Source organism: Oryza sativa, chromosome 7 (assembly GCF_034140825.1).
Source record: "Oryza sativa Japonica Group chromosome 7, ASM3414082v1".
Classification (NCBI taxonomy): domain Eukaryota; kingdom Viridiplantae; phylum Streptophyta; class Magnoliopsida; order Poales; family Poaceae; genus Oryza; species Oryza sativa.
Window position 1 is genome coordinate 19,613,368 of NC_089041.1, and position 142,097 is coordinate 19,755,464.

A 142,097-nucleotide genomic window follows, 5' to 3' on the forward strand; every position below is an offset into this window, starting at 1 on the left:
TCGTTTACTTTTTATCAACGTTTGACCATTTGTATTATTTAAAATATTTATGTAATTATAATTTATTTTATTGTGAGTTGATTTATCATCAATTGTTCTTTAAGCATGACATAAATACTTTTGTATTTGCACAAAAATTTTGAATAAGATGAATGGTCAAATGTTGCTCAAGAAGTTAACAACGTCATACATTAAAACATTAAGGGAGTAGTTTCTTTATAAAATGTACTCCATATTGGCTCCGGTGAAACGGAGGAGAACGACAGAAGTGAGGGTTGGAGCAGGGGAGAAGAGGACGTTGGAGAGTGATGAAACGGAAACTGCAGTGGTAGGAGACAGTTGCCGCCTTCGTCTTTTCCCCCTCTTTCTCCCTCTCCATTATTCACCCTTCGTAAGCTTTTCTTCAGCGCACTTAACAGCTGGTTACCTTTCTTTTGTCCATTTTTTTTTAAAAAAATAGACCTTTCATATTATCTTTTTTTGTCCAATTTGTTTTTTTATAAAATACCCCCTCTGTATTAAATTTTAATGTACATCGACGTTTACTTTTTATCAGCGTTTGACCATTCGTATGATTTAAAATAGTTATGTAATTATGATTTATTTTATTGTGACTTGATTTATCATCAATTGTTCTTTAAGCATGACATAAATACTTTTATATTTACACTAAAATTTTGAATAAGATAAATGGCTAAACGTTGGAAGTCAACAATGTCATACATTAAAACATGAAGGGAGTAGTTTTTTTATAAAATATACCCCACACTGGCTTCGCTGAAACGGAGGAGAGCGGCAGAAGGAAGGATCGGAGCGGGGAGTGGGGGGAGAAGAAGATTTGAGAGAGTTAGACACTTGAGCGACGAAACGGAAACTGCAGTGGTAGGAGACAGCTGACGTCTTCATCTTTTCCCCCCTCTTTCTCTCTTTATTTTTCACCCTTCTTTAGCTTTTCTTCACGGACTGTTAACACTTAACAGTCGGTTAATTTATCCTTTTTCCCTCTATTTTTTTAAATACTCCCTTCGTATTAAATATTAATGTATGTCGTCGTTTACTTTTTATCAACGTTTGACCATTCGGTTTATTTAAAATATTTATGTAATTATCATTTATTTTATTGTGACTTGATTTATCATCAAATTTTCTTTAAGCATGACATAAATACTTTTGTGTTTGCACAAAAATTTCGAATAGGATGAATGGTCAAACGTTGCTCAAGAAGTTAAGAACGTCATACATTAAAACATGAAGGGAGTAGTTTCTTTATAAAATATATCCCACACTAGCTCCAGTGAAACAGAGGAGAATGACACAAGGGAGGGTCAGAATAGGGGAGAAGAAGATTTTTGAGACTTGGACACTAGAGTGATGAAACAGAAACTGCAGTGGTAGGAGACAACTGTCGTCTTCGTCTTTTCCCCCTCTTACTCTCTCTCTCCATTTTTCACCCTTTTTTAGATTTTCTTCACTGACCGTTAACACTTAACAGACGGTTAACTTATCTTTTTTTGCCTCCATTTTTTTTAGAAAAATACTCCCTCCGTATTAAATTTTAATGCAAGTCGTCGTTTACTTTTTATCAACGTTTGACCATTCGTCTTATTTAAAAAATTTATGTAATTATCATTTATTTTATTGTGACATAATTTATCATCAAATGTTCTTAAAACATGACATAAATACTTTTGTATTTGCACAAAAATTTTGCATAAGCTGAATGGTCAAACGTTGCTCAGGAAGTCAACAACGTCACAAATTAAAACATGAAGGGAGTAGTTTCTTTGTAAAATGTATCCCACACTGGCTCCGGTGAAAGAGAAGAGAACGACGGAACGGAGGGTCGGAGAAGGGGAGAAGAAGATTTGAGAGACTTGGACACTGGAGTGATGAAACGGAAACTGCGGTGGTAGGAGACAGTTGCCGTCTTCGTCTTTTCCCCCTCTTCCTCTCTCTCCATTTTTCACCCATCTTTAGCTTTTCTTCACTTACTGTTAACATAACAGTCGGTTAACTAATTTTTTTCCTCCAGTTTTGATAAAAAAAACTCCGACCGTATTAAATTTTAATGTATGTCGTCATTTACTTTTTATCAACGTTTGACCATTCGTCTTATTTAAAATATTTATGTAATTATAATTTATTTTATTGTTACTTGATTTATCGTCAATTTGTTCTTTAAGCATGACATAAATACTTTTATATTTGCACACAAGTTTTGAATAAGATGAATGGTCAAACGTTGCTTGAGAAGTGAACAACGTCACACATTAAAACATTAAAGAAGTAGTTTCTTTATAAAATGTACCCCACACTGGCTCCGGTGACATGGAGGAGAACGAAAGAAGGGAGGGTCGGAGCAGGGGAGAAGAGGACGCTGGAGAGTGATGAAACGGAAACTGCAGTGGTAGGAGACAGCTGTCATCTTCGTCTTTTCCCCCTCTTTCTCCCTCTCCATTTTTCACCCTTCGTAAGCTTTTCTTTAGCGCACTTAATAGTGGGTTAACTTATTTTCTTTATTTTTTTAAATACTCCCTTCGTATTAAATTTTAATAAATGTCGTCATTTACTTTTTATCAACGTTTGACCATTCGTATTATTTAAAATATTTATGTAATTATGATTTATTTTATTGTGACTTCATTTATCATCAAATGTTCTTTAAGCATGACATAAATACTTTTGTATTTGCACAAAAATTTTGAATAAGATGAATGGTCAAAAGTTGGTCAAGAAGTCAACAACGTCATACATTGAAACATGAAGGGAGTAGTATCTTTATAAAATGTACCCCACACTGGCTCCGGTGAAACGGAGGAGAACGATAGAAGGGAGGGTCAGAGCGGGGGAGAAGAAGATTTGAGAGACTTGGACAATGGAGTGATGAAACAGAAACTGCTGTGGTAGGAGACAGTTGTCGTCTTCGTCTTTTCCCCCTCTTTCTCTCTCTCTCTCCATTTTTCACCCTTCTTTAGCTTTTCTTCATTGACTATTAACACTTAACAGTCAGTTAATTTATCTTTTTTTGCCTCCATTTTTTTAAAAAAAAATACTTCCTCTGTATTAAATTTTAATGTATGTCGTCGTTTACTTTTTATCAACGTTTGACCAATCGTATTATATAAAATACTTAGGTAATTATGATTTCTTTTATTGTGACTTGATTTATCATAAATTTTTCTTTAAGCATGACATAAATACTTTTGTATTTGCAAAAAAAAATTGAATAAGATGAATGGTCAAACGTTGCTCAAAATATCAACAACGTCATGCATTAAAACATTAAGGGAGTAGTTTCTTTATAAAATGTACCCTACACTGGCTCCGGTGAAACAGAGGAGAACAATAGAAGGGAGGGTCGAAGCGGGGGAGAAGAGGATGCTGGAGAGTGATGGAACGGAAACTGCAGTGGTAAGAGACAGTTGCCGTCTTTGACTTTTCCCCCTCTTTCTCCCACTCCATTTTTCACCCTTCGTTAGCTTTTCTTCGTCGGTTAAGTTATCTCTTTTTCTCCATTATTTTTAAAAAATCTCTGTATCATCCCGGCCTAGGGCTTAATAGGATTAATAGAATACTCATATCAACAAGTTGCAACTTCTTTTCCGGAAGTCAATCTCCAAAGAACTCCAGGGTTAAGCGTGCTTGGCCTGGAGCAATTTGGGATGGGTGACCGACCGGGAAATTCTTCCCGAGTGTACACGAGTGAGGACAAAGTGTGCAGAAAAGACATGTGTTGGTCTGTGAGGGCAGTCTTATGACCTATGAAAGCTATCAGATGTAAGCGGGCCCGGCAATTTGGGATGGGTGACCGACTGGGAAATTCTTCCCGAGTGTACACGAGTGAGGACAAAGTGTGCAGAAAAGACATGTGTTGGTCTGTGAGGGCAGTCTTATGACCTATGAAAGCTATCAGATGTAAGCGGGCCCGGCAATTTGGGATGGGTGACCGACTGGGAAATTCTTCCCGAGTGTACACGAGTGAGGACAAAGTGTGCAGAAAAGACATGTGTTGGTCTGTGAGGGCAGTCTTATGACCTATGAAAGCTATCAGATGTAAGCGGGCCCGGCCTGGGGGAAGGCGGGACATTACAATCTCCCTCTGTATTATCTTTTTTTCTCCATTTTTTTAAAAAATACTCCCACCATATTAAATTTTAATGTATGTCGCCGTTTATTTTTTATCAACGTTTGATCATTCCTATTATTTAAAATATTTATGTAATTATGATTTTTTTTATTGTGACTTGATTTATCATCAATTGTTCTTTAAGCATGACATAAATACTTTTGTATTTGCACAAAAAAATTGAATAAGATGAATGGTCAAACGTTGCTCAAGAAGTCAGCAACGTCATGCATTAAAACATTAAGGGAGCAGTTTCTTTATAAAATGTACCCTACACTGGCTCCGATGAAACGGAGGAGAAAGATAGAAGGGAGGGTCGGAGCAGGGGAGAAGAGGACGCTGGAGAGTAGGCCGCTGGAGAGCGATGAAACGGAAACTGCAGTGGTAGGAGACACCTGCCGTCTTCGTCTTTTCCCCCTCTTTCTCCCTCTCTATTTTCACTCTTCGTAAGCTTTTTTCAGCGCACTTAACAGTCGGTTAACTTATTTTTTTTGTCCAATTTTTTTGTTAAAAATACTCCCTCTTTATTATCTTTTTTTCTCCATTTTTTTAAAATACTCCCTCCGTATTAAATTTTAATGTATGTCGTTGTTTACTTTTTATCAACGTTAGACCATTCGTATAATTTAAAATATTTATGTAATTATGATTTATTTTATTGTGACTTGATTTATCATCAAATATTGTTTAAGCATCACATAAATATTTTTGTATTTGCACAAAAATTTTGAATAAGATGAATGGTTAAACGTAGGTCAAAATATCAACAATGTCATACATTAAAGAAGGAGTAGTTTCTTTATAAAATGTACCCAACGCTGGCTCCGGTGAAACGGGGGAGAACGACAGAAGCGAGGATCGGAGAAGGGGAGAAGAAGATTTGAGAGACTTGGACACTGGAGTGATGAAACAGAAACTGCAGTGGTAGGAGATAATTGTCGTCTTCATCTTTTCCCCCTCTTTCTCTCTCTCCATTTTCACCCTTTTTTAGCTTTTCTTCACTGACTGTTAACATTAGTAATATGCACGTGCTAAACGCTATGTTGCAACTCCTATTTATCTTTAATAATTTTAAAATTTTTCGTGGTAGCAAAAAAATATTATTATATGAACTGTGCATTTGAGCTTTAATTTAATTTATCTCATACATCAAATATTTCACATATAGTATAATAATATGATATACTAATTCATGCAAATATATAATACATATAATCCGAGGGCTTCACGCGCTTCCCTGTCATAGCGATTTGTGTCCATACGTACCTAATGTAATAATATGATTGAAAATCTCCATTTAGTCAGCAATAATGCTCGGGAGTAAAATTATTTACACGATATGAACCATGTCAGTTATGTTCCAAAAACACCGTAATCTACTATAAAATCCATACCATGCAGTAAAGTACTATTATTATTTTTATTAGATACAAAATACATTCGATAAAAAATTGTAGAGCAGCAAGCAATAGAAAACGTGATCCTTAGCACGCCAACGAGGGATGTAACTCTACGTCATATCGTAGTTCTATTTGGCTATTCTTTCATTGCTTACTAAACATTAAACATTATCCATGCCCATTTGGAGATCAACAAGCAACATATATTCTTACATAGTACTAAATAATTGTATTTGCACAGTCAATCATGCCATGTAAAAGCCAACAAGATGGTAAAATCACCCAAATCCACATCACATACTTCATAGGATCAAACATATATCGCATACAACTCTTTTAATGATGTTTATATAGTCTGGTAGTGCAGCCGGAAAAGTTTACTTTGCATATGAAATTTATGTCACCAAGTAATAAATAGGCATGTATTCAAACAACGTTGTATTAAAATACAAGTGTGTTTGAGGATACAATAATACACATCTCCATCATTGTACATGGTATAAAATAAATATAAAAAAACCTCAAAGTTGAAAGAGCACGTAGAAAATGGACACAAAAATCACTCTGATCATCCAATGCTACCGGCAATACAAAATTTTGTGTAAAATTTGTCATTTAAATTATCCTAATCATTACTCTGACAAAACAAAGATGTTATGTCTAATCTATATCTTGAATCAGTATAACTCCAGAGTTCCTATTTCGCGCAGATATTTAACTATTTGTCACTTTTAGATGTGGCAAATAACTATTTGCCACTGGACTCACATGTCATAGACACATGTAGACCCACACGTCATTGAGATAGGGGTGACAAATAGTTAAATGCCAAATCTAAAAATGGCAAATAGTTAAATCCCTACCACACCTTACGCTAGGCGAGCTTGGGAATCAGATTCCATTGCTCCCGCTGTTTTCCCCACCGCATCGCCACCTCCCCATTTTCTTCGCTGCATTGCCTCCTCCAACGCCACGCAACCCGCTCCTCTTTCCAGCTCCTCCCAGCCTCGCTTGTACAGCCCCCTACAACAGTCCAGCTTGAGGTCAGACGCCACTCCTCCGCCCTTGTTCGCTGCTCCTCTCCCCATCCTTCTCCTCTCCGTAACACGCCGGTGAGCACCCCATACCTGCCATCCGCAAAGCCAGCTGTCGCTCCTATGCAACTGAGGCACTAACACAAGCTCGAGGTCCTCTTTCTCCTCCTAAGCTGCTAGCGCAGGAGCACCAAATAGCTGCCTCGTATAACTCAGAATCTTCATATATAATTGAGAAATTATTTTGGGCAAGACAAGAATATGGTAGGCACAACTACGCAAAACAAGCATTAATTAGAAGGCACTACACAATGTACTTTAAATTTCTTACTGAAAAATATTGTCATAAATATGCTAGAAGCTCATTTAAAATTTCCCTGCAATGACCATAGAATGCATGTCCAAGTTGCATATCTAGCTACATCAATTGAATCAGACATCAATTAGTGTGATCATACACCAGTCGCTATTCTGTCCTTGCGTTAGATCCTTGCATCACGATCCTTGACTTCGTGTTATATCAGAAGTAGAGCAATCAAAGCAAGCCGATTGAGACATGCAAAACATAATATTGATATTTGTCATACAGAAAATTGCATGCCTATACTTTTATCCTGGCATTCTGCAATGACAAAAAATACAATGGGCAACCAATCAAACTTTGGAACCACCCATCACTGCATAGAAATATATTGTGCATTTGGACTCCCTATCAAACTTTTTCTTAGTTCAGAGAACAGAATGATAATACGCATGCTACAATCTAATTCAAGTGCCCGAAAAAAAATCTCAGCAAATTTGGTAGCAAAATTCAGTAAATCGATAATGGTCACCTAATTATGTTTGTGCTTGAACTGTCCAAGTGGAAATAAAACAGGGAAATTAACTCACTCATTTGTCAAAATGCTCAACTGAAAACGATAAACTTGAATTGCCAGCTATATCGAAAAGCCAAAAACAGATTATTCATGTTAGCTCAGCAACCAAACCTATGAGATACGAGATTTCAAACATTACTACTAATATTTACCACATTAGCTAGAAAGGCGATAATCCATCATATTTGGATTGATTATGGGAATATTGAACATCTGAATAAAAAATGCAGGATTATGCGATATTTGGCTTTTGTCCAGACCTAGACAATATGTGTACAAAAAATACACCTGGTTGAATGTGTTGCTCCAGCCCTCAGGCCCTCGTGAGGCTCATCCTGCGGCAAACACACTTAAATTGTTTGCTAGAAGTTTGTTACTGACAGCAAAATACAGAGCAAGCAGAGACCAGTAGGTATTTCCTACAGGGCTGTTTTCACACTCCATACGGCCAATTCATGTGAAGATGGTAGAATAAACAAGCTATGAATCATCAAAGCATCGATCCTAATACCGGATTAAAATGTACATAAGTAAATTTCTTCTGTAGCTGCAGCTATTTGTCCTCAATGGATTAACAAGAAGGCAAAGGTGATACTGACCAATTATGTGATAATGCAATGTATGTCTGTGGAGTGATATGTGCACCAATATTCAACCGTATCACTCAATGCTCAGTGTCAGGATTTTTCACGAGCACCTTATATTTATAAAACTACACACAACCTATATGGATGCTTGGTGTTGTTCACAACAGCAAGCCCACAAGGCCAAGGTCTGAGTGGTTGATACGGCATCATTTGGCTTTTTCACATGCACAGCTAACAGCTAGACCATCAATCTGTAGCTTCAGGGAACGAATATATAAGATGTAGACACAGTGTAGAAAGCAGAAAATCGGAACCGTAGGATAACCTTGAAGAGGAACCTGTCAGTCTTGGCTGATCTATACTTTGCTGTAGCACAAAATCTACATTGCAAAAGATATGGAGAACACAAAGATATCATTCTTCTCTCAGATCAATGTGCAAACTAAATTTATAAACACTTTATCATATGGTATCTGAAAGAAGATGTATGCTGCCCCATAAGTTGATTTCAAAATACAAGTTGATGCTTAGATTATCATCGATAGCACGATTGTAATATACCCTGTAGCTATTATATTCCGTCTTGAGCTGCACCTCCTTCCTCGGTGCCCAGGAACATCTTCAAAAAAGCACCTTCCAAGCCCAAAAACCATAGCAAACTATTAGAATATCACAAATCCCACTGAAAATAACAGGTTAGACAGAAACCAAGAACAATCAGCTTATTTCCTACTCCGACAGGATGTATGTTGTACCTGTTTGGAATCGGCCTATGACACCTTGTGCGTGGGTGTTCCGGCAGGGGCACGGAGGAGATCGTCAAGGCGGCCGTCGGTGGCGATGCGGACGGGAGAGATCGGCGCGGGCAGAGCAGATCGGTGAGCTACCGTCGGTGGCGATGCGGACGAGAGAGATCAGCTCGGGTAGAAGGGAGGATCGGAGTGGGGGGAGAAGAAGATTTGAGAGAGTTGGACACTTGAGTGATGAAACGGAAACTGCAGTGGTAGGAGACAGCTACCGTCTTCGTCTTCCCCCCCCCCTCCCCCCGCTCTCCGCTGACTGTTAACACTTAACAGTCGGTTAAATTATCTTTTTTCCCTCTATTTTTTTAAAAAATACTCCCGTCGTATTAAATTTTAATGTATGTCGCCGTTTACTTTTTATAAATGTTTGACAATTCATCTTATTTAAAATATTTATATAATTATCATTTATTTTATTGTGACTTATTTATCATCAAATGTTATTTAAGCATGACATAAATACTTCTGTATTTGCACAAAAAAATTTGAATAAGATGAGTGGTCAAACGTTGGTCAAGAAGTCAACAACGTCATATAATAAAACATGAAGGGAGTATTTTATTTATAAAATGTACCCCACACTGGCTTCGGTGAAACGAAGGAGAACGGCAGAAGGGAGGACCGGAGGGGGGGAGAAGAAGATTTGAGAGACTTGGACACTGGAGTGATGAAACGGAAACTGTGGTGGTAGGAGACAGCTGTCGTCTTCGTCTTTTCCCCTCAAAGGTCCCGTTCATTTCTCCAACAAGAGTTGGATGAAGATAACGATTTTCGTGGCACGTTTTTCAAACTGTTAAACGGTGTGTTTCGTTCGAAAACTTTCGAAAGTTGTTCTAAAAATATCATATTAATCTATTTTTCATGTTTGTGATAATTAAAACTCAATTAATCATACGTTAATACCACCTCATTTTGTTAAAAAACTTAATCTTCATCTTCACCTTCATCTTCGGAAGAAAAGAACACCACCTTTTTCTCACCATTTTTTCTCCCTTCTTTAGCTTTACTTCAGTGACCGTTAACACTTAACAGTCGGTTAACTTATCTTTTTTTCCTCCAATTTTTTTAACATACTCTCTCCGTATTAAATTTTAATTTATGGCGTCATTTACTTTTTTATCAACGTTTGACCATTTGTCTTATTTAAAATATTTATGTAATTATCATTTATTTTATTATGACTTGATTTATCATCAAATGTTCTTTAAGCATGACATAAATACTTTTATATTTGCACAAAAATATTGAATAAGATGAATGGTTAAATGTTGGTAAAAAAATCAACAACGTCATATATTAAAACATGAAGGGAGTAGTTTCTTTATAAAATGTACCCCACACTGGCTCCGCTGAAATGGAGGAGAACGGCAGAAGGGAGGATTGGAGCAAGGGAGAAGAAGATTTGAGACTTGGACAGTGGAGTGATGAAACGGAAACTGGAGTGGTAGGAGACAGTTGCCATCTTCGTCTTTTCCCCCTCTTTTCTTTCTCTATTTTTTCACCCTTCTTTAGCTTTACTTCAGTGACTATTAATACTTAACAGTCGGTTAACTTATCTTTTTTTCCTCCCATTTTTTTTAAAAATACTCCCTCCGTATTAAATTTTAATTTATGACGTCGTTTACTTTTTAATCAACGTTTGACCATTCATATTATTTAAAATATTTATGTAATTATAATTTATTTTATTGTGACTTGATTTATCATCAAATGTTGTTTAAGCATGACATAAATACGTTTATATTTGCACAAAAAATTTGAATAAGATGAATGGCTAAACGTTGGTCAAAAAGTCAACAACGTTATACATTAAAGCATGAAGGGAGTAGTTTCTTTATAAAATGTACCCCACATTGGCTTCGGTGAAATGGAGGAGAATGGCAGAAGGGAGGATCGGAGCGGGGAAGAAGAAGATTTGAGAGACTTAGACACTTGAGTGATAAAACGGGAACTGCAGTGGTAGGAGATAGATGTCGTCTTCGGTTTTTCCCCCTCTTTCTCTCTCTCATTTTTCACTCTTCTTTAGCTTTTCTTCAGTGACGGTTAACACTTAACAGTCGGTTAACTTATCTTTTTTTCCTCCAATTTTTTTTTTAAAATGCTCCATCCATATTAAATTTTAATGTATGTCGTTGTTTACTTTTTATTAATGTTTGACCATTCATCTTATTTAAAATATTTATGTAACTATCATTTATTTTATTGTGACTTGATTTATCATCAAATGTTCTTTAAGCATGACATAAATTATTTTGTACTTGCGCAAGAATTTTGAATAAGACGAACGGTTAAACGTTGGTGAAAAAGTCAATAACGTCATACATTAAAACGTGGAGGGAGTAGTTTCTTTATAAAATGTAAACAATCGGTTAGCTTATAATAGTTGGTTAACATAGAGTTTATAGTACGTGCAGCAACACCTTTATAAAACATAATTAATTCATATTAAGACCGGCAACAAGGTTTTTATATGTTGGATAGGAATCTAGGCACACATAGTCAAACCTAAAAGAGTTGTTAAACTGCAGATCTCAAAGTTAAGGATCATAAAAAGGTTAGGAAAAATAAGAAAGCGGTGGCCGCTAGTGCTACCGTGGTGGCCGGTTAGGGCAAGAAATTGGGGGAAGAAGGAAGATAGGCATGGACGCTAGTGCTACCGTTAACGGTGGCCGGTGACCAGCGTTAACTAGTTCTTGGAGAGGATGTAAAGGGTGAACTGAAGGTTTGAAAGAATCGCCTCCCGGGCCACCCAATGGAGCGACACAGGAGTCCAAGCAACTAGTTTTTGTTGTACCGACATGCACTAAATTTATCTATTGTATATGTTATTTTGCTATAAAATATTGTGTGAAGATGACAATAATACAAAACTCTCGGTTCTATATACCCATCCAAGAAGATACTATAGAACTTTTGATTTTGATTTATAGTGCAGCCATGACCTGCCGAAAATATGATTGTATGTTCAATGAAAGCCACGTAACCAGGTGATAACAATCCGGCCCAGGTGGGGTTGGCCGAGACCCAATAACTTAAGGTTGCTCGGACCCCAACAGTTCATAGGCACACCTACTCAGGAAAATGCCCAATCTCCCTAAAAGACTAGTCCAATAGGGGAAGGGTGGCTCTCCCTTTTAAGGTGGCTTCCTCCTCCCAAGGTAAGCAAGGTGGGATTATTCAAAGGCTCACACGGTCGCCGCCCGACTTTAGCGTCTTTGCCAGTGGGTAATAGTGGAGGATGTCCTCATCAACAGGGAATTTCGACGTTGTATATACGATTGTAAAGCCAAAGACAAAAAAAAACCTCGCTACAAGCTCAATAAACATGTTTTCCTATATGTCCGTGGTTCGGAAAATTTACTTCTCGAAATAATTTTTCTAGACTATTAGAATATGTGTCGAATATACTAGTTCTATTTGGTTATAGTTGGACTTGAAGTTGTAATAAGTGGTAGGGAATAGAGTTAGAGTCGGACTCTGTAACCCGACATCTCTCTTAAATAGAGAGCGGGGCACCACAATGTAACCATGGCAACTACAATGTAGCGTACACATAAGGAGAGGATGGTGGCAAGGCCATGGACTCATAGCGACTAGGTGCTATATTGATTGGGGATGAGCGCCCATAATCAGAACCCCGGGGATGTAGGCTTCGAATGAACCTCGTTAACAAATATCGTTTATTCCTGTGTCGTCATCTGGCATGATTTGGGTGATAAATGACTGAAGCGATCGGGAAGGTTAGTCGTCGTTCTGCTATATCGACTAACTTTTACAACATGTGGTATCAAAGCAGAATGTTTCAATATTGGATCAAGAAAACATGTGGGGGAGGAAACACGAGGTGAGGACTGCGCATCGACAGGAGATCGTCAGCCGTGGCAATGAGATCGATGGCGACAACGAGGACTTTGTGGAGGTGACGTCCTCGCTCGCGATCAGACCGGCGATGGCGGAACGTGACTGGAAGACGGGGCAGGGAGTGGCCAAAGGCGTTCGGAGAGATCGGAGGGACGGCGCCCAATGCACGCGGCGATCACAGATCCGCGGAGGCAGGGAGGCCAGTGACGGAAGGGCGAAGCCGGCGAGCATGTGGCGCAGCGCGGCAGACGTGCAGGGCCGAGGACGATGTGATCGTGGATGGTGGACATGAGGGCTGTGACTGCAGTACGTGCAAGGGCACGAACAACATATATGGAGTATGTGCTATACACGAACTAGTGATACACGCGAGGAGCTGAGGTATATGTTGGTATTTTTTAACGACATTACTAAAAATATAATTCCCAGCAATGGCGCAGAAATATTCCTAGTATATTATGGTTACAGAGTTCATCTGCAAGCGCACGGATATACCATTGTAGCATTTCACTCGAGAGTATTACAAGGGTATCGTATTTATTTAATCCCGTGAAAAGATCATAGTAGAGAGAACCTGACTAATAACTTATATGTTACTTGTGATAATCCAAGGGTAGATTGACACACATGCAGGGAGCTACTCATTCTCATACTAAAATATCTAAGCTAAGTGGGAAGAAAATAGAAAGAGAGTATATTCATATACTTCTAGTATACATAGTATACATACATCCTAGTTAACTGACATACTAGCTAATACCCTCTATCTGATGCCCTCCTGGTACTTCGAGAAGCCACCCGTGACTGCCAAGTTCCTTACGACAGCCCGTCATGACCATACAACCGAGGATAAATACGGAGGAGTACCCTCCCCAGGAAATTAACTTAGAACTATATACACGCGTGGAGGAATACCCGTACTGAGCTGTCACCATTAGCGGCCCACATCTCATCCGCAGCATATAACCCCAAATAATGATATCCCGTAATCTAGACACCACGCCTAAAGTACCAGATACTACTCTAATATCATCGTCATGACATAGAGTAATTGCATAAGAAAACACTATACTCATACCAATACATCTCCCAGATAAGCTAGCAGTATAATCAGTATAACATGAACATAATGTAAAGTTGGCATTCATATACTCGGAAAGTATTCCAATACCATAAATGTATAAAGAAGAGTATTCTAACAAAAGTACAAAGCTTACGAAAGAAAAGAGAAGAGCTACTGGAGCCATACCCGAACTCTTCCGAAGGCTTCCGGACTCCGATTTCTACTCTATTCCTACTCCACTAGCTTGAGAACACTAAACTAGCTTGAGAGAATATGATAGAACTTTGCTTGAGGTGTGTGAGTGAAGTGAGAAAGTGAAGTCCTTAAATAGGCAGGTATGACGGTTGTAACTGTTGCGAAATATCTAAAGTATCCCGCAACCGTCATCAGGAGAAGATCTAGAGCGTCCCTACCAAACCCCACATCCAACGGTAGAGAGGTGGGTTCAGCTAAACCCGGTTCGGCCGAACCAGGGGCCGGCCCAACCAGCCCACAATTTGGCTGGTGGTCTCCTGGACTTCTCTTCCCCGCAGACTTGTAAATTTTAGCCTAATTGGTCGCGTCATTTCTGAGTTTTTGGCCCATTCATACATAAGTTTGATTCTCGACATCGTCCGATTGATTTATCGTCTGGTTTGACGATGTTGATTCTTCTCCACTTTTATGGTTATTCTCTGTAAAAGGTTAGTGAACCAAATACTAGTGAAATATTATTATTCTAACATGGATACGCATTGCAAGCATAACTAGTTCTCTATTTTAGTAATATTTACGGTCGAAACTAATATTATTCTAACATGGACGTGCGCGCCATATGCTGGAAGATCACCAACTGGTACCTGCAAATTATGTGCCTGAACATGCATGCTGGTCTGTTGATGCACATAAACGTGCATGTGCATGTGCTATGATCAGGGAGGGCATCTGTTCATGCATTGAGAAGGACGTGTCCGGGTGGTGCATATGCATGTGTGGGCAACGTTTGCTCGTATACTTGATGAGAAGCCAAGCAGCATGTTCGGTACAAGACGGGGGTGTCACGTGGAGACTGAGGCCGACTCGGTCCTAGCCTCACAGGTCACCGGTGCAAGAATACGGACCGTATTCCAACAGGGTCAACTATCCAAACTCGGGTACTGATTGGTTGAACGGTCTTAAGACCTCACGGCTATGGAAGCTTGAAGGGCAACTGTGCGTCCCGACGGAGACCGATCAAGGGCTAAGCTAAGGTGGCTCAAGGCGAAAGTATGCAGGCATGGGTGGCCGGATAGATCAAGCCGACAGGGCAGAGAAACAGGTGCTGGACTAGTTGGATTGCAGAGTTTGGCTGATCAGACCAGTTCAACAGAGTGATGGTTTCGATCAAACGAGGATGGGCCGAACGGTTCGATCAGATTTGGCTGGTTAGACCCAGGGGCAAAGCCGGTCGGATTGATACGTGGGGCGAGTAGACTGGTGGCAACAGGCTAGTCAGATCGCATATGAAATTATCTGGCGGAACATAATATATCTGGGACTCGATGAAAGGTTGAGATATATGGAGTTGGTCCAGAATTGAAGAAAAGGTCTTGGGCAACAGCGGGTGAAAATCGTTGAGGGCGTCAACGGCCTGTTTAGCAGTACATGATATATCTAGAATCTGCGGGGTTTGCATGATGGGGATATATGAAAATCTACGTCACTAAAAAGGAAGAGCGAAGGTTGTCATTGTAATTCTTTAAGAGATTCGAGGCAACAGTGAACTTCTCAATTTATCATGGAGCTCAGTCTAAGGATGCGGAAAAAGCGTGGATGGATTTATTAGCTCAGTTCATAAAACTAAAAGAAAGAAAGGGTTTCTTTATCAGTCTGGTGAGTTTGATTTGTCTATTTGGTGATGACGGGGGTTGTTTGGCTATGGATTATGTCAAGTCAAATTTAAGATGGTAGATGGAGTTGAATATGGTCTTTGAGAAGTCTATGATGTGACAGCTAGGAAAGGTCTAATTTCGCTTGGCAAGACGGCTGTGATGATAGGAGAGAATGTGAAGCACTGTTGCAGGTGGAGTCCATCTAAACAAATTGCAGGGATAGCGGAGTCTGTTGAAAGCGGTGGGTCTGGCACAGACTCGTCGAGCGGCTCATGGTGAAGCTGCGAAAAAGAAGACAACCCAAGTCTGGAGGACCGGTGGATCGGCATGGTGATTCTACTACTTCTAGGTGACGTATATTCGCCAAGGTAGAATAGGTGTCGAATATACTAGTTCTATTTGGTTACGGTTGGACTTGGAGTTATAATAGGTGGTAGGGGATGGAGTTAGAGTCGGACTCTATAACCCAGAATCTCTCTTAAATAATGAGGGGGCACTACAATGTAATCATGGAGACTACAATGTAGCGTAGACACGCAGGGAGAGGATGGTGGCAAGGCCATGGACTCGTAGCGGCTAGGTGCTATATTGATTGGGGAGGAGGGCCCATAATCAGAGCTCTGGGGATGTAGGCTTTGGCTGAACCCCGTTAACAAATATGGTGTGTTACTGTGTCGTCGTAGACATGTTTTGGGTGATTAATGACTGAAGTGATCGGAAAGGTTAGTCGCCGTTCCGCTATATCGACTAACTTTTATAGCATAGACCGCGAAGATTCTACTCTACCAAATGACCTTCTCACAATCACAAAAATCATCATCAGTTGCGTCAACACACAACACAAGTACACACACAACCGTTCTGTAGCCGCAGGGGAGGGCAAAGCAGCCGCGACCCGCGAGCAGCTGTTGCTTGAGCCGAACCAAAACCAAACCGGACATGAAGCGGGCCGTCTCCAGCATCCGCAGCCGCGACGTGGCCCACCTCGCCGCCGCCGCCACCGCCCCCTCGCCAGCGGCGGCGGAGGCGTGGGACGGGCGGTTCCGGCTGCACAAGCCGCGGGGGCAGCACCTGCTCACCAACCCGCGCGTCCTCGACGCCATCGTCCGCCGCGCCGCGCTGCGCCCGGGCGACGCCGTCCTCGAGGTCGGCCCGGGCACCGGCAACCTCACCGTCCGCCTCCTCGAGTCCCCCGCCGCCCGCGTGTCCGCCGTCGAGATCGATCCGCGCATGGTCGACGCCGTCACCGCCCGCGTCGACGCCCTCGGCCTCGCGCACAAGCTCACGGTTCGTCTCGCCGTGCCCACCATCCGCTCGATCAAATGCCTCCAAGAAAGCTAACGGGGCCCCTCCTCTCCTTTTTGCCAGGTGATCAGGGCGGATGCCGTGGAGGCCGAGTTCCCGGAGTTCGACGTGTGCGTGGCCAACATCCCCTACGGGATCTCCTCGCCGCTCATCGCGAAGCTGCTGTTCGGCCCCTACCGGTTCCGCGCGGCGACGCTGCTGCTGCAGAAGGAGTTCGCGCGGCGGCTCGTGGCCGCGCCGGGGGACTCGGAGTACAACCGCCTGGCGGCGAACGTGCGGATGGTCGCCGACGCGAGGCTGCTCATGGACGTGAGCAAGAGGGACTTCGTGCCCATGCCCAAGGTGGACTCCTCCCTCGTCGAGATCCGGCCGAGGGCGGCCGAGCCCAACGTCGACCTCGCCGAGTGGCTGGCCTTCACGCGGTCGTGCTTCGGCCAGAAGAACAAGACCCTCGGCGCGATCTTCAAGCAGAAGAGGAAGGTCTTGGAGCTCTTCAGGAGATCCCGGTGCGCGGAGGAACGCTGCGACGGCAATGCCAATGCCGGTGGCGGCAGCAGACTCATCGCACTTGGCGGTGGCGACGACGACGGTGACATGAGCGACGGCGACAGCAATGAAGGCCACGACGGAGCACCCAGCTTCAGTGAGGAAGAGGTCGCCGTGTTCAAGGCGAAGATCACCGGTGCGTTGGAGTCCTGTGAGCTCGCCGGCAAGAGGCCCTCCAAGCTGTCGAACGACGAGCTCCTGCGTTTGCTCAAGTTGCTCAATGAACAAGGGGTACGGTTTCAGTAGCACTTATATCCGATCATTGCTCGCCGTTTTTCTACCTCAGCGAGCAGTAGAGCCAAGAACAAGAAGATGAAGGTTGGCATGTTGCAGCTGAGGTCAGGTCTCCTGCCATCCATGGCGGCCGGTTGCCACATCAATACATCATGTTCATGTCAGCCGTCACTGGCAGCTCGTCAGCCACAGGACGCCAGATTACTTCAAGTATGCTCGTCAACCGGTCGATAGATGTGTTCGGAGATGTGGAGAAAATGCTTCAAGTCTCAAGCATTACATGCATGCAACTGTAAAAGCAGTGTGCTACTGAGAGAGACATCTTGGATGCTAGAGGAGCATTATCCATGGTTTCCACATGATTGAGCACTATTTGCCAAGGTGAAGTTGGCATAACATTTTTATGATGTAGCACATGTTAGTAATATCGCCAGTTTTCATCGAAATCAAGCAACAGTTCATGGTAATGACCGAGCAGATCATTGCGTATGGACAGTTTATAATCAGATGCTCGATTCTCTGCAATTCTGCATACTTTCTGTAGAAATACCTCATCCGCGTTACTAGCCAAGGCACAGAAAGCATGACCAGTGAAATCATAGGTCATAACATACGAGTCTGGCATTAAAGTTTGTTTCTCTATTGTTTCCTTTATCCGATGCAACCATTGTCAATTTGTCCTATTTCTAGAAAAGAAAAGAGGTTGTTTTCAGCTGTTGTGTACTGTGCTACTATGATATTATCATGCCAATATGCCATCAAAAGCTTATACACTGTTACACATTTCTACTAGGTGTATAAAAAGCTCTTACTATCATGTTATCAAATACTTGGTGAGTGGAAATGCTAGTTAGTTTAACCCACAAAAAGATAACACTTCTGCAAAAGATGGAAATGAAAGAAACATGTAAAATCAATTGATTTTCAAAACCCTGTAGCATCCATCATCATCATCACACCCCTGAGGCACATGATGATCAATTTACATTCGTAGGTAGGCTGGTGGCATTACAATGATCCAATAAAAAGCGGACAGATGGAATTAGATTTTAAAGCTAAGCTGGTATCTGACCGACAGCAGAATTCCAGCTGAACATTCCATTGGAATTGCGAATCAAAATTCACAAAAGTGAACCAATGAGTATTACATTCTATTCCCAGACTGAAGGCAGAAGCATCAGATTCAGAAAAGCAAAATTCTTATCATTATCATGGATCATCATCACAGCCCACATTTTCTTAGTTAATACACACCGAAATTATACAATTTTACACGCTAAAAATGCTAGCTGCATTCAAGTAAAACCTAGCCATAGAATTGTGACAAAAAGAGGAAAAGCTAAAAGGCCAAAAAAAAAAGTGATAAGAAAGTTTAGTCCTATACCATCCACAAACTCCTTATCATCGTGGCGGCAGAGACGAGAGGAGGAAGAAAGGAAGGAAAGCATTCACCTCATCATCCCGACGACGGCGACGAGGGGAAGGCGTCCTTGACGGCGGAGGCGGCGGTGAGGTAGTTGAGCGTGTTGCGGAGCGTGTCCCGCTCGCGGCGCAGCCTGGCGGCGGTGTCCTCAAGCTCGAGGAGCGCCTGCTGCTCCCGCGGCGCGCCCTCGAAGGTGTTGCCGACGTAGAAGGAGAAAGGGGTGGGGAAGAGGCCCCGCCGCAGGTCCCCGACGTCCTTCTCGGGCTTGCCGTTGAGGCGGTTGGCGATGCGTATGACGTCCCGCATGAGGGCCTCGACGTCGGTGGCGAGCGCCTCGGCGTCGTCCCCCGGCGCGGGGGTCTCGGCGGGCGGGCGGTCCTCGAGCCACTGCACGGCGGCGACGAGGTAGGGCTTGGTGCGCACGACCCGCGCGACGCGGAACCGCTCCTGCCCCTTGCAGATGAGGAAGAAGCGGTCGTCGGCGAGGCGCTCGTGCTTGACGACCTCCCCGACGCACCCGACGTCGGCGGCGCCCCCGGCGCCGGACCCGGCGAACACCACCCCGAAGCGGAGGTCGGTCTGGAGCACGGTGTGCATCATGATGCGGTAGCGGAACTCGAAGATGTGCAGCGCGTGGGTCGCGTCCGGGAACAGCACGAGCGGCAGCGGGAACAGCGGCAGCTCCACCAGCCCGTCGTCCGACTCCGCCGGCTGGTACGGCTCCGGCGACGACGGCGACGACCCCGACCCCGACCCCGACGCGCTCGCCGCGGTGGCGAGGCGGGCCCCTCGCCCGCGTCGGGCCGGGGCGGAGGAGTGGAGGCGGGGCGCCGGGCGGAATGCGCTGTTGGGGGAGGCGGCCGCGGCGGCGAGGCGCGGGGAGGGGAGGATTTGGGGGAGGAGCACCATTGGAGGATCTCTCTATCCCCCGCGGCGGCGAGGCGAGGGGAGGGGAATGGTTGGGGGGGTTGGATTTTGCGGGGTGATTTCTCACCGGGGGTTTTGGGGGAAGAGGCGAGCCATGGGAAAACGCGATGGATTTTTTTTTCTGTTCGATTTCTTCTTGGAAGGATGGATTTTTGTTCTGGGGCCCACGTGGAAGTTGGAGAATTGATTGATAATGCGGTGGGGGTGATGGCGTGGAGGAGTCCACGTTGGGGGCTTATCCACCTGTAGCTGGGTGAGGCTACGAGAAAGCCTAGAACTGGCAAACGGGCTGTCCCGTTATTGGGCCGAAAGAACTAGCAAGGAAACAAGCTCACTTTAGATCCCTCAATTTGTCTTCCAATCTGGAATTGGTCCCCAAAGTTATAAAACCGAATACAACGCTTTTCCAACTTACAAAACCAGTGCAAATGTCCCCGGTTTTAACTGACGTGACGCCTACATGGCTCCTTTGACTAGATCTTCGTCCCATGTGCAAGGGCGGATCCAACGTGGGTGCAATGGAGACTCGAGTCCCCCCTACACCCACAAGACTCATGGATACCCCCGGAGCATCCCCTTCGATTTTTTTCACCATAAATAATAAGCTAAAGGTCTCTAGATGGTTAGAGGTTGAAGAAACTATGTAATTGAGCCCCCCCTCCAATTTTTTGTTCCTGGATCCGCCCCTGCCCTGTGGCAATGACGTGGCGCTTATGTGACAATTTGATAAAAAAAATAAAAGACTAAAAAGTTAAAACAAAATATGTGGGACCCACATACCAGTCAAACAAAAAGATAAAAATAATGGGACCCATATGTCAGTGGGTTCAATTTCCTCCACCTCACCCTCTCTACCTCTATCTCCTCTCTTCACCGGTGAGCCGAAGCCAGGCGGAGAGGGAGGAGGTAGGGAGGCTGGACGCAGGTGGCGAAGAGAAGGGCGACGACGAGTGTCAACTGATCGGGACAGAGATATGGCTGGGCATGAAAATGGTAGGGCACCGACAACTTCTTGGCCCTCTTACTCCATCACCAACATCCTCGTCACCTCCATCCTCCTCCTCGCCATCCCCTCCACGGTAAGGTAGTAGTGGCGGTGGGCAGCCAGCGAGGAGGAGGGACGCAGCGATCCGTGGCGAGGAAATGGGAGGCAAGGGAACTGGAGAGATCGAGATCGCCATTCCCTTCATGTAAGGTGGCAACAACGAGGAGGGGCCCAGGAGTGGTGTTGGCGACGGTGCGGTGGCAGTGTTGGTGATAGTGTGGGAGTCGAAGATGGAGGAGAATTGTCGTCGGGATGGAGGAGAACCGCCACCACCAGCGCTTTGTGACGTCATGCGCTGCACGTAGCACCTACTCCGCATCACCGACACCCTCCTCCCACGGGGGCACCAACTCCCTGCTCCTGCCGATGCTGACACCCTCGTCTATTCCTATATTTTCCCCATATTAAGGACGACAACCAATGGGAGAAGGGCGGCACACGATGGGTTCCGGTGGCCAATGGGAGAAAAGTCGTGCGGCGCGCAGCGTCGGTGTTTAGAGGGCTCTTGAGCATGCGGTCGCCGCCCTCGCGCTAACGCACGGAGAAGGACACGACATCGCACTCCTAGCAAAGGAGCCCGTGCGGCGGGACCCAGCCCCTGCTCCCGTGACCCTCCTCGTCCTCGCTCCCCCTGCGGCGGAAGAGGAGCCGAGCAGCGTGTGACGGTAGCGTCGAGCGGGACCTTGGGCGTGCGGCCATAACCCTCGCGCATGAAGAAGGACGCAGCGGCGCACTCCCAGCAAAGGAGGAGCTCGTGCAGCGGGACCGAACCCTGTCCCCGTGGCCCTCAACCGGAGGGATAGGACTCCGCCTCGGCCTCCTCCTCTCCCATAGCACATTGCTCCTGATATGTGGGGTCCACCATTTGTTTTGTTTTGGCTGAATTGCCTTGATATGTGGGTCCCACGCTGACTCAACCATCGTATCAGCCAAAACCGTACATTATACTACCTTGGGACCTCTAGTACACCGCTTTCACAAATTAAGGGACACAGTATACCTAGTATTGCACTTAGGGGATGAAATTTAGACTTGGCGACACAGTGAGGGACCTAAAGTGAGCTTTTTCCGCTAGCAAGCCTGGTGAGTAGAGCGTAGTTCAATTCACGGGCTAACGGCCTGCTTGGATACGAATTCCATATATATATATATATAAACTTCATCCCCACTAAATGTATCTAAAACCGAACTTTGGCTTGGGCCTTGTAATAGACTAACCCATCTCGGAACTGTCTTCCTCCACCTCCCACGAATCAGCTCTTAACTCTAAAAAAACAATTGGGTTTTATTTAGTTAAATTTTGCTAAGTGTCATTCACCTTGTCTTTAGTTCTCGCTCGATTAGTCGGTGACTATAGATTCAGAGCCCTTAATAGTCGGTGTGTTGATTTGCTGGGTTGATTAGATCTACCACTTCAATTGTAACTTTTTTTTATGCTTAATCACCTATTCACAAAATTTAGATTGCATTTATCTTCTTCGTATAATGTTCCCTCGATTGCATTGATTGCACTGTAAGGATCATTAACCGTGTGTTATTTTTTTATGCTTAATCACCTATTCACAAAATTTAGATTGCATCTTATCCTGTTCGTACATTGTTCCCTCGATTGCATTGCAAGGATCATTAACTGTGCGTCACGGTTGGTACGACATTGTTTGTGGTGTAGCGATTGCATGGCGTCTTGGATTTGTTCTGGTTGATAGCCACGTCGCAAGCGTCAAACTCGATCAAAACGAGAGTTATGTACTCATAAGAAGATTAGGCCATGAGAGAGAACATCATCACTATCTTAAGTTAGTTTGTTAGATTGCGTCTATTGAATTAGCTGATCCATAGGCCAAGGGACGAAGTTTTGCTTGTTAATTTGCTGCCAGCACCTATCCACAATTATAACATGACAAAAAGCTCCATAACCAAAATTTTTTATTTAAATTTACCCTTACAATCCTCTGTTATTACTAGCTACAAGTACACACGACGACCCAAATTACCCTCTTCCTCCGAAAGAAGAGAAGCTTTCCAGGATTAACCCGCAGTAGCAGCAAAAGCTATAGATGCAGCAACTGCATCTGAACCCTGACCCCGACCCCTTCCTCTGACCTCCCCGATTCCCAACTTAACCCATCTCACCCTAATACTAATACACCGGATCATGGTCGTCGCCAAGTCGATTGCCATTGGATGCCAAGAACAAATGATGGCTGTGCCGATCGGGTCTCTCCCTCATCGGAGGCTGTTGACGAAGGCGAGGAGCGAGTCGACGTCCCGCTTCTCCGACGGGTACTTGATCGGCCTCGCGGTGCGGCTCGGGAAGAGGAGGATGGTCGGGAAGCTCTGCAGCTGCAGCTCCTGCTGCGCGAACGCCTTCTGCTCGCCGTCGGCGCGGAACTTGCCCACCTTCACGCCGCCGCCCGCGCCGCCCAGCCTCTCGGCGAGCTCCAGGTAGGACGCCTCCATGGCCTGGCAGAAGGGGCACCACGGCGCGTACAGCACCACCAGCCACGGCTCCGCGCGGCTCTCCAGGCGGAGCAGGTTCTCGACGCCGGCGCGGGTGAGGCTCACCACGCCGCTGCTCTCGAAGATGTCCGGCGCGCCGGCCGACCCGTTGCCGTTGGCGCCGCCGGCCTTGTGCGCCGCCGCCGCCGCCGCCCCACCCTGGTCGTCGATGTTCCCCTTGTGGAGGCCGCACTCCTTGGCCTTGGCGTCCTCCCACCACCACCGCCCTTCCCGCTCGTGCTGGCCGGGAAGCACGGGCCTGGTGCACGGCTCGCACCCGATCGAGACGTACCCCTGGGCGTGCAGGGCGTTGACGGGGACATCCATGGCGCGGAGGAAGGTCCACACGTCCTTGCCGTCGACGTTGGCGACGGGGTTCCACTTGACGAGGCTGCCGGCGCCGCCAGCGAGGCCCTCGAAGGAGGGGTCGACCTGGACGACGGGGATGGCGGCGCGGGTGCCCGGGGACTGGTCCTTGCGCTGGCCGGTGATCCAGGCCCTGAGGCCGCGGAGCGCGCGGCGGAGCGGGCGCACCTTGCGGGCGCGGCAGCACTCCTGGTGGCCGTCCTCGTAGAAGGAGAAGAGGCCCTTGGCGCGCACCAGCGCCTGCACCTCGCCGGCGTCCGGGAACATGTACTCGATCCGGATCCCGTAGTGCTTCTCCACCTTGTCGAACAGCTGGTACGTCTCCGGGTTCAGCCGCCCCGTGTCCAGGCTGAACACGCGGAACGGACGCCCCGTCAGCTTCGCGTACTCGATCAGCGCCACGTCCTCCGCCCCGCTGCAAAAAAAAAAAAAAACGCGACGAGATCTCGATCAGTTTTCATTTTCAAATACCACCACACTCCCAGTTGTGGGTTTATATGTTTAATATTTAACCGATTATTTTTTATCATCAATACTTTTATAGTTATTAGATGATAAAATATTTATAGTATTTTATGCGTGATTTATTTTTTAAAATTTTTATAAACTTTTCAAATATGACGGATGATTAAATGTTGAATACCGAAACTCACAAATACACATAAAATATGAATAAGGCGACCGATCAAATATTAAACACATAAATTTATAACTACACTTAAAATTTGTGCGAATTTATGCTCCATTTGATTAATCCTGCATCAGAAGTTGCCTACACGGCTAGGCGACAAGTTAAAAGTTGCGGTATACAATTTGTTTGGAATCTCCTAAAGGGTCAAAGCATAAATTATCGTGTGGTAGTGGAGCAAACTATTCTGTCTGCTTGTGCGTGGTTGGTGGGCCATGATTCTAGAAACAACGTGGCGAAGGAGATACAGTGAACCTGGACACGGGCATAATCTGATGTTTTGCTCGAAGGTGACCTATGTCCAGGTTCATTGAACCGGGCACTTATAACGGGTTTTGCATTTCCTTTACCATCACCCACGAATCCAACGTGACCGGTTTTAGATTTGTAGTACTCCTATTTTAGATAGGACACGAAATTTAATGATAAATCTAAGTTGGAAGCAAGAAGCAACTATCGTATGATACACTCACTGTCGTTCAAATCATATTGAACATATTTATACATCTGCGGCTGAATTTTTTCGAAACAAAAAGTTATATACTCCTACTATTTATCCCTAATATAATAATCCTAGTCCCATGTGATGGAAATTTTCTTATTTTCCTAAATCGGAAATATTAGCTGATGTATGACAATAACACTATAAACCGAAACGTCGTCCAACTACCTGTCAGCAAATGGGTCCCACTTGCCAGGGACACCGTAATGATACAAAATACTCCTATGAAACTAGGAATCTTCAGGACCACCCGTTGGATTTCGGAAGATACCGTGATGCTGCAGGACTAACGGGATTAGGCGCTCAGCAAGAAAGCGCCTAGCCCCAGTGCACCGTGAGCCTAACGGGTTAACGGGCGAAATTAACGGGTACGGATCCATCCGGCAACGAGTAATGTAGTACCTGAAGGCGATGGCGATGTCGGATCCGAACATGGCGAGTGCCCGATCCATGATCTCCAGCGGCGACGCGCCCTGCAGCTCCTGGGCCAGGGCCTCGTAGTCCACGGCCGGAGCAGGGGCGTCGACGGCGGCGGCGGCGGCGTCCTCCGCCACGGGCGCGGCGGCCGGCGCCGCCGCCGCGGAGGCGGAGACGGGCTGCCTCGCCGGCTCCGCCGCGCGCAGCGGGCGCACCGCCCTCGCGCGCTGGGCCCTCGCCGCCGCCGTGCCCGCCGCCGGGGCCGCGGCCACCTGCTGCTTCACGGCTCCAATCCTCGCAGCTGCACAGCCAAAAAAAAAAAACGGAATACAGAGAGGAATTTTTATAAGCAAATAATTCTCGCCTCAAATGAGGATGAATCCCCAGAGAAAACAACGCATTTCGCTGGGAGAAATTTTTGAACGAGCAAATCAGCAGTTAATTCCCGATTTTTTGGACGATATTGGAGCTCATCAGAGTAATCCTCAAGCTTGCAAACTTCAATTCCACAGTAAACACTCAAATTCGGCTAAATTTTTACGAACGGCGAGCTTGGATGCGCGAGGGAGCGGAGATCGAGAGCAAGAAATTCTCACCTTTGAGGTCGCGGAGGGCGACGGAGTGGGACGAGATGGAAGCGGTAGCGGAAGCCATCACCACCTCCGAATCCTTCCTCTTCCCTTCAAAATTCCGACAAAATTTGGAAGCAGGAAATGTTTTTTTTTCTTGGTTTTCCCTCACTTCTGCGAGTTTTCTGTGGCGTACGGGGGCTAAAGAGGAGGGCGGGTTACATATAGCTCGCGCGGGAGGCTGGGTTCAATGCACCTGGACGGAATCGGGAGCGGCGGACGGGAGGGACACGTGTCACGGCTTCATTGGCTGGCCGCACGGGGAGGGGGCGATCGAAGCAGTGGCGTCACGCGGAGCCACAGGAAGGGCCGCCCAGCCAAGCCAGGCCAGCCCCGGTGGGGGCCACGTGGCAGCGTGGAGCGCTGAGCTGGCCGGGTGTGTGGCTGCCTCGCTCCGGTTGCGACCAAGCCGGCCAGCCACCTCACATGCCAGATGCCACGCTTGGCATTGGTAATCTTTGGTTAAATGATAAAGGGAAATCATGTTCGTTCGTTTCTTATTAACAATACTACTGCCTCTCTCTGTACCAAATAATTTCAAATAATTTAATTTATGACATGATGTTTCTAGTTTAATTAAGTTTATAAACAAATATAGTAATATTTATAATACTAAATTAGTTTCATCAAATCAACAATTGAATATATTTTCATAGTAAATTCGTTTTGAGTTAAAAATGTTACTATTTTTTATTATAAATTTGATCAAATTTAAAGCAGTTAAAATTTGACAAGAGTCAAAACGTCTTATAAACTGAAACGAAGGGAGTAATAGTTAAAGCTCAATTAATTATGCGTGTAGCTTTATTATTTTTCATACTCTAAACTTCATTATCTAAGATATTTTTTGGGAGGGTATATGGAGATTGGAGAATAGGTTATTTTTGTTGGAATGTTGGGTTGGCAGGCAGCCACGCAGGCGGAAGAGTAAAGCCACCTAATACATGCTAACGGCATGACTAGTTTAGAAATGATGTACAAAAACAAATATGCCAACGAAAGAAAGGATGTAAGACGCCAAGAAAATAAGAAATAATTATCATTTAAGTTAATGGAAAGATAGCGTGAGGTACTAGGAGAAGCAGCAAAAGTGTGATGGTAGGATGCCAAGTGTATGGCTCATCTTTCGTACAATAAAAAGGTTTTATTGTGAGACACTTCTAATTCTGTTTAGAAATAAATATACTTAATCTCTACTATTATAAAAATTGAAGATGTTTTTTTTTAGTATTTTGGTACGTCATCCGTATATGAGTCGGTTTTTAAGTTCGTTCACTTTTGAAAAATACATATTTGTATTTGAGTCGACTTTTAAGTCCATTCGCTTTTAGAAATACATAACGAGTCATATAAAAAATCTTTTAAAAAAAACTCCCGTGCTAACTTGAGACGAACAAACTCCTAACTGCAACTCATGATTTTTTAAAAATATATAAATATTCAAGTGAATTCTCATAGTAAATTTTTACCTTAACTAAACCATATAACAATATAAGATTAAAATAGCCTTTATGCTCACAGTAAATTTTTACTTTAACTAAACCATATAACAATAATAAGATTAAAATAGCCTTCATCACGAGTATTTTTTTTCTAGTTATTACATAAATACGAAGATATTGATCAATCTGGGTTGCATAAATAATTGCCTTTTAAGAAAGTTGACTGATTAGCATCATGGTGAAAATCATGGTAACATTTTATTATCCCACACAAAACTTTACCTGATTGGTGGACACCTAAAAAATATCATTTTTTACCGGGCATATTTAATATTTTAAAGACTAACAATCAGTTCATACTAGTAAGGACGACGGTGTAATTAGGCATTAATCAACTTGCATACGTATATCTCTACTCTACGCACCTAGCCATGGCTTTACTTATCTGTTTCTATTTTTATCTCAAAACGTCAAGGTCTTCTTTCTCATCACAATATTTCCTCTCTTTTTTATTTTTCAATTCGCGTAGACGTCTCAGTGTCACCCACACATACATACACTCTGACGACACTAGGAGATCACTCCATTGTGTTTACATACAAGCTGACGACACTGAAGTCACTAATCATGTTAATTACGATCGAGTCGCACCGGAACATTATTAATTGCATCCATCACTGTCACGGCATGCGTTAATTAAACTTTAGCAAAGATGCGAAGATTCGTTGCAGCTGGGAGAAGCCGAGGTGGATGGAGCCGTCGCAAACTCGCACATCATATATCATTGCGAGACTTTTGGACCTTTTTGGATCGTCAAAATTTAGCAGCCATGAAAAAAAAAATCCAAAGGATAGATTTCTTTTGCCTGTGGATGCAGTATGACGCCTCCTTCCGATCTCTCGCTGACAGGTGGGCCCCAAAAGTGACGATTTGCCAATTGGTAGGGACGGCTCTGGGTGGGATGCGAGTGATTGTCTTTGCTTGCGTTGGATGGCTCTTGATTGGTCTCCGGGGGCGTAGGTCTCTTTGGGGTCAAATATGGCCGGTACAACTTTAGTAGTACTCCACTAGTTGTAACTTGTGGAGATCCACAAGTAATTATAATTTCTTTTCCTTTCTGGGTTTTCTTTAAGTTGTTATCCCTCTCACCAGTTAACACCACTTACAAGAAAAAAACACTTTTGTGATGCATAAAGATGCAGACGAAAGAAAAAGACAAATTAAGGGATCGTAGAGTTAATAAAAGTGTGGCATTGCTCAGCGTTCATGGTCGTTTTCTTATACGGATATTGAGATGGCAACTTGAGTGCCTAGTTGCAATATAAGAATCTGTTTAGGTTGATGTAATTTTGAACCATACTATTTTTTAAAATTAATAAACATGTGGATTCATCATTCATTTAGTTTGTTCGTAAATATAGGCATTGCTTAAAGAATTTTGGTAACAATATATTTACTATAATTTACCAAAATATAACAATGTTGTCAACTTACCAAAATTTTGGTAGGGCCCCTTTGAATCAAAGGAATGAAGAAACGGAGGAATAGGAAAAATATAGGATTCTGACAGGAATGTAAGACCCCCTTTGATTCAAAGGAAATTCATAGGAATTTTAAAGGATTCTATTACTATAGGAATTTTTCATACAAAGCCTTTTGAATCAAAGGAATGAACCCTATGGAATCCTATGAAATTCCTATGGAATGCCTCTTCCCATACAAGTTTTGGAGGAATTTTAACTACAGGTAGAACTCATGGAAGAAATCCTTTGAGTCTTTATCTCTCCTCAAATTCCTGTATTTTTCCTGTGGTCCAATCAAACGGTCATTCCTATGTTTTTCCTGTGTTTTGCAATCCTCTGTTTTACACTTTCATTCCTGTCAGAATCCTAAGTTTTTCCTATTCCTCCGTTTTTTTCATTCCTGTGATTCAAAGGGGCCCTAAGTGTAAAACAGAGAATTGCAAAACACAGGAAAAACATAGGAATGACCATTTGATTGGACCACAGGAAAAACACAGGAATTTAAGGAGAGATAAAGACTCAGGCCCTATTTGATTCAAAGGAAATTCATGGGAATTTTAGAGTATTTCATTCATATAGGAATTTTTCCTACAAAGCCTTTTGAATCAAAGGAATGAACCCTATGGAATCCTATAAAATTAATATGGAATGCCTCTTCCCATACAAGTTTTGGAGGAATTTTAACAAGAGGTAAAACCTCATGGAAAAAAAATCTTTTGAGTCTTTATCTCTCCTCAAATTCTTGTGTTTTTCCTGTGGTCCAATCAAATGATCATTTCTACGTTTTTCCTGTGTTTTGCAATCATCTGTTTTACACTTACATTCCTGTCAGAATTCTATGTTTTTCCTATTCCTCTGTTTTTCCATTCATGTGATTCAAAGTGGCCCTCAAAGGATTTCTTCCATGAGGTTCTAGCTCTTGTTAAAATTCCTCCAAAACTTGTATGGGAAGAGGCATTTTATAGGAATTTCATAAGATTCCATAGGGTTCATTCCTTTGATTCAAAGGGCTTCGTAGGAAAAATTCCTATAGGAATGAAATCCTCTAAAAATTTCTATGAATTTCCTTTGAATCAAAGGGGCCTAAAAAGGTTTATTTTAAAAGTAATCTGAATAGATCCTAAATCTTGTGTGGCTGATAGCTTAAACTCTATTTTTCATTTTTAAAAAATATTTCGCAGTTTTTTTACATGAGAAATCATCTAAATTTGACAACTCGATTGTCTCAGCGAGACCTCTGAGAGTTCAAAGCCGTGGGTGATATTTCGAAGTTTTTTTAGTTGATCTCTTAATTGTTCGCAAGTTTACATCACACGTTTATACATAAAATTAATAGGAAAAAAAGGACTAAAGATATGAACAACAAGCCCATGATACGATGATCCGTTCTTCAGATGGAGAAACAAAAATATGCCATTTCCGAGGTACATCTTTGTGTGTCGATATCTCAGGCAAACTAGCCGTGTGTTTTGGGTGGTGGACAGCTTGGGTTCATGTGTACCATTTGTGCAGAACAATTTCAGCAAGGAGTGAGGTCCAAGGGGAGTGTGGACAACACAACACGCACCACATGGGGCAGATTCTCCAAATCCTTTTCACTGCTGCTGCTGTATGGACCTCGAGGACACATAAGATATTGTGGTCTGTCCTTTTTCTGCGAAAACTCGTAGGCGACATTTCATTTTTCCTACCGAGGCCTTATTTAGATTTCAAAAAATATTGGTCAAAAACATCATATCAAATGTTTGGACACATGCATGAGACTCTAAATGTGGGAAAAAAACCAATTGTACAGTTTGCATATAAATTGCGAGACGAATCTTTTGAGCCTAATTACGCCATGATTTGACAATGTGATGCTACAATAAACATTTGCCAATAACGGATTAATTAGGCTTAATAAATTCGTCTCGCAATTTACAGTTGGAATCTGTAATTTGTTTTGTTATTAGTCTACGTTTTACATTTAATACTTCAAATATATGTCCGTATACTTCAAAAACTTTACATCCAAAGAACTAAACACACCCTGACTTGCCTAGCTATTATTGATGGTATGGAAAAAAAGCACTTACATCTTTGTCTGCGAAAATAAAGAATATCAATGTATTTCAAGGGTATATTCTGTACAATAGTACTGTACTAGTGTACTTTCCTTTCTACAAGCTAGTATGGAATAAATCTGAGTTCGACAGCGCCCGTTGGGAGCGGGATGGTGAGGTTGGTAATCCGTTCGGATTGCTCACGTGCTTTTGACATACTGTAGATGTTGGACGGAAGTAAAGCCGCGCACGACGCCGTTTGGGAGGCCCACGATTTCTATGAACAGTACATGAACAGTGCGCACTTGCTACCAACCACAACCACAGGCTCCCAACCGACGCTGTCAAACTCAGTCTAAACCTAGTTTGATGCCTTTAGACGCTATCCCTAAGTAAAAGTTATGTGTGTTCTCTACTAGACCGGCCTCCTCCCTCCCTCCCCCTCCTGTTCACTAGTTCTCTTTTCTATGCTTGAGCGATGGTGAGATACCTTAGCACCATCTGTCTTTTTCACCTTCAGTGGCTTGCGCCGCCAAGACATCACTAGTCGTTTCTCTTATATATACATTATACATTTGATTCGTCAGCGGCATCGACCTTGCTGCTCGCATTGTTCGCCACACATCGTTGGTTTGGCCTCCGTCCATAGCCATCGCTCTAACACCAAAACCATCCCCCCTTCTCTCCCCCTCCCATCTCAACCCTCACCTTGAAACCTAAATTCTAAACCTAGAGAAAGACTCTATTGCCATCGCCGGAGCATGAATCTTAATGTGGACAAGACAGCAAGTAAGTTCAGCTGAAATTTTAAGAATTTCAGGTAACTGAAATCTTAGCCATTCCAAAAATAAACAAATACTCCTAAATAAAAAGCGAAGCTGACGTGCAGGTGCAGCTACCACGTGGGCTGGTAGCCTGCCAGTGTTAGTACATGGGCCAAGGACACCAAAACAGCCGGAAAGCCTCGCAGCCCAATACCGTATATTCTCGAATTTTTTTTATTTTTAATTTTTTTATTAAAAGTTTTATAAAAATAATTTTTCATTTTGAAAATTGACAGAAGTGGTCGCCTACCGCCCTCTGGGAGGGCGATTTTTAAAAATCGCCATCCCAGAGGGCGGCGAAAGTGACATGGCAGACGGCCGTTCGCTCTCGGGCGATGGCCGTCAACGAAATTTGCAGGCGGCCCCCTTGCCGCCCTCCGCTAGGGCGATTTTGTACTGTGCGGGGGGCCGCCTGCAAATGGGCGGCGGGGGGCCTGGAATTTTGCAGGCGGCCCCCTTGCCGCCCTGGGGGAGGGCGATTTTATACTGTGCTTTATATTTTTGTATAAATATCAATAGTTATCAAATCTTTTTATATTGAAAACTATACAAGATTAAAATCTCCAAGACTGGTAAAATACAATTTTATTATTTTTTAGGGCCTATTTAGAATGTTACCGTACAAATATTTTGTTAGTGCCAAAATATAAGCAAGTTTTGGCACTACCAAATATTTGGTAAGGTAAAATTGCATTTGATCATATTTGGTTTGCTGCCAAAATGTAAAATTGTAGTGAAGAATGTTCTACATAATCTCAAATCTAGATTACGTATTACCAATGAATAGGCTTCAATCGAAATCAAACACAAGTACTATTCAAATTACCAAAATATTGGTAGGGCATGTTTTTGGTAGCAATCCAAATAGGCCCTTAGTCTTACGCATACAAAAAATCACCACCATAATTAAACATTGTAATGATAAGATAGATAAGAAGTGCCATCGATACACGGTACAAATTTGTCGATTCCGACGAATCAAGCATGCGGTAACCTATCGGCCCCTTCTAGGTCGGTCAGAATGCATTGCATTCTCGTGGTCCTTCAATCGTTGATACTCTACTTGTGTTTCTGACTCTGTTATCTTCTGGCCATGATATGATGGAGTGACATTGTCGATCCATCGAGTAAATCCACCCATCCTTGGATTGCCCTGTAAAAATAGTAATGTTATTCAGTTTGGGTAGTAATTTTGTGCAAATCATAGCGGATTTTGTAAATGGTTAGACATACAACGAAATCGTTGTCTACATTGGGGCAGACAAAATATCTCCTTCGAAATGTTTGTTCAGCAAAGGATGTAGCCACCTGCCAGCGATCTCTGCACCCACACTTTGGACGCTCGGACCATTTAGGTAACCCTAATGGATTGTTCCTCCAGTCTAAGCTTGCAATTTCCACCCGACGTAAGCTTGCAATTTCCACCCGACGTTCGTACTCCATCCAAGCATGAATGAACTGTATGGTCGGTTCAGGTTGCGTTATCGGCCCGCCACTTGAAGTAACTCTGACTGTGTCAATCCATTGTACGAATTGACATTTCCTTACATCCTCCTATGTACATCCATTTTGGGATAGTTAAGTTAATGATAGTACTGAGGAGTGATGAAAAGAATAGTTGTAATTACCACGAAATCATCGTCGACAATGTTTGGACACACGAAACACCTTTGTCCTCGAGTTCGGTGCCTTACGGACCTTATGACCTGACAACGGTCACCACAACGACACTCCGGATGCTCACGCCACGTGGGGAGTCCTAGGGGATTTACGTGTCATTCTAAAGCCTCAGCAGCAATTCGACGTTCATGCTCATCCTTCCGCCTTAGGTAGTCCGATCTTGTTTCACTACGTGGGTAAGCACAGGTTCCGTCGTTTTGTGGGTTCTCCATGTCTACCCACTCGATGAAGTTGCACATTGGACGATATGTCTGCGTAAGATGTTACAATTGTGTACGAAGAAGTTAGTTTTTTTATCCATTTGAACTTCGAATAGATGAAGCATACCTGATCAAAGTTCGCGCATTGGAAGAATCTCCGGCCCCGAGTTTGTATCATGAGGGAAGACTTGAGTATGCATCCATCCCCACAATCACACAAAGGACGGTCACACCATGGTGGAAACCAACCAGCAAAAGGATCGCTTCGCCAGTTGAGACGCTCAAGGAATGGCGCTTCCATTTTCGTGTGTTGTGTGCTAGTGGGAAAGAAGATATGAAGAGGTTGCCTTCAGATTGTCAATTATATAGTGTCGTTTTCACTGCAATATATGTGAACTCAATGAGATACATTATTCATTAGATGTGACAAGACGATCACGCGTGGGCGTGATTCACTTTATGTCAACAGGCAGCGCCGAAAGTTGATAGTGACAACTCGAGCTGCCGCTTTTCATGTGTGCTGTTGTGAACTGTGCGCGCTACTGGATCTGACACTACCGTGAAGCGCCGAAAGTGTGTTGTCGTGAGCATAAGTTGTTCTAGCACCATATGAATAAAAAGAACTATGTAGACGAGACAAACACAAGTAGTACTGCAGTAGTAATAGCAAAAGTAGTACTGCTTTACAAGTTTGTAAGCCAAAAGAAACGGTCACATAAGGACTGAAGAGGTAGAACACTACTGACGAGGCCTCTTACCCCTGTCCCTCCTACCCTGCGCCCTAATGTGCCCCTGGGAGTACGTGAGTCGGTCCGGGGGTACGGCACGGCCAACCCGTCCTGCCTGTACAGGTGTGACCTCTGGCTGCTCCTGAGTGTGCGCCTCTGGAGCTCCTCCAAGCTGAGAGGAGCCTAGTACGTCGTGGTGGTGTGCACCGTGCAAGTCGTCGTCGTAGAACTGGCTAGTAGGACTAGTCCTACCGGCGTGAGACGAAGAGGCCCCAGTACCGAAGATCCCGGCTGCAAATCCTGCTGGACAAGGACCATCAGTTTCATACAGGTATTTAATAGTATTAATAAAAAGTAAAGTACCGTGTGGGCGAGGGATCGACGCTCCGTGAGAGGAAGAGCTGGCGAACGCGCCCGAAGAGGTGGCGAACGCCCCTGCGGAGCTCGCGGAAGCGCCGGTCGTGCCTGCGAACGCGCTCGAAGGCAGACGAGGTCCTGCGATGAGGAAACGTGCCGTTAAAACATGGTGACATATTCGTGCAAAAGCTGAAACAAAAATGAACTAATCTCTGGGCTGAACTGTACCGTGCGAAACCGGTGCTGTAGGTCGCACTGCTCCGAAGCGAGGGGCGCTCGAAGGCAAACGAGGTCCTGCGAGGATGGAACATCAAGTTACGACGGGGTGATGTTTTCGTACAAAAACAGAAACAAAACTTAAGAAACCTCTGGGCTGAGCAGTACCGTGCGAAACAGGTACCGTAGGTTGAGGTCCTGCTCCGACGGTAGGCGCGCGAGGCCGTGGTTGTACCGGACCAGCTGGAGGTACGACGTCCACGGCGCTGCGACAGGAGAAGACGCGCATGACCGCACGCATCTTCTCCTGCATCTGGTCGAAGGTCACCCTCTGCTCAACGTCAGTCAAGTGCAAACCTCTGTTCAACCTCACTTGGACTGCGGTGATATCGGCACTGATATCCCGTGCGGCATCAGCCTATGCAAGATGGAAATAAAAAATTCAGTAGTTGTCCTATATTATGCAAGATAAATGAAATAATTGTAAGAACTAATACAAATTCGACGTACCCCCATGAAGTAGTCTCGGTCACGGTGCGTGGGATACGCGTCCGTCACAGCGGCAACATGTGGCTCTGGGGCGTCTGGAGTGAAGGTCACACGCGCACGAGTGCGAGGAAGGTACCAGCGAAGGTAGTCACGGTAGTTCTCCTCCGTGTGTGGGAAGAGCTCGTTGATCACCTCCTCTGTAGCTAACACCCAGTCGTCAACGTACTGCTGTACACGTGGAGCCCAAAGTGTGCCTGCTAGCTGTCCCCGTCGAGTCAACCTGTGAAGAGAGGTAAATTATATGGCTCGATGAAGTAATTATCATAAAAATTTAGAAATGAACAATCCGAACTCACGAGTGGTCGGCAGGGAGGACGGTCGGCTGCACGTTGCCCGGAAACACCTGCCTAAGTCCGAACTGTCTCATCACACGCTGCGGGCAGTGAGGCTCAACGAAAATATCGAACACCATCGGCAGGATGGTGAGCTAGTAAGCCTGGTCGCGTGTGCACAACGACGAAAGTCCTAGCGGTGCTCTCGCAGCGACGGCCTCTTCTGTGTACGGCTCCCAGATGACGTCGCTCGGCTGGAGACGGTCAAACTCGAACACGAAGTCCGGGTAACCTCGTCTCACCTGGACGTGAGCGTAACGACGCTGCAATAAACATGATCGGAATTAGACATGTTATGTGAAGAAAAAAAAGAAGACGACTGATAAACTTATAACGCAGCGAAGTTGCACTAACCCCACGTCGACACCAGTAAGTCCCCATCGTGGGACCGTCCTCTTGCCACTGCGCGCTGCGACCAACCCCGTAGGGTGCGCTGTCCACCACTGGTCGACCTATGGCAAACCTCTCGGCTGCCCAAAGCTGAAGCAACATAGGGCAGCCAGCGATGATAGCTCCCGCGTCAGTCTTCATGCACGCCTCACAGAGGGCACGGTACGTGGCTGCTAGCACGGCAGAACCCCAGCTCCACTGCGGCACGTCCTGTGGCTGAGCATCCGCGATGGACCGTGCGTAGTGGACCAGCCGGAAGTCCACAGCGTGCCCGTGGGTGCTAGTGAACATCACCCACCCGAACAACCACAACAGGTACGCCTCAAGGGAGCGTCGGACCGAGTTATCATCAGCGTCAGGATGCAGAAGGTCCGTCTACAATTAAGAATGAAATGTTAGTACAAAACACTCTGTTGATCGCAAATAAGCATGTATGATAATAACAACTTATTTACTTACAGTGAACTGGAGCAACCAAGCCTTGCTAGGCCCGACTGTAGAGTACGGAGGAAGGGTGTTGGCCAGTCCTAAGTGTGGAAGGCGCATCACCTGCTCGAAGCGCGCAGTGATATCCTCCTTCCACCCAAAAACACCGTCCACGGGACCAACTGGTGCTCCCGCCAGCGGTAGCCCGAGCAGGTACGACACGTCCTGCAGTGTCAGAGCCATCTCCCCACAGGGAAGGTGGAACGTGTGCGTCTCAGGTCTCCAGCGGTCTACCAGAGCGGCAAGGAGTGACCGGTCTGCATCCCACCGCTTCGCTGGGTCACGGTCGTCCGCCGCCGCCTCAACAAGCCTACAAAGTGGTAGAAGGCCTGCCGCACGCAACCTGTATAGAGCAAACTTCAAACATAAGTACAACACAAAGCAAAGTTGAGTTGAAATGTGAACATACGCGTACCAAGGAACGTGACGGGGGTCGACACGCAACCACTCGCGCGACATGCGTGGACGGAAGGTGCCGAGCTGTGCACCCTCGACTGCTGACAGGAACGAGCGGTGGTTCCTGTCAATCCCACGGTTCAACAGCGCCGGTGTGTCGTACGCCATACCTGCATCAAATAGATTGATCAGAAACATATAAATAATTAGTTCAACATAAGTAATAAATGTTCATAAGCGAATTACTAACACATATTAAACAAGAGTACAAACAAACAAAAGTGTCACCATACGGAATATTTATGATTACAACAATAACTGCAGTTACACGATATGAGTACTTAGTCCGAACACTCATCACGATAACATTATGATACAACACCGAATAGTTCGCAATACTACTAGTACAACAATAGTCGGAGGTACTCATTACAACAACATTCAATTGAAATTACATGATAGAAGTATTTAGTCCGAACACTCATCACATCACAACAGCATTTTATTTCCTAAATCGATAGCATTGTTACACCATGGAATCGCCTGCTGCGCGACGACGCCTTGGCCTTGCGCGCCTGCTTGTTGTTCCTTCACCAGGTGGTCGCCTACCATCACTTGCCTGTCCAGATGGACTAGCATCTACGCCGCTTGGAACTTCTGCATTCTTCGGGCATTTCTTGTAAGTATGGCCGCGCAAATCACACTTGCTGCAGCGTAAAGTCCTCCCACCTGCTTCTGACTCATCCATATCATTTCTGATGCGTCTAGTTTGACGTCGACCCTTTTTCACCCTTAACTTAGATGGATCTGGAATATAAAAAACTTGGGCACTCAGCGTTGTGTAAGATCCTGAGATCCCGAACCCATATATCTCCTCACTCCATGTATGAAAGATTGCTTCTTTCCTGAAATAATTTGAGACGTACACATTGGGAGATATGCCACAATCACCGGCAGCAGCAAGAACGTGTGAGCAAGGAAGGTGATGAAGCTTCGGCTTCATACAACTGCAGGTACATCCACCATCCGCCTTCAAGACACATTCCTGCACGGCTTGCTTGCGATAGATACCACGCCTGCTCCTATCAACACACATTATTTCATACCGATGCACTTGTGTGCCTTGAGCAACAACTCTATGTCTCCGTGCCTTTTTGATTTTATCTTCCATGTACTTTGTCACTACGTTGCCAAACACTATGTTGTTATCGGCCATGGACGGACCAATTTTCTTGTATCGATCCCTAAAGTACGCTTGCGTGCCGTGAAGGATGAATTCAACAATAGCAACCAATGGAAGTACCCGAACTCCTCGCATTACCCAGTTGTACACCTCTGCCAAATTGGTTGTCATTATGCCATACCGAGATCCATCGGTGTCGAACAATAGAGACCACTTCTCCTTAGGCTCATTCTCAATTCACTGAGTGAAATTTCTGATGGACGACCCTGACCTCCTTCTCATTGTTGGTGGGTCATCATGTAATGCACCAAGAGGTATGGGAGGCTCGTCACCTTCAACTTGTGGTATGCGAGATTGCTCATCCGTTTGCTTCGTTGTCAACTCATCCAACTTGTCCAACAACTCATTAAATTTCTTCTCTTGGTTCTGTGCACAGAGCCTCTTAAAGAGCTCCATAAGATGCTTGTTCTTGAATTGCTTGTAGAAATTTGCACCCATGTGACGCATGCACCACCGACTCCGAACATCAGGCCACTTAGCTGGAAGTCCCTTCTCATCCTAACCGTTCTGCAAGTAGTCAATAGCCCGCAACATACCCGCATGACGATCATGTATAAGGCAAACGTTGGGCCTCATACGCACCACTGCAATGTGCACTCTCTCTAGGAACCAGTACCAGCTTTCAGTGTTCTCACTCTCTACAAATGCAAAAGTCATAGGTAGAACCTGGTTGTTCCCATCACACCCAATTGCTGTCAATATCTGACCTCGGTATTTATCTGTCATAAAAGTTCCATCTATGCATAGAACAGGTCGACAATGCACAAAAGCATTGATGCAAGCACCCAATGAGAAAAAGGCTCTTTGCAGCACACTCTTTGTTCGATCATCAACCGATGTAAATGTATGTAGGTCATAGTAAGTATTATTATTCCTCTGGGCAATGGTGGCTAACAAACGAGGCAAATTATCATAAGAAGCTTCAAATGTGCCATACCTCATCTCAATAATTTTTTGTTTGGCTCTCCAGGCCTTTGCATAGCTTATGGTGTACTTGAATTTGTTCTCGATGTGCCTAATAATTGATTTTGGTTCAAAGCCAATGGTACCAACAACACTGCTGTACATCTCACTTGCCACAAAAGCTGAAGTGATGTTTCGGTGATACTTCTCCACCCCTTGTAAGTAGCACTTGTGCTCGGTCACAATGCTAACTTTCCAATAATCATTCCATTTACCCTTATATGCATGGACACGCCACGGACAATCTTCCTTCATGCACCTCACTTCATACACATAATTTGTTGACTTGACCACCCTAAACTCTCTCTGCAAGGAAACTGCCCAATGCTTCACCGCCTCCTTCATCTCATCCTTATGAGCATACCTTGCACCGTCAATTACCTCGTTCTCCTTATACTCCCAGGGTACATGATCACCCTCTGATATAACAAGTCCAGAGAAGTCCTCATTTGCCCAATCAGTGGCCATTACATCACCTTCCTCATCGGATGATGCGTCGTCGTCCGCTTCCTCATTATCCGAATCTTCCCTCTCTATTTCATCAACAATTATACCAACTCTCTCCCCCTCATCCGCCATGCCCATGGCCTGCTCCTCCCTTGGTTGATTTTCCTCATTTTGCATCGATGGTCCAACAACATCCCCTGCATTGATAGGACCCTCTACATCTTCGGTTTGCATTGAAACATTTATATCTTTCTCTTGTACCGACACAAATATAACGAGGGGCCATGACCGTTCAAAAGCCATTTCCACATACCGTCTCCAAGCAGCAGTGCTGTCCATCGGCATTAGTTCCCAAAAATAACCTTCTGTTGCACGACTCACTACAACTGATACTGACATTGTGTAGACTTCTTGGTCTATTCTAAATCCTCTCAACAACCAACTATAAATTGACTGAAATGTTCTCTCCGCAGGCCTATCGATGCCCTTAGATGTCATTACAAAATCTGACAGATCAACACCATCTGGACCAAATCTAATATTTCCTTCACCGTGAACTATCTGAAATGTGACCTTATTTGACATTGTGCCTGATGAAAACAATAACTGCGTTAACCTCGCATTTCTGTACTACGCCCTAAGTTACATTCTCTACAATATTGTTCTCCAAAATTCTAAAAGTAGGTTACATTCTCCAGATCAAACTAAACTACATCTTACAATTAACACTACTGTCTATGTCTCAATTCATACTATTATATTCTATGCTCTGGATCTACACATATCTGCTGTGTGCTACAGATATGCTAAAATATATGGAACTAAAACTAAAACGCAACATATATACTCAAACATAACATATTAGTACAAATGCAAAAGATGTATGGGAGCAAACCTGTGATGAAGTGAGCGAACCAGCAGGGCTTCGCCGCTCCCCTTCTGCTGCCCTCCCCTCTCTCTCTCTTTCGTTTTTTTTGGATTTTTAGTGGATATAATGAAATTTCAGAGAGGGGGGACTGGGCTTTATAGGGGGGAGGCAAAAATCGCCCTCCCCCAGGGCGGCAAGGGGGCCGCCTGCAAAATTCCATGCCCCCTCGCCGCCCATTTGCAGGCGGCCCCCCGCACAGTACAAAATCAGCGGAGGGCGGCAAGGGGGCCGCCTGCAAATTTCGTTGACGGCCGTCGCCCGAGAGCGAACGGCCGTCTGCCACGTCATTTTCGCCGCCCTCTGGGATGGCGATTTTTAAAAATCGCCCTCCCAGAGGGCGGTAGGCGTCTACTTCCGTCAATTTTCAAAATGGAAAATTATTTTTGTAAAACTTTTAATAAAAAAAATTAAAAATAAAAAAAAATCTATATTCTCCTATCACATGTGCGGGGCTTATCCCTTCCACCGCCGCTCTCCTCTTCGTCTCGCTTAAACCCAAGCTCTGGCTCTCTCGGTAGGTTGCCCTCGACCTCCCACCCCTTCCATGGCCGCGCCGGGCGCGTGCCTGGCGTCGCGCTCGCCACCCGCCTTCCTCGCCGGCGGGTTCCTCGCTGCCCGCCCTGCCGCCGTCTCTCCCATCCCCTCCCGCTCCGGTACGGATGGATGGATGGGCATACTAGGGTGTGCCCGCCCAACCTCTTCCCCTTCTTCGTTCTCCTCCCTGTATGCTATTTGGATAATCCCACATGTTCACACCTGCCAATTTCTAGTTAATCTGGTTGCGATGTGCTCGTTTGTACCATTGCATGCCGTCTGGGTGGAGGTCTGCGCATTTTTTTTTATAATGTGTACCTAGACCATTTAGGTTGCATTCGTTCTTTTAGTTATTTGTTTGTTTTCCTACTGCACTTGCAATTCTTCCAATAGGAAAGCTTTGCACTCTCTTATTATGGTTAATTGGTTATGTGTGCGCGTACAAGGTTGCGAAGTTCACTAGTCATCTTGTCAAAGAGGATAACGTTTATGTACCTTTCGTCAAGACCAATGGGTTCAACTGAGCACACCTGACCTGATTCTTCTTGGTTGTCTTGCTGTAGGGAAATCAATCGCACCGAGCCGACGCTTTATCGTGTCTAATAAACTTGCTTGGGTTGAAGATGAGTTAGTGGAGATAACAGAGTACAGTTCTTGTTACTATCACTTTGTTTTTTAGCTCGTTGCTTCCTTTTTATTGCTACATTGCTTGCTATGGGAACTAGGCTCTAGATTTCTAATATGTTTTCGACAGTTTTGACTGAAATGGTATTAATAATTCTGCAAACACCATTACACATTTGAAGGTCACAAGAGCCAAGCTCCGCAAGTTCAAAGAAAAGGCCACCTTTGAGGCGTGGGAAAATCTCTCCACAACTTCCGGTGCCAGAACACATTCCGAGACCATCTTATGTAGGTTCGAATAGACCGCAAGAACTATCTAGTGTGCGCCAAATACACAGTGCTGAAGGTATCGCTGGAATGAGAGCTGCTTGCAAACTTGCTGCCCGTGCTCTGGACTTTGCTGGAACATTGATTAAGGTAAATACTATTGTTTGGTAGATTACTGAATTTCTCTCTTTTTCTATATTATTTTGCATATTATGTAGTTCATAATATGACTATTGTTTCCATGTTGCCTCAGCCATCAGTTACTACAAATGAAATTGACAGGGAAGTGCATAACATGATAATTGAGGCCGGTGCTTATCCTTCTCAACTTGGCTATGGTGGATTTCCTAAAAGTATCTGCACGTCACTAAATGAGTGTGTCTGTCACGGAGTACCTGACTCAACACAACTGCAGGTTCTATAAAGTGAAAGTTGCCTCTTTCTATCTGTATGTACCTATGCAATGTGGGCTGATAAGTCCTTCTATTGCAGACCGGAGACATCATGAATGTTGATGTAAATGTGTTCCTGAACGTGAGTTCTCCCTTTCGATGTTTTGTTTATGTTTAGTTGGTAACTTTGTATATTTTGCTTAGAGTTGGATTATTATATGCCATTTTCTAGTTTGTAATAAGATCTGCATCTTTCTCTTCAGGGATACCATGGGGGTGCTTCTAGAACATTTGTATGTGGAGAAGTGGATGACTCTATCAGGCATTTTCTGAAGGTAAGCTATTATTGATGTGGCAGATGGTTCATTCAGTATGCTCTGTAGTGATTTGCACTAACACAAATTTTAGGATCATTATGCATTTATGGTTTGTGCATCATGATGTGTCTGATTTCCTCTGTAATGTTTGTTGACCTCATAAATTTATTAATTTCGGTGCAGAATGTTCTGTGAGGAGTTTTGCATTTGGGTCATATCACACTAATCTCTTTTTATTATTGATTAACAATTATTTCTTACATCAGAACATTAATGAATGATCTTTATTGGAACAGGCAGCTGAAGAATGCTTGGAGAAGGGTATTACAGTCTGCAGGGATGGTGTCAACTACAAAAAGATTGGCAAGAAAATAAGGTACTTGCGTGTGTGTGTGTGTGTGTGTTTTTTTTTGGGGGGGGGGGGTGGGGTTTACCATGGTACAAAAGTTGTTAGGTAATTCTTTGTGAAAGTTTTGATAACTGATGCATTTACTTGCTAGTCCAGATACAACGGGGAAAATTTTTAGGATCACATGAAATGTAGTTTGATTGTCATGTTATGTTTTCTAGAAACCTTACATGTTAAATTTCTCAATTTGATAACAATAGAAAATTTCCATTCTTGTATATTTGTCTTTCAAATGGTCAAATGGTGACAATATATTGGAAGTTGCTTACATTTGTAGGCTTCATTTGGAACCCATAAATCTCAAAAATTCAGCAAGAGTGGATGTTTCCCACAAAATTGGTGGAACTTATGCATTCCTAACGTGCAAATATTTTTTTCCTGTTGTAAGACATAGGGCAAACATATAGATCGAAAAACAACAAGCAACTAAACCTGAACTAGTACTAATACTCTTTGACGGAAAAACTATTCAGCTTTTCTATTATTCCCTTCTTCTGAGCTTTTCTAAAGAATGCTTATGATGGTGCATATCTTTGATTTTTCTTATAATTATTTCAGCAAGCTTGCTTATTTTTACGGCTATTATGTGGTGGATCGTTTTGTTGGACATGGGATTGGACCTATTTGGCATTCTGAGCCACTAATCCTACATCATGGTGAGTACGTTGATATTTCCCTGCTTTTGTGACCCAACTTATTTTTTGAACAAAACTTTTGGGTAACAGTTTAGGAATTTACCTTACAATATTACTAAGTACATAGATTTCTGTTCTGGTATCCTAACAAGTTCTTTGTTCTGCTATGCTTTTGGTTAGGTGTGTAAGAACTAATTGCTTACAAACATAACTTTAGCCTATACATGATCACCGAACTCTGCTAATGATTTCTTCTATTATGGTTTACATTTTCCCCATAAATTACCGTTTTGAAGCACTAGAAAACCAACAAGATGTTGTAGATCGCTTGACTTTATTTAAACTGAAAAATATGTAAAATTAAGAAAGAAGTTGTGTTCTAGCTAAGTCTGCCATTCCAAAGTGGTTGTATTGTAAGTTATAGCCAGGAGGACAGGGACAGTCTGTTTAGTTTCCATAGGACTGGACTGTTTACTTGTTATTAGGTATGTTTGCTTATGATTGATACTGCTGTTGGTTTAACAGTTCGTATTTATCTTAAGATGAATAATGTTGAAGTATTATTTTAATTATACCCCAGCAATTATGCTAAACTAATGCATGATGATAGAATCACACATTACATTAGACTAATGAACTATCACTTTTGTAGCCAATGACAACTCTGGGCGAATGGTTGAAGGTCAGACATTTACAATTGGTAAGTGTTTTCAACTATGTTTTGCTATATGTTTGGGTTTCCATCTTTAGGTATTTGTCATTGATGTACTTATGCTTGCACTCCTAGAAAGCCCTTGTTTTTTTTGGTAGCAAGGTATTATATATATATAATTTGCAAATTCTTGATACTGTATCTTAAATTGGAAGCCATGGATCCCAACACTTCTCTTGTAATAACCCTGAAATTAAAATCAGGTATCTTGGTATGTGTTTTTTTTTGGCAGAACCTATTCTTACAATGGAAAAGGCTGAGACAGTTACATGGGAAGATGGATGGACTACTGTCACTGCCGATGGCAGCTGGGCTGCGCAGTTTAAGCATACTGTACTAGTCACTCGGACAGGGGCTGAAATACTGACAAAACTTTGACATCTTCTTTATTATGATAAGAAGTTGTTGGGCCATTTACCTTGAGCATGTTTATGTTCATATAACAGCCCCAGCCCCCCGCTAGCAGCCGTATCCTACCGAAATGTCTCTTTGGTACTGACATTGCCACACATGAATTCTGCCCTAAAACGTTGGTGTTTTATGTGTACAATGCTCATCTGATACTTTTGATCCACTGCAGGTCCACATGTGGCAGGATTACAGATCACAGGCTGAAGAGCTGATCGATGAGATCTGTGATGAAAGTTCTGTACCAGGCGAGTGGCTTGTGCGAAGGGTTTGCGGATCCTTAGAATTTTGTGTGTGGCATACTGGCATATGATCAGTTACTGACGTATTGCTAGGCATGTAATGTGTAAATAGTCCTTAATTTGTTTTGTTTCCTCCTTAATACAACGCCGAATGCTGCAGTCGCTTGCATTGCTGTTGGTTTGCTTGACCTGCTGCAGCCTGTATACAAATTGCCAATGCCAAGCAGAATCCCCATCACGAATTCACGATGGGCCAGCAAGTGGAATAGTAGGAATAAATTCGCTGGAGGTCCCTCAACTTAACGACGAGATTTTTTGAGGTCCTTTAACCACAAAATCAGAAATGTGTAGTAGCGAACCTAGAACAAAAATTACCCGGGGTCCACTACATAGTAGTTATCTAATTATTCACTAGTATATTAATCAAAATAGCATAAATTAGTTAGAATTTAACAATTTTACCTAGTGTCCTGTGACACCGGTAAGTTATATGTGGGCACGCTACTGGAAATATGTACCCCTAAACTCAATCCATGCACTCAAGGTCTTATGGTAGTATATATGGGTGGTTTGCTGACGTGACATCCTAGTTAGTAAAAAAATTTAAAAAAGTATGTGAGGACCCACATGTCAGTTGCATATCTTTTTTTTTTCTTCTCTTTTCACTCTTCTCTCCTCTTCTTCACTGAGGGAGGCCGATGGCGGGCGGAGCGGCGATGGGCGAGCGTGGATGCGGGCAGCGGGTGGAGAGTCGGCGGGCCTAGGAGGCTGGCGGCAAGCGAGCGTGGCAGCGGTCGACGGGTGGCGGGCTGCGGGAGGAGCGGGCGAGCGCGGCGGCGGTAGCGGGGCGCATGAGGCGGAGGCGGAGTACAGCGCGACCGACGAGGTCGAGGCGGGGCGTGGGTAGGTTGAGACCGAGGACGGCGCGGCCCGCGACATCGAAAACAAGAGCGAGAAGAAGGGAGGCGTGGGAATGGGCGAGCACGGCGGAGCTGAGGACGAGGACTGGGCGGCCGGCGAGGTCGAGACGGACGATGGCTGGTTCGCACCGCCGGCCGCCACCTTCGCCTCGTCTCCTCTCTCTCACCGTCTGTGCTGCTCGGGATAAGATGAGTCGAGGCGGCCGGCCGCCGCCCTTCCCCTCTCCAGAAGCATCTCCGGCGAGGAGTACGAGGACCTGATGCCAGTGATGACCGGGTGGCTGGGCGACCTGGCAAGCGGCACCATCACCGTGGAGAGCCCTGCGGTCGCCGGTCCCGTCCTTCTGGGTTGCCGCCACCACCGAGCACGACCATCCCAGTCGCAGGTACGCGCTCGCTGTAGCTCGACCGCAGGGAGCCCTGCCTCGCCACGACCTCGTCAAGCTCGTCGATGCATACCCCTCGGAGAGCCCTGCATCGCCCTCGGATGGGCTCCCTGGCCGCCTCCCCCTCCCTCCCAAACTCGCTAGCCTCCTCTCCCTCCTTTTCCTGCCTTCGCCTCCCGCGAAAGCCGATGCTCCATTGCGGGTAGCCGATGGTCGCGGTGCTCTGCACCGAGGGAGCGGCGGAGGTCTGTGCTGACGCCGGTTTGGGAAGAAAAGAGGAGATGGTAGCTGATATGTGAGCCTCATGTACTTTTTTTAAATTTTTATTTGCTAACTAGGATGCCACGTTAACGAAACCACCCGCACGTACTACTACAAGATCTTGAGTGTACAGTTTGTGTGAATTTAGTGGTACGTTAAGGGAACTCAGATAATCTCGTTGTTAAGTTGAGGAACCTCTGGTGAACTTATTCCTTTTCCCATTGGTAGCGACTAAATTCGTCCTGTCTTTATTAAGCCCACGGAATTATTCTCAGGCCCACCTTGGCCCACGCAGGTATGTGCCATAGTAACAATGTCACGTGAGACGTTAGATCGATTATCAACGGACATCCAAGTGAAGTTTTCGCCGGAATATTCCACAGCTGACTGCTCAGCTCGAGGCGTCGGACTACTACAGCTTACAAGGAGAGGGGCGGCGCAGAGCATCACCAACAGCAGACGTTTATATGGTTCCCAATCTCAGGTTTTAGGGGATTTTCGCTAAAAACGCAATCCAACATATTTCCTACTCGCATATCCCGATCTACGAGTTCCCTACTCCAGGATTTTCGGTCGCTCCCAATCGTCTAATCCAGCACATTCGCGCGCAGGAGGCGAAATGTTCCCATCCAGCTCATCATCTCCGCTCCCTCGTTCGCCGCGGGGTCGTTCCTCAGTTCCGCCGCCAGCGTCCTCTTCCGTGCAGGCGGCTGGAAAGCCTGGAATGCCGTCATCACTTCCCCAAGCTTATTTGGCGTCAGCTTTCTTTCCGGGGGCGACGCATATGCTATCTGATTGCTATGGCGGTGCCAGGCAGAGGACAACGACGCCGTCAGTGGTTTTCCAAGCGTGAGCGCCGTCTCAATTCCGGCCGCCGCCTCGATTAAGCCTGAATCGGCCTGTCGCCCCAACAGCTGCTGCAGCTGTGAGATGCTGCTGAAATTTTGCAGCTGTGTGATGTTTGCTGTTTGCCGCAGCTGTCGCGGGGAGGGCGATTGGCGGCCGGGAGAGGGGCGAGAGGAAGCGGCGCTGCTTGGGTACCGCCAGGGGGAATCGCGATCACGCGCGCCGAATAAACGAAAAACCAAAAAAAAAAAGCAGAATAAACGAAAAAAATCTGTTGGTAGATTAACAGATTGGCCTAATTTTAATTTTTGGGAATTAAATTTACATATTATGTTAGAGAGATTAATATTTCTACTTCCTATTTTCAGTTTAAGAAACCGAAAACAACTTTTAGGAAGGAGATTATGGGAGAACTGTTGGTGATGAGCTGGGATTGCCGATGCGGATGCTTCCGTCGACCGCCGGCGGTGGCGGCGGAGGTTGTTCCGCCTTGCCGCTGCTCCTCGATCGTCGGCCGCGCCGGTGCTTCTTTCCTTTTTCGCCGGGAGTCCGCGTCGGAGCCATGAGCAGTCCAGAAATTCAGAAGTTGGCAGACGAAGTGTGCAGTGCAGCAGCACAGTCAGTGCCTAGCGTCTGCTACTGCTCTGCATCATTTGTGGATCTTCGTCACATATGGTATGGGTATGAATTGGAGTATTGGACTATTGGAGAACGGAGACGAGCCATTGCAAGTTTGCAACGCAGCGCATGAATCCGCTGTTGGGTAGTAGTAGTACATGATTTTACATGCTGTGAAATTGGGCTTATGGCAACCTGAGGTTCTGTATATGCAATTGCAGGTTTCAGTTTCAGTGCGACATTGTTTGGCGCAACGGCAGAGGGGACTGCAACATACTCGTATCAGTGATGACAGCACAACAGCTTCAGTAAATCTAACGTCTTCTCTATGGGAACTACTACATATTATGTTATTTGTTGTTGGAAACATAACATGAAGCATCTGAATTCGAGGTTGTGCTTGCCAAATTTAATGTGTTTTTGTACTTTGTGTTGGACCCTCGGTGTTCCAAGTTCCAACTTGCAAGTTCCAGGCATACAAATTTTGTACTGTTGCTTTTCTTGCACTACATGTCGGTTATTGCCACCCGAATTTGCTGAATCGATGGGAGTAACATTCACATTGTCCGGTGTTATCTAAGTTTGTGTTTAGTTTCTGAAAAAAATGGAAGTTTGAAGAAAGTTAGGAGTTTGAAAAAAAAGTTGGAAGTTTATGTGTGTAGAAAATTTTTTGCTGTGATATGATGTGATGGAAAGTTGGGAATAGGGGAGAAACTAAATACGGCCTAAGAAGAAAATAGGCTAGTGTTAAGGGCTCTTTTGTAACTCATGAACAAGAAAATTATAGAAGTGAAGTGTGCTAGCATCTCAAATCTATGGGTTAAAAAAAACATTGGAAAACTGAAGGAATCAGAAAAGAGAGTTTTTTTTTCCCAAGAGGTTGAAGCTCATGTTAGAATTCCTCTAAAATTACTATGTTTTGAGCCAATCCAAAGGAATGTTTCATAGGAATTTTTAATAGCTATTTCTTTGATCCAAATGGCCACAGGAAAATTTTCTGTAAGATTGAATTCCTGTAAAATTACTTTTTAAAAAAAAAAATCCTTTGTTCCAAAGGAGCACTGAAACTTGAATGATTTTAAAAGTACAAGAGATGAACAATATTAGATTTTAAAACTGTAGCTGTTTATTAAGACTTATTTTTGTACAACAGTTCATGCTGCAAAAATAGATTTCCTTTTCTTGACCCACCCTCACAGGCTCAGCTCCTAGCCTCCTACTGCCTTGTCCCTTCCCAGCTGGGAGGTGGGAACATAGCTAAGAGCAAGTAAAATAGCAGGCTATAAGACAGCTGCAAACATATTTTAAGGAGATAAATGAGAAGAGAGAAGGGCAGCGGGCTATAGATTTGTAGCCACATGTAGCACGGACTCCAAGACGCAATGTATGTATGACAGGTGGGACCAGGTATTAATAATGTAGTATGTAATTATTGTATGAATGAGCTATTAGATTGGCTATAGATGAATTAGAGCTAGTAGTTGACTATACTATTAAACTTGCTCTACGCAATGTTACACACTACTTGCCAAATCACCCACACATGAGAACAGATCATCAATAAGCAAACAGCCCATTCTAGATTCATTCCATCAGCAGCAAGTCCAGTCACCACCATCATTCACCAAACTCCAAAATCCCCAAATCCCAACCCTTACTTCCCCGATATATTAAACTACATGCCACTTTTAGATGTGGCAATTAACTATTTGCCACTGGACCCATGTGTACCCACATATACACATGTAGATCCACATGTCATTAATATAGGTGTTATAAATAGTTAATTGCCAAATCTAAAAACGGTAAATAGTTAAATGGCCCTCCCTTCCCCCCTCCCCCCCCCCCCTCCCCCCCCACCCAAAGACACCACCAACTTTCAGTCCCAGCTTCCCTCAGCCATCACACAATCTGACGAGGAAATTGCCAGGGAAAGCTTACCAGGAAGCTCATCAAAAGCAGCAATCTATCCTGTCCCAAAGCTAGCAGCTGCCCCAGAAAATTTACCAGGAGATTGCAGGAGACTAGAGAGCGCCACTCCCAATGGGGAGTAGGAGCAGAGGAGGGAGACACCTCCTCCTCCTCCTCCTGCTTCACCTCCTCTCCCTCCATTCCTCTCTGCTACCATGTAAGCTACTGTACTACTCTTGTGTTCACTGCACATGCTTCGTTTGTTGATGCGCCACCATGTTCTTGGTAGCGACCGATTCCATGGCTTCTGGTTGATTTTTGGGTTGTTTAATTTGTTGTGCCATTTTAGGTTGCTCCGAGTGGTTGAGAACTTGAGATGTTTTTGGGAATTTTTTTTTGCTCTGTTTTTGGGTGTGCTCTGTTTTGTGGATGCTGATGGGGTGTTTGTTGTTTTGCGGATGCAGGGGCGGCGGTGTCGGCGGCGGGAGGGGGTGGTTCCGGAGACCCGTACGTCGGCGTGACGATCGGGACGGCGGTGACGAACCTGCTGTCGCCGTCGGACCTCCCCGAGTTCCTCCGCGCGCAGCGCATCACCCACGTGCGCCTCTACGACGCCGACCCGCGCATGCTGTCGGCGCTAGCGTCGTCGGGCGCCCGCGCCATCGTCGGCGTCCCCAACGACGAGCTCCTCGCGCTGGGCTCCTCCCCGGCCACCGCCTCCGCCTGGGTCGCCCGCCGCGTGCTCCCCTACGCCGGCGCCAACTCCAGCACCCCGGGGCTCATCGCCGCCATCGCCGTCGGCGACGAGGTCCCCACCGCGCTCCCCTCCGCGCTCCCCGTGCTCCTCCCGGCCATCCAGTCCCTCGCTGCCGCGCTCGCCGCCGCCAACCTCTCCTCCATCCCGGTCTCCACACCGCTCCCCTTCTCCGTCGTCCTCGACCCGTTCCCACCCTCCCAGGCCTTCTTCAACCAGTCGCTGGCCAAGTCGTTCATTCTCCCGCTCCTCTCCCACCTCGCCAACACCTCGGCGCCGCTCATGCTCAACCTCTACCCGTACTACTCCATGATGCAGAGCAACGGCGTGATCCCGCTCGACAACGCGCTGTTCAAGCCGCTCCCGCCGTCGCTGGAGATGGTCGACCCCAACACGCTGCTCCACTACACCAACGTGTTCGACGCGATGCTCGACGCGGTGCACGTCGCCGTGAAGAACCTCAACGCGACCGGCGGCGGCGGGCCGGTGCCGGTGCTGGTCACGGAGACCGGGTGGCCGTCGTACGGGGACCGCAGGGCGGAGCCGTACGCCACGCGGGACAACGCCGACGCCTACAACTCCAACCTCATCAAGCACGTCAACGACAAGCCCGGCACGCCGATGCGCCCCGGCGCGCAGGCCAGCGTCTACATCTACGAGCTCTTCAACGAGGACCTCCGCCCGGGCCCGGTCTCGGAGGCGAACTGGGGACTCTTCCACGGCAACGGCACGCCGGTGTACCTGCTCCACGTGTCCGGCGCCGGCGGCTTCCTGGCCAACGACACGACGGACCGGACGTTCTGCATCGCGTCCGACGACGCCGACGAGAAGGCGGTGCAGGCGGCCATGGACTGGGCGTGCGGCCCCGGGCGCACCGACTGCACGGCGATCCAGCCAGGGCAAGGCTGCTACGAGCCCAACGATGTGCGGAGCCACGCCTCCTTCGCATTCGACAGCTACTACCAGTCGCAGGGCAAGGCCGCTGGCTCCTGCTACTTCCAGGGCGTCGGCATGGTCACCACCACTGATCCCAGTGAGTATACCCCTCCTCAACACTGCCATTTCTTCCTCATTGCTTATGCATTTAGGTTCTTTCTTCTTTTCATGTTTTCAGTTTTAACAGTTTTTGATCTGTTCATTCATGTTTGCTTGGAATTGGAAGGATTTAGTAGAAGTGCTTGCGGTTGGGTGATAATTCTGTGACATTGAGTGAGGATTGTGGTTAAGAAATGCACTTGTTAATCAGCTGACGAGTGACAGTTCGAGTAGCTTTAGGATTGACTGGGTCTGGGATTTGCTCATTTGCACAGTAGTTTCTCGTGATCCACTTTAGGTCTATAAAGAATTGCAACTGGCCAGGCCACACTGGAAACGTTTCTCTGAAGATCTGGGGTTTCGATTTCAAGTAGGAGAGACGCCATTGTCACGCCCGAAAAGTAGACGGCATTCATTCATGGAAGTCCATTCAGGAAAGTTGTGCGGTTTGTCTTTTAATTGGACAACACAAGCGCACAGGTATTTATTCGGTTGATTGTTAGGAGAAAGGTTGCTTTTCCTTCTAGGTAAGGGTAGGAGAAGTGCAGCAAGCAACCATGTGTGGTTTTATGATTTATCTAGGAGGAAAAGAAATGCTAGATTCATCTAAGATTGGTTCAGAAAAAAAAATAGTTCACTCGTTTGGAATCATGTTCTACTTTGCCAGTGTGAGAGGATTCTAGCAAACTCATGATGTCCATTCTTGTTTTGAAAACTGAAATATTGCAGTGTGCATACCGAGTTGCTTGTGGCCGACAAATGGATCCCCAGAACTCAGCAGTGGGGCCTACATGTTAGTGACCCAGTGATGATATTCTTTGTGCCCATAGCAGATCTCTTTTTAATACGACAATGAGTCCATGACCACATAGAATAGGATGAGAAAGGTAGCATAGAGCGGACACAAGCTGAGCTGGATCTGGTTGTAGATTTGTTTGGTACTCTGTAAGTCGGATGGGAGTGCTCAGAGTGTGGAGTAGAGTGTGATGGTTTGATTGGTAACACAAGCCCACAATGCCATTTCATAAAAGAGAAAAGGCACCACAAGATTGCAAAAAAGAATTCTCTTTTCGCATGTGAGTAGGAGCAAACATATGTCCAAGTCACATGCGAAGGGCACAATACACCACCTCACCTGCTCTCTCCATCCCTTTCACCAACTTATCCTTGTATGTACTTTCTTATGCCATTTTGAATGAGTGGTGGATCCAGAATAACATCACAATATATCTGATCCTTAAATTATCAAGCAATTTTGTAATTTACATGGCCTAAAACAATAAAGAAGTCATCCGACCGGGCTGATACATGGAAAGAATTCTGGATTGTATTAGTACGACAGTTTTCGGTCATCTTTCTGAACTGTGCCATTTTGTGTAATGTTTCAGAACCAAATTACCATTTATGACAAAGCTAAATCATGGCCAATGGAGATGTATAAGTAAAAGATCTTATACTCATTTAGTTTTCATAGTGGTCTGTCGCATGCTTCAAAAGCTAAAGTTGAGATCTGTAATCTTTTTGTTGCCCGTGATTGCCTATAGTTGCTCTGGCATTGTTTGCTCAATTGCACTGCATTTTCATGTGCAACCTTGTTTGCATTTTGATTGTGGGGTTTGGGCACTGTTGGGTAGCGTGCAGGAATCTTGGGATGTTGCCTTTTTTGTGGTATTAGTGAATCTCATCGAGGTCTTGTTGTCATGAAATTTATCATCATTATGATGTGCAAGTACCAAAAGTAGGCTTTATGGAGTTATCACTGTGTACCTGTGTTTTGTGTGGAAGTCCTGCCCCATCTCCAATATCTCAACTGTGTTTTCGATAAATTGTTAATCTCAATGTACCATACCAATCATGGTTCGACAGTATTAACGGGGGAATGCATGCAGATAGTTACAGTACCGCGTATATATAGCCACTGAAGTCATAATCTGAATGGTAATGGATCTGTACTCCTGTAGAGTGGTCAGTATAGAACATGCGGTGAGCCAATGAGGCATTAGTGCCAAATGGTGAGGGAATGTCCTTACCATCGTGCCATGTCATGAGAATTGCGTTGAGCTAACAGGGAGAACTGAAGTACTGAACTGTTGTTGTGGCCAACTACTAGCAAGTTTAGCAACTGCTTTGGACAGTGGCCTTGCCTGTACTAGAGAAAATGAAAGGGGGCAAGTGAAAAGCTAAAGTGCATGCTGGAATCTTCTGGATCTGGATGTCATCTGGACCTTTCGAAAATTCGTATGTGGATCCAGAGTCAAGACAAAGTATAATGAAAACAAGTGGCCAACTGGTGAGTATGCTGGGGAGCACGTATTGTTGTCTGGTATGGGAATACCACTATTACTACATGGACACATGAGTACAGTACACACATCTGTATGGTTTTATCCAAATTTTTCTTGACATATTTTTTTGTCATATAAAACCATTTTGCGAACATGGCTAACACGTATGAAGTCTTGGCTGTGAGAGTCTAGTGATTCTGTGTATATTTGCTTACCTGTTTAAGGAATTGACTGGTACAAGAAGTACTGAATGGAAGCTCTGAATTTAGTTGACTGACATACTATAAGTTAGGATACCTTTTAGGCTGATATTCAATAGGATGTCTCAGACTACCGCAGGTAATGATAATTTTGTCGTCCGTAGTACTGTGTATTGTGCTCTGTTTTGCAGACTAATGATGTATACTAGAAAAACTAGACATTGTTCATTCATATGGAGCTAAGAATTCAACTTATTAGTATTAGAACTTCTCTTTGCTGTCCTATTGTATCAGACCTATTGGCAAAGTTCTAGATCTACTGCAAGCCAACAGCATGGCTGTTCTGTGATGAGAGGTCAATGTTTCCCATGGCATGTGCTAGCATAGTTTCATGGGCTTAACATCGCTGCAAATTGATTTGGGCATTTTCTGCTTTACTGGTCCTCAAGGATCCTTTGAGTGGGTAATTTTGTACCTAGTCAGATGATTATTTACAGGTTCTAGTACAATGACCAAACAAAATTTTTCTTCAACTTCCCCGCAAAAAAAAATAAATAAATAAAAATTCTTCAACTTTTCACACCACTCTTCAGAATCACATCACATGGTGTAGTTTTCTTTTCAAAGTAGAAAGGTAGGAATGGATGACACTGTTTTGTACATTCTTTGTTTTCTCGTAACCATTTTATGAGCACCTGTTTAACATTTCTATTGAGTTTTTTTAAAATATTTTCCTAACAGACCTATACTTTTTGTTGTGCAGGTCACGATAGCTGCATCTTTCCAGGAAGGTATATAGCTGAATATCTTCTCCGTAAAATTTATTTTTTTCATAGCAAGGTATCTTAGGGTAGAAAAGAACTAACCACTGAGTGCCACAGAGTAGGGACATAACAGGGTAATGTTGGGATATGATAAAACAGTAAAATTATAAATGTTCCACGAACCTTCTCTTTACTTTGAAAAAAAAAAAAACTGTTCGATGCACTTATAAGTAGGCCCGTATAAAATGCTAGGGAACTTTGCTAAGCAAGAATGCTGACAATTTACATTTGCTTCCATGTGTTACGAGAAAATTTAACAGCGAACATAGTTTCTACTGACCATTCTGAACTTCTGAATTGAAGAACTAGTTAATATGCTACTGTTTTCTTGAGTTAAATAAATCTTTTGTGCATATCATACTTGTATTTCACACAATACCTGGACTTGTGCTAATGGTGCAAATTATTACCATGCAGCAAGCTGTTGAGCAACGTCACCAAATCTGACGGGGCAAACACAACCACTGCGCAGACGAGTGATGCAGAGGGCTCTGCAATATGGAGGCTAAGAACTGGAAGGGAGACAGGGTTCTTGTTCATCCTCCGGTGGTTGTTGAGCTTGTCAGTGGTGCTTATCACGACGAATTCAAACTTTTGGACATGACAAGAGCATGTAGATTGTAACAAAAATGGAATTTTTGGGATGACACTTTAGAGGAGCAGGCAGGGGCTGTATGTTTAGTGATTCTTTATTGTTAGATAAGCGTCAATAAATCATTCTTCTTTTCTAGATAAAGATGTGCATGATCTGCTAAAATTCCTCAACGTCTTCATAATTCACCCAGGGTATGAAGTATACCTGCTAGAATCGGTGGGCTATGGCCGGCTCCACCAGACAAACTCCTTTCAGCTCACATAAGAAGTTTAGAACACACAAGATAAGAAATCAGATCTCCTGGAACATATGATTTTTCATGTTCTCTAGGAAATTATAATTATTCCTGTGAAATTTTTATGTTCAAGGAAGGCATGTAAAGAAGTCTGAAAAAATAAGTATACTACTAGTGATAGTTCATTATCTAAAAACTACCAGTGATAGTTATTTTTAACTTCCTCCAGTAAAAAAGTATGTAATGTTTGATCTTCTATTGATCTTTGGACTTAACCATAACTTTTACTAGAATAAATTTATGAAATACAATAAGCCTTTAAGATTATATAACTTATTTTCAAAGCAAATATACAAATACCAACTTTTATGTATTCAATGGGTGAGTGTGGGTGTGTTGTGAGCATCTGCGATTGTACTATGTTTCTGAAAAAAACACTAACTATTTTAAAATTTGTTGATAGTCAAAGTTATATAATTTGGGTCAAAACTTTTGGCCAAAAACTTTTAGATGTAATTATAGTATAACTGAAGTGTAATTACATTGTAACTACACTGTAACTATGATATAACTTATTAAAACTTGCATTCAACGATAAGTTGGTTAGATAACACTGGGATTTTATGTGTGACATGTGCGAAAAAAATTTTTAGCAATTTTTTCTCTTCATATACAAATCTCGAGACGATCCGATGGTTGCAAATCTGAAAGTTTTGGGGGGAAAAAAACTTGCGAAAGTTTTCTAGCAAATCAGTTTTATATTTATAAAGTCAACGCACATATCTTTTGGGGTTGGGCTAATGAGGCCCAAGAAAGATAAGGGCGAACAGGTGGGCTGGCACGGGTGTTCGTGCTACCGCTGCCATTGTTGTGGGCATGGTACTGTTGATCGTGCATTAGACGGAAATCAGATCCTCTAATATTACTGTTCACTACGACTGGCATTATAGGATTTAATCGATATAGAAAATTCAATGTTGACATATGCGGTTACTGATGACATAGAAAATATTGTAGTACCAATGCATAGTACTGTGAAAATATCGTAGTCCTCTAATATTGGCGAAAATACAATGAAGTTCACCATCACTTTTGAGCCCATATTAGAGGATCTCAAACGCACTAGACCAACCCCAATCCCCAAGCAGGCCTGCCCATTGCCCGTCAAAACGAAACGATCAGGTACTCAGATTTGAAGGCCCCATTGTTTGGCTTATTTCCTAATAAGCTAAATGAATTTGTAGGTAAAAATTATATATATATATATATATATATATATATACACTTGGTGACTTAAAAGCCAATACTGAAAAAAACTACGTTGAAAATATCTCAAAATCAATCTCAAATTAAGTTTGAAAATTTAAAATTTAAAATTTAAATTAAGTTCTTTGGATTATTAGGCCATCTGATGGGAGCAGTGAGTGTGGCTGCACCGGTGCAATGCGCACACCAAATCGTGCAGTCAACCGCAAACTACTCGGAAGGCGCCGTAGAACCAGTGCTGTCCCGCAGCTTCCGACGTGGCGCCAATGCGCCATGCACCGGCGGCGGATCGCCCGTGACGACGACGGTCAGGACCACGCCGAGGTGGCAGCTCGGCCTCAGGTGAAGTTTAGTCCCTGCGTTTCTTCAGGTAATCAATCCCGAGGTTTTCCGTACTCCCGATCAACTCGATGCCTCCCAGCTTGTAATCCTGCAGCTTGCACACGAACCGGTCCGATCTCTTCTTCAGCGACGAGGCCAGCATTCGCCGTGAAGCCGTTGAACACGGCGAGATCCTCGTTCCAGATGCCGTCGTACGTCGAGCACTGGCTCTCTCGTGCTCCGGCCTCAGCACAGTCCAGGCGTCGACCCAGTCGCCACCGCCGCCGCCGCCGCCGGCCGGGAGAGGGAACGGCATGTCGACGGCGTCGTCCCAGCTCATGTCGCCGCCGAGCACGACGTTCCTGGCGCTGCCCAGCGCGGCGACGGCGTGCTCGGCCTGCGCGTACCGCTCCAAGGAGCGCGTCTGCGGCTGCGCCGCCGGCGGGCCGGAGGAGGGGCTCTCCAGCTGGGTCGTGGCGATGTGGATGGCAGGCGACGACGTCCCCGGGTTGATGTCGGCCTCCACGTAGCCTCTGCCGGTGGACGTGTTGGTGAACTTCCAGCTCGCGGGCTTCTCCATGGGAATCTTGCTCAGCTGCACGCAAGGAAATTCAGTCGATGAACAAACGACATTTCCTCGTTTTCTCAAAATACATGTAAAATAGTTACAAAAACATATTAAAATTGATGATATTGATCCTGAATAAATGAAGTAGAATGTACCAAAAGGCTGCATACCATCATGCAGAAGTGCAGTTTGGTTGCCTGTTCTTCAGGTTTTACTTCTGAGCAGTGGTACTCCTTCCACCACGCAAAGCTCTTGAAGATCCTGAGAATGTATGGCGTGATTTCCTGCACATCCGAAGAACATCGTGCAGATAATTCATCTTAGATATTGGAAATGAGGATATTTCTAGATGCGGACAATTATTTTAGCAGATGAACCAACATCAGATCGCTTTGATTTACCTGGAAGAAGATCACGTCCGGCTTGTGCTTCTCCACGAGGCTGCCGATGGCCTTCATCCTCTTGTACACCGCAACGTCCTCGCGAGACCAAACGTTGTACGTCATGAACTTTATCTCCTTCTTCGGGTTCTTCTTTCAAGGAAAAATTTGAAAAATCTTCCGTAAGGATGAAGGATCAACATGCTAATAAGCCGGAGTGAAACATGAAGACTACTAGACTTAAGAGATTCAACATTTCTCAGATGCCATAACAATTGACTAGATTTTGCTGCGATAAGAATATATATACTCCCTCCGTCCCATAATATAAGGGATTTTGAGATTTTGCTTGCAACGTTTGACCACTCGTCTCATTCAATTTTTTTTTGCAAATATAAAAAAACGAAAAATTATATTTAAAGTACAGTAGATAATAACTTAAGTCACAAATAAAATAAATAATATATATATATATATATATATAACTGTACAGAACAGTGTAATGTGGTAAAGGGGTCAATCGAATTACCATATCTTCTTGGAGTGAACCAATATGGTGGATTGATCAAGAACGTAGGTGATCTTTTGCCTACCGATGATGATTCCTCATAAGAGCAAGGTCAATAATGCAGCTAGCAGCGGGCTGCAGCAACACCCATAGCAGCTAATGGGTATAGCTAGTAGGTACAATAGTTGGCTATAGCTAGTAGTGAATACAGGTTCCGGTAAGTACTTTTTAATTTTTAAATCTTATCTCTGACCATGCCTTCCTTTCTACCCTATCTCCGTCTTTGCATTGCATCGAGAAACACAATACATAGACTTGGAGTCAGCAGGGATGGTAAGCCGGCGACACTGTCTTTTTTTCTGTGCTGTAGCCGGCGACAATATAAGCGCCCGTTCTTCCATCTCTCCTCGTTTCTCACTCTTCCAGCTAGGATATTGATGACGTGGACAGCTATGCAGACCAAAGGCCATATATATAGACTGGAGTAGTTCGGTTCAAGAAATGGAGAAAGAATTAAGCCTTTGTATTTAATTGTAGCAGGTTACCGAAGAGGCACCTATCTACTCTGCAATCTAGGAGTACTAGTAATTATGGAACCGAAGGGTCCATTGACCGCGCTAGATTAATCCCGTGCCCATGGCCCTATGCCCTGATGGTAGTACTGTGACCCTGTTTGAAAGATGCCCTGATGGTAGTACTAGGGCCCTGTTTGAAAGATTAGCCTAGGGTTAATTTTGAGAGCTAATGTTTAGTTATGAATTGGTAGGCTAAAGGGTGACATGTTTGGATCCATGAGTTAATTCAAGGCTAAAAAGTAGAGAGAGAATAGAAAGAGAGGGGAGAGAAGGAGAGAGAGCTACTTTTTGATGGTCCCCACATAAAATTAGCTCCATTAGCACCTCTTGGAGGGGCTAATGTTTTGAGGGGGGCTAATTCATATCAGTTCAAAAATAGCCCACCTATTTGGATCCTTGAGGGCTAATTTGAGGCTAGAAGGTGAGGGATAAACATTAGCCCATATAACCAAACAGGGTCTGGGTGTCTTGTATGTGCAAGTAGGAATGGAGTCATATGTGGGTAATAAGATAGGACCCATCTGAAAAAAATACTCCAAACATGAGCCATGCCACAATTAAAAAATAGGTAGGACCCACCACAAAGTGTTATAACCTAGTAGTAAGATTATGAGAGCAGGTACAATAGCATGCTATAAGCCAGCTGCAAACATATTTTAAGGAGATAAATGAGGAGAGAGAATGGCAGCGGGTTACAGATTTGTAGCCAGCTGTAGCACGGACTCCAAGACGCAGTGTGTGTATGATAGGTGGGACCAGGTATTAATAATGTAGTATGTAACTATTGTATGAATGAGCTATTAGATTGGCTATAGATGAATTGGAGTTAGTAGTTGACTATACTATTAAACTTGCTCTGACTTGGTAGTAGCTATTTACTACTTCCATAATGTATCTTACCTAGTAGCAAGAATATTTTAATCCCTAATACCTACTTTTTCACTACATTGTGGATGCCCTTACTTGGAAAATGTTAGATATGTAATTTGGTTTCTATATTTCATAAAAAGAGGAGGAACTGAACGGGATACTAAGGGCACCCACAATGGTTATCTATAAGCTCTCTATAAGAGATCCATGTCAGCATATTTTCCTACTTGGAAGAGATTAAATGAAGAGAGAGAGCAAAGCTATCTACTAATATGGAGATAGTCTATAGAGAAAAACGAGGCAATGGATTAGAGAGCTATAGATACCCATGTAGACATACTATTGAAGTGGTTTACTATTAATCTAGTCTATTGTTGAGGTGTACATGTTTTATAGATAGCACCTTACTTTACCATTGCGGGTGCTCTAATTCTGCATTTCTGCTGCTCCGGCGGCCAGAGCGTGGAGAGATAATAACGTCTTCAGTCCGTTGGTGCCAATGCACACGCCTAGGACTTGATTAGTGTTTGCAGATCGTATAGCTACATGCTAATTGAAGAGCACATAATTGATGATTAGAACTAGGTAATTGATTTGCGCGTCTTTCCATATATCTATATGAGATTTGCAGGTGATTGTGAAGACTTCTAAATGAAAAATTGATCGATGTGTCTCCGTCTCTTTGTATGGATTACTTTCTAAAGACAATAGAGATGGATGGACGTATAAATTCTAGTTTTGAAATTGGAGTCATCCATCATATAGGGGTATGTGTGCAGGCGTGCAGGAAGATATAACCAAAAAATAAAGAACGGTTAATCACGATGGCTAAAGAAAAATTACTAAACTGCCCATGTTTATGTTAATCCAATTCCTAATCTACTCTTTGAGAATCAACGTGTGGATGTTTAAGTTGAGGAGAGGTACCTTGGGTACCTTCCAATCACTGTAAAAGGTCTCATAAATGTAACATTTGGGACTGCAATATTTTGGACTTGCTCGGTTAGGAAGAAAACCAAAGGATTTGGATTACTAGGAATTAATTTCTACGAGTGCTATTTGATTCATATGAATGTAGTTATAGGGAAACCAAAGAAAATTTTTCTTTCGTAAAAGTTGTAGATATAAAATATAGAAAAAAAATTATCCACTTAAACCTCTTAAAAATTTCCTATGAATTTAGAGTGTGCATGCTTTCCTATTTCTCAACCTTTCCTATTCCTAAATTCCTATGTTATGAAATTCCTCCAAAACGAATAGGATCTTAGAAGGAATTCAAACTTATGAAAAACAAATGCTTCCTCATTTCAAAAGTCTAAGACTTATTCTATTTTTTGGTTTTTCCAAAAGTCTAGAACCAATTTGTAGTCGGATGAGTCTCCTTCGACGTAAAGTCAGAGGAACTTTGTCACTGACATGTGCGACCCACAAAGGTTAGGCCCACACATCAGTGACCCACGTCCCTCTGACTTTACGTAAGAGGAACGCGATCCTTTGTAGTCACTATATATGCGCTAAGTTAAGTTGTTGATCGGAACCCAAGAAACCATTTTATTACTTATTGGTCACATGTTTATTAGTTTTGTCACATTGTGAATGAATTGATTACTCCTTGGTCTTGGTGCCAAAAGAAATATTCACTCCTTCCCAAATTGATAATCATATCTCTACTATTATAAAAATTGAAGATGTTTTTGCCGGTATTTGCTACGTCATCCGTATTTGAGTCGGTTTTTAAGTTCGTTCGCTTTGGAAATATAGATATATGTATGAGTCGGATTTTAAGTTCGTTTGCTTTTAGAAAAACTTGTATGCTAACTTGAGATGAAAGTTGAACTCCTAATTGCAGCTCATGATTTTCTTTAAAAAAAAATCCAAGCGAATTCCCACAGTAAATTTTATCCTAACTAAATCGTATAAAAATAATAAGATTAAAATATCATCCACACGTTGCAATGCACGGGTATTTTTTTTTCTAGTAGTGATTAAAAATTTTGACTTTAGAAGAAAACTAGCTGGGTGATCCGCGCAATTGCGCGACTAGTACCCAAACAAACTCATATATTTTTTAGTATGATTTTACTTAAAATTTATTAATTAGCTATCTCATTGTCTTAAGATTTTAAAAGACCAAACATTATCATCCCCGTGTTTCTAATTATATCATTTTTAAAAGTCACACCAGTTAATACCCCTTACTTATGTCATCTCCTTCAAAGACCAAACATTATCATCCTTGTGTTTCTAATTATATCATTTTTAAAAGTCATACCAGTTAATACCCCTTACTTTTGTCATATCCTTCTTTATTTGCTTACTCGATCTACCACTATTTCTATTCATTCTCCTTTGAATCTTTAAAAATTAGATCTTATAGTTTTTTGAGTTTATTGTCTCGTTGGGTTTCGCTTTTATAATTTCTAGAAGTCCCGTCAAACGCTGCCATTATACTCCTCTACGGCCCGTCCACTCTCTCTTCTCCTTATTGTCATTGGGATTTTAAAAATCAAACATAATTATTATTATTCGGTTTATTTTTTTACTTTCTAGAAGTCCCGCCAAACCGTCAGCGACTTTGCCATTGTACTCCTACATGGCTTGCCCGTTGCCTCCCTTCTTTATTATTATTGAGATTTTAAAATCGAACATGATTATTATTGGTTTTTTTTTACTTTTTAGAAGTTCCGAACCTTTAAAAATTGGACCATCTAGTTTTCAGAGTTTATTGTCTTGTTGGGTTTCATTTTTTTATAATTTTTAGAAGTCCCGTCAAACGAGGCCACTATAGTCCTTTACGACCCGTCCGCCGCCTACTCTTTATTGTCATTGGGAATCTAAAAATTGAACATAACTATCTTTGGAATTCATTTTTTATTTTCTAGAAGTCCCGCCAACCGTCGGCGGCTCTGCAACTATATTCCTATACACCCCGCCCGCTGCTTCTCTTTATTGTTATTTAGATTTTAAAAATCGAATATGATTATCAATGTGGTTTATTTTTTTTACTTTCTAAAGTCCCGGCAACTGTCTTGCCTATTTGCTTCACGGCCTGTCTGTCGCCTCTCCTTTTAATCGTTATTAGGATTCTATTTGGTGTTTTATTAACAGTTTTTATATGTCGTATCAACCGCCACAACTCTACTCCTTTATAGGCCTGTTACTTACTTTATCTCGTCATGTGTTTTAGATAGTCTTTTCTTTCAATATTCTTTATTTTTTATAACCAATTTTAGTTATTTATAAATTGTACTCCTTTATTGAAATCTTTTTTTTTCTTTTTCTAATTTCAGAATTTATTTTTTTTTCATATTTTAATTAATATCGTATTGTGTCCTTTTCATATTTTTATTTTTTATTTTCAATTTCAATTGTTTCAAAAATGTATTCCTACTTGAAATCTCTTTTATTTTTCTAATTTTGGATATTATTTTATTTTTTATTCCGAATTTTAATTAATCTCGTATTGGGTTCTTATATGAATTCTTCTTTCAATATTGCTTACTTTTAATTCCAAATTTCAGTTAATTTTAAATTGTATTTCTACTTAAACTCTTCTTTTCTTTTCTTTTCTTTTTTGGTAATTTCGGATTTTATTTTATTTTTATTCTGAATATTAATTAATCTCATATTGGGTTCTTATATGGACTCTTCTTTCAATATTCTTTATTTTTAATTACGAATTTCAGTTATTTTTAAATTGTATTCCTACTTGGACTCTCATTTTCTTTTCTAATTTTATATTTTATTTTATTTTTATTCCGAATTTTGATTAATCTCGTATTGAGTTCTTATATGGACTCTTCTTTCTATATTGCTTATTTTTAATTCCAAAATTCAGCTATTTTTAAATTGTATTTCTAGTTGAACTCTGGTTTTCTTTTTCTCCGATTAATGTGGGAATTTCTAGCCCCCACAGCGAACGTGGTGCCTCCTTTCAAGGCTGTTTTAATAATATAATAGATAGATATGTCAACACACATATATAGCAAAAACTGATTCGTAAAATTTATTTTGCAAATTATCATGGCATTACAATACCATTCACATCCCAAAGTTTTCACTCAATACCATTCACATCCCAAGGTGTTTTGTAATCCCATACAATCCACAGTTAATAAATCAAATCTAAAGTTCAATGTTGTAGTAGCTTGTAGGTGATGTATCTGCTGTAATCTAATTGCATAGACTTAATCTTAACCTAACATGGTCACCTCTGTTACTAAATACTAATTGCGAAATTGATCTATACACCGATCATTTTGTGAAGCCATTGATTGATCTTGATTTTCTCTTCCCTGATCTGTCAATTTTCTTCTGAGAACTGCTAGAGCACGATATCCCATGTAACGGGATAGATTATAATGAGTTAATGACGAGTTGTTGCCCCATCAACCATGCGCATGTGTCCCCACACGTCTGTATCTGTTCCTCCCACACATACGCATCGCTCTCCCATGCCCTTCACGTGTCCGTTGCGCTCCCCCACGCATCCATGCGCTCGCATTGAGTCCCCACACAACTTTTAGGTATCAGATCCGATACTTGATACCTGAGGTACCAGATCTGGTTGGTACCCGTATCAGATCCGATACTTGATACCTGAGGTTCCAGATCTGGCTGGTACCCGTATCAGATCTGATACCTATGGTATCGGATCCGGTACTTGATACCTGAGGTACCAGATCTGGTTGGTACCCGTATCTTGATACCTGATGTACCGGATCTGGTTGGTACCTGTAATGGATCTGATACCTATGGTACCAGACTGCTAGATCGGGTTTATACCCAAGGTATCAGTCTAGTACCATAGGTATCAGATCCGATTGGGATATTAGATTCGATACTTGAGGTATCAGACCTGGTACCCACGGTACTATGGTTGGTGGTACCTAGTCTGGTATCGGTACTTGATATCTGAGGTACTAGATCGGGTTGATACCCAAGGTATCAGTTTGGTACCATAGGTATCAGATCTGATACTTAGAATATTAGATTCGGTATTTGGGGTATCAGACCTGATACCCATGGTACTAAGGTTGGTACCAACCTACCTGGTCTGGTATCCACGAGGTATCAAGACCAGTAGTTGCATATTAGGCTTGGTACAAAAAAAAGTATCAAAGCTAGGTACCCAGAGGTATTATTTTGTACCAAACAAGTCATCTTCTTCCTCTCTCCAACACATTGTATCCTCATCCATCTGCTGATTCCTTAGTATGAAATCGAAGCAACAGCAAAAACAAGAACAAAAAAAAAGAGATGAGATTTGTGAGTAGATGCAGACGACGAACTACTAGAAAAGCCATATCCTCATATTCTTCCTTCTTCCTGTGGACATCTAGCCGCATGCAGGCTCTGCCATTGTTGCCCGCATGTCGGCTTGCTGGGGACGTCGCCGATGGCCGGCTCAGATGGTGTTGCGGTCGATGCGGCGAGAAAATGACTCCCGGTGGCCAGCGGCTAGTGGTCGTGGGCGCAGAGAGGGGGACAGAGGACGGAGGGAGTAGCTTGCGCGCGGTGGGTGGTGGACGACGCTGAATAAACGAGTCAAGATGAGGTGTGGGATATTGATCTAATGTCTATCCCATTTGAACGGCATGCTGTTCTATAGATTTTCTCTTTTCTTCTTGATGCACGGTACAAGCAGCAGCTAGGTCGTCGGTTTAGGTTTAACACTACGAACCCAGCGCAAGATCGATCGGTCATATGTAAGGTTTGGGGCTTATGGCAACACGCACTACGCCGGACCAGGTCATCTGTAACGGGCCCAAACCCTCACCTTTGACGGGTTTGGTCTTGGTCAGTGATTAGTGGTCACTGATGATAAAATCACCTGTGACGGGTGAAACACCCGTCATAGATAACCCATCTCTGACCGGTATATAAGTCATCTCTGACGGGTTAAAACTTGTCACCCGTCATAGATGAGTCATCAGTGACGTGTCGTAACTATCTGACCGTCACTGATGACTCATCTCTGACGGGTTGTAACTTACGACCCGTCACTGATGACAAAGCAAGAAATACAATTTTTGAATTTTAAACGCAACAAAAAAACCTCAAAAAAATATTTTCAATTTTACTAGCCTTCCTATACATGGTTACACATCACTACCTACAAATTCATAATTTTTCACGCAATATAACTTGCATGCTACACGTGAGATTCGAACTCAAGACCTCAACCTCCTTATAGAGCTCCCTTACCAACTCACCTACTCAGCACATATTGACTACTCACCTAATGTTATTATTTTGTTTATGCTTGTCTGAATAATTTAACATATATTTAACACTCTAAATGACTTCAAATGAAAATATTATCAACTAAATAGTTATAGATCTCATCGTGTTTTATAACTTTTACATAGAACATATCTTCATCCGATGTTGTTTGAAGAATTCAAAATTTCATTTTTCAAAATATATCTCACTTTATAACATGTATTTTGAACATGTAAACTTTGTGAAATGAAAATATTTTCAATTATAATGTTGTAGATCTGGTTGAGTTCTATGACTTTGATATGGGGCATGTATCCATCCATGTCATTTGAAAAAAAAAACTCAAAATTTTGTTTTTAAAAGTAGATCTGATCACTTGTAATGCATGTTCGGGGATGTAAACGATCTCTAATAGAAATGTTGTTAGTTATAAAGTTGTGGATATCATCGAGAGCTACAACTTTTATATAGGACATGTCTTAATCCGAGGTTTTTTGCAAAATTTAAAAATTTGAATTTTCACTCATCACTGACGGGTCATAACTACCACCCGTCAGAGATAACGTTATCTGCGACGTGTGTTAGTTAAAGACCCGTCAGAGATGAGTGGTCTCTTTTGTGATGGTTCATAATACTACACCCGATGACATGTCATCTGTGACGAGTCATGGTTGTGACCCGTCACAGACGATCTGTGACGGGTTACAAGTGCAAGCCGTCACAGACGACCTCACATCTGTGACGGGTCCTCCCTGGTAGCCATATATTGAAGAGGATATTTTTTCGGCCCGTCAGAGATGACTCATCTTTGACGAGTTGTGTTGACCCGTCACAGATGACTCGTCACTGAAGCCCGGATCTGTAGTAGTGACGCGTGCTAAACCGATAAGATTTAAGTTGGTTGTTAACCTATCAAACCACCTTCTAGTTCTTATGTCTAATTCCCGTTAGAAAGAGAACGTTAGAATTATTTCCCCTTTATTTTATTCGACACCATACCAAACGGATCAACCAACAGGAATCACAAGTTCACAACATGAGACATCGAATGGATTGAGTAAAGAGGACTCATTGCGCGCGCACATAATCTGCGGTGAAACCAGCAAACTTAACGGATTTGAACGGCACCCCTTCGGACGATATCGTCGGTGAGCCTCTGGAACGCCGTGGACGACGACCCGCCCTCCTCCACGGCCTTCCGGCAAACGGCCCTCGTCTCCGCCGCCTTCGCCCTCGCCTTCCTCCCCTCGTCCGACGCGTCGTCCATCAGCGACCTCACCGCGCGCTCCAGCTCCGCCGCCTCCACGAAGTTGTCCCGCCTCCTGTCCATGCCGAGCGGCACGGCGACGCCCAGGTGGGCGACCAGGGTGAACGCGTTGAAGTGCTGCTCGGCGTCGAGCGGCCATGGCAGCACCGGCACGCCGAACCAGAGGCTCTCCAGGATGGAGTTCCACCCGCAGTGGGTCACGAACCCGCCCACGGCGGCGTGCGCGAGGATCTCCTTCTGCGGCGCCCGCGTCGGCCACACGAGCCCCCTCCCCTTGGTCCTCTCCAAGAACCCCTCGGGGAGGAGCTCGTCGAGCATGGCGTCCGTGGGCACCCGCTGCCCCTGCCGGCTGTCCTTGGGCGGGCCGCGCAGCACCCACAGGAAGCGGTGGCCGCCGCTGCGTTCCAGCGCGGCGGCTATCTCCCGCACCTTGGGCGGCGGCAGGAGCCCCTTGCTGCCGAAGCAGAGGAAGAGCACGGACGCCGGGGGCTGCGCGTCGAGCCACCGCACGCACTCGTGCGGCTGCTCCTCCGGCGGCGGGGGGAAGGAGAGCACCGGGCCGATCGGGTACACCGTCGGCGCGGGGACCCCGCGCGTGCACCGGCCGTCGGCGATGGCGGCGAGGACGCTCTGCTCGAGCTCGGCCGCCGTGTTGACGATGACGCCGGTGGCGTTCATGTAGCCCCTGCCGGTGGCGACGAACCAGTCGTACGTCGACTTCTTCCTGTCCAGCATCGTCGACGGGAGCGCGGACGGCGGCACCGGCGGCAGCCCGGGGATGCGGATCGCGCCGTCCATCTCCTCGAACTCGACGGCCACCTCCTCGTCGAGCCCCGGCGAGCGCAGCAGCAGCGCCAGCATCGACGCGCTGCAGGGGAAGTACACGTAGCCCGGCACGCCGAGCTCCCGGGACACCTCGAGCGCCGGCGTGCAGAAGATGTCGGTGACGAGCGCGGCCACGGGGCAGTCGAGCCCGGCGATGGCGGCCCACACGTTGGGCGCGTGGCTCCGCAGTATGCGGGAGATCCACTCCTCGACGCCGGTGTGGCCGGTCGGCATGTCGACGGCGGGGAGGTGCCGGAAGCTGATGTCGTCGGCGCCGGAGGCCTCCTCGCGCTTCACCTGGGCCGCGATGTCGACCGCCGCATCCGGCGTCGGCGCTGGCATGAGGAGCACGGTGACCGACAGCGCGCCGCCGCTGCCGCGGAGCAGCCGCTTGCCGGCCTCGATCATGGGCATGAAGTGGCCGGCGCCCCACACGGGCAGCACCACCACCGTCGGTTTCGCCATTGATGGAGGCGGCGACTGTCCTGCTACTGTGCGAATTATAGAAAGTTAGCTGAGGAGTTGTAGATTAGGGCTGAGCCAATTATAGAAAGTTAGCTGAGGCGTAGTTTGCTGCAATGGTTTTGCTACGTAACTATTATATTAATGAGCTATTAAATTGCCTATAGATAAATTGAAGCTAGTAGTTGGCTATACTATTAAACTTGCTCTTAGGGTGTGTTCGGCAGTGGAGGATGGCAATCCATCCCTCCTGCACGTAAAATGGAGCGGCCTTTTAACACGTGATTAATTAAGTATTAGTTAATTTTTTTAAAAAAATAGATCAATGTGATTTTTAAAGTAACTTTCGTATGAATTTTTTTTTAAAAAATACACCGTTTAATAGTTTGAAAAGCGTGTGCGCGGAAAACGAGAGAGGTGGGTTAGGAGGAGGGAGTGTAATTTTATTGAATTTGTAAGTGGATTTGACCTCGTGACACTCACATCACGTGCACACACAACCCAACTAAATTGGACGTGACTCCCGCTCGTGCGCCCGATGGGAGGAGGTTAAAATCGGGCGCTGACGTCAGCATCTGATTTACGTGTAAAACTACTTTAAACTGATTTTTCTCTTAAATTACTTATCCAAATCATGATCTGATTGCACCATTAAATTCGTTGCAATTAAATCTTCAAAACAAGACCACACATAAATATATTCCGACGAAAAAATATTTTAGCTTATTATTGAATTATTTACTCATTATTTTTAAATGTTACACGATGTTTCACTAGGTATATTGGAATTGTTTCACTAAGTAGATCGAAAATGTTTCACTCGTTTAAATCGGGTGTTGTTTCACCTTATATAAAAACAATATTTCAGCAAATAGCGAAAGAATGTTTCAGTTAACTGCAACATTAGATCTATACATAGTGAAACATTGTAAGTATACTAGGTGAAACATTTTTCGGTGGAACAAAAAATAAACCAAATTCCCTTAATAGGGGGTTTTCAAAATATGTGGTTTTTTTGTTGCAATGAAATGTTTCGTTCACTGTAACATTAGATCTATACATAGTGAAACATTGTGAGTATATTAGGTGAAATATTTTTGGTAGAACAAAAAATAAACCAAATTCCGGAGTTTCCAAAATATGTGGGTTTTTTATTGCAAAAGAGTATTTTAATTCACTGCAACATTAGATCTATAAATAGTAAAACATTGTAAGTACACTAGATGAAACATCTTTTGTGGAAAAAGGGGATAGAGAAGTGGGTGGGCCCAGCAGGTGCGCACGTGGGGGGAGGGGCGCGCGGGGGGAGCACCCGATCCGGCTCCCCCTGCGCCGGACGACCGGCTTTAAGCATTTTCGCACTAAATTACATATGTTTTTATTTAAATGTTCATTACTTTTATCAACTTACCTATATAATTTTAGAACTTACAGTGTAAATACACTAAAATTACATACTCCCTCTGTCCCCTAATATAAGGGATTTTAACATTTTGCTTGTACTGTTTAACCATTCGTCTTATTAAAAAAAATTGAATTATTATTATTTTTTACTTACTTTATTATTCAAAGTACTTTAAGCACAACTTTTCGTTTTTTATATTTATACAAATTTTTTGAATGAGACGGAGGGAGTATGTATTTTTGATACATGTTGAATATTTTTTTATAAAAAATACGACGATAGTCCCTTTGTGCAATTAGTTTTGTCAGCATAAATTTGTTGAACATGATAAATGTCTACAATGCTTTTTTTTATGAACCGGCATAAAAGGGTAATATAAAAGAAAAAATAGGGGACTACCTGTCATATTATTCATGAAAAATATTCAACATTTCTTTACATTGTAAGTCCGAAAACAAGCCCATTCACACCTTTATTGGTATGCAAACTCTCACCCGATAACAACTAATAGTATCCTGATTGGGTTTGCGTGTAAAGAAACACAGATTTTAAAGCAGCATCAACGGTCAAAAAAATCTAACTACCAAACAAAATACAAATTTGTGGTCACACAAATATAGCGTTTCCGAAAACTACCTAAGCAATTGCAAAATGTGATTTACTTGCTTCTGCTGAAGCTCAACTGTTCACGGTTTTACCTCTTTCTTTACTTTTGCTATAAGAGATAAGACAAACACAGTTTGGAAGACTTCGATTTCTTTCCTTCAAGACCTTCAACATCGTTAAAGGTACTCCCTCCGTCCTATAATATTTTGAGTTTTTGCATGTACTATTTGACCACTCGTTTTATTCAAAAAATTTTAAAATTATTATTTTTTTGACTTACTTTATTATCCAAAATACTTTAAGCACAACTTTTTATTTTTTATATTTGCATAAATTTTTTGAATAAAACGAGTGGTCAAACACTACGAACAAAAACTCAAAATCCCTTATATTATGAGACGGAGAAAGTATAAAATATCAAAATTACTGTTATCCCAACTAATAATCAGAGACAGCCACTGATTAACACACGCGACACCATACTTACACCCCTACGAATTCATCCCTAACACACATTCAAATAGATAGATACCAACGACGCATTCCTAATCTCAATCTCATTGAAATCCTCTTGAAGTCCACATGCACGTGCATGCATCCACGATCTTACCATCACATACACTATTTGCAGTGTGCTCTGTTCTTTACTGTACATGCGAGGTCAGCTACAAATTATTCAAAACTCTGTAGTGTGTTTTTACAGAGAGTGAGTTATTGAAAAAAAAACAGTTGTTATTGAACTAGTACTGTACTACTTTTTCTTTCCCTCGAGTTTGTTAGGTAGGATGTGTGGTGAGGAACCGAGGATCGTCCATCCGTATCGTTAGTTGGGTTGTCATGTTTTTCTCCCCTTCATATGGTCCGTGCCTGTGGAGCCCGAGGTCTTTGCATTGGAGCAAGTTCTATAATATAGTGGGTCCTGAACTCCTGATATAGTGGGTCCTGATTACGGTTAAGACAGTTATAACTCATTTCATGACGATTTCACCTGACTTATGGGTCCTTCCATCCGTATACTCGCGCCTAATTGGTCGGAGGCGTGTTTCCTCACATGATGGGTGTGTTTTCTCCTTAAAATACCCGCATACACATATTTCATCAACACTAGTGAAATTGATTAGTAATAATCTCTACCACTAAGTTGGATACTGTCAGGATTACGGATGAGACATACATCCTATCCTACGATTAACCAAGTATACTGGATTGGTATACCCCATATCTTATGATTTGTTTCCGTATGCGATAAGGAAATATATAAAATATTACGGAAAATACCCTTACAGGCTGGTAACTATCAGAATCCTACTCGGAAAAGATAGGGATAATTCTATATCGTGGAGAGTTTGTTATCTCCGGGTTCTACTTGAAGACTAAGGCAATTCACAGTATAAAAGACATACCCCTTGAGGAGTTCATGATCATCGAATCATAGCGCCAGTACACCCACCATAGTCTATGAAGCCAGAGGACGCCAGCCAAAGCCGCCGGGAGATCTCCTTGAATCATCTCGACAAGGATCTCGCCGGTATTGTCGGATCCATCTATTCTCTTTGTATTCTATGGTTTTCTATATCAATCCCATATAAACTGGATTAGGGCTATTACTTCACGAGGGGGCTAAACCAGTATAATCCTTATCTTTTATACGTTATGATGTCGTATCGTGTAGAACCTTGTACCAACGTACTCCAATACCCTATTTATCCGGTCTACAGATATCCCCCGTCGACAGATACCATATTTTATTTCATTATATGCAGATATTGGCGGTTAGATATTATGATTTAAGGACTGTCAACACCAGATTCAGTACTCACCATTGCAGCCACAAACAGCAAGAGGCATGGGAAAAGCAAGAGGGTAGAAGATTGCAATTGCTTTGTTCATCCCCCTTCGTCTCTTTCTTTCATCCTCTTATCTATGGCCAAAAAAGCTCCAGGTCAGGGATTGCAATTCCTCTCTATCTCAAATTGCAACGGAGGAAGAGCACGTGAAGATGACAGCGATTGTGCCATTGCCGCGGATTGGTGGAAGGAGGCGAAGAGGGATCATCAGCACACGGTGCGGGATGAGGAATCTCGTGAATTGTGACTGCCGCTGCCACAGGAGAGAGGGGAGCGATCGGGAAAGCAGCCACTGGATCAACCACTGTTGTTGACCATGAACCCTAGGCCGCCTAATCGCCGGCGTCCACCGATCCGGAAATGAAGAGGATGGAGAGGAGAGGGAGAGAGGGGCGGTACCGGGCATAGAGGGCGGCTGCCGGCTTCCCCTCGCCTTAGAGTGGCCAGATCTGCCAGCGAAGAGGCCGAAGTCACCGGATCCGGCGGTCCCGGCCTCCTCGTTGGCGGATGTGGCGACGGAAGCGAGAGGATGGCGACGGCAATGGCCCGCGTGCTGGGCGGCGGCAGGCACGGCAGCAGAGAGTGCGCGGGGGAGGTCATCACTTGCGGGAAGAAGAGAATGAGGGGGGCGGCATGCGGTGGCGGCCATTGCTTGGGCAGGAGATAGAGCGGAGTGAGAGAAGGAGAGGAGGCAAATGAATGGTGGCAGCTAGGGTTCGAGGAAGGGGGTTAGGGTTGTTTTTGTTTTGCAAAAACACTTAATCTTCTAGTTTTCAGAGCACGGTTCGATTTTCCAATTTTTCGCTTCTTCGTATAGAATATTGTTTTCTACAGAGGACCTCTAAGTAAGTACGCAAAAGTTAGAACTAAGGACCTATAACAAATTATCAGGTAAATCAAGGACGTTTTTGCAAAATCGCCAAGTGAGTACACGGACGCAGGAGAGCTCACGAAAACTACCCGCCATCTAGCGCCTCGCTGACGCGTCGACACGCGCTGGTGGCCACGCCAGCGCCAAACACAGAGGAAGCGTTAATCCTAGCTAGTTTGAAGTATTCCAATTGTTGTCACATGTTCTCTCCAGAACCCTGTAAAATCAAATTCAATCCTTATCTATTATATACTAAGTCCATTAAATTTCCTATAAACGCTCTCAAACCGTCACGTGGCGCTCCTATAAACACTCCTAGATCGCCACGTGGCGTATTAACATCCAACCATCGGTTTTCATTTAATCTGGTGGACCCATTATTTTTAACCATTAGATCTTTATTTAAAAAACCAAATCAATCTATCTCAGAAAAATCCAACGTTGCCATGTCCCCATGGACCGGTACGTCCGTACGTCCGATGTACGTACATATCCCCTCTACGTACTTTTCTTTTTCCTTCTTATATACTTAAATTAGATGAAAAACAGAGAAAAATCCAACGTTGCCATGTCCCCATGGACCGGTACGTCCGTACGTCCGATGTACGTACATATCCCCTCTACGTACTTTTCTTTTTCCTTCTTATATACTTAAATTAGATGAAAAACTAAAAAGTTCATGTTAACCATATGTTTTAAGTTGTAAACATATATGTTATTTTAAGTTTTATTCTAAATAGCGCATCTCATCGAAACATCCATAAAAATATTAATAAATTAAAATTATAAACTATATGATTGTATATCACAATTAAATTGGACTTATATTTTAAAAAACAATTTAAATTGTGAGTAGCATTTTAAAAATTTACTCACTCCCTACCATGTAATACTGATATATCCGAATGACATTATTAAATTATTAGGAGTAAGCTGAAACAAACAATTAGATTATTATAATCTATAAGCCAGATTGGTATAATCTAATAATCTCCTTTGGAGGAGCTTTTTTCAGATTATTGGGTGACTAAAGACACACTACCCTTATATGCCTCCAATAATCCAGAGAAACAAAAAGTTCACAGCTTATTGTATGTCAGCTTATTATAATGCAACTTAGAGTAATATGATTTTTTTAATAATCTAGATCACAATAATCTTAAGCTGAAACAAACAGGACCTAAACAGAACCATAGCCATACACTATAAGTCCGCAAGACTGCACCCAAGCTCTCCCCACCTTGACCCATATAACCTCATAATGGCGCCATGGTGGAGACTCCCATCTCTCACAGCATGCAGCTCTTAAACCGACCGCGGGGTAACGATTTTTGTAGGCGGGATGTCTCTTCCAGAAAAATCAATTTTATAGTAGTGTGGGCTTCTAGCTCGTTAGTATACTGAGCAAAGCTGATCCGAGCTAGCTCGATATCCACCCTACCGCCAAGCAGAACATATTAACAAATTACTAGCACGGCCATAAAAGTGCACGGGTTAGAATCTGCTTGTTTTGAAAGATTTATTATTGAACAATGAACAGATATGCATATACACACATATTAAACGCCAGTACAGACGTACACGTATAGTCGATAGATAGAATCTCTAACCCGTGCATTTTAAAACGTACACATGTCGACGTGTAGACGCAGTCACGCAAAGCCGCATGGGCGTTTCGATTTTGGCCAGCTCTGCACTGCACAGTCGTCAGTCGACGGATTTTCAGTCCTTTCAGTTTCGCTTCTTCGGGACATTAACGGCACCTCGCCGGATTTCCTCGGCGAGCCTCTGGAACGCGGCGTCAGACGACCCGCCCTTCTCGACGGCCTTCCGGCACGCCGCCTTCACGGCCACGGCCTTCTCCCTCGCCTTCCTCCCCGCCTCGCCGTCCCCGCCGCCCAGCAGGGTGCTCACCGCACGCTCCAGCTCCGCCGCCTCCACGAAGTTGTCCCGCTCCCGGTCCAGCCGCAGCGGCACGGCGACGCCCAGGACGGACACCAGCAGGAACGCGTTCGCGTGCTGCTCGTTGTCGAGCGGCCATGGCAGCATCGGCACGCCGAACCAGAGGCTCTCGAGGATGGAGTTCCACCCGCAGTGCGTCACGAACCCGCCCACGGCGGCGTGGGCGAGGATGTCCTTCTGCGGCGCCCGCGTCGGCCACACGAGCCCCCTCCCCTTGGTCTTGTCCAAGAACCCCTCGGGGAGGAGCTCGTCGAGCATGGCGTCCGTGGGCACCCGTTGCCCCGGCCGGCTGTCCTTGGGCGGGCCGCGCAGCACCCACAGGAAGCGGTGCTCGCTCCGCTCCAGCGCGGCGGCTATCTCCCGCACCTTGGGCGGCGGCAGGAGGCCCTTGCTGCCGAAGCAGACGAGCAGCACGGACGCCGGGGGCTGCGCGTCCAGCCACCGCACGCACTCGTGCGGCTGCTCCGGCGGCGGGGTGAGCGCGATCACCGGGCCGATCGCGTACACCGTCGGCGCGGGCACCCCGCGCGTGCACCGGCCGTCGGCGATGGCGTCGATGACGCTCTGCTCGAGCTCCGCCGCCGTGTTGACGATGAAGCCGGTGGCCTTCATGTAGCACCTCCCGGTTTCGAGGAACCACCTGTATGTCGACATCTTCTTCTTGTGAAGCATCGTCGCCGGGAGCACGGACGGCGGCACCGGCGGCAGCCCGGGAATGTTCAGCGCGCCATCCATCTCCGAGAATTCGCCGGGCACCTCCTCGTCGAGCACCGGCGAGTACAGCAGCAGCTCCAGCATGACGGCGCCGGAGGTGAAGTACACGTAGGACGGCACGCCGAGCTCGGCGGCCACGTCGAGCGCCGGCGTGCAGAAGATGTCGGTGACGAGCGCGGCCACGGGGCAATCGAGCCCGGCGATGGCGGCCCTCACGTGGGGCCCGTGGCTCCGCAGTATGAGGGAGACCCACTCCTCGATGCCGGTGTGGACGGTCGGCATGTCGACGGCGGGGAGGTGCCGGAAGCTGATGTCGTCGGCGCCGGAGGCCTCCTCGCGCTTCACCTGGGCCGCGATGTCGACCGCCGCATCCGGCGTCGGCGCCGGCATGAGGAGCACGGTGACCGACAGCGCGCCGCCGCTGCCGCGGAGCAGCCGCTTGCCGGCCTCGATCATGGGCATGAAGTGGCCGGCGCCCCACACGGGCAGCAACACCACCGTCGGCTTCGCCATCGGTTGGATTCGAACGATGCTTCTGCTGCACGCTGTGCGGCTGCTTTGTATGAATCAGAATGTGTTCTTGTGCTTTTATATGTAAGCAACTTCTGGACAGTCAAGGGGGAAAAATATCGAGAAACAACTACTTGCTTCATTCAAAATTTGAACATTTCGAGCTATGTATGTGAATAAATCGTTTCTGGTTTGTTTTTGTCTGAGCATGTAATTTTCAACTAGTACCACGTAAAATTTGAAGCAGAGGGTACACGTATATGTATAGAAGGAGACTGGGAGTAGGTACTAGCTAGAACCACGTTTGGCAACTACTCCTACCAACTATTCCCCCATCTCATTTTAAGAGCCTGTTTAGTTCACGAAAAGAAATTTTTTTATGTCACATTAGATATTTGACTGGATGTAGGAAAAGATTTTTGACACAAATAAAAAAACTAATTTCATAACTTGCTTAAAAACCGCGAGACGAATCTTTTGAGCCTAATTAATTTGTCATTAGCATATGTCGGTTACTGTAACACTTATGACTAATCATGGACTAATTAGCCTCAAAAGATTCATCTCGCGATTTCCCCCATAACTGTGCAATTAGTTTTTTTAATCTATATTTAATGCTTCATACATGTGTCTAAAGATTCGATGTGATATCTTTTGGAAAAACAGGCCTAAGTGTAGTTGTGTGTTTTTGTGTTCAACATTTGACCGCCAATCTTTTTAATTTTTTTATAATTAGTATTTTTATTGTTATTAGATGATAAAACATGAATAATACTTTATGGATGACTTATTTTTAAAAATAATTTATAAATTTTTCAAATAAAATAGACAGTCAAACATTAAATACGAAAACCCACAACTGTATTTAAAATGGGACGGTGGGAGTAGCAGTTGTACTAAAAAAAAAACGTACCTTTCTTTCTTTCAATTTTATGCTTGCAAAATTCTTCAACTGACATACTACATGTTTGATTACGGGTTCTAGTCTTATATTTATAGAAGAAACTATTAGAATTATCTTCCAAAAAATACTAAAAATGTATCTATAAAATTTTTTTATGAAAAATATATATAGTAATTACATTTTCCACATATATAACAAACATTTGGTTATTTGTTTATCTACATGTTAAAATTCAAGATCAAAAGTACGTACTTCCTCCGTTTCACAATGTAAGACTTTCTAACATTATCCACATTCATTTAGATATTAATGTGTGTGTGTGTGTGTGTGTGTATATATATATATATATATATATATATATATATATATATATATATATATATATATATATATATATATATATATATATATATATATATATATATATGTTTGGATTCATTAACATCTATATATACGTATACGTAGACAATACTAGAAAGTTTTACATTTATGAAATCGGATGGAGTATTTTAGAACGGCCTACTGTATTGGATCTTAGGGATGATAATGTTGCCTGTACCGCCTATATATGCTCCTCAAGGACCACAAGGAGGTATCATAGTCAGGAGTGTACCAATATTTGTTACCAGCAGGTGTAGTACGAGATTTGTCGCCACAAATCAATGTGTTTGGTTGGATATGCGGTGGGAAACGGAGCAGCGCACAGCTGCTTTTCAAGTGGAACTCACGTGAAATCGGGCCATTATGAACGACGGCGACCAATAAGCTTTGCCTTCGGTTTAGGAGTTGCTCCCTCGCACCCATAAAAAAACGAATTTAGAATTAGATAAAACTAGTTTAGAATTAGATATGACACATTCTAATACAATAAATTTGAACAAATATATATTTAGATTCGTATTAAATATATCATATTTAGTATTAGATTGGTTTTTATACTCCCTCTGTCCTATTTTAAGTAAAACTATGAGTTTCCGCGCCTAACTTTAGTTGTTCGTCTTATTTGAAAAAAATTTTTAATTAGTATTTTTATTGTTATGAGATGGTAATACATAAATAGGACTTTATGCGTGACTTATATTTTTAATTGTTTTTTTACAAAATTTTTAAATAAGACGGACGATCAATATTGGGTGCGAAAACTATTTAAAATAGGACAGAGGGAGTGAGTACACCCGCTCGAGTCACAGCCCATAAGGCAATAATATTGGGCACAATCTTTCGCAAACGTGGACAAATGTAGTCCGCTCCCCACAACAGAAGTCGATCGCCCGCATGCGGTTTCCGAACGATCAAGTGTCACTCTCATTGTTTTAATATAAAACACATCCTTTTCTTTTTTTTTCAGGACATATCATTTCTTTACATTACATACTACATTCGTTCATTTCTAGCACATTGTCTTGTCTCAAAATAAAGCTATTTTTTCACCTACATTTTCCTCTCAACCAATCACAACTATTCTTCTTGACATACTCTCTTTTCAACCAATCACACACTTCCTCTGATCATTATTACTTACTTTATTAATAATCGTGCCAACCTAAAAAAATATCTATATTTTGGGATAGAGAAAGTAGTATACAGAGTACTATACCCATTTAAGGTTGTGTTCTGTCAGGGTTACGGGAAGGCATACCCTTTACCCTTCGATATACGTCACGTATCGATATGGCATGCCTGCGCGTATATGGACGTTCTCTGTATACATTAAGGAAATCCTTCACGGAGTTTGTAGATGGAAAGAGTCCCACTCGGACAGGACTGGGTCGTCAATGTATGGTGCAGGGTCCGATGTCTCCGAGTCCTACTTGGAAACCGCCTGACCTGCGATATAAAAGGGACCCCTGGGAGGACCTAAGGATCGAATTTCATAGCCAACACAACCACCAGAGCCTACGAAGTCGGAACCTGCAGGAGCCAAGTCGCCGGAGGATCTAGTCGGACCAACTCGATTACGATCTCGCCGGTTTCATCGAGTTCCATCGTTCCTTTTGTAACCTGTGATTTCCATCATATAATCTCATATCAACTGGATTAGGGCTATTACCTATCAAGGGGCCTGAACCAGTATAATCTTCGTTTTCTGTCCGCTTGATGTCGTATTACGTAAATCCTTGTACCAACGTACCCCAATACCCTCTATATCCGGTTTACGGGTATCACCCGTCGACATGTTCGATACCAGGAGTTCCCAACTTCCCATCTCGTTTTCCGCGCGCACGCTTTTCAAGCTACTAAACGGTGTGTTTTTTTTAAAAAAAGTTTATATACGAAATTTGCTTAAAAAATCATATTGATCATTTTTTAAAAAAATAGCTAATACTTAATTAATTACGCGTTAATGTACCATTTTGTATTCCGTATTTGGGTGATGGGTTCCAACACCCACCACCGAACACATCTTCAAGGTCCCATCATATGGCATGTTTGGATGAGGCTTGAGCTTAGACCTCCAGCCAAACACAGTGCGGCCCGCAAGAGAGTTGGATTATCAGTGGTGTACATAGAAGATAATAATCCTAATACCACAAACTATAGGAGCTACAATCACCATACACATTCCAACAGATGGAATGGTTTTGCGGCTTTGCCTAATAATTGAAAAAGGTTTATTTGGCTGATTAACCTAATAATATAACTTACCGATGAGGACCTAAAGATCAAGATCAAATACGAGCATGTAAAATAAAAAAATAACGTATAATTAATTAAATTTTAATTATTTTGAACTCGAAAATTGGATTTATCTTCTATTTCCAAACAATTTCTACATATTATACAAATATTTAACAATTTAAAAATTATGCTAATAAAAATTGAAATAAACTATGGATCTTAGTTGAAAAATGAGTTCGCGGCTAAATACGTATCCACAATAGTGAAACCGAGCTAAACAGAAGTGAAAATTAAGCCCATGACTTCAATTTTTCAGCTAGGACGGTGTGCCCAAAATGATTACGGGTCATGCTTGCCAGACGAACGCCAACCTGGTGGCAATTTGGCAAGCATGCAACCAGGACCGTTTATCTACAGATGCAAAGTGTGTACTTCCTGGATGTCCTAAAATATAAAAATCTAAAATTAGCTGGGATATTTACTAATACTACGAATCTAGACAGACTTCTATCCAGATTCTTCGAGCATGTAACCCTTGATCCATGTCACTGCAAATATACCAGTTCAGAAAAATGCCACCACTATTCAGCATATCGGCTGCGTGCCACTTGTGTTGTTCCTAAATTTGTTCCATGCCACTATGTACCCATGTACGTGCTTTTTCTTTTTCACGGTTTCAGCTTACCGTATTTTTGTACGGACCGAATTGCCCCTGTCTCGGGTGCCGGATTTGACTCCGGCGCCACCTCCGACTCCAACACCAGCATGATGAGGCCGCGCAGGATGATGAGCTCGTCGGGTTAGTGTTAACATTGAAATTTGGTAAGCTCCGAATTCATCACCTGCTAGAATCAGTATCAGCTTCAAAGTCCTCAAATCGACCGATAGGAATTATCAAGTCGTCAATAGTTGGATTATTGCTATATTCGGTTAAGAATGTTGATCAATTAAAGAAAGTTTATCTAGAAAAAACTGAGTTCAAAGAGGATGCGGCATGACAGTTTATCTATTAATTAGGCAGAGTCTATTAGTTTTCTTTCATCTTTAGGTAAGTGTGTTTAGTGTCCAATAAGGACTTTATGTTTTCCTTTTATCTTTAGGAAAGTTTATTTCTTGTACAAGAAGGGCTAGTATCTACCAAGGGGTATAAATATGTATACCCAGGTGTTAACGACCAAATTTGGTAAATTATAGATCGGATTTGGAGTAAAAGTCGAAGCGGATTTAGAAAGAGTTCGTTTCTCGGAACCAGAGTGCGCATCGGCTACCGTCTGCATCGGCTGATACTGAATCGGACAAGGAGAAGCCGATGTAGCCGATTTCAGTAAGATGGTTCTAGAGTCATTGCTGGGATCAGTTGAGGTGCTGCACAAGTATTGCCACGTATGGATTGAGTCCAAAGAAGGAAATTGTATCTATTAATTAAAATATTCTGGTAGCTTTCTTAGAGATATTTTCGGTAAGAGTCCGTCTAAGTGACTTGTTCGTATTTTGAGTTGTAACAGAGATAGAGTCGTGTCCGGCAAGGACATATCATGTATTTTTGGTATAAATATGACCCGAGACCGTCTAAACAGATAACATCAATTCAATAACACTTTCGGCGCATCACTACCTTTTTCTTTAATTGTTTCGACGAGTTCTTGCTTTCGAGTTGGGCTGCATCGGTTTCGATCTCCGATGAAAAGGTAAAGCTTGTTATGGCGGCTTGCGTTCTCGGGATTAGTGCTTACATCTTCATGACACTTTAATCTTGTTTATGTAAATCGTCGAGTTATCATACATGCTATATAATCTAGATCGATCTTGCTGCTTAACTTTATCAGCTAGCCTATATCCTCGAAAACAGCTGATAGGATTAGATACTGACATCGAATTAGATTATATAGTATATATACCATCTTGAAAAGGTTGTCATCGGCTTGTTTAGATTTTATGTTTCTCTCTATGTTTAATGCTGCATCACTTAAGTTTGATCTATTAAGTAATATTTAGAACCATAATATCTAGCATGTTTGATGATTGCTAATAGAGATAGCATCGGGGTTTCAGCCAATCTTACCTGGTTTAGTTATCTTGTTCCTTATACGTTTACTTGATATACTAAATCTACCCTTTATATTGAGCACCCACTTGGTTGAAATATATTAAGCTTGTTATCGGTCTGTTAGGTTAGCCTGATATTAGATTGATTCCTGTTCGGTATAAAGTGGTATCGGAGTATTAGCCGATAAATGTTAGATTTGCTTCATCGGCTATGATATGAATATATATAATCTTTACTTTGAAGTACTTTTAGACATAGGTGATTTATACTGTATCGGCATGCTGTCTGATCTATCCCAATCACTTAGTTTAAACATATTTCGACGTACAGATTACATATCATTGATATCTACAGCCTATCAAGTAGATCTAATTCTTTATTTGTTATATACTTCACTGCCGATCTGATCCATGTTACATCGGCTCAGTGTTAAACGATACGTCATCGGCAGTCCAGCCAATCGGCTATCGTTTATAGATTTAACTTTGTTTTCTCTTTGTCTCTTGTTGGTTGCAGGATCAAACCAAGTAGCATGCTTAGAACCCAAAAGCAAATCTTTGGACCTACAATAGAGTAAAGCAAATCTCTCAGGCCAGTGTGTGTTTTTTCATCAACACCAGGGTCATTGTAAACTATATCACAGATCAATACCCCTACTCTCGGCGCATCGCCACCCTCTTTTTCGAGGTTTTTCCTTATCATAGTGGAACTTGGCACCTGATGCGGGGCTGCATCGGTTTTCGATCTCCGACGAAGGGGTAAGTCCTATGTTCCGTCGGCCCTCGGCTACATTGGTGTTGTTCAAACCTGCATCGCTTTGACCTCTTGGATCGCTCTAGTTCGGTTGATATTTTTGCCTACCTATTTATCATATATCTTAGTTAATCTAGTTTAGCATCTTAATTTGATCATATCGGCTAAGATTCGTTTTAGGGGTTATGCTGGTATCGGCTAAATTATATTGCTAGATTAGATTAAATTAGATATCCACAACTCTGAAAATTAGTTAAAGGCTTGATTGTTTAGATTTTATGCTTGTTTGCATACTTTGCGATGCATCATCCCTAGTCGTGCTTAGAATCATAAAGGCTAACATGTCTTTGATTATAATAAGAATTTCATCGGGGTTTCAGCCGATGAGTTATATGGGCGTTGCATTCGGCTTACAAGGAAAACATACAAGTTGGTTTTAGCCGATTACAACAAAGATTTCACTGTTTATCTAATCGTTTGAATTTAATGACATCGGACCTCTAACCGATGTATGCTTTAACCATCGGATCACTTTATTATATCATATCATTGTTAGCCGATTGGTTTCTATTGGATTATATTGTTGTTTTTATTATCATCGGCCGATTGTTTTTATATCATCATTTATATTAGATATGCAGCTGATTGATATATCTTGTCTATTTGTTCTGATGTTTATATATCTTGTCAGCTGTATGATTAAACTGATATTATTGTTTTATTATCATCGGCCAGGTGGTACTAAACATGCGCACACGGTTCACATGGGCCACACAAGCCTCATCCTAATTGGGCCACGATGTCACATACACCCCCCCTCAAAGGGGTTGGAGGGACAAGCAATTATAAGTTAGTTCCACCCTTGCTAAACTAGCAAGGTGGTACTAAACATGCGCACACAGTTCACATGGGCCACATAAGCCTTACCCTAATTGGGCTAGGATGTCACATGCACCCCCTTCAAAGGGCCCAACGTCCCTGTCGGTCCAACTCACCCATATAGCCACACAGGCATATATAGGTAAATGTCCAGGAACACACCCCCTCTTGGCGCACGTCCGTACGTCCAGTGCCGGTGCCATATGACATATGCCCGCACACTGATCCGTACGCGCAACCGCGAGAGTCGGCTCTGATAACATTTTTAATAGCCCTCCCTCCAGAACCGCGTGGCTAGCCCAACAGACGGGCAGGCCCACTTACACTTTCGTCCTCGCTTCATGTAAAATAATCAACTTGGGAATGGCATGGTTGGAGGGACAAGCCCTTATAAGTTGGTTCCACCTTGCTAAACTAGCAAGGTACTAATAATATGGCACTAAACATACGCACACAGCTTACATGGGCTACACAGGTCTCATCCTAATTGGGCCAGGATGTCACGGCCATGGGGCGGGAGCCGATAGGCTTGATGGTGGCGACCTCGGAATGAAAGGGGGCGTGGGGGAGGGGGGGAAGAGGCAAGTTGTTGCCGTCATCGGAGTTGGCACCGGTGGCCTAGTCCACTTAGGCATCAGACGCGACGGGTGTGGTGGCCTCCCTCGTAGCTCTGCCGCGCGCGCCAGCATAGGAGTTGGAGGCCGCGCCAAAGTCGGATCTGGCACCTGAGGTGGGGGCAACCACGGAGGGAGGTGCGACGGTCCTATGGGGGTTGCCGGTGGCCCTGGGCGAGGTGGCCTCCCTCGTGGTGCCGACGTCGGAGTTGAAGGCAGCGTCGGAGTCAAATCTGACACCCGATGCGAGGGTAATTCAATCCATACAAAAATACGGTATGCCAAAACGGTTGAAAAGCACGTGCGGGAGTACATAGTGGCATGGAACAAATTTGGGAATAATACGAGTGGCACATAGCCGATATATTGAATAGTAGTGGTATTTTTTTGAATTGGTATATTTACACAGGCCTGGATCCATTTAACCCTAAATTTTATTGGACGGTTAATATTAATTTGGCCTCTTCTGTTTTTTTTTCAATCCAACAGATTATATTTTCCAGATAACGTGGCACATCCGGATGGTTTAAACTTTCACTTAGAGAGATTTAACTGGCAGATCAGTGCCTGCTACTTCGAAAAAGGAAAAAAAAAAAAGAGGTTGCGCACGCAGAGAATCAGTGCAGGTGACAATCACACACACTGGCCACATGTGCATAAAACCTCGAGCTCGAGCACAAGCATTCGCTCATTAGAGCAAGTTTAATAGTTTAGTCCACTACTAACTTCAATTCATCTATAACCAATCTAATAGCTAATTCATATAATAGTTGTTTGCTATACTATTAATATATAATCCCACCTGACATACACACATTGTGTCTTAGAGTCCGTGCTGCAGTTGGCTACAGATCTGTAGCCTGCTGCTCTTCTCTCTCATCGTTTATTTCATTAAAATATGTTTATAGCTGGCTAATAGCTTGCTATTGTACCTGCTCTTAGGGACTGCCCCTTTGCGAAACATGATTGGGCAAAAATCTGGTTTAGAGTTAGGCCTTACCATGCCTGCAACAAATCTGTATAATGGTGATTTCTTTGGATGGTGGGGAGCTTGCCGAAAGGAATTGGTCAAAGATCAGCGAAGAAATCTTGATGGCCTCATCACCTACATCGCTTGGGATATTTGGCTCCAAAAAAAATGCGAGAATTTTCAACAATGCTTATGGCACGGTCTCTCAGGTTGTTGCTTTCGTGATAAACATGTGCAAGGCTTTCGTTGATGCTCAAAATGGATAGATGATAGCACGAAGATGCCTGATGCTTGTGGCGGCGCACTTCCTCAAAATTCTGTAATTTTCTGCTCTTGGAGGTGCATCAAATCTTTCTACCCTTCTCTTAATGAATAGGCAGAGCTCCTGCCGTTATCCCCTAAAAAAAAAAAGAAAAATTCTCGCTGAATTAATATGCAAGTTATTGTGTCTGAGATATCGCCGAGAAATATGGACGCAAGAAATTAACTGGAAGGCATTGATCATGCCATCAGGGCAGATCCTTATCATCTTCAGTTCTTCACCAAGAGTTACCCTTCAACACCGGATCGAAGAACAGATTTGACAAAGCAAGTAAAGATAATCGACACAATTGATCAACATGGAGACACACACACACATGACAAAGCTAATTCCAAGAATCTCGAGATACCTAAACTTTAGGTACATTAGAGCAGCCGGCAGCGACATCAACTCTTAAGATCTCCAGTTCTAGAATTTTAGCAGCCATGGTGAAGATTTAAGCTGATCGATCACTTGTGGATTTGGGGGGCGATGGTGAGCAGCAAACCGAAGTGGTGGCTGGGGAGCACCGGCAGCATGCCCCCCTTGTCGTCGCAGTGCGTCACGCCGGGGATCGGCTCCACGCCGACCATCTCGACGCTGTCCAGCTTGAAGTCCCTCAGCCTGCACAAGAACCTGTCCGGCCTCTTCCTGATCTCCGGCTTGAGCCACCCCTTCAGCATCGGGTTCGCCGCCACGTCGTACGTCCACCCACCCGGGCCTCAGCCGGAGCGGCCTGTCGAGGTCTTCGTCCCAGCTGAAATCACCTCCGAGCACCACGTCCCCGTGCCCGTGTTACGATCTATCCAGCGAATTCTAGAGGAAGTGGAAGAACAGAGTAAGAACGGGAGGAACAGAGGAGGAAATGTCAAAATAGAGAAGAAGGTTTGATTTGGGGAATAGTTTTGTGTTTTGTGTTTACACTTTCGACACCCTCTTCTCTCTTAGCCCTCTGGTATTTATACACCATACCAGAACATCATTGGACTGTGACCCATTCTGGCCCACTCACACGGACATTAGGTTTCTTAGCCCGCGTAGGACGCCGATAGCTTCTCAGCGGATTGCCTTTGTCGATATCTGCTACAGGCAGCGTAACATTCTCCCCCCCTTCAGACTCGGCTTGTCCCCAAGCCGGTGCAGCAGGAAAACGGACCCGAAGAGATTCAGCATCCTCCCAAGTCGCCTCATCCACACCATGGCCAAACCAACGCACCTTGAATTGAGGACGCACGGCAGCTCCAAGCTTGTACAGACGACGCACCAATATCTGCATCGGAACTGAAGAATCCGGAGCCAGTGCAGCAGGTAACTTGACAACCGTCGCAGAATCCGGTGGAGGCGCCTGACGAAGCTGAGATACATGGATAACAGGGTGAATAGAACAACCTGGGGGTAATTGCAATCGGTAAGCCACTGCACCCACTCGAGCAGTTACTTGAAACGGTCCAAAGTAGCGAAAAGCTAACTTGTGATTAGAACGAACTGCCAAAGAAGTCTGCGCATATGGTTGAGCTTTGAGAAAAACCCAATCTCCCACCGCAAACTCTCGCTCAGAACGTTTCTTATCTGCCTGAACCTTCATACGCTGCTGAGCACGCAATAAGTGTTGAAGCAGCAAACCTGAAACCATTGCTCGTTCTTTCAACCACTCAGCAAGATCAGGAACAGCAGCAGCAGAAATGTCCAATACACCAAAGTGACGAGGAGTGTGACCATAGAGCACTTCAAAAGGAGATGTGCCAAGAGCAGAGTGATAAGCTGTATTATACCAAAACTCCGCTAGAGCCAACCATCGGTACCACTTAGTAGGACAGGCATGGACAAAGCAGCGAAGAAAAGTTTCAAGACACTGATTGACACGCTCGGTTTGGCCATCAGTTTGAGGATGGTATGCAGAACTCATCTTGAGTTGAGTATCTGTCAGTCGAAATAACTCAGACCAAAGGGCACTGGTGAAAATGCGATCACGATCCGAGATAATTGACTATGGCATACCATGCAGTTTGTATATGTTGTTGAGATAAGCCAGGGCCACATCTAAAGCTATGAAAGGGTGGGACAATGCCACAAAATGAGCATAGCGAGAAAACTTGTCAACCACCACTAAAACACAATCAAACCCCGTCGACTTTGGTAGTCCTATGAAATCAAGGGAAACAGTTTGCCAAGCATGATTGGGAACCGGAAGAGGCTGCAACAACCCCGGCTAATGAACTCTTTCAGCTTTGGCCTGCTTACAGACTGAACATTGATCAATAAATTCCAGCACAGACTTCTTCAATCCTTGCCAAGCAAAGAGTTTCTTTATTCTGCTATAAGTCACCTGCACCCCAGAATGACCACCAATAGCTCCAGAATGCAAGGCTGATAAAATGCGATGTTGCAGTGTAGTATTGTTGCCAATCCAAATTTTGTTCTTATAATGCAAAATGCCATCCCGCAAGGAAAAATTAGGTACAGCAGAAGCTTGTAAAGTCACCTTAGATAACAAATCAGCAGAGTAGGGATCAGACAGATATCCTTCTTGGACTTCAGTTAACCAGTCAGGTATACATACTGACAAAGCACATGCTTGAATGTGATCATCAGTTGAGCAACGAGACAAAGCATCTGCAGCTCTATTATCTAACCCACGCTTGTAGACTAACCGATAATTCAGTCCCAATAATTTCGTCATTGCCTTCTGCTGCCAAGGCGTAGCCAACTTTTGATCACCGAGATGAATCAGACTACGCTGATCAGTACGGATGACAAACTCCCCAAACTGAAGATAAGAGCGCCAGCGATCCACTGCCAAAAGAATAGCTAGACACTCCTTTTCATATATTGATAAACCGCGATTGCGAGGTCCCAAGGCCTTACTCAAGAACGCCAATGGATGGCCTGCCTGCATCAAGACTGCCCCAACACCTTTGTCAGACGCGTCAGTTTCAATCTCAAAAGGCTTACTGAAATCAGGAATCGCCAGCACTGGTGCAGAAGTTAAGGCTGATTTCAAAGCTTCAAATGCTTGCTGATGAGATATAGTCCAGACAAAAACAACATTCTTCTTAAGCAGATCTGTCAACGGACGACTGATTACACCAAAGTGCCGAACAAATTTGCGATAATAACCTGCCAGGCCAAGAAATCCCCGTACCTCCTTTACATTAGTTGGAACTGGCCATCGTTGCACAGCAAGAATATTTTTTGGATCAGTACTGACACCAGCATGGCTAATAACATGGCCCAAGTAAATCAAACTTGATTGAGCAAATGAACACTTAGAGCGCTTCACCTTAAGTTGATGTTCAGTCAACAATTGGAAAACCTGACGTAATAATTGCACATGTTCTGTCAAGGTTGCACTGTAAATCAGAATGTCATCTATGAAAACAAGCACTCCCTTCCGGAGCAAAGGGGATAACACTGTATTCATGACACCTTGGAAAGTAGCGGGTGCACCAGTTAATCCATAAGACATAACCCGAAACTCGTAATGTCCATGATGCGTTTTGAACGCAGTTTTATGTTCATCTTCTGGTCGCATACGGATTTTATGATAACCCGCCCTTAAATCCAAACTAGTGAATATAGTTGCTCCTGCCAGATCATCAAGTAACTCATCAATCACTGGAAGAGGATATCGATTCTTGACTGTTATAGCATTAAGGTGGCGATAGTCGATACAGAACCTCCATGTCAAGTCCTTCTTGAGGACCAACAATACTGGAGATGAGAACGGGCTGGAGCTGGGTTGGATAACACCCTGACGCAACATTTCAGTCACTTGACGCTCAATCTCATCCTTTTGTGCTGGATTATAACGATAAGGACGAAGATTGACAGGTTTTGCACCAGGCAACAGTGGTATAGAATGATCAAAATCACGCTGTGGTGGCAGACCTTGAGGTTCCTCAAAAACAGAAGCAAATTCTTGTAGCAATGAGTCAATAACAGCTGGTATATCTGAACTAGGTGCAATAGTATCCAACAAACACAGTTCCACAGTCTGAACCACCGCATTACGACTGACCAGCCCTCGCACCTGAGATGCAGAAATTGCCGGACAATGAACAGTGTTAAGTTGTACCCCCTTAAGACAAACAGACTGCTGCTCTTGCTGAAATAACAGAGTTTTGGCTCGCCAATCCACCTGCATTGGACTATGTTTCACAAGCCAATCCATACCCAGTATAACGTCATAACTACCCAGAGGCAAAATCTTGAGATCTGAACGAAAAGTGTATCCTTGCACCCACCATTCACAATCAGCAATTTCTTGAGAACAGTGCAGAACTCCGCCATCGGCCACGCACACCTTGACAGCAGGAATAGCAGCCCGGCCCCCTTGCAATTTATTAGCCAAACCTTCAGATATAAAGCTATGCGCGAGCTCCCTGAATCAACCAGCATCAGAACCTCATGTTTCTGAATGAAACCCTGCAGCCGTAGAGTTCCTGAAGCCTCAATACCCATCATTGCTTCCTTAGAGATCTGACAGATTTCTCCTTCAGAAATTCCTTCTGTTGGGTCTTGCACACTTGACTGCTCATCTCCAGAATTATCCACCGAAGGAGCAGATAACATTTCCAATAATTCTTCAACAACATGGAGCTGCACAGTAGGACCACACTTGTGGTCTCGATTATATCTCTCCCCACAAGTATAACAGAGTCCTTTGGCTCGGCAGTAAGCACGCAAGGCTGACAGCTTATCCTCAGCCATTGATGCCCTGGATTCTTCAGTAATGCGCCATTCATCAGGTTTGTTGCCCAGACTTGTGTTCTGACGAACAGTAGAAACTGATGTCAGAGAATTTGGTCTTGCCACCGTACGAACTCCCCCAGCAAAATCACTGCGTCGCATTTCCTTGCGCAGCACCTCCAATACTTCCTCCTGCAAACATGCCAAATCGACAGCAGTATCGAGGTCTTGTGGGCGATGGAGCACTACAGCAGCTCTAATGTCTGCTCGTAGGCCATCCATGAACTGAGTAACAAAGAAAACTGGGTTCCATGATGAATGATGAGCTTGCAATTGATGAATCAACTCACTAAACCTCTCTGCATAGCTAGTCACAGTTCCGGTTTGCCTTAACTGATTAAACTGCCTATTTAATCCCTGAAACTCCTCTCTCCCAAACTTCTTACACACTACTTCCGCGAAATCCTCCCAACACACACACTCAATATGAGCATCAGTGGATTGTAGCCAAGTAAGCGCTGCCCCCATAAACTGCAAAGCTGCTACTCCCACCCAATGATCAAAATAGACTCCACTGACTCGAAAATAGGTTTCGCACTTAAGCTTCCATGCCCTAGGATTATCGCCGTCAAACGAAGGGCAATCTACCCGCACAGATCCCCCATGGTGATGAACATGATGCGATGACCCAAACCTCCCCGACGATTCTCCAAACTCAAATCGAGAATTATTTCCAGGACTCGAATAGAACGTACCCTTGCCCGGGAGAGACGATGGGAAATTTTCATTTCCCAAGGTTTTCCCCCGGTTTGAAGTTGCAGCGCGATGGCTAAATAGCCTAGCATGTTCATCCACTTGAGGAAGCTTGAGTTCTAGAGAGGGCTTGGGTTCCTCGTCCTTGATCTCGTTCAGCTTCGGTCCTGGTGGTGTAGGCAGCAACGGAGGCAGATCCGCAAGCTTGGTCACCCTGGCCGGAGAACGAGAAATTTGCTCCACTTGCGTGCGCAACTCCGCCATCTTGTCCCGTAATTCCGCCACCGTCCGCTCCACTGTTGGCTTCCATCCAGCCAACTCCACCACCATCGGCTTGATTTCTTCCAGCGACCCAACCGAAGTTTGAATCGCCGTGTTTTGCTTCTGGATCGCCGCCATGGCCGCCGCGAGATCAGCGAGTTGCTGCTCCATCTCCTGAGCCTTGAGCTGCGCTCGCGAATGGTAGCGTGGCTTGTTGAGGTACTCCAGGATTCGAGCGCTCTGATACCAATTTGTTACGATCTATCCAGCGAATTCTAGAGGAAGTGGAAGAACAGAGTAAGAACGGGAGGAACAGAGGAGGAAATGTCAAAATAGAGAAGAAGGTTTGATTTGGGGAATAGTTTTGTGTTTTGTGTTTACACTTTCGACACCCTCTTCTCTCTTAGCCCTCTGGTATTTATACACCATACCAGAACATCATTGGACTGTGACCCATTCTGGCCCACTCACACGGACATTAGGTTTCTTAGCCCGCGTAGGACGCCGATAGCTTCTCAGCGGATTGCCTTTGTCGATATCTGCTACAGGCAGCGTAACAGCCCGTGGACGGCGTCGAACTCGAAATGCTCCAGGAAGAGGGCGGCGCTCCGCGGCGCCGACGTCCATCGGCGTCGGCGGCACGAGACGGCACGTCGCCGCGCACACGCGGTGGGCGCTGTGTGGATGCCCCGGGGGGAAGGGCTTGTACACCATTTGTGAGAGCAACCCAGGTGGTGCAATCCGCGGTGGCGACACCGACTCCGACCACCGCCGGATGTGCGCATCATCTGCGTCTAACTTGCTAAGCTGCAACCAAAATTAGCACGACAGTTGAATGTATATACAAGTTAGACGTTACCATACCTCGGTTCAAAAATATAAGCAATTTTACATGTTTTTTTTCAAAATGTTTTGAAACAGAAATTTACAATCAGCACACACATCTAGCGGATTCGTAGATGAGCTTTCTGAAATGCTTTGTACCAGAAGGCAGAAATGACTTTCTTGTGTGGTAGATGACCACAGCTTCTTGTACTGCATCCACCAGTGATCCTCTTCAAAGATGCTGGAGATGTACTCCGTGACCTCCTGCATCATCACGACTAACTGTGTTAAAGATGTGCACCCAGATGATCGCGATATATGTCCAGCAAAAACTTGCACCTCGCAAATAAAGCCTCATTGAAACAGAACAAAATTAAACCAACTAGGAAGGTAGCCCGCGTATACGCGCGAGCATGTTGTTTAATCTTGTTAGAAATTTTATTATTATGAATGTTTATGTGTGGATGATATTTTTGAAATATTGTTTTACTCTATTTTAAACGTATGTTCGTTAATAACAGTTGGGCGTATTACTTGAACCTGTATATCCTCAAATTTATTAGAAAAAATATGTCCCAATAATAGAGTTAGTTCATATCTATTTATATTGTGTGTGATTTTTTTTTAAATTTTTGGAGTTTCCAAACTTTATATAACATTTTTTATTTTGTATGCTATAGATGACTTTAGGTAACATTTTAATTTTATTATATATTAATGAAATATATTTTCTATTAAAAATATAACTAACGATACTTCTTCATCTGATCAAAGATAGACTTATATTAGTTATATTCCCCCTGTCACATAAATCGAAGGAGGTAAATTTTATCCCAAAACAATAGAAGAATTTATACGTAACCAAGACAGTGATTTTCTAAATATTACCACGATAATCTCCAAAGTACCATATCATATTTTGACAAATATATGTACTGTAGTGCATGTTCGGTGTCCGGTTTGTTTTCCACATCTATTGTTTCTAATCACATGAGACACCTTTAGTAATTTGGAGAATACATATGTACATTTAAATTAGTGTTGTATATTTGTCAAGTGTTATTCACACCTAAAATATGATGTGAAATTATTATCATAACATTAATTATTACATGCCGGCTCCATATTTGTGATGTATTTATGGCTATAGATATTAGTAGTTTATTTATTTAAAGGAATACAACCGGATCACAAATTGGATATATAATTTTAAAATAATTTAACAGATAGAATGCTTAAAAGCATTGATTGGATATTTTATATTTACATTTGTGTAAATTTGAAGATTATTATATTTTTATCTTTAAATATTTTTTAAGGACTGCCCATTTTTTGGGCTTTATCATAAATACGGCTTTATGTTATTCCGGCAAACAATATGTAAGTATTATTATTTTTTTCAACCATATGTAAGTACGGAGTACTTTTTCCGGTCAACAGTTATATATTTCTCATATATCTGTATATAGGAGAAACAATTAATCTAACGGTGTAAAATGAAACAACTAAATTGTGTTATTTTCATTTTCACAAATGCAAATTTAAATTAGTATTGTATATTTATCAAGTGATATTTGACACCCTAAAATATGATGTGAAATAAGAAATTATCGAAACATTAATTATTATATATATCAGCCTTGTATGTTAAGATCGAACGAACAAAGATTATTGATGGGATATTTCATATTTATAATATAGATTTAGTTTAACTACGTATATTTACGTAAATTTGTAGAATAATATATTTATCTTTAAATAGTAGATAATACTATTTCAAAAGACCATCGATCTTTTTCGAATGATACGCTTTTTTTTTGTTTTTTTGTTTTTATAGTAAAGGATTTTGAAAATACTATTTCAAAAGACCACCGTGAGTAAATTTTTCTTTGTTCCAAACTTTCGATGGATAGCGGTTAATTTTATTTATTTTTCCAAGTCGTATGTACGTAGGGATTACTTATGTTTTTTTTCTTTTTCTAGCCTAATTGTTATATAGTTCTCCCGTATACGTACACAGAGTAATAATAAGTTATTAGTTTTTAAAATAAAATATATCTAATGGTTTAAACTATTTGGTTCACCAATTTAATTAAAAATCGGCGGTGATATTTGCTTAAATTTATATAGTAATAGATTTTATCTTTAAATATTAGAAAACTCTATTTTAAAGATAATCGATTTTTTATGGTACTACACACGTATGTTTTTTCTTTGTTTTTTTTTACAGTAAGTCCGTGCATAGTTTTTTTCTTTAAATAAACAATAGGTAATATATTCATTGTTTTTTTTTCTTACGTATGTACGTACATATGGAGTACTCGTGTTTTTTTTTCTTTTTCCGGTGAAGTAAGGTATGAGTTTCTTTTTAAATAAAATACATCTAATCTAAGGTAAGATTCATTGTTTTCTATTCTTACTTATGTACGTTAGTACGTTACCTGTACATACGTATATACAGGGATGGATGCATATGTCCGCGCGGGGTACGGGGGAGGACTAAAATCAGTTTAATTTATTTTCTTTTTCCGGTGAATAGTAAGGTATTAGTTTCTTTTTAAATCAAATACATCTAATCTAATCTAATGGTCTAAATTATCGGGTCCACCGATTTAAGTGAAAATCAACGGTGAGATTAGACATTGCCATGTGGCGGCCTATGAGCGTTTGTAGAAGTGCCACGTGGTGGTTTGAGAGCGTTTATAGGAAGTTTAATGGACTTTTAGTATATAATAATAGATAATAGATAGATAGATAGATAGATAGAAGATAGATAGATGTGCAAGATCGCGTGAATAACCTGCAAGAAGATGACGTGCGGCTCATGGCGCACTATGAGCTTGGAAATGGCCTGAATCCTCCGATACACCGCGACATGTTCGTTAGACCAGACGTTGTAGGTCATGAACTTGATCTTCTCGTTGTATGCCATCGTGCTCCAGCGCGGAGACTGAGAAAAACTCCTCTCGCCTAGATCGATCGGATTTTGGATACTGCTGCAGGTGATGAGCTACGACTGTTGGATACACACACGCATAGGGATGGGCTAATGCAGTAAATTAGCTAGCAAAGCGTTTCCCAAATGTTAATTGTGGATCATTTCACGATGAAGAGAGAGACGAAACGTTTCAAGGAGCCATGCATGAGGTACACCAATCGGCTCTGCTGCAAGGCGCTGCATTGGGTCGGTATAACCGTGTTTCTGCATTGGGTCGGTATAACCGTATATAAGATTTTTGTAATCAAATTTGAAGGAAGAAAAGAAAAACTTTCGTACTGTCGATACATTTCTCACGTCGGCATCTCAGCTCCTTTAGGTCTTCACTGTACTGTGACTTCGTACTGTGCATGATGAATGCTTTTTTAAATTTATTTTCAAATAGCTACTCCCTCCGTCCTACAATACTCGTCTTATTCAAAAAAAATTTGCAAATATAAAAAATAAAAAGTTATGCTTAAAGTACTTTAGATAATAAAGTAAGTCAAAAAAAAATAATTCCAAAATTTTTTGAATAAGACGAGTGGTCAAACAGTGCAAGCAAAAACTTAAAATCCCTTATATTATGGGACAGAGGGAGTATATATTTATCGATAATTTTTTTCTAGAAAAATTAACAGCGTAAATATTGTAACTTACATGTAACTACAAATATACAATTTAAAAATCTCATGGTAACACGCTATTTTTACTAAGAGAAGGTCGCGAGACGGAATCTCCTCACTCGTGGGCGTGCTATGATTTTTTTTCCTCCCAACTTGCACGAATCTTGAAGTAAATATTACAAATATACAATTTAAAAATCCCATGGTAACATGCTATCTATTATATTATTAAAGGAATAGAAAAAAGAGCCTTCACATTCGCTCTCATGGCCTAAAAATTCTCACATTAATCGGTGTCGAGGGAATACCCTCAATAGCGGGGAGTCGTGAGACCCCCCTTTTGTGAGTTCGGCCGGGGGCGGAGGCTCGTCTCTCGAAAGTCGCTTGCTCGTCCCTATGGCTACCAGGAGAGAAAGTACGCAGTCGGATTATACAGGTTCGGGCCGCTATAGAGCGTAACACCCTACTCCTGTGTTTGGGATTATAGATGAGTTTTACAAGGGTTTCTTCCCTCCAGAGAGCACACTTGCTTCCCCTCTCCTGGAATTCAGGTTTTCTCGGAATCGTCCACTTTCTCAGTGGGCAGGGTCCTCCTTTTATAGCTTAAGGGGATACCACATGTGCCGCCTCTACCTACCCTTCATAGGGGGAGGGAAACCCCACTCCACCTTTTTGGGCTTCAAACTGTGCCTTCTCCAGGAAGCTAAGCAATAACTGATTCTTGCGCGGAACCCGGCGCCGTCCCCCGCCTGACCCGGGGGACAGCCCTGTCATTCCCTCATAAATGAACGACGACATGCAACAGCCCTTCCTCGAGTGACGCTCGGATGTGACGGGTCATACCCACCCCCACTCCGCCGGGGACAAGGGCAACGTGAGGACACGATTGCCCTATCCATCGGATGTGACGGAGATGGGCCGGTCATAGACCGGTCACGTCCAACGGACGGGGGTTAGCTAGGCGCGCCGCACGTCTGCCCTAACCGCATTAAATGCGGTGGGGGACAGTTGGGGCGTCGCACACTTATGGCTGTTCTGCCTGCGCTCCTCTCTTGCTCTCTCCCTCTGCCACGCGGCGGCCGGGTGAGGGCCTCGGGGCGAAACCGCGGGAGAGCCCGAGGAGGTGACGTCATGCTCCGAGGCCCCCTCCGCCGCTCCTATGACTTGCGTGGCGTGCGAGTGGGGCCAACCTGCAGAGTCACGTGGCCAGAGGGAAAGTAATTCCCCTCTACTCCACATACCCCCGGTCCCATATCTCCGACAGTAGCCCCCGGCGCTATATCAGATATCGATTTCCTGGGATCGTTCTGACATGGCGCCTCACGACTCCTCAAGCTGGGGTTGCGGGCCCGGCGGGGAATCTAAAAGGATATCATCGCGTGGCCCGGCGGGGAGATGGGACATGTCAGGCCGCACGTCGCCTGACACACAAGCAGCACACAGGCGCACTACCCCAGTCCCATCGGTCATTCGACCGGTCACAGACCGGTTGAGTGCATTGCACACCGCATTAAATGCGGCGTGGCGCGACTACTCGGGACGCCATAAATGCGGGTAGGTGGGCACCTGAAGGCGGACACTCAACCCACCGTACATGGTGACCTAGAGAGGGGGTCGGGGGAGCCCGACCCCTAGTCACGGGAGGGGGCGGCCGCCGCCCGACCTCGGGCCCAATCCCCCCTCAGGGGAGGGCCATGTGGCGCCTGGGGCAGCCTTCTCCCTCTAGTCTCGGCCAGGGAGTGGCCGCCGCCCTACCTCGGGCCTGACTCCCCTCGGGGGAGGGCCACGTGGCATCGGGGGGCAGCCTCCTCCATCCAGTCTCTGGGAAGGAGTGGCCGCCATCCTACCTCGGGCCTGACTCCCCTCCGGGGAGGGCCATGTGGCATCGGGGGGCAGCCTCCTCCCTCTAAACCTGATACCCCCGGACCCATATCACCGACAATCGGGGAAAAAGAAAAAACAGAGTCCATCTAGAAATACAATTTAGAAATAGCTGAAATTCGGAATCAATAAATAAGGAATATTAGAATAGGAGACTAGAGTCCATATAGAAATACAATTTAGAAATAGTTGAAATTCAGAATTAAAAAATAAGGAATATTGGAAGAGGAGACTAGAGTCCATATAGAAATACAATTAGGAAATAACTGAAATTCGAAATTAAAAATAAGGAATATTAGAAGTAGAGTATAGAGTCCATATAGAAATACAATTAGGAAATAACTGAAATTCAGAATTAAAAATAAGGAATATTAGAAGTAGAGTATAGAGTCCATATAGAAATACAATTAGGAAATAATAGAAATTTGGAATTGAAAATAAGAAATATTAAAAGTAGAGTATAGAGTCTATATAGAAATACAATTAAGAAAAAATAGAAATTCGGAAATAAAAAATAAGAAATATTATAAGTAGAGTACAGAGTCCATATAGGATTTTTAAAACTAACTGAAATTTGGAATAAACATAATAAAATTAAAAGTAGAGTTTAGAATAAAATTAAAAGTAGAGTTTAGAGTCCGTATAAAAATACAATTTATAAATAACTAAAATTCGAAATTAAGAAAAACATGGGAAGAAGAGTTTAAAGTCAATATAGGAATACAATTTAGAAGTAACTGAAATTCGAAATTAAAAATTAAAGAATATTAAAAGATGAGTTTAGAGTCCATATAGAAATACAATTAGAAATAATAAAAATTCAGAAATAAAAATAAATAATATTAGAAGAAGAGCATAGAGTCTATATAGAAATACAATTTACAGAAAATTCAGAATTAAAAAAAAAAGAAATATTAAAAGACGAGTCTAGAGTCCATAGAGGAATATATATAATTTACAAATAACTAAAATTTGATATTAAAAATAATTAATAACTAACATGTATATAAAATACAATATGAATATTACACATGAGTAGTATTGTAAAGTTATTGCAAAATTTAAAATTATGTTGTCATTTTAATATATTTGAATAATATAATGAGAAAACATATATGCTATTATATGAAAGAGAATATAATGATGCTAGCCGCGCAATCTGCGCGGGCTACCATGCTAGTTTTCATGAAGCCAATGTCACGAGACTGAATCTCCTTACCTGTGTGCACGATATAATTTTTTTCCTCCCAACTTGCACAAGTCTTGAAGTAAATCTAACGGTTTAAAATTACGTGAAAATTACATACAAATTGTATCATAGTTATTTGCAAGTCATTACGATATAATTAAACTATAAATATATAGCAAAATCGTTTTTGCCTTTTTGGGTGAGGCATAACATTCGTAACAAGGCCAAGGGGCCGTGGGCCGTGGCCGATCTTTGTGACAAAGGCCTCCTCATGCCTCTCGATTTCTCCGAGGAACACCTGTGACGAGAACTCTCTGTCCACATGACCTGCGCCTTCTACATACCTCCATCAAACCCAGCAAGCGGAACAGTGAACCTACAACGCCCCTACCACCGACTCTCAGAGGCTGCAACAAACAGTCACAGAATCGGCCGGAGCCGAGCAAAGTGCAAGCATTATTCCAGCCTTTGCAGCAGCATATCCTCCACCTATCGAAGCCCCAAGGCCCCTCTGCTGTACTCCAATCTGTAGCTATGACAACATACGCCAATGCCGTCGATCCGATCGAGTCCGTCCTGGCATTGCCAGGGGGCAGACGCATCCAAGCGTAGACGCAGAAACATGGCAATGCCCCCCCCCCCCCCCCCCCCCCCCCCCCCGATTCCCTGGAGCACTATAGTACAGGCCACCACTCTGCGCTGGCTGCATTAGCAGCGTAGGACCCCCCCCCCCCCCCCCGGTCCGTATCGACGGTTTCGTCGGCCATTATCTCGTCGGACGTCGGCAGCAAGCGCGAGAGCCGCTTGTTTTTGTTTCCTCGGTGCGATCGGTCTCGGACTCTCGGTGGCTGGCGCGAGGTGAGTGCGCGCGACCTGCGTTTTCGGCGAGCGGTAGCCAATGGGCTCGAAGAACGCGAGATGGCGCATAGCTAAGCTGAGGATGGAGGTGGTTGCGTGGGATTCAGATTGGGTAACATAGAGTAAGCATGTTACAAGGTGATATAGCGTAGATCTCAGCTCTTCAAACTAAATCCAACGGTTGAGATTTGCCCACGTCATCATGAGTTAAAATTTAACTCGTAGGAGCAAAAATTTTACTGGGAGTAAAATTTCAGGAGTTAAAATTTTATTGGAGTTAAATTTTAACTCGTAATGACGTGAATGAATCTCAGCCGTTGGATTTGGTTTGGAGGGCTAAGATCTACACTATGTCACACTGTGATATGCCTACCTATGTCACCCAATCCGAATCAACCAGCTAGCAGGGAGTAGTGGACGCGTACGCAGCCCCATCCTGCGGTTTCATCATCCCGTGACAGCTGAATCCAACATCCGCACCCAACGGGTATATATATTGCATCGTCCACACGAAGCATACTATGGGTCATGCATGTAACGTTACTTTTGTCTCAGTGTATTTTCCTATATATGCCATCGTTTGTGCCTGCCCTATGTGCTTATGACACTAGTTAATCTGAGATGTGTGCACAAAGGTTACACTAGTTTGGTTTCACAAAGCAAAACATAGTTGTTTGAGATCGATCTCCAGCCATGGCTAGGATTGGCTTGTATTGAGTTTGATTGAAAAAAAAAAAGGGGGACAAACAAACAAAAACAAAAAAAAACTTGTAGCTTTGGATTGGAAAAACAAATACTCCCTCCATCCCAAAATATAACAACTTTTAGCCCTCAAGATTTGTCCCAAAATATAACAACTTCTCCACTAACATTCTCTTCCCAACCAATCATAATCCTCCACTATTCACTTTTCTTACCTACCTCCACTACTCATCCAATCACAACCCTCCACCACTCACTTTTACCTATTTTCTTAACAACCATATTCAACTCTAAAACCTCTTATATTCTGGAACGAGGGAGTAGAAAAAAAACTTGAAACTCTGGCTTGTATTGAGATTGATTGGTTTAAATTTGTAGGCATGACGAGTTGAACAAGTCAAGCCAATGGCAACCCTGTTCTGGAAAAAAAAAACTAATGCGCGGATGGTAACGCGTGCCCTCTCCCACGCGCCATAGCCATGTGGCGCGTGCGGAGGGGGACGGCGGAACGATGCACGGAGAGGGAGAACGTGGCGTGGTTTTATCTGGTTTCTTCGGTTTTTTTTCTGTTCTATAGTATGTACGTATACAAAGTTTATATACGCACGTATATAAACTTTGTATAATGTATAATCAAAAGTGTATACGTATAAAAAATTATATATGTATATATATATTATATACATATGTGTATATTTTATATACATACGTATAAACTTTTTATCTCTACTATTATAAAAATTGAAGATGTTTTTGCCGGTATTTTCGTAGGTTATTTATGTTTGAGTCTGTTTTTAAGATCATTCGTTTTTGGAGATACAAATCTGTGTCCGAGTCTATTTTTAAGTTTGTTTGCTTTTGGAAATACAAAAGACATCTTACAAGAAATCTCTTTAAAAAAACTCGCATGCTAATTTGATATGAGAGTCGGACTCCTAATTACAACTCATATTTTTGAATCCTCACAATGATTTTTTTATCTTAGCTAAACCGTATAATAATAATAATAAGACTTGCAAGACACAGACGTTTTTTCTGCTAGAGGGGGGCGGGCGGACTGGCCACGCGGGTGCAGTCCCAAGCGGCTAGTCGCCGATCAGCCACCCCCTGTTCTGGAGAGCTAGGCAATTTAGCTTGCTGAGATAACCGGCCTTAAATATGCCGAGTTAGCTGATTAGCTCGTTATCCATCCTATCTATGGGGACTCCAATAAGCAAGTAGTGTATAAGATCCTGAAAGATCAATGGTCCAAATTTGATACCGAACTAGCTTATTGGAGGGTAAAAACACTCTTATTTTTTATGTGGTGATCGGTTGCCTTTGTTCAGAAACCCAGTTTTTAGAAATTTGGTTGCCTGTAAAAAGAAACCAAATTTTTAGAAAGCAGCATTGTCGACGAATGATACTCGCGGCCCGGAAGAATAGGGTATTGGGGTACGTTGAAACAGATATCTACGTAGTACGTCATCAAAACAGACAAAAGACAAGGATTATATTGGTTCAGGCCTCTTATCAGGTAATAGCTCTACTACAGTTTATATGGGATTGATGATGTTGAGAACAAATTACAAAGAGAGTAACCGAACAGACGATACCGATGAGATCGTAGTCGAGGGATTCGACGAGATCTCCCGGCGAGTTGGTTCCGTGGACTCCGGCTTTATAAACTCTGGTGGATGTGTTGGCGATGAGATGCGATGCCCTTAGCCTCCCTCTAGGGTTCTGTCGACGGGGGATACCCGTAGACCGGATATAAAAGGTATTGGGGTCCGTTGGTACGAAGATCTACGTAGTACGACATCAAGCAAACAGAAGACAAGGATTATACTGGTTCAGGCCCCTTAGAAGGTAATAGCTCTAATCCAGTTGGTATGGGATTATATGATGGAAACCACAGATTACAAAGAGAATAACAGAACTCGATGATACCGACGAGACCGTAGTCGAGTTGGTTCGACTAGATCTCCCGGCGACTTGGCTCCTGTAGGCTCCGACTCCATAGGCTGTGGTAGGTGTGTTGGCGGTGAGATTCGATGTCTTAGGTCCTGCTCGGGGGTCCCTTATATACCGCGGGTCAGTTGATCTCCAAGTAGGACTCGGAGATATCGGACCTCTCACGATATGGTAAAAACCCAACCTTGTCCGAGTAGGACTCCACCCATTCGTATTCTGATTCTATCGCGGGATAGATTTCCTTGACGTATACGGAAACTATCCGTATACGCACGGGTACACCGTGTTAGTATACAACATACATCCAAGGATAGAGGGTATACCTTATCCGTAACCCTGACAGGGTCCCTTTTATACCGTGGGATACCTTGACCCCCAAGCAAGACTTGAAGATTATGTAAACTACCACGATATACTAGAGATCTTACCCCCTTCCGAGTAGGACTTCGGCAATTCCTTAACCTCGTGGAGATATTTTTCATAATTCGAGGAGAATTCCTAACGGAAACCAACCGTACATATAAAGGTATACCTTATCGTCATATTTCATAAGTCGTAGGATAGAATGTATGCCTTATCCGTAACCCTGACAAGCATAAGTCAAGCTATATTAACCGATAATGATTAGAATCAGTCGACCGGCCGGGGGAAGCAAAATCGGGCACTCCCCTCGGGCCCCCACCATGTGACCTATTCCCACCTGCCATGTGTCTCCACGAAAAATGTTTCACCTAGTGTACTCACAATGTTCACTATGTATAGATCTAATGTTGCAGTGAACAAAAACATTCTTTGCAACAAATCACCCACATATTTTGGAAACCCTCTATTAAGGGAATTCGTTTCATTTTTTGTTCCACCAAAAATGTTTCACCTAGTGTACTCACAATGTTTTACTATGTACAGATCTAATGTTGGAGTGAACTGAAACATTCTATCGCTATTTGCTGAAACGTTATTTTTATATAAGGTGAAATAACGTCTGATTTAAATGATTGAAACATTTTTAATATACTTAGTGAAACAATTTCGATATAGTTGGTGAAACATCGTGCAACATTTAAAAATAATTTAATAATAAGCTTTTTTTTTCGTCGGAATATATCCATGTGTGGTGTTGTTTTAAAGATTTAATTACGACGAATTTAATGGTGTAATCAGATCATGATTTGGATAAATAATTTAAGAGAAAAAATAATTTAAAGTGGTTTTTCACGTATGCGTGGCGCTGATGTCATGCTAACGTCAGCGTCCGATTTTTTCCCATACCATCTGGCGCCCCGATGCTTAGGCTCCTCCTATATTAACTGAAGAGACTGATCGCCTTTCTCTAGTAAAATGTCCACATATACCATCGTAATTACATGTTTGTCACGATCAGAGTGGGAAGAATGTTCACGTGACAAACTACTAGAAATCGAAAAAATAACCCTTCACTCATAGCTACTTACATTGCATATTAAAAAAAACACAAACCAACCTCTAAGAGCATGTATAATAGCCAACTATAAACATATTTTAAAGAGATAAAAAAAGAGAGAAAAGAACAGCGAGCTACATATATGTAGCCAGCTGCAGCACGGATTAAAAGACACACTGTGTGCATGACAGGTATGACTAGATATTAATAGTATAGTAAGCAACTACTATATGAATTAGTTATTACATTAGCTATAGATAATTTGGAGCCAGTAGTTGGCTGTCCTATTAAACTTGCTCTAATAGCACTTAGAAGCCACCCAAATCTGCCCTACCACCTCACTACTACTATGAGATCAATCCATGCTGGTGCGTGGTGTGCTTACCAATTCCCTTCTCCCTCCACAACTCGCTTACAAAAAGGAGTACTCGACACCCCACGGGCCGATCGAGCGCGAGAGCCACTGCCACTGCCGCAATCCCCTCACTACCCCTGCTAGCTCCTCCGCCCCCAAAAACCTTCCCGCTTCCGTCGCTCTCGCGCGCCTCCCGTCTCTCCCACGAGAAACCATTCCAGCTTTCACCAGCAACGACGCCCCACCCATGCTGAGCTATCCATCGAGCGCTTCCCGCTGATTAGTTAGCTAGCTCACACTAGCTACTGCCCCTCGCCGATTGGTCTCCATTGCCGCAAGAGGTGAGGAATCGCTCGCGCGCGAACCAATGGCAGCAGGCAATGTCGTCGCCGCTGCTCTCTTCCTCTTCCTCGCCACGTCCGCCCTCCTCGTCGCCGGCGACGACCCGTACCGGTTCTTCACGTGGACGGTCACCTACGGCGACATCACCCCGCTCGGCGTCAAGCAGCAGGTATGCGCGCGCGTGCATTGTTTCCGCCGGTTTTTTTCCATCGATTTACTGGCGCGCGCGGCCGTCTGATTATTCACTGGCGTTTGCGGCGAAAATGCAGGGGATCCTGATCAACGGGCAGTTCCCGGGGCCGACGATAGAGGCCGTCACCAACGACAACCTCATCATCAACGTCTTCAACAAGCTCAACGACCCATTCCTCATCTCCTGGTACGTATACTACTACCAGTACACTATACATGATGATGAACTGGCGTAACGTACGCACTTGATTCATTGCTCGTACATTAGTACGTATGTGTATATCTCCGTGGTACTATCAGTTCAACGGAATGCGTCGCAGTATATCTTACAGCAAGTACCATTGCCATGCAAAAATTTAATCAGCCCCCCAACAGCATCAATTCTAACAGCCAACTAAAATCCCTGTTTTTCTATAATATATAAACGATCTCTAACGACCACATAGCAAACTAGTACTACTAGCAACTCTGTCAGCAGTTAAATTAAACTTTTGCAGTCTGTTCTATTCCGTGTTTTGATGTGTTTAATCGCCCATGTTCTGCTACACTGTTTATTCGTAGTAGTAGTTAGTTTTCAGAGCAATCTCGTGAGTGCAGTGTGTAGTGTGTTGTGCTCTGCTCCCATGCAGTGAGCTTGCCACACACTGTACCTACCGACCCCTATTAAAAACCGGACTTAATAAGCATTATCAAAGGGGGCTAACCCACATGCCCTACATAGATAGCAGAGTACACATGTGTATGTATAGTACATCGTCTCATTGGTTTAGCCTTACATTTCGTGACAGCTCATGTCATTAGGCCATTCGGATTGCGCAGGGCCAGGCTAAAATGAATGGACGACTACTGATTACCTGTACTGCTAAGCGTACTGTGTGATTCGGCTAGTGGACCAAAAGCCTCTTGTTAGTCTCGGTGACAGGTGGGCCCGCGCAGCGGACTGTGCCCTGGTCAGTCTGTTCGTTTGTCAACGAGAATTTTGCGTTAAAGAAACATATCTGATATAATCGACTCCAAGAAAATTATTGACAGTGGTGAGGGACACGAAGCAAATGTTTCCCAAGCGAATAAACGCGTCTCCAAGTGAGGCAGGTAGGATTAGGAGTGAAGTGCGCAGCAAGCACGCACATGACCACTACATGAGACAACAGAAGGCAGTGATGCAGCAGAGTAATCGCAGATAGCTCCAAATTTCGGTGCGCGCAGATCAGATCTAGGAGTAGCACCATATCCATTCCTTTTTCCCGCCCTTTTTTGAGTTTTTTTTTTTTTTTGCATCTTCCACATTCACAGATAAGGGAATAATGAGCAGTCGAGCACGAGGGGGGCAAAGCTCAAGTACGCCGCGTCCCGTGATCCACACTGAGCAGCCACGAGCCCACGATCCTCGCGCGCGCGGCCGCGCGTTATCCTATCGCGTACTCCATTCGCGTGCGCTTTACTTCCCCCGCGCCCGCGCCATGTGCCGCTTCCGTGCGGCGGGTTTCCGTGGGAGCCAGCCTAGCCGACACGAGACGATGCGGGCGTAGCGCGGCGCGGCCGCTAGGGCCAGGCCCCGCAGATTCGCCGCGCGCGCGGGCGTGTGACCGAAAAGGTGTGGCAGCTCGGTCACGGGCCCTCCTGTTGAACTCGTAAAAAACGCCCCCCCCCCCCCCCTCCCAAAAAAATATAAAAAGAAAGAAAAGTAGTGTGCTTCGACTGATGGTTTAAGAGGGGAGCGAGCAGAAAAGCTGTCGTTTTTCGCGGTGTCGGTGGAAGGAAGGGCGGCTAGCCAAAACAGTGGCCATGCAGCGGAGGGAGACTGCGAGCTTGGGTTACTACTTACTAGAGGCGAGGGGCACACGGGACTACGGGAGCAGTAGTTGCACGCGTCGTTGCGTGACGGCGACGTGCTACGTGAAGTGCGTTCAATACGTCGCGCTAGCTGCCCGCGCATGTGCTTGGCCGCGCGCGCGTGACGCGTCGTGACACACTGACACCGTAGCACGACCGACGCCGCAGCACACGCAAGAGATCGATCGATACGGTCGACACGGAAATGATGATACGTACGTTCGGCCCTGCCCGACCCGGCCCCGGCGTCGTCTTTGAATAGGCGACGGGGATCGGAGACGTGAATTGAATGCAAAGAGAGTGACTCGTTCAGTGCATGACGTTCAAAAATTATTAAAAAAATTAAAAATGTTATCAAGATAGATCATGATCTATCTTTTCACAAACATGCGAGTAAAAATTCAACTTATACAATTCAAAACAAAAATAATAAATTTAACTGTGAATTATGTGTTTTATTCATAGTCAAATTTGTTATTTTTATTTATACTTGTATAAGCCAAATTTGATTTTGCATATTTGTGAAGTGACATATCATATATTGATCTATCCTACTAAATTTTTTTAATTTTTTTTGTTAACTTTTAAGTGACATGTAAAAATAAGAGAGGATATCCTTATAAGCGATGAATTGAGTTTTCTCAAAGAGAGCTAATCTAGCATGGGGTCTTTTGCTCGATGATCATGCCCGGTCGCAACGTCGTCTGTCACACCATGAGACTTATCAATCTGCGTGCGGCCGGTGAAATTAGTACGTCTAGCTAGGCGGCATTCCAATTAAACCGGAGGTTACATTTTAGGGGGCGATCAAGTTGAAAAATGCCAATTTTCTCGTCGAAAGTACATTGATGTACAACTGCAAACCTGTACATGTGTGTAAATATAGTATGCAGGAGAAGTGTACGTGTATACGACAATGGCGCAGATAAGAGAACGTGCCAACTCCATGCATGGACGGCGGCATGTGTGTCCTCGTGACCACGACGACTACGAGGTCGCTGTCACAGCTGAGATAGTGCCATGGACAGATTATATGCAAAACAGTCCATTAATCAATGACCAACAAAAGAGCCCCTAGCTTGCAATGAAACACATTGATTGTTGAAACTACTAAACAATTTTTTTTAAAAACAAACACTACTCCCTTACAATTAAATTTTTTTAGAAGAGAGGAAATATATCTACTAATTAAGCAGTAAATAAAATCAAACCACTGCACAAGGTCCAGTTTGAGTTCGTTTGCAGTTCTACCTTTTTAATTTAGACACCGTTTTGCCTGAGCAAAATCACTATCCATGCAGAATCTGTCATTCTCCCATTCACAAATCATGTTGAGTCGAACCATCAAATTTTGCAGAGACAACGGCATATATACATGCTCGCCACTATATATGAATTGCATGTGTTCACTAGCGACGACGCCGTTTTAGTTTCCTTCTCAAAAAAAAAAAAACTTTTACATGTTCTTGATGACTCTGGCGTTTCCTGCTTTCGAACTTGTAATCGTGCACAGCCACATGCTGATTCGTTAAAAAGGAAAATTCCTGTAATGGTGGTACGTACTGCACCATGAATGAATGAACTGAAGAACTGATGGATTGTGAATTGGCCGGATGATGGAAGGAACGGGATACAGCAGCGGCGGAACTCGTTCGAGGACGGCGTGGCCGGGACGACGTGCCCGATCCCCCCCGGCGGCAACTTCACCTACATCCTGCAGGTGAAGGACCAGATCGGCACCTACTTCTACTTCCCCTCCCTCGCCTTCCACAAGGCCGCCGGCGGCTTCGGCGCCATCCGCGTCCTCAGCCGCCCCATGATCCCCGTCCCCTTCCCTCCCCCCGCCGCCGACTACCCCCTCCTCATCGGCGACTGGTACAAGGCCAACCACACCGTACGTCTCATCCCATCATATCCCACGCCAATTCATTTCTTGAAATGTGTTTGCAATCTGATTAATTCAGAGACTGATCGAGATCAGCATCTTGTAATAAATTGTACAGGACTTGAAGTACATGCTCGACAGCGGCAAGGCCCTCGGCTTCCCCGACGGCCTTCTCATCAATGGCCGGAGTTGGGACGGCTACACCTTCAACGTCCAACAAGGCAAGTAGAGAATTCTCACCTTCTGAATCATCGAGTTGAAATACAAGGGCTCATTTCGTTTGGAACACACGAATTTTACAGTATTTTCACAGGAAACAGTTCAGTTCCCATGAATTTTCTTCAGAATCCCATGTTTCAGCAAAATTTTCGTGCTGAAAACAAAAAATGCAGGGAGGACGTACAGGTTCCGGATCTCGAACGTGGGGCTGTCGACGTCGCTGAACATCCGGTTCCAGGGGCACACGATGACGCTGGTGGAGGTGGAGGGGTCCCACACCATGCAGACCACCTACTCGTCGCTCGACGTCCACCTCGGCCAGTCCTACTCCGTGCTCCTCACCGCCGACCAGCCGGCCTACGACTACGCCGTCGTCGTCTCCACGCGCTTCACCTCCAAGATCATCTCCACCACCGCCGTCCTCCGCTACTCCGGCTCCGGCGGCAAGTCCCCCGCCGCACTCCCGGGCGGCCCCACCATCCAGATCGACTGGTCCCTCAACCAGGCCCGCTCCATCAGGTCAGTGACAGTGGCTTGAGCGCAGCGTTTTAAATCTCTGGCTATTGCTACCGCTATCTCCTAAAATAGCCGTTTGCTCTCATGTACTCCTGTCATCTTATAAAAAACTAATCTAGAACTGAATGTGTCGACACATATTAGTACAACGAATCTAGACATATAGGATGTGTCACATCCAGTTCTAGATTTGTTTTTTTAGTTGGAGGGAGTACAATTTAGTCACTATTAGCAGCTATAATCTTATTTAGTTTGTTATGACCTGTTTGAGAAGGGTTACCAATGAATGTCTTGGCCCGCTATTTGCACAGGTGGAACTTGACGGCGAGCGGGCCGCGGCCGAACCCGCAGGGGTCGTACCACTACGGGATGGTGACGACGACGAGGACGATCAGGCTGGCGAGCTCGTCGGCGACTGTGAACGGGAAGCAGAGGTACTCGGTGAACGGGGTGTCGCACGTGAACCCGGACACGCCGCTCAAGGTCGCCGACTACTACAAGATCGCCGGCGTGTTCTCTGTCGGGACCATCTCCGACAGCCCCTCCGGCGGCGGCGGCGGCGGCGCCTACCTCCAGACGGCGGTGATGGGGGCCAGCTACAGGGACTACGTCGAGATCGTGTTCGAGAACCCCGAGAACGAGGTGCAGTCGTGGCACATCGACGGCTACGCCTTCTGGGTCGTTGGGTATGCACGGAATCGTTTTCGCTCTCTTCATGAATTTTTAGAAGTGTTTGTAAATTTGATTTCTGTTTGATCTGAATGAGTTTGGAATTTGTGAGCAGAATGGATGGAGGGAAATGGTCATCAGCGAGCAGGCAGGGCTACAACCTGCGGGATGCCGTTTCGCGGTACACTGTTCAGGTATGGGTGCTGTGTTTTTACTGATTTGTTCTGAATATGCTAGTGCCTTGAACTGAAACTGGAATTGATTTGCATCTTTGAATTTTGAACTAACTGAGAAGTCGAGTGGAAATGTCCAAACGATAGTGATAGTTTGAGTTGAATAGTCAATACTGGATACCACAGAAGTGTGGTTGAAACGGGGTTTATGGTTCAGTCAATTCAGGTTAACTTGAATCAGAATTTACTGAAGTTAGGCCGTCCAAGTGAATGTTCCTTTCTCAAATCCACCACAAAATGTGCCTGAAGAAATGTTCTTCAACTCAATAAATCCCTATTCTAAAGAAGCAGTGCAATCTTGAACACAAAGTGAATGTTCCTTTTAGCATGGCATTGATTATTCCAACTTGCGCATTTGGCCCGGCGTGTTGGATAAGCTCTCGCCAGTGCCCTTTCAGAAAACGATGTATTAGTGATCGATCTCCATCAGGGAAGTCATAGTGCCGCACTCACAAGCTTTGGGGAGTCCTTTCACCACATTTCACTATCTTACTCTCCTTTCTAGAACTTCTCTTTCTTGAAAAATAGAACTAAAAATATTTCAAGCCAAGAAAGTCTTCCATATTCTTTTTTAGATAATCTGAAGATAATGAAATTCTTCCATTTCTACATTGCTATCCTTTAAGTGTACTAGTATTTTTCATCTTGCTGAAGTATCTACCTATCAAGCATTTTTTCTGAGCATTGTCAGTTCATTTTTCATTGCCATCTCTGGTGCAAAACTTGAGAACAGCTATGAAATATAACAAACAAACAAACACATCTCTGTCCCTTGTTTTGTGCAGTGATCATCATGATCTCACACACAAACTCTGTTTATTCCATCAGGTTTACCCTAATTCATGGACTGCGATCTACATGCCATTGGACAACGTGGGCATGTGGAACGTCCGGTCGGAGAACTGGGCGAGGCAGTACCTCGGGCAGCAGTTCTACCTCCGCGTCTGGACGTCGTCGACGTCGTGGCGCGACGAGTACCCCATCCCCAAGAACGCCCTCCTCTGCGGCCGCGCCGCTGGTCGCCGGACACGGCCGCTCTGAGAGGAAGACGAACGGCAGATTAAAGCAGCACCAGCTGAGAATCTGTGTCATGAGAGGATGACATTCATGCTGGTGTTTGACTGTGGAGTACTGTTAGGCACACACAAAAATTTCACCCCTGAATACTGAAAGATAGCTAGCTCATCAGACATATCTGAACTGCAGAATGGATGCAGTTTCTGAGTGCAGATCAGAGTTGGCACTGCCCTGAATTTGTTGCCATTGCATCATGTAATTGTTTTGGTGGTGGGTATAGTCGATATATCATTGTAGCGTCTTAAGTTGTTATGTTGTTCTTTTAAAAACAGGGATCCGATAATGAACTGAGTATATGTTACTGTCATGTTTACATCAATGGCATTGTTTTCTTGTTCGCTTGATATCTTGGTTATGTATTTTTAAGCTACGATAAGAAGTCTGTATCTTGGGGGTGCTGATCTTAGGATAAGAATAGCCTGGCTGTCAAAAAAAAATGTAATCATCATGATTAATAGTAATTATCTAGAAAGAACTGATTAATGACCACACGTCTACACCTAACAACACATGGTTGACCAAGTGCTAGTACTGCGTGTGCAGAGAAGAGGACCAAGTAGCTGTACTGAGGAGTGAAGAAAGCGTATACTAGCACAACTGGGCTTTATAAAAACAGATTTTGCAGAAGTGAAGAAATGAATATAGCGCCTCTAGCAGCCGCCGCCGGCCGCCGGCAGCCTGTATCCTCACACACCAGGGTTTGTAGATCCTTCCAAACAAAGAGTTACCTTCTTGTTTGAACTCTATGACATTTAGCGGTGACAAGGAACTTCAGGACAAACGAAAGCATGCACACTTTCTAGGTACTGAGGATTCTATACCAATGCTATGGGATGCCATACAGATGCTAGAACATATATAAAAGTACTATTTTAATTGAAAATGCTACACACATATATAAGTAAATTCTTAAAAACTCTTTAAAAAGCTGATGTGGGACAATACAACAGCATCTTAACTTTCTATAACTACTTTGTGGATTAAATCAAACAACCGAGATATTTGTTAGTCTAAAAGTTATGCAGGAGCGTTTTAGTGCATATAGCATGGAAAGTGTTTTTTATTCTCGAGAAGATATCCCCTCTATTTTAAATGTCATCTAAATAGTTATAATATTTTTTTAAAAAAAGTGACTAGATAGATTAATGAAATATATATTACTATGCACCCACGTAAGTTCAAATTCGACTTTCACAAGTTGTAAAAAGTGAATTTACATAACTAATACTTTAATTTTAATTTGTTTATTTATAACTTGTAGAGGTTGAATTTGACCTTTTTTTAAGTGATATATTTATAAAAAGTTTATTTTTTATGATAATTTAGATATCATGCAAGAAAGTAGGGAATGTTTCTCGAGAAAAAACCACCTGCCATATGGCATTGCTCTTTTTTTATATCTTCATTTTTCGTCTTTAAGACGGATTCACACTTAATAAAAAGAAATCCTTCACTACCACTTTCTTCAATCCCATTTCTATAGTACCAATTTACCACTCATAGTTACTAGCAATAGTGTTAAAAACAGGTGTTTCTTTTCTTTAGGCTAGCCATTACTCTTATTATCTTGCACATCACAAAGTTTGGGTAATAATTTTATTTTTCATAAGTCTGTGGTGACGCCTTTTGAGGATAAGTACGTCGTGACATCTATAATATCTGGTGTTAATGTTTTCATCATGCCTAGTGACGGAAACTATATATGGAGCTAAAAATAGGTAAGTAGCAAAAGCCCCATATTATTCAGTTCATGTTTGGGTAAGAATAAAACATAGCTCAATACCATTATGACATCACCTTGGTCTCGTCCTCCTTTAGTTTAGAGATAAACCCTACCTGCAAGCAGTAACTGCTCTAGTGACGGAACAACGACAACAAAAGTTTAGTCTTGTGGCGACACTCCATCTCCTCCAACCCTGTTAGATAATGATATGCTGAAGAGAATATTGACCAATGTTAAAGCAATACAAGTAGGGAATATATAAAATAGGTAATGTATATATCGCCTACAATTTCTACTTCAAAGACGCGTATACGGGTGATTTAAGATCGACACCTAGTTTTAGTGTGAGGGAGATTCTAGCATCCCAAAACCCAGCAACGCTCCCTCCATCAACTCTCACAGGCTCTCCGACCATCCAACGGCCGAAACCGACCGAATCCAACGGCCCCTATTTTTTCCCCACCGCCACCACCACCTCTCCACTATCCAACACATCCCCTTCTTTTTTTTAAACAAAAAATTCCAAATCGCAACCTCCTTCCCCTTCGCATTTGGCTTCCCCCTTCCTTCCTCACCCCAATGCCTCCTCTCCCCTTCTTCCCTCTCCTCTGCCCCCCACGCTCCCACGTCACTGCCAGGTAGGCCCCACCATGCACCAGCTTCCTTCCCCCGCCCCCTCCTCCGCCTCCTCCTCGCCGTCGACGACGACGGCGACGACCACGTCGCTCGTGTCGCGCGCCCGCACCGCGATCCACTCCGCCGCCGCCCGCGTCCTCACCGACATCAAGGCCGACCTCCGAGGTACGTGCGCTTGCGCCCGCCCTACGCCGCCGCCGCCGCTGCGCTCTACGTCGGTTTTGTTGGTGTTTGGAATCTGACGGCATCCGGCCGGGATCGGCCGCGGCGCGTGCAGATGCGGACGGATCCGGGGCGCTCAGGGCGCCGTCCCCGCGGCCATCGGCGGATCGGCACCCCGACTCCATCGCCGCCGTCGTGGGTTCGCCGCGAGACGAGGTACGCGGGTTAGCGAGTTGGGTTGGTGATGCGTGGTGGTGGATGGCGAGGCTGTGAGTTCGTCGGTGATAGGGGGTGGTGAACTGATTAGTTCCTGATGGAGTTGCTCGCGTTTCGACGATGACGAGTTATTGGTTTTGACCGTGCGTGGCTCTGTACTGGTAGTTCAAGTAAACAGTGTCGCTGTTCTGAATTGGGGCAGCTTTGGCGGGTAGAAATGGTCAGACAGTTCAGTTAGCAGCAGTAACTTTGGTTTGATGAGCTTTCCGAATGAACCATCCTGTAAATATCTAAAATGGTTCTTACACTGAGATTCCACGAGACTGTGTTTTTAGACCTTGTGGATAAGGTTGGGTTTTTTCATCGCAGTTCTAGTGGATCTGTCGGCTCTAAAATAGTAAATTGTGGAGTTTGCGAGAGTAATAAGTGGGCGATTCTGTTATGGCTCTATAATTAGCATCTGATATTTGATCCACCTAGAAAGTCTTTTTTTTTGGTTAATGCTTACCATCCAATCTTGTGAACTTTCCCGTATACATGCAAGTTACATGCTAAGAGCCTGAAACTGTTAAAGAAAATCTTTCTTGCTTTCATAGGCTATATAAATATATATAAAATCTTTCTTCAGGCCCCAGATATAATCTCCTCCCCAGATGGGGATACCTCAAATATTGAACCTGACTCAACTTCTTCAACAAAGATGGCCTTTCCTTCAGTTTCAGTGGTTAAGCAGCTGGTTGCTGCCATTGAGTAAGTTTTCTCCTTAGCATATGTTATCCAGCATTTCGATTGGCCCCATATATTATCAATAATTAATATTAATAAGGCACAAACTGCATTGCACCAATAATGCCTGCATCATATTGCATTTGCACTTGTGATCAAATTTTTATTCAAGTGATTTGTTGTTGTTATTATTATTATTATTATTATTATTATTTTTTGGACTGTATGCACGATATATGTACAAACAATGTATTCTATGCTCTTGTAGCAACGGTAAAAATTTCAAGTCAATGAATGATATGAGGTCTAATGGAGACCAATTACTGAAAGAGAAGGGGGGCTTGAGCTTATCTGTTGTCAAATCACTTGTTCGGCGTGAAAAGGATGAAAGATCGAGTTCTGAATTTGTTGGCGATGATGAAACACAATCTTTGATGTACACATTGTTCAAATTAGGTATGTTTTCGCTTTGTGTTCTCAGGATGTTTGCTTTAACTGTGGCTATTCTGGCATTTGAATTATGATATATACTTGTCTTTTCAGAGGAGCATTTTCCCCATGACAAAAGTCAATGCAACTCAGAGTTGCATCACTCAATATCTTTGCCCAAGGATCTACACGGTGCACCACCTGGAAGTTTCACTCATCAAATAGCAGAGACTATTGGCAAAATAAGTTCTGTATACAAAATGGCGTTCTTTTGGCAATCCCTAGTTCTCGAGGTGAGAGTTTGTTGATAAAATGCCCTTGTTAAGAAATTGTTCCTTGGAAGTGATGTATACTTGCAATACAAAGATGTTAAGACACATGAGGTCATTACAGGAAGACCTGAAGTGAACTTGATCTGAGTGACTAGATATGAACAATCATAGCTAATATGAAGCACCATATTTATTTATTTTAATTAATGCAGTTGAAGAAACTATGGTCCGATGGGCAACCGGTGCCTCGAATGCCACTGGATGCTGCTCCAGACTTGAATTGTTGTTTACTGCATCAAGAGATACAAGTTATAAATTGCTGCATTGCCAGGAAAAAACGGAGAAAAGCCGCCAAGGAATCACTGGATTCATTGTTAAAACGTGCAAGTATTGATAACTCCAATCACTTGTATTCAAATGGGGACTCTCCTGACAGCGAGATGTATATAAAAGGTAGTGCTGGTGACAATGTTCTTCGGCTTGGTGCTGATCATCCATCAGAGAACTTAACGTTGTTGGAAACTGGTGAGCTCGTATATTCTCCAACTCTGCAGGTAAGCTGTTGCTTTCTCTGTTTCTTTTTTCAGGGAAGCTTTCTTTTACAATGAATCTGAGTACCTGTCAAATCTATATTCAGGAAGGTCCCATTATGACAGCAGAGCTTATAAAAGAAACAGAAGAACTTGTCTTAAGGACTGGAAGGTATTCCAAGCTTTCTTATGTACCATTGTACTGCTAGCATGTATGATGTCAACCTTTCTTATATTTACTTGCTTTGGCAATCATTTGATACTGATCGCATCCAAGCACTTAATTTCAGTTTTAGTTAGGTATCAATAATCACTTTCTTTTGCAAATATGATCCTTCTTGAAAGGTGCATCACAGTCATATACCTTAATATCAATCCACTATTATTTTTTTTTTGATTTAAGTGATAGAGCAATGGTTGTGATGCTGTTTGTATTTATACTCTCAGTGTTGGTGCTGGGTGTTCTCAACTTCTATCAGATATGCAAGCCTTCAAGGCAAGTTTAAAGCTGCTTTCTCATAGGCTGTGGCTGCTATAACTTTCTAAACAAGAAGTTTTTTCTTCTTAACAGGCCGCAAATCCAGGGTGTGTCCTGGAAGACTTCATTAGATGGCACTCTCCACCTGATTGGTCTGAAGATTGTGCAGCAAGCAGCGCAGAAGTTGGGGAGGGCTCATCTAGACGAGGTCGATTAAGTGAGAGAATGCAAACAAAAGGTGATACCTCTCTCTCTCTCTCTCTCTCTCTCTCTTATGTAACCTAAATGTCTTGTTCATTTGATGTGCTTTGGTTATCTAGAAGGGAACTTGTGGAAGGAATTATGGGGGGCTGCAAAACCAATACCTGCTGTTGAACAGGCGCCTATATATGATGAAGATTTAGCTGTGTAAGTAGGAATATTTACTGATGATTTTTTTTGTACAGGATGTTACTTTTAATTAAAATGGAGCAATCTATTCTTTCAGGGAGAGCATTTTTGATGCCTTGGAAGTTATTGAACCGTCAAAACTTTTTGAGCAGCTACTAGCTGTCATTGTAAGTTCAAAGTTTCTTTATTTTTTTTTGTTGCAGAAAGCTATTAGCTGGCTAATTACTTTACAAGTTACATCCTATTTATATCAAGACAAATGTAATGCCTTACCACATGCTATCTGTGGATACCAGCTTTCTGTATGCTTTGTAGCAGCAGAATTGGTGCTACCAGCAGGTAGCAACTTGTCGAAATTATTCTACGACTGTAAAGATTACATACTCAGCATTTACCAAGATGACATATCAAAAGAGAAGCTAGATGAGATATGCAAGGTATTGTGATTTTGTTTAATCTAACCCAGATTTGTGTTACCATGTAATAATATAGTGAAACATATGGACACCACTCCAGGTCTACGAGACGATGGAAGCCATAGTAACTCACCCTGAAGAAACTCTTCAGATAATGGAGGCACCTGATGAAAAGTCCCCCCTTGAGAGTAAAAACCGGTTCAAGATCAAGCTCAACTTTATCGGCAAAGATCGCCATCCACTGTGGAAGCGTGCACCAAAGGAGGAGAAAAAATCATCACCGAAAGACGAGAAAAGATCGTCAGAGGAAAGGAGCACGAAAATTTTCTCAAACCTTCTTGACAAGAAGGTTTCCATATTCTCCAAGAAGAATGCAAAACCAACAACAGAGGTACCGCCACCACCTCCCCCTTCATCTGCCCCTGGACCATTCGATGATAGTGAGTGGACGATTTTGTAGATGCAAATCGTGGATGTTTCCTTTGTACAATTTGTAGAGTGGTGCCACAAGATGTCGGGAATAAGCTCAAGCTGTAAATACTCCATCCAATTCATTAACCAATCTGAAATAAAATGAAAAAAAAAGAGATGAAGATTTTACCTAATCTGAGCTGATCTTTCTTACGGCCTGTCTTTTGAATTAACGGATGGTGGATTATTATGGGCTGCAGGCACGCTTCGTAAGCTCCTAAACAGTAGTACCATTTTTTTTTTTGCAAGGTCATGGGGATGGGAAAAGAACAATTTTTTAATTGCTTCATTTTTTGCAATTTTCTTATTATTTATATAATCAATTCGATTCTTTTTTAAATACTTTAGTATTCTAAAGTATCTAAAAAGTGTTCTATAAAAAAAATCTTCTTTTGCAAACTCAAAAATAAAATAGTCAATATGTGCTTTAAAAAAGCCAACCAAAAAACCGTTTATTTGTTTAAGCTTGGCTCATAAATTGGTTACAGCTATGTGCCTATGTTCTTTCTCCCTAGTTTTTCCAACTCATCTCCCTCGTGTTTCGCGCACACGCTTTTTAAAACTTCTAAATGATGCGTTTTTTTAAAAAAGTTTCTATATGAAAGTTGTTTTAAAAAAAATCATATTGATCCATTTTTGAAAAAAATAGCTAATACTCCCTTTATCCCATAATATAAGACGTGTACATATTTCAAGATTCAACTTTAAAAATATTTGACCAACAATTGTTATAATATAAATTAAATTTTATTTGCTAAAATTGATATTATTGGATTGACATTTAAATTTACTGATTATAATTTTGTTGCAATAAATCTTATATGATATGAGAAATTATAAGTCAAAAATTAGTTTTGAAGACTGTGCCAAGTTTGACCATGCCTTATATTATAGAATGGAAGGAGTACTTAATTAATCACGTGCTAATAGATCGTTCCGTTTTCCGTGCGGAGGGAATGAGTTCCCAGAAACGAAAGCAACGTGTTTAGTTCCACCCAAAATACCCCAAACTTTTCAACTTTCCATCACATCACATCCAAAACTTTCCTACACATATAAACTCCTAACTTTTTTCCAAATTACCAACTTTTCCCAAACTTTCGCCAAACTTCAGGATCTAAACGCAGCCCATAAGTCTAAACAAAAGTGCCAGTTGCCCTATGTGCCAACGAGGCCTAGAGTGCCTTCGCCTGCTTCGCACACCGATCCAGCAACAGTGAGCACCATAATGGTTGAACATGCTTCAGCCGCGGCATCTTGGCTCTTGGGCCATGCCGTGGCCTCGCCGAAGTTGAACCAGTGATCCGTTACGTCAAGAAGTGGCCTGGCTGGTGGCTGGTAGCTGGTGGCAAGACAATCCCCTTTCGGTCAGCCAAGCTATTGATATTCATCCCTGAATTACAATACTAGGTATAACACGTTCTCAATTTGTAAAACTGGTATACCTGAGCTCCTAACCTTAGAGCAGTACAGTATCTGATTTCGGCTGACATAGCGGTTGAATTAGTATGGGACCAACATTTCAAGGCAATTCAGTCTACATAAAAAAAATAAAAATTGGTGGACTCCACGTATCAGCGACTCCATCCTCTCCTTCTCCCTCCCTTTGTTTCTCCCTACCTTTTTCTTGACAGTGTTGGTGGCTAGGGATGAGATGGGATGGTCGTCCAGGCGCAGGAGGAGGGTGTTGGCATTGGCGAGACACCTTTGTGGAGATCCCACGTGCCATGGCGCTCCTCGACCGTCTCCCTGTCGTGCTCTTCGTCATGCTCTCCACTGCCGGCCCACACTTTTACTTGGGCATCGAGCTCGGCTCCCATGGGAACCCCGCCATGGCCCCCCCTCGCCACGCGACGCTGCGACGATCCTACGCCCTACGCGGCGGCATCGAGATTGTGGGCGTCTGCGACATACGGTGCTGCTCCAAGGACTTCACGTTCAAGCCCTGTCGCCTCGCCACTGCAGCCATCTTGCTGCCTTCAGGTCGCCGCTCCTCATAGGTATGGCAAGCAACAAGCATCCTTCGTGCCGCGAGATAAGGTCATGGACCGAGTAGTTGAGATCCGGGCGCATGAGCTCTTCAACGTCGCGGGAGGGCTCCGGGGAGCATCGCCCAAGTGCGTTCCCGTTGACAGTGCCGTCTTCATCGCCGTTCGCCACAGATCTCCTCACCGGCTCCTTCCCGGTCGCACCCCTCCCATGTAGCAATCGCTCGGTCCACCACCGCCCTTGTCCACACCGCCCGTGGCTGATCACCCTTCCCCTCGCCACCAGTCGAATGTCAGGCACTGCCCTTGTCCACGCCGCCCGCGCGCTATGTCCTGGCCTGGTGAGGCTGGGAAAAGAGGGACGAGGGGGAGTGAGAGAGAGGAGGAAAGAGTTGGTTGCTAACATGTAGGGCCCATGCGGGTGTCACACTGACTCAACATAGCTGACCGGAGTCAAAGCGCCACGTCGGCTTGAAACCAGGAGCCATACTGTCTTGGGACAAAAGTTAACACGGTTTTGTGAGTTCGGGGACACACTATACCTAGTATTGCGGTTTAGGAACGAATTTCAAACTCCGCGACACATCGAGGGACCTAAAGTGAACTTATTCCTTAATTTGATCACGTCTTTTTCCTATGGCTGCTCAGCCTACTTTCACCGTTCTGTCGTGCTGCCGGTTGCCATGGATGCACTGGGGATGTGCTAGCAGCGGCATGGTTTGGGCCTTTGGGGCATGCACGCCATATCTTGTTTCTACAAGGTATATTTCTAGTGTGGCCAGGGTTGTAGCAACATTCGTTTTTACAATGGAGAAACGTAAAGCTTGTGACAGGTGATATTTTTGGAACTTTTTCTCCCTATCCAGTGGCATGGATTCGAGGTGAAAAAATAATTTGTGGAAATATTACTCGCTACCTCTTAAAATTTTTATGGTATATATGGATGTTATTTTTCTCCTAACAAGAACTGTTTAGCATGCAAATATTATCTCTTCAGCACTTATTAGTTAACGACAACTCCTGCTTGGCACGGCTTTTTCTTTAGAAGCCAAAATTGTTTCTTTGAAGTTGTTACCTTAGCAATTATGAAAATAAGGGTGGGTGATAAGAGTGACGAAAAAACTCATAAAATTAATTTTATAATTAAACTATAGAAGTCTGATTCTAGAAAAAAAAAACAGTGCTAAGCAGGCTGTATGGCCGCACATCCGACTTTGTCAACTTTCTTAGGTTGAGCACTGTATACAGGAATGAAAATGACCGAAAATGGTAAGATCTCTAACAAAATGATTATCTATCGGTTAGGAATTAACCATATTTACCATTTAGTAACAATTGCAATACGACGCTGAAATAAATTAGAAAAACCAAAAAATATATAAGGCTTAAATGAAAAAAAAGTATCACTTTTACATAAATGACGCTCGGTTGGTCGGAAATTTCCATTACTATTTTATACCTAACTTTGCCTCTTTAAAGGCGTATTCTTTTGCCAGACCCTTCCAGGTGTCACAAAAATTATCCAATCAGATTGTCTACATCGGAATAACCATGAAAATCAGCTGCATCTTTTATTAAACGGATTTGCTAAAAAACTGTTGACAGATTTTTTTTTCTCATATAACTTTCAATCTATGGACCATTGGATTGTATTGAGATTTGTGCGAGAGCATGAGGAGACCCTTCCATGTGCCACAAAAAATATCCAATCAGGTTGTCTACATCGGAATAAGCCAGAAAAGTCACTGCATCTTTTATTAAAACTAGGAAGGTGGCTCGCGCACGCAGGCGCCAATATTACTGAAAGGTAAAATTATTGTTTGTTCAAAAATTTTGTCTCATAAATTAAGGGCAAACTAAAGTTCGGATAATATTATTTTATAATAATTTAAGGGTTCTATTTTTCTTAAGGTATCTTAAAAAACCATTCACAAAATTTTTCTTAAGGTATGACTTTTGAATCATTTTTTTCTCGAGTAAATAAGAAACCATTGCTAGTTAATTATCATACAGTCCATTTATATACATACCGTGTAGTATGGTCACAAATAAAAAATGCGGGAGCAAGATACTCAAAATTCTTGTGATTAAATCGTCTTGAGAAGGCGCATGATATAGTAAGAAATGGAGGGAAGTGTATGCATGAAAAAAAAGAAAAAAGGGAAAAATGAAAAAAGGAGAGGAAGCGTACGTACCTATGTACGTAGGTGCATACCTATGCCACGGGACGAGAGGTGAGACCTTATAGTATTTAGTTTTTTCAAAGATCAATTTAATCTAACAGTTTATAATATTGGACGTACTGATTAAGTGAAAAATCAAGTAATGGATACTTTGCTCTTCTTTTTTTCCCTTAGAATTTCTAATATTTGCTCTAATTTATTAGAGCACCACGTGGCAGCTTGAGAGCGTTTTAAGAAATTTTAAAGGACTTAACGCATGTAATTAGAATATTAACTGCTTAATATATATGTATAGGGCATATAATAATATTTGTTCCAGCTTCGTGTATGTTTATATACATGTTGAGAGAAATTAATTATGTGGCTAGCAAGCCATTAGATGTCTAATTAGTAGCAATTAATTTTGACACCTATTTATAGTTGTTTATAGTAGCTCTTACATATTCATCTTACGACTTTGATTATCCGTTGATCCCTAATTTACTAATCACCATGACTCGCATAAAAAAATATGTACTACATAGAGTTTAGGACAGCTGAAATTGATAAATTATCTGATTTATGTGATAGCTATTTGAGGGTATAAACGAATGAATTGACTTCTAAAAAGTTAAAATGTTGTTTAAAAAAGACACAATTTAAAAAGTTGGAAAGCGTGCAAACGAAAATCCAACTATAGAATCGGGGAAAAACGCGGATCTTAAACTCCCTTATAACACCATAGTCTTTGTAAGAGTGCTATTGATATTCGTTAATATTGTGCTCACATTTATACCATAATAATTTCTTTCACCTATACGAACAAATAGTATAAAATCCAAATACGACATATATAACACAATACATCATAATTATTCTGTAATCAACTCTCGGTTTCAGCTTAAACAGAGCTAAGTATTGGAAAAAAAACACAACCCACAGTGCTTAATTCCTCTCTCGATGCATCACACCTTTAATTTTCTTCTCATGTTATTAACAAAATTAATCATCTCCATATATGATTTGATATGTGGCAAAGCGGTAGTGCTGCGGTAGTCGTGATCACCTTAGATGCCTCAGACACGATGCTTTGTCACGCGCGAAAAAGGCAAAGGTGCAGACGTGCATTGTGCAGCGGGCAAAAAAGAGAACTTCAGACGTTTTATTTATTAGCAAATAATATATCAGATGATTTAAATAATGGGTCTACCGGTTCTAGTGTAAGTGTACATTAGGTAATATAGATTTTAAATTATTAATTTAATGGGTACATAATATAATGGTGTAGACTTTATTTTGAAACCATGCATTATTTGAGAATAATAGTCCAATGTAATAAAAAATAGTTCTGATGATTTAAATAATGAGTCCATCGGTTTAAGTGCACGTATAAATCAATTAGTATAGATCTAAAATTGTTTATTTGATAGGTGCACAATATAATTATGTAAAATTTATTTCAAAATAGTGAATTATTTGAAAATAATAGTACAAAATAATGAGTACCCATGTTTAAAATAATGAGTACCCATGTTTAAGTGGAAACTATATTATATTATTAATTTAATGGTCACATATAATAGTTTAAATTTTATTTTTAAAAATTGTAGAGCTAATGTAGTTACCAGGGAGTTATATGATGGTAGATTCTTTGTGTTGTAAATTTATGATTATTTAAAAGAGTATATATCCATATTATATAAATGGAAAAAGAAGAAAAAAGAAAAAAAAAGAAAAGAAGGGCGTACGTATATGGTACGTACGTATATATACCCACTACACATGCAGGGTAGAAGGAGAGGTGGGACCCATAGTACTTGGTTTGTTTTAAGATCAATTTTATCTAACGGTGTGTAATATTGGACCCACCAATTTAAGTGAAAATCAAGGGGTAGATGTTTTGGTTTTTTCTTAGAATTTTTATTTATTAGAGCGTCACGTGGCAACTTGAGAACGTTTGTAGAAAGTTTAATGGATTTCTAGTATATAATAATAGACTTAAGAAGGGTTAAGGCAAACTTAGGTTTCGAGTTAACCAGTAAATTAAAGATAACGAATACGAGCACTTGAGCAGCTGGCTCAACACTCTCCTCCCCATCGGGTGACGACCTAATTAGGGTGCATGACATTGTTAGGGATCAAATTAAGAGAGTACAAGAAAGAAAAGAAAATTAACAGAGTTTGTATGGTTAAATCCATCTTGCTATCTACAAATATACAAACTAGATGTATACGTCCTTAACTAATGCACAGACCAGAACTTTCTTCGTAAGAAAAAGAGAGAGAATCCATTATATGCCAGCGAGTTTGTCACAAGTCTATGATTTACCACTGACTTTGTCACGTTCTATAATATAACATCGACTTTTGCTTAACTTCTACGATTTACCATCGACGTCCGGTTAGCCTCCGATAGTACTGTACAATTTTATCCAAACTAGAAAGAAAGCCCGCGCAGATGCGTGGGCATGCTATTTATTGTTCATAAAAGAAATGCTAAAAGAAAGCCTACCTGAAAACAGTAAAAAAATAAATATATATATATATATATATATATATATATATATATATATATATATATATATATATATATATATATATATATATATATATATATATATATATATATATATATATATATATATATATATATATATATATATATATATATATATATATATATGTATATATTGTGAAATATATTATAGACTTTGATATCTGAATGTCATATTAAAAAAATTCACTTTGTCCCAATTACATCTACACTCGCCAATCACGACTATTTAGTATCTTTGTCTTGTAAGTTAAGTCCTTTTTTATATATGAAATTACATATGTATGACAAAAATAAGCATAATACATCATTCATATAATAACAAAATCATTTCCACTGTGTTGCAATTTAGGAGCATCTGTACGAGTGCCATGTGATAGCCTAAGTACGTTTTTTCAACTTCACATAATTAAATGGCTTAACTAAACTAAAAGAAGCTAAACTCGACTATATTTCTCCTGAGTTGAAAGAAAAATAGGAAATTATCGTCCCAACAAAAAGATTATTCAGGTGATAGGTCAAGTTTAGCGGTGCATATTTTTGGTAATTTATGATGGTTTAATTTATGTTAAGTTTGATTTTATGTTTTTTTAACTATTTGGATAACATGTAAATTAAGGGCTAGAACATAGTCCCACGTGCCTCTTTTTAATCAAAACATAGCGTTAACCTAGGTTTTCTTAGAAAGCTGGTAGTTTTTGAATTCCATTGTCCAACAATTTGCCTTAAAATATCTCGGTAGTAAGAATCATATGAAAAAAATATTTTCTCGAGCAATAATCCCTCACAAACAAATGAGTCAATTTGTGTTTTGACATTTCATCCTTGCAGGTATGTAGGGTTAATATCGAAGATATGTGTGTTAGTTTAGTTATATGCGATATTTTTAAATAAAAATGTAGTTAAATACATTTGTAAAATTTCTACATAAAAGATGAGTGTTTAAGGTTCGTAAATGAATATAGTCTGTTATGGATTACTTAAAAACAAATAAAGGGAGTAGTTAGTAAGAATATTTGGATGAGCAAGACGTAAAGGATTAATATGTTTCCATGTGATAATTTTTAATTAAAGTATAGTTAACGTGGGATGTACTCGTAATATTTTTCTCTTGCGTAATAGATCTAATTTGGATCTTCTTACTTTTTTGTTTTTGTTTCTTTGTAAAACTGAAGTACTATACAACATGTGTGTGTTGTGGTGTGATGCAAATGCAATGGCGATGAGACCACAGTGTTTTTCTGTTTGTGGTAGCAACAAACTGGAAGAGCGCTATATGAGCTCTGAACTAATAGGATTAAATATGATTTACTCACTAAGGACAAAATTACCCTTTTTAAATAACATTTATGATGTTAGCCCATTCATCTTCTTTAAAATCCATGCAGTTTTTTCTTAGGAGGGTATCGAAGCACATCTCATATTATAGAAATGTTTTTATTCGGTGAATAGTAGAAGTACATATGTACATAGGATTTTTTTTAGCTTTTTCACTGGTGAACAGTACTACTATGTATTATATGTACACGGGATAATTTTTTTTGGGTTTGGGAGGCATTATTTTTTTGATAGATCTGATCTAATGATACACAATAATCCACCGATTTAAGTGAAAATCGAAGGTTGGATGTTATTTTTTTAGAATTTGTAGGACTTCCTATTATAATTACATATTTTTTTACTAATACAAATATAAATTTTAAACCAACTACACACTACTCCCTTTGTAGCTTATATATCGAATACTATGTGGAGAAAGTCATAGCTTCTACCTTTCTTCTCCAACGTGAGCCCCTTTGTATTTGGCCATGGTTTGCGCGCGTTTCCTGCTTGCTTGCTTCTGCGGTGTGCTATTAGCAACTTATCTACCGTGCTAGGGTATTACCGATGAAAATAAATATAAAAGGAAAAAAATAGGAAGTAGAAAAAGATGGGTATGTACGTAACCTGTGAACTAACATGATGAGGGAGGCGTATGTACGTACGTACATGCGGGTAGATGAGAGGGGGAACTAACTTTTTTTTAATCTAATCTAATCTAATGATCTGAAATAATGGACCTACTGGTTTAAGTGAAAATCGACGGCTAGATGTTTCTAATATATTAAAATGCCACGTGGCAGCATAAGAGTGCTTTTAGGGGTCCCGTGTGGCGGCTTGAGAGCGTTTGTAGGAAGTTTAATGGACTTTTAGTATATAATAGATAGAAGATAATAGATAATAGATAGATAGATAATAGATAGATAGATAGAAGATAGAAGATAGATAGATAGATAGATAGATGACCAAAATACCTATAGGATAAAAACTTCCAAAATTTAGACAAAAATTCTGAAATATCAAATTTTAAGTTTTTGGCCAAATTTTACAATCCTATATTTCTAATATGATATTTTGGAATTTTTGTCCAAATTATGAAAGTTTTTGTCCCAGGGGTATTTTGGTCATTTGGATAAAATTATATAGTACGGAGGGTAAACGGACAGTGATGGTAAATCGTAGAAGTTAAACAAAAGTCGATGGCATAATATTGTAGAACGTGATAAAGTCAGTGATAAATCGTAGATCCATGACAAACTCAGTAGCATATAATGGATTCTCTCAAGAAAGAGAGGTCTAAAGAACCATGATTGCCATTGAGATTGGTTGAGGAGCAATTAATGAGTTTGATGGACAGAGATAATAGCAGTCAACCATCCTGAAGGAAGAAGAAAACGAAGGAACATAACTGAAGATGGCAAAATTCATCTCCATAGACCATAGTCCATATATTCACACTGAATATATATCGTTGACACTCCAAGTTGCTACTCCAGCTAACCACCTTTTAATGTACGTTCCAGCAATCCCATTAATTCCCATGCATGCAATTGCAACTGCACTGCACTTTGTGCTTGCAAATTGCAAGCAAGCTAGGGGATGATACAGTGACACTACACCGCTGTCCTTTATGGCATGGAGGATATATGCATGCAGTTTTGACTTCCTCACTGACTCTCAAAGTTGGCGTCTATCTCCTCAACCACTCGACAACGCGCGGCACCCTCTTCAATGCGCCGTTCGCCATGCATATGCATGGAGATGATCGATCGATCAACCAGCCAACCAACGCACACGTGAAAAACCATTGGCTATCTTCTCTCCTGTATTGACCCATAATTCTGCAGCTCAGCTCGCTCCTCATCGATCCCCTTCTATAAAAGCCAAGGCATTGCGCCACTGCAAGAACCATCGGAGGAACAACAGATAGAGAGAGATCGTCTAGCTTAGCCGAGAGATCGACCATGGCTACTAGACGCACCGTCTTGCTGCTCCTGCTGCTCGGCATCGCAGCGGAACTTAGCTCCGTGGCTCTTGCTGGGTTTGGGCGTGGGCCATTTGGCCATGGCTGCAAATTTGGCCGCTGCCATGGGGGTGGCTTCGGTGAAGGCGAAGGCTTTGGTGGGGGTGGTGGGTTCGGTGGTGGTGGAGGTGGCGGGCTAGGTGGAGGTGGAGGTGGACTTGGTGGAGGACATGGTGGTGGGTTCGGAGGAGGTGGAGGTTTAGGTGGCGGTGCTAGTGGCGGTGTTGGGGGTGGAGGGGGTTTTGGTGGTGGAGGAGGAGGTGGGCTTGGTGGCGGACAAGGTGGCGGGTTTGGGGGAGGAGCTGGAGCTGGAGGTGGTGCGGGTGGTGGGCTTGGAGGTGGAGGTGGCTTTGGAGGAGGAGGTGGAGGAGGATTAGGCGGTGGTGGTGGCCATGGTGGTGGGTTTGGTGCTGGAGGTGGTGTAGGTGGCGGCGCGGGTGGTGGAGTTGGTGGTGGAGGCGGCTTTGGTGGTGGTGGAGGAGGTGGCCTCGGTGGCGGGCATGGCGGCGGCTTTGGCGGTGGTGCTGGTGTAGGTGGTGGAGCCGGTGGTGGCGTTGGTGGGGGTGGTGGGTTTGGAGGTGGCGGAGGCAGCGGGCTTGGTGGTGGCCAAGGAGGTGGGTTTGGTGCTGGAGGAGGAGCTGGTGGTGGCATTGGTGGAGGTGGCGGCTTTGGCGGTGGTGGTGGTGGAGGCCTCGGTGGTGGACATGGTGGCGGCTTTGGTGGTGGAGCTGGTGTTGGCAGTGGTGCAGGTGGAGGTGTCGGTGGTGGAGGAGGATTTGGTGGAGGCGGTGGGGGGGGCCTTGGTGGTGGACATGGTAGCGGATTTGGAGGCGGTGCTGGTGTTGGTGGAGGTGCCGGTGGAGGTGTTGGTGGTGGAGGAGGATTTGGTGGTGGTGGCGGCGGAGGCCTTGGTGGTGGTCACGGCGGCGGGTTTGGAGCTGGTGCCGGCGTAGGTGGAGGTGCTGGTGGAGGTGTTGGTGGTGGTGGCGGCTTTGGAGGAGGTGGCGGCGGGGGCTTCTAATCACCTTCACCTAATTAGTATTAATACCTTTCAAAATGTGAAAAAACAAACATTCGATCTTAATTTGGTCCAATTGTCTTTTTGTTGTTTATGTTCGTGGTGTTCATGCAGCAATAGCACGTGGGAATAAATTTGCAGTGATAACTTGTAAAATGTAGGTTGTCGGCTCCTAGTGTTATTCTAGTTTGGTTGTCCGCAATATTGCCACTCCTTTATGTAATATTGGTGAATTGGTGACCTGATTGATGAATATATACGAAATAAATTTCCAAGTTTATAGTACTTCTACATCCTTCCTTCTGAAATTAATTTGGTCTCTCAATTTTCTTCAGTACTTAATTTAAGTATATTTCATCATGTGATCAAAGATGAAAGTCGGTCCAGAAAACCATTCAGTCGTGGCCCGTGGGCCCGTTGCTTGGCACAAAAGGAGGAAGTTGATAGGTCAAGCTTCCTTAAATGAGAGAAAATAATAAATAAATAAATAAGAGAGAACCAACTAATACTTATTCCATCCTAAAATGAATTCAATCCTATAGATGAATATCAGCATACGCTATGTCTAAATTCATTCTCAGGATTGAAGTAGAAGGCTAGAAATATTCTCTATAGGATAGATAGGTGGAGCACTCAAAATGTTATCGCTCTACAATATAGTGCAAATCTATGCCTAGTTTAATGTGTTGAGCTTATATATGGTCCTTGAGCTGGTGTTAGGTATCATACTTTGTAGAGTGGGAACTTCTACATCGAAGAACAAAATGCGGATGTTAGGCTATGTTATGTTTCTTCTTGATCCATATCCAATGGTCTAGGATAAAGTACTATATTTATACAGTGCTACTGGCCTACTGCTAGAGGTGGAGACAAGGGGGCTTGAAAACAACGAAAGAAAGATGGGTGGAATGTCACCCTTTGCTTGGGTGCGACCGATATGTGTTAATAGATGGCGTATAAACCAGTGCATAAGGTTTTATATTTATATATATATAAACCATTGCGCCGGCCGTCGAGAGGTGGACGATGGCCGATGGGCATCGCTGTGAACCGCCGCCACCTGCGTTCATTCTTTTGAGCAAGCAAATAGGTCTAACAGGAAACGATGGGGAAATTGACCTCGATCAGAAAGAAAAGAAATACCAGCCACGCTGCCATGTCGATGGTGATCGATCATGCCTTCTCGCCTCGTACTATCGTTGGTCAACTGCTGCGCCGTGGATGGTGGACGCCAACTCGCCGATGCACCCCGCCGTCGCCGCTGAGTCGCTCCGTTTCACTCCTAATTGCCGGTAGTTTTATCGATCCGAATATCCGATGGAGCGAGCTGTGGCCGTTGTCCCTGGGATTTATACGATTGGTTTTCAAATATCCAAATAGTGCGGCTGATTAGGATTACTGGATTATTTTTATCTCCGAAAAATCAAAACGGGTCCGGTAGCTTAGACCCAGGTACCAGCTTTGATCGGGAATCGTCGCTGATGTACGGTGGATGAGAGCAGGAGTACATACAACTAGGTGTATAGAAGCATTTTCCAATATATATATAGAGAGAGAGTCTCTCAACCTCAGCCATGATTCGGTTACAAGGATAACAAATTTATCTAAAACAAACTACCCGAATCTAGGCTGGATTGGTTAGACTTGATATACATTATCTCAGCCTCACCCAATAATATTTTTTTTCCTAAGCTGTTTCTCATAATCTCCTTATTATCTCTGTTCCTGCTGTCCTTCAGGCTTTTCTGGCTGTAGCATACTAGCTCCATCTTCTAATGTTACCAATGCCAAAAGGCATGGAAAAAAACCTATTTACCTACCCACTTCAATTTGGTGTTTTTGAAGTTAATACTCCCTCTGACCCTAAATATTTGACGCCATTGACTTTTTTAAATATGTTTGATTGTTCGTCTTATTCAAAAACTTTTGTGAAATATATAAAACTATATGTATACATAAAATTATATTTAACAATGAATCAAATGATAGGAAAATAATTAATAATTAGATAAATTTTTTGAATAAGACGAACGGTCAAACATGTTTTAAAATGTTTTAAAAAGTCAACGGCGTCAAATATTTAGGGAGAGAGGGAGTACTTGCAAGAAAGATATTTTATTTTATTGCTCTTTTTGCGAAGACCTAATTTTCGTGTGATTGTTGCCTATTTATCTAGACTTGAGTAGCTCCGAAGATATTATCACCCCTTATCATTTACTCAGCACTCATGATGCTAAATTTAAATCAAATTAACAGAATACAGTATTGTAGGGACCGGCCCTATTTTTTTATATTATCATGTGTTGTTCTAAGTTGATATGATGTATTGCCTATGGGAAGGCTTGAAATTTGCACGTATTTTTATGCAATTTTTGGTATGATCGTAATCACTCAAGTTGTGTCCTCCTCATGTCCAAATCCTGGATCCACCACTGCCTACTGCATTTTACTGCCTACTCACTTCTTCCATAATGATTCTCTGCATTATACCAGAGGATATGTTTCCATACTTTCCTGTGCTAATTTTTACACCATAGTGTTAATTAAGTGTAAATTGTGGTATTGTTAATGATAACAAAAAGTCTATTTGTGATTATATGGTTTTAATAAAAACATCTAATTCTAATTGTAAGGTTTCAATAGAAACTGTCCGTTGGCTACATCAAGGGTTGATTTATCATGAATCTAGCTTTTACCTTCCTGTTTAACCATCATTGTCACCAATGATTTTTGGCATATTTATTTACATTTGCCATTATTAACTATTGTCATTTGTTTAGTTTGAAAAAAATAAAATGTGTCCTCTGATTGCATAGCTGGTATCTAGGGTTCGATGTTGGTGAAGAGTTGGATTTTTACAACTCAGATGAATGCATAGATATTTGCTTCTTATTCCTGAAGTATCAATCAAATACTTATAAACTCTATTTCAAAAAATTGACAATATTTGTATTTTTTAAAAAATAAATTATGGCCACTCAAACAACATGCAACTATGAGTGCAAATATACTTTGAGGTCCCAAAAGAACTTTTACTAACATGGTTTTTTTTTAGTTTATTGTGCAAATCTTATTGCATTATAGCTAAACTAGGCCTGTTGTCCTCATACAGGTTGGGGGCGAGCCCTAGCTGCCGCTGCCGTCCTCCCTGTCCGTCTTTCTCCACCTCACTGCCTCTGGAGTTCACCGTTGAACAACTGTGCAGGGAACCGGGATGGTGGCGTTGGGGCCAAACCACGGCGATGCTCCTTCTCCTGCGTGAGGGAGGCGGGATTGCGCACTATGGGCCACGTCGGAGTTGCGGTGGCCATAACGGTGCATGCTGGTGAAGAAGGCTAGGGATCCAGCGCCGCTGTGGCTTGATCCGTTGCTCCCATGACCAGATCTGGCACCTCCGCACTTGGATCTAGCTAAGGTAGAGCAACTGGCATGGTTGGAGAAGGTAGGAGATGGCTACAGGCGTCGGTAGTGGAAGGCTGGCACGGAGGCGTGGCTCTACTAGCGATGGCGAGAATCGTTTTGTGGTCGGCTGTAGCAGGAAGCCGACAAAGGATGCGGTGTGGCTAGCTGCAGTGGGTGTGGAGACTGGAGACTACAGCAGATGGAGGAGGGGGGCTGGCCAGTGGCAGCGAGCGCTGGTCACTTGCATCGGGCTGAAGTGAGCATGGGAGTCACCGAGTCAGTTCATCCAAGCTGCTAGCCATACCCTCTTCTTATCTAGGGAGCTCCTTCCTGGCTATGGCCGATTACTTCAGGTCACCGAGAGCTCTTTTGGTGAGATGACCGCATTGGTGGTTGGGGAAGAGGACATTCCAGCAACGAGGCTTCGTGGGGGTTGCACCTTGGTGGGTTGCGGGAGGCGACGGTGATGGCCGTATTGGAGATTGGCAGGTCTAGGATGGCCAATGGTGGGCCATCGACATGGCGAAGCCACGTGCTACCAGAGGTTGTTAGGTTGGCAGAGCTTTGGAGTGAGACAGCATATGTGGGAGAGGTTGCTACAGGCAAAATACTAACTCAAGAAGTACCAGCTGGAGTTAGGGTCTGGGCGGCACCCAGGCGACTGGGTTGCGGCAGCCTTCTCCTCCCATGAAAGGAGGATCTGGATGGAGGTTCTCTCCGATCTGCTCAGAAAGTCTGCGGAGGTCACGTCTGCGATCTGTAATTGGGTTGGTGATCAGGTTAATCGTGCTGGTTCTGGTTGGATCTGGCCTGATGCTTTTCGACATCGGGCAGGATGGAGGCCTATCATGGGACAATGGAATCCTAATCCGAGGAGGAGGGCGGATATGAAGTTTGGTAGAATTACGCCTGTTGTCAAATTCTGGTACAGCAAGTTCTACAGGGGTCACACCAAAGATATCATTGATGTGGATCTGTTTTGGTGATCAACCGTTAAAGAAAAGGACTCGGAGCTGCTGGGGTATAAATTCAGGTACAAGGAAGGGATAAAATCAAAAATATCTCTCGGGTCACAGATATCTAGTGCAGGTTTCAATCTAGGGTTCGGCCATCTAGCCCTTGTGCTTAAGGTCATGGCGGCTGCCGAGGGTGGGGGTGATCAAGGGACTATCAATGCGATAGTTGCCCACCCGAAGCCTTCCGGTGCGTCGTCGTTGCCCCCAGGGAGCAGGTTGGAATCTGAACTCCAAGTTGTACTAGTTCGGAATCAAAGCGTGGATGGGATTCATGATCAGGCAACAGGTTCAAGAGTGCTGCCATCGTCTGGAAATCATGATGGTGGGTTGGCAAGTAATAACCTGAGCAGTCAAGGCCCTACAGTTTTCACTGAAGGAGAGGTTGTCGATGAGGAGGAGGATGCGGTTGAAATTGAAATCGAAGAGAACGAAGTTCAGAAGGCCGGTCAATGGACGATCCTAGCGAGGTTCTACTCGCTCAAGTTTCCTAATCAGTCGGCTCTGTTTGAGGATATGAGAAGAGCATGGCGTTTGCGGGCGGAGATGAGTTACAAGTCCCTAAAGGATAACCTCTTCATTGTGTCTTTTAATGCAGAAGGGGACTATAATTTCGTGCTGCAAGGAGGTCCATGGTTGCACAGAGGAGATGCTTTATTGGTGGCGGAGTTTAATGGCTTGTTAAACCCTTCCATGGTGAACTTGGATACAGTCCCTATTTGGGTCAGGATCTATGACCTTCCCCTAGTTATGATGAACAGAGCAAGAGGTGAACTCTATGGCAGTAAGATGGGCAAAGTTCGCGAAGTGGATGTCCAGGAGGATGGATGCAATAAGCATGATTTCTTCCGTATACGGGTGGATCTCCCAGTCAATCGCCCCCTAAGAAGAATGCTAGCTATTAAGATAAAGGTGCAAGGCAAAGAGGAGATTCGCAGATTTCACCTTCGATATGAAAGAGTCCCACACTTTTGTTTCTTCTGTGGGTTTATCGGACACTCAGATAAAGAATGCGAAAAGAGACTGACAAATGAGAATGAGCCTTTAGTATTTTCTGCTGAACTCCGTTGTTCGCCCTTAAAACCCTTTGAGAGAAAAGTGGGTAAAGTTAAAGCAGTTCATTCTCAAGGTGTTCAGAGAAAATTGTCTTTCAGGGGCCCAGGAAGTGTGAGTTCTTCGTCAGCGGGTATTAGACAGGATGCTAAGAGATATGAAGATCAACCCACAAGGGTGGATGCTTTTGATGGTTTTGATATTAGAGAAGGAAAAGGTGAAGACTCAATAGATAGTCAACTTGCTGACCTGACAAATATGCTGCACGTCTCGGAGGTGTCAAGCCTTGGACAGAAGAAGGGCAAGGATTTGGTTAGTAAGGAAACCAGCTCAATACCTTCAATGGAGATGATCCCAGCAATTAGAGACCTGAATGTACATCAAGTTTCCTTTGGAGATGGCTCTACTGAAGAATTTGGAAGCCCAACAAAGAGGAAAGCTTTGCCGACAACAAAGAGCTCACACATTGTCCAGCAGGCTGTTTTGGAGTATGGCCAGAGAGGAGCAGAGGAAACGGCAAGCTCAACACGGGCAATGAAGAGGCTCAAGAAGGGAGTGGAGGCAAACACTAGCGTGGAAGACATGGAAGCAACCAGCCCAGGGGCTGCTGGTAAACTGGCGGGACCTATGAGAGGGTCTCGCCAGGAGAAATGAGTTGCCTAGCCTGGAACTGCCGTGGGATGGGGAACCCTGCGTCAGTTCGAGATCTGTGTGCCTTATCAAAGGAGGCGAGTTCCCGACTGGTTTTTCTATGTGAGACTAGACAAAGTATGGAGAAGATGAGTCGCTTAAGAGGGAGACTGGGTCTTAGGGGTTTTACTGGTGTTAGCAGTGAAGGTATGAGTGGTGGTCTTGCCTTGTATTGGGATGAGTCTGTTTCAGTCGATGTCAAAGATATTAATAAAAGATATATTGATGCGTATGTGCAATTGTCCCCAGAGGAACCACAGTGGCATGTTACTTTTGTGTATGGTGAACCCCGTGTTGAGAATAGACATCGAATGTGGTCGTTGCTGAGAACAATCCACCAATCTTCGTCCTTGCCCTGGGCCGTCATTGGTGATTTTAATGAAACTATGTGGCAGTTTGAACACTTCTCAAGAACCCCACGGGGTGAACCCCAAATGCAGGATTTCCGTGATGTCCTGCAAGATTGTGAATTACATGATCTGGGATTTAAAGGTGTACCACACACTTATGATAATAAGAGGGAGGGATGGAGGAATGTTAAAGTTAGGCTTGATCGAGTAGTGGCAGATGATAAATGGAGAGATATATACTCTACCGCTCAGGTTGTGCATCTTGTCTCCCCATGTTCTGATCACTGCCCAATTTTGCTGAACCTGGTAGTGAAAGATCCCCACCAACTTCGTCAGAAATGCCTCCATTATGAGATTGTGTGGGAGAGGGAACCGGAAGCTACCCAGGTAATTGAGGAAGCCTGGGTAGTTGTGGGAGAAAAGGCTGATCTCGGAGACATCAACAAAGCCCTGGCAAAGGTCATGACAGCGCTGCGATCTTGGAGCAGAGCCAAAGTGAAAAATGTAGGAAGAGAACTGGAGAAGGCTCGGAAAAAATTGGCGGAACTTATAGAATCAAACGCCGACAGAACGGTAATTCGCAATGCGACAGACCATATGAACGAGCTGTTGTACAGAGAGGAAATGCTGTGGCTGCAGCGGTCCAGAGTTAATTGGCTAAAGGATGGGGATCGAAATACGAAATTTTTTCATAGCCGGGCAGTATGGAGAGCAAAGAAGAATAAAATCTCCAAACTACGGGATGCAAATGGAACTGTTCACAGTTCGACAATGAAGTTGGAGAGCATGGCAACTGAATATTTTCAGGATGTGTACACTGCTGATACAAATCTTAATCCTGAAACCGTTACTCGTCTTATCCAGGAAAAGGTTACAGATATCATGAATGAGAAGCTTTGTGAGGATTTTACGGAGGATGAAATTTCTCAGGCAATTTTCCAAATTGGGCCCCTGAAATCACCTGGTCCAGATGGCTTTCCAGCCAGGTTCTATCAGCGTAACTGGGGCACAATTAAAGCTGATATAATCGGTGCAGTTCGCCGTTTCTTCCAAACTGGACTGATGCCTAAAGGGGTCAATGATACGGCCATTGTTCTTATCCCTAAGAAGGAACAACCAGTAGATTTGCGAGACTTTCGGCCGATAAGCTTATGTAATGTTGTCTACAAAGTGGTATCCAAATGCCTGGTTAACAGATTGAGACCGATCCTAGATGATCTTGTTTCTGTGGAACAAAGTGCCTTTGTGCAGGGAAGAATGATAACTGACAACGCTCTCTTAGCCTTTGAATGTTTCCATGCTATGCAAAAGAACAAGAAGGCAAACCACGCAGCTTGTGCATATAAACTGGATCTATCAAAAGCCTACGACAGGGTGGATTGGCGTTTCTTGGAGATGGCAATGAATAAGTTGGGTTTTGCTCGCCGATGGGTTAACTGGATTATGAAGTGTGTTACCTCGGTGAGATACATGGTAAAATTCAATGGAACCCTACTTCAATCATTCGCTCCAACTAGAGGTTTAAGGCAAGGAGATCCTCTCTCGCCCTTCCTACTTTTGTTCGTGGCAGATGGACTGTCATTGCTGCTGAAGGAAAAGGTGGCCCAGAATTCTTTGACCCCTTTTAAAGTCTACAGAGCTGCCCCTGGAATTTCCCACTTACTCTTTGCTGATGATACCCTCTTATTGTTTAAAGCACACCAAAGAGAGGCGGAAGTGGTAAAAGAAGTGCTCTCATCCTATGCCATGGGCACTGGACAATTAATTAACCCAGCTAAATGTTCTATCCTCATGGGAGGAGCCTCGACCCCGGCTGTCAGTGAGGCTATATCAGAAATTTTACAAGTGGAAAGAGACAGGTTTGAAGATAGATATCTGGGATTTCCTACCCCGGAGGGACGGATGCACAAAGGACGTTTTCAGAGTCTGCAAGCTAAGATTTGGAAAAGAGTGATCCAATGGGGTGAGAACCATCTCTCCACGGGTGGAAAAGAAGTGTTGATCAAGGCTGTGATTCAAGCCATCCCAGTATATGTGATGGGGATTTTTAAATTACCTGAATCTGTTATTGATGATCTAACGAAACTAACAAAGAACTTTTGGTGGGATTCCGTGAACGGCCAGAGAAAAACGCATTGGAAAGCCTGGGATTCGTTAACGAAACCAAAAAGCTTGGGTGGCCTTGGTTTCAGAGACTATCGGCTTTTCAACCAGGCACTTCTGGCCCGGCAAGCATGGAGGTTGATAACATACCCAGATAGCCTGTGTGCTAGAGTTCTTAAAGCAAAATATTTCCCCCATGGTTCCCTGATAGACACTTCCTTTGGGAGTAACTCGTCCCCAGCATGGAGAAGCATTGAGTATGGCCTAGATTTGTTAAAAAAGGGCATTATTTGGAGAGTGGGTAATGGAAATTCAATTCGGATCTGGCGGGATCCATGGCTGCCAAGAGATCACTCAAGAAGACCAATCACTGGGAAAGCAAACTGCAGACTAAAGTGGGTGTCTGACCTAATTACAGAAGATGGATCCTGGGATGTGCCGAAAATCCATCAGTATTTCCATAATTTGGATGCAGAGGTTATACTGAACATCTGCATTTCTTCAAGATCGGAGGAAGACTTCATTGCCTGGCACCCTGATAAGAACGGTATGTTCTCAGTTCGAAGCGCTTACAGATTGGCAGCTCAGTTAGTGAATATAGAAGAAAGTTCTAGCTCTGGGACAAATAATATTAACAAAGCATGGGAGATGATTTGGAAATGCAAGGTTCCTCAAAAGGTCAAAATCTTTGCTTGGAGGGTGGCCTCCAACTGCCTGGCGACCATGGTAAATAAAAAGAAGAGGAAATTGGAACAATCTGATATGTGCCAAATCTGCGACAGGGAAAATGAAGACGATGCTCATGCTCTCTGCAGGTGCATTCAAGCTAGCCAGCTTTGGTCATGTATGCATAAATCGGGAAGTGTTTCAGTAGATATAAAGGCCTCTGTTTTAGGAAGGTTTTGGCTGTTTGATTGCCTTGAAAAAATTCCAGAATATGAACAGGCCATGTTCTTGATGACTCTGTGGCGCAACTGGTACGTGAGGAATGAGCTAATACATGGCAAGTCAGCCCCGCCGACGGAGACGTCACAGAGATTTATACAGAGCTATGTCGATTTACTGTTCCAGATCCGACAAGCTCCTCAGGCTGACCTGGTAAAAGGAAAGCATGTGGTGAGGACTGTACCTCTGAAAGGAGGGCCTAAATATCGAGTGCTTAACAATCACCAACCATGCTGGGAGAGACCAAAAGATGGCTGGATGAAATTAAATGTGGATGGATCCTTTGACGCTAGCTCCGGTAAGGGGGGTCTTGGAATAATCCTCAGGAATAGCGCTGGTGATATCATCTTCACTTCTTGCAAACCCCTTGAAAGATGCAACAACCCGCTAGAATCAGAGCTGTGTGCCTGTGTTGAAGGGCTTAAGCTGGCGATCCATTGGACTTTGCTTCCGATTCAGGTGGAAACAGATTGTGCCTCAGTGGTCCAGCTTCTGCAGGGTACCGGTAGAGATTTTTCTGTTCTAGCCAACATCATTCATGAAGCGAGGCATCTGCTGGTGGGTGAAAGGGTGATTTCTATTAAGAAAATATGTCGTAGCCAGAATTGCATTAGCCATCATCTTGCAAATACGGCTAGAGCTGATTTTCTTGCTGGATTTTGGTTGGGAGAGAGTTGTAATCTTATCTCACATTTATTAAGCGAGAACTTTATGAGTGAGTAATATATTTCTTTCCCCCCGTAAAAAAAAATACTAACTCAAGATTTTTCCATAGCCAGCAATGATGATATCTTCAGGTGTCGTGATCCCCCTTTGGGGCGTTGTCGAGCTGCCACTCTTACTTTCCCCCAACAAGATCCTTCAGATGAACCCCAATCCGGATGGACGTGTGACGGTGACGCCTAAGGCATCATGACCTTCTTAGAGTACGCTGTAGCTCCTCTCCCCCCCCCCTCTTTTTTAAAGCCCTTCTCACTTGTCAGCCTCATCCCGACTAAACCTTATACTCTCCTTCCAACCTTATACGCTCGTTCCATGCGTCTTGTTGCTTTCTCCCTGCCACCGCTGTTTTCTCTTCACTTGCCCGCAATGCCATTTCTATCTACCGTCATCGTGCCTCCTCCTCACCCGCAACGCCACTTCCGTCTACCGTCATCGTGCCTCCTCCTCACCCGCAACATCGCCTTCTCTTTGTCGTCGCCTGTAGTCCTCCTGGAGTGCCACCGCGGCCTCTCTTATCTCTCCCCCTCTCCTCTTCATCTCTGTGGGCAGCTAGCATGTGTGTGGGAGGCTGATGGATCTAGCCGCCTGAAGCTAGCAACTTGATGGGCCGACTACGGTAGCGGCCATCTGGAGGTTGAGGACTACCAGATCAATCTGGCTACCACAACCTCAGGTTCAGCCTGATTTGGATGATGCGCTCGGTTCAACGGTGGACTTCACTGACAACGAGGAGGAACGATCAGCGGTAGTCTTGTCTTCTTCTGCGTCCTCTCTGTGTTCTTCATTTCTGTTCTTGATTTGTTCTCGTGTGTCTATTTTGTTCATGCATGTTGATGTTGATCCATCTCGGGGTGATGGGGGCTGCTCGAAGCATTAACTTGATTTGAGTCGATGCATTGAGACGATTTTTTTTTTAATTTCTGAAACCTCAAAGGTGTTGGTTCCTGAACCGGTATATTTGATAACACCAAATTAGTACCGTTAATGGAGTGCCGATTGGGAATTCTGCACCTATGTGAGATTCATTATGTTTTCTGTATTAGTGATGGTAAGTACTGTCGTGACCATTCCGGAAAGTCGGCCATGCAGATGCGACGACTTATCATTCATAAATCCGAAAAGTCAGCCTCTGTTGACCACGTGAACTTTCACAATCAATGGTACCGATCGAGTGGACCCATTCGATCGACCGGTGGCAGATGGATAGAAAACCAAACTAAAGCCCTTCAATGCTACAACTGCTCGCTCAAGCTAGCTAGCTGCAATAACTACTGCCCGCTCGACCACGGCCGCTGCCTGGCTGGCCGACCGCCGCCGGCGGCGACGACCGGCCGACGAAATGCAACGGCGACGTACGACCGCGAGTTTTGCATGCAAGCATGGGCCAGCACCAGCAGCTACGCACGGTATGGATCGATCCTTTTTGACCGGTCGATCAGCTGGATTTTGGACGCCGACTTGATGATGAATTAATGATGGTGATATGATATGATATTATGATCCGTCGTCTTCAACCCTAGCTAGCTAGTCGATCAAGATATCCCATCAATGCATTGCATTGTAGTGCTAGGCTGTGTTTAGTTCACACGAAAATTAAAAGTTTGGTTGAAATTAGAACGATGTGACGGAAAAGTTGAAAGTTTATGTGTGTAGAAAAGTTTTGATGTGATGGAAAAGTTGGAATTTGAAGAAAAAATTTGGAACTAAACACGGCGCTAGTAACATGCTGCTACAGCTAGGGCCTAGGGCTGTCTTTGTTTTGACACTTTCCCGCTGTGTTAGGAGGTGGGTGATGGGAACCCTCATGCACGGAAAACGGAGTGATCTATTAGCGTGCGATTAATTAAGTATTAGCTAATTATTTTTTAAAAAATGGATCAATATTATTTTTTTAAATAACTTTTATATAAAAACTTTTTGCACACCATTTAGCAGTTTGAAAATCGTGCGCATAAAAATCGAGAGAGGAATGCTAGGAACTAGCTCTTGCAAACACACCTAAGGAATATGTTTACATCCAGTGGTAAAAAATTTTGCCGTGTCAAATAGGATATACAGATACATATTTGAAGTATTAAACATAGCCTAATAGCAAAACAAATTATAGAATCCGCCTATAAACTGTGAGACGAATTTATTAAGCCTAATTAATCCGTCATTAACAAATGTTTACTGTAGCACCACAGTGTCAAATCATGGTGCAATTAGGCTTAAAAAGATTCATCTCGCAATTTAGTCGCA

General features: G+C 43.4%; 12 protein-coding genes, 2 long non-coding RNA genes and 1 pseudogene across 17 annotated transcripts; 8 read left to right on the top strand and 7 right to left on the bottom strand.

Annotated features, from left to right (window-relative positions):
* The first annotated feature begins 16,473 nt into the window (after nucleotides 1–16,473).
* LOC4343346 (ribosomal RNA small subunit methyltransferase, mitochondrial) lies at nucleotides 16,474–18,491 on the top strand. Its single transcript, XM_015789394.3, has 2 exons — nucleotides 16,474–16,889; nucleotides 16,971–18,491. The coding sequence occupies exons 1-2, from the start codon at nucleotides 16,542–16,544 to the stop codon at nucleotides 17,697–17,699; spliced, it is 1,077 nt and encodes a 358-aa protein (XP_015644880.1). The 5' UTR covers nucleotides 16,474–16,541; the 3' UTR covers nucleotides 17,700–18,491.
* Nucleotides 18,492–18,869: 378 nt separating this feature from the next.
* LOC9270589 (uncharacterized) lies at nucleotides 18,870–20,080 on the bottom strand. Its single transcript, XM_015789395.3, has one exon. It carries the CDS (start codon nucleotides 20,017–20,019, stop codon nucleotides 19,144–19,146), a length of 876 nt encoding a protein of 291 aa, XP_015644881.1. The 5' UTR covers nucleotides 20,020–20,080; the 3' UTR covers nucleotides 18,870–19,143.
* A 2,895-nt stretch (nucleotides 20,081–22,975) lies between these two features.
* Nucleotides 22,976–26,319, bottom strand: LOC4343348 (probable 5'-adenylylsulfate reductase 1, chloroplastic). Its single transcript, NM_001422167.1, has 3 exons — nucleotides 26,151–26,319; nucleotides 25,540–25,855; nucleotides 22,976–24,362 (listed from the first exon to the last, which is right to left on the bottom strand). The coding sequence occupies exons 1-3, from the start codon at nucleotides 26,206–26,208 to the stop codon at nucleotides 23,309–23,311; spliced, it is 1,428 nt and encodes a 475-aa protein (NP_001409096.1). The 5' UTR covers nucleotides 26,209–26,319; the 3' UTR covers nucleotides 22,976–23,308.
* An 8,265-nt stretch (nucleotides 26,320–34,584) lies between these two features.
* LOC136357523 (uncharacterized) lies at nucleotides 34,585–35,274 on the bottom strand. The gene is made up of 3 exons (XR_010742852.1): nucleotides 35,208–35,274; nucleotides 34,986–35,117; nucleotides 34,585–34,922 (listed from the first exon to the last, which is right to left on the bottom strand). It is a non-coding gene; the product is annotated as an uncharacterized lncRNA (long non-coding RNA).
* Nucleotides 35,275–41,399: 6,125 nt separating this feature from the next.
* On the top strand, nucleotides 41,400–45,638 carry LOC4343349 (methionine aminopeptidase 1B, chloroplastic). Its single transcript, XM_015789688.3, has 11 exons — nucleotides 41,400–41,582; nucleotides 42,027–42,108; nucleotides 42,270–42,504; nucleotides 42,608–42,769; nucleotides 42,847–42,888; nucleotides 43,010–43,081; nucleotides 43,360–43,439; nucleotides 44,031–44,128; nucleotides 44,760–44,807; nucleotides 45,052–45,311; nucleotides 45,400–45,638. Exons 1-10 carry the CDS (start codon nucleotides 41,474–41,476, stop codon nucleotides 45,195–45,197), a joined length of 1,074 nt encoding a protein of 357 aa, XP_015645174.1. The 5' UTR covers nucleotides 41,400–41,473; the 3' UTR covers nucleotides 45,198–45,311; nucleotides 45,400–45,638.
* Nucleotides 45,639–48,161: 2,523 nt separating this feature from the next.
* Nucleotides 48,162–48,982, top strand: LOC136357144 (uncharacterized). Its single transcript, XR_010742266.1, has 2 exons — nucleotides 48,162–48,557; nucleotides 48,722–48,982. It is a non-coding gene; the product is annotated as an uncharacterized lncRNA (long non-coding RNA).
* Nucleotides 48,983–50,397: 1,415 nt separating this feature from the next.
* On the top strand, nucleotides 50,398–56,245 carry LOC4343350 (glucan endo-1,3-beta-glucosidase 1). 2 transcript variants are annotated; one of them, XM_066312495.1, is made up of 5 exons: nucleotides 50,398–50,628; nucleotides 50,876–51,395; nucleotides 51,484–52,198; nucleotides 55,449–55,476; nucleotides 55,927–56,245. In XM_066312495.1, coding segments are annotated over exons 1-5 (1,452 nt in total). In that variant the 5' UTR covers nucleotides 50,398–50,626; the 3' UTR covers nucleotides 56,114–56,245. The 2 variants fall into 2 exon arrangements, with proteins under 2 accessions (XP_066168592.1, XP_015647992.1); XM_015792506.2 differs by having other exon boundaries at nucleotides 50,876–52,198.
* A 1,709-nt stretch (nucleotides 56,246–57,954) lies between these two features.
* Nucleotides 57,955–59,000, bottom strand: LOC4343351 (uncharacterized). Its single transcript, XM_015790510.3, has 3 exons — nucleotides 58,896–59,000; nucleotides 58,665–58,778; nucleotides 57,955–58,521 (listed from the first exon to the last, which is right to left on the bottom strand). Exons 1-3 carry the CDS (start codon nucleotides 58,998–59,000, stop codon nucleotides 57,955–57,957), a joined length of 786 nt encoding a protein of 261 aa, XP_015645996.1.
* A 9,007-nt stretch (nucleotides 59,001–68,007) lies between these two features.
* LOC4343352 (UDP-glycosyltransferase 88B1) lies at nucleotides 68,008–69,660 on the bottom strand. Its single transcript, XM_015789827.3, has one exon. The coding sequence runs from the start codon at nucleotides 69,607–69,609 to the stop codon at nucleotides 68,161–68,163; it is 1,449 nt and encodes a 482-aa protein (XP_015645313.1). The 5' UTR covers nucleotides 69,610–69,660; the 3' UTR covers nucleotides 68,008–68,160.
* A 6,161-nt stretch (nucleotides 69,661–75,821) lies between these two features.
* Nucleotides 75,822–77,575, bottom strand: LOC4343353 (anthocyanidin 3-O-glucosyltransferase 6). The gene has a single exon (XM_015789782.3). It carries the CDS (start codon nucleotides 77,522–77,524, stop codon nucleotides 76,067–76,069), a length of 1,458 nt encoding a protein of 485 aa, XP_015645268.1. The 5' UTR covers nucleotides 77,525–77,575; the 3' UTR covers nucleotides 75,822–76,066.
* A 9,899-nt stretch (nucleotides 77,576–87,474) lies between these two features.
* LOC112939605 (uncharacterized) lies at nucleotides 87,475–92,701 on the bottom strand. Its single transcript, XM_026026868.2, has one exon. It carries the CDS (start codon nucleotides 92,480–92,482, stop codon nucleotides 90,764–90,766), a length of 1,719 nt encoding a protein of 572 aa, XP_025882653.1. The 5' UTR covers nucleotides 92,483–92,701; the 3' UTR covers nucleotides 87,475–90,763.
* A 12,392-nt stretch (nucleotides 92,702–105,093) lies between these two features.
* Nucleotides 105,094–112,407, top strand: LOC4343356 (L-ascorbate oxidase homolog). Of its 2 annotated transcripts, none has more exons than XM_066312330.1 (8): nucleotides 105,094–105,608; nucleotides 105,709–105,818; nucleotides 109,088–109,358; nucleotides 109,468–109,574; nucleotides 109,746–110,087; nucleotides 110,396–110,770; nucleotides 110,869–110,947; nucleotides 111,815–112,407. In XM_066312330.1, exons 1-8 carry the CDS (start codon nucleotides 105,465–105,467, stop codon nucleotides 112,025–112,027), a joined length of 1,641 nt encoding a protein of 546 aa, XP_066168427.1. In that variant the 5' UTR covers nucleotides 105,094–105,464; the 3' UTR covers nucleotides 112,028–112,407. The 2 variants fall into 2 exon arrangements, with proteins under 2 accessions (XP_066168427.1, XP_015647493.1); XM_015792007.3 differs by having other exon boundaries at nucleotides 109,468–109,570; nucleotides 109,742–110,087.
* A 2,006-nt stretch (nucleotides 112,408–114,413) lies between these two features.
* On the top strand, nucleotides 114,414–118,646 carry LOC4343357 (uncharacterized). 2 transcript variants are annotated; one of them, XM_015792005.3, is made up of 13 exons: nucleotides 114,414–114,587; nucleotides 114,700–114,800; nucleotides 115,429–115,550; nucleotides 115,795–115,982; nucleotides 116,070–116,248; nucleotides 116,440–116,781; nucleotides 116,865–116,929; nucleotides 117,205–117,253; nucleotides 117,329–117,473; nucleotides 117,556–117,643; nucleotides 117,723–117,792; nucleotides 117,922–118,062; nucleotides 118,142–118,646. In XM_015792005.3, exons 1-13 carry the CDS (start codon nucleotides 114,437–114,439, stop codon nucleotides 118,499–118,501), a joined length of 2,001 nt encoding a protein of 666 aa, XP_015647491.1. In that variant the 5' UTR covers nucleotides 114,414–114,436; the 3' UTR covers nucleotides 118,502–118,646. The 2 variants fall into 2 exon arrangements, with proteins under 2 accessions (XP_015647491.1, XP_015647492.1); XM_015792006.3 differs by having other exon boundaries at nucleotides 117,559–117,643.
* Nucleotides 118,647–128,500: 9,854 nt separating this feature from the next.
* Nucleotides 128,501–129,580, top strand: LOC4343358 (glycine-rich cell wall structural protein 1). Its single transcript, XM_066312696.1, has one exon. The coding sequence runs from the start codon at nucleotides 128,501–128,503 to the stop codon at nucleotides 129,578–129,580; it is 1,080 nt and encodes a 359-aa protein (XP_066168793.1).
* A 3,446-nt stretch (nucleotides 129,581–133,026) lies between these two features.
* Nucleotides 133,027–141,680, top strand: LOC136357437 (uncharacterized; annotated as a pseudogene).
* The last annotated feature ends 417 nt before the right edge of the window (nucleotides 141,681–142,097 follow it).

Excerpts from the sequence above, each read along its gene's own strand:
- LOC4343348 (NM_001422167.1), bottom strand. The coding sequence starts at position 26,208 with ATGGCTTCCGCTACCGCTTCCATCTCGTCCCACTCCGTCGCCCTCCGC. Across the intron at positions 25,856-26,150 it reads CGCCCTCCGCGACCTCAAAG|CTGCGAGGATTGGAGCCGTG; the intron begins GTGAGAATTTCT and ends TTGGCTGTGCAG. Across the intron at positions 24,363-25,539 it reads GACATCGCCATCGCCTTCAG|CGGGGCGGAGGACGTGGCGC; the intron begins GTACTACATTAC and ends TTTTTTTTGCAG.
- LOC4343351 (XM_015790510.3), bottom strand. The coding sequence starts at position 59,000 with ATGACGTACAACGTTTGGTCTCGCGAGGACGTTGCGGTGTACAAGAGG. Across the intron at positions 58,779-58,895 it reads CGGACGTGATCTTCTTCCAG|GAAATCACGCCATACATTCT; the intron begins GTAAATCAAAGC and ends TCGGATGTGCAG. Across the intron at positions 58,522-58,664 it reads AACTGCACTTCTGCATGATG|CTGAGCAAGATTCCCATGGA; the intron begins GTATGCAGCCTT and ends CCTTGCGTGCAG.
- LOC4343346 (XM_015789394.3), top strand. The coding sequence starts at position 16,542 with ATGAAGCGGGCCGTCTCCAGCATCCGCAGCCGCGACGTGGCCCACCTC. Across the intron at positions 16,890-16,970 it reads GCCTCGCGCACAAGCTCACG|GTGATCAGGGCGGATGCCGT; the intron begins GTTCGTCTCGCC and ends CCTTTTTGCCAG.
- LOC4343352 (XM_015789827.3), bottom strand. The coding sequence starts at position 69,609 with ATGGCGAAACCGACGGTGGTGGTGCTGCCCGTGTGGGGCGCCGGCCAC.
- LOC4343350 (XM_015792506.2), top strand. The coding sequence starts at position 50,544 with ATGGGGAGTAGGAGCAGAGGAGGGAGACACCTCCTCCTCCTCCTCCTG. Across the intron at positions 50,629-50,875 it reads CCATTCCTCTCTGCTACCAT|GGGCGGCGGTGTCGGCGGCG; the intron begins GTAAGCTACTGT and ends TTGCGGATGCAG. Across the intron at positions 55,477-55,926 it reads AGCTGCATCTTTCCAGGAAG|CAAGCTGTTGAGCAACGTCA; the intron begins GTATATAGCTGA and ends ATTACCATGCAG.
- LOC112939605 (XM_026026868.2), bottom strand. The coding sequence starts at position 92,482 with ATGGAGCAGCAACTCGCTGATCTCGCGGCGGCCATGGCGGCGATCCAG.
- LOC4343358 (XM_066312696.1), top strand. The coding sequence starts at position 128,501 with ATGGCTACTAGACGCACCGTCTTGCTGCTCCTGCTGCTCGGCATCGCA.
- LOC4343356 (XM_066312330.1), top strand. The coding sequence starts at position 105,465 with ATGGCAGCAGGCAATGTCGTCGCCGCTGCTCTCTTCCTCTTCCTCGCC. Across the intron at positions 105,819-109,087 it reads GACCCATTCCTCATCTCCTG|GAACGGGATACAGCAGCGGC; the intron begins GTACGTATACTA and ends GGATGATGGAAG. Across the intron at positions 110,948-111,814 it reads TTTCGCGGTACACTGTTCAG|GTTTACCCTAATTCATGGAC; the intron begins GTATGGGTGCTG and ends TTATTCCATCAG.
- LOC4343353 (XM_015789782.3), bottom strand. The coding sequence starts at position 77,524 with ATGGCGAAGCCGACGGTGGTGTTGCTGCCCGTGTGGGGCGCCGGCCAC.
- LOC9270589 (XM_015789395.3), bottom strand. The coding sequence starts at position 20,019 with ATGGTGCTCCTCCCCCAAATCCTCCCCTCCCCGCGCCTCGCCGCCGCG.
- LOC4343349 (XM_015789688.3), top strand. The coding sequence starts at position 41,474 with ATGGCCGCGCCGGGCGCGTGCCTGGCGTCGCGCTCGCCACCCGCCTTC. Across the intron at positions 42,109-42,269 it reads GAGTTAGTGGAGATAACAGA|GTCACAAGAGCCAAGCTCCG; the intron begins GTACAGTTCTTG and ends ACACATTTGAAG. Across the intron at positions 42,889-43,009 it reads ATGTAAATGTGTTCCTGAAC|GGATACCATGGGGGTGCTTC; the intron begins GTGAGTTCTCCC and ends CTTTCTCTTCAG.
- LOC4343357 (XM_015792005.3), top strand. The coding sequence starts at position 114,437 with ATGCACCAGCTTCCTTCCCCCGCCCCCTCCTCCGCCTCCTCCTCGCCG. Across the intron at positions 114,588-114,699 it reads CATCAAGGCCGACCTCCGAG|ATGCGGACGGATCCGGGGCG; the intron begins GTACGTGCGCTT and ends CGGCGCGTGCAG. Across the intron at positions 117,474-117,555 it reads TGAGAGAATGCAAACAAAAG|AAGGGAACTTGTGGAAGGAA; the intron begins GTGATACCTCTC and ends TTGGTTATCTAG.